Genomic DNA, 144179 nt, shown 5'->3' with positions numbered 1-144179 from the left:
GATATTTAAATGTAGCCTCTTATATCCATATGCAGTTGTAGGAATTCGCGTATGGGTTGAAAGGGTGTGTGTCTGTGTCTGGTTAAGAAAACCCAAAGCTCCTTAGCAGTTATCATGCTCTGCGTAGATGTGTGTCTGTGTGTGTGTGTATGTATAGATTGATATACATACATGCAATGGACGAGAACAAGTGGGTGTGTGCTGCATTGGGAAATCTGGGATATGATAGTGGGTGATGCCGGCCGAATGGTATTCCAACTGTGTCCCACACTATATGCTAACTGCTTCATATGGAGAGACACTGTCACCACACCTCAGCAAGGCTCTGTGTGGTTTACAAGACCAGCTCCATACTTATATGGAATGCACATGTTTGACCATGTGTGCTTGTCCACTGGAAAAGTTTTCTCTAGCATCAAAAAACGAACTTCAAATGAATGTGCCTCTGTTAAATACAAGTGTAATGAGTTGACCTGCACTACTTAATCCTGTGAAGTTTCTTGTAAAATGGAAATGCCAGGTTTAGTTTTCACAGTTTTCTGTTGGTGACCTAATTAAAGGCCAGGGTGTATTGTGGCTTGTACAATTTGAACACACACACACACACACACCAATAGCGACTAAGCTAGTAGCCTGAGGGTGCAGAAATACAGAAGGAAACTATAGCACTCTGGATGCAGTGACGGGGAAAAAAAAGTAATTTTAGGCTCAGTTTGGGTGTTAATTCCAGAGTTTGATTGGTGAGCTAAATAAGGCCTAGCCTCATGTAGGCACAGGGTGAGCTGCTCTTAAACTGCGTTAAGATAATTTTAGGCTGGAGCAGCGCTGTAGCACACTTAGCTGTGGCTGGTCTCTGCAGGGCCGGCGGTGAGGAGCGGTGGGCCTCTCGGCAGACCGGCAGGAATGTGGACCATATGTAGCAGGCATCCCAAGAATGTTACTCGGCCTCGCTGAACTGACCAACCTAAAGACACAGATAGGGAGGAGGAAAAGGGATGAAAATGAAGGCAGAGCAAGGACGAAAAGAGATCACGGAGGGATGGAGGGAAATGAAAGCGCGGATGGTATAACAAGAGGGCTCAACAAAGTACATGGGAAATGAGTGTGGGGAAGATGGGAGGGTGGAGATGTGATTGAAAAGGGAAATGGACAAGCTTAAAAGCAGGAAAGTCATAATGACAAGTAGATACACATAATTATAAATTTTAGTTGACTGGTGACTGGTGTTATTATTGTAACTACACTTTTCTATTGCGCTTTTTTACCGTTGTTTTACTTTCCATCATGTCTTTCCATATGCAGTATTCTGAAGATTAATTATATTCAGCAAGAGCAGAAACAAATGGTCAATTGACAGAATATGAATTGGCGAAAATTCTCAAAATCTGTTTTTTTTTTAATCAATGTATTTACTTTTATCATTTTATAATTTCTAAGAAGTTATCTTTGAAATGATAGATGTGAAATCCAAAATATTTACCAGGCAACCAGGGAACTGAAAATTGCGGGGGGGAATTTGTCTGCAAGTAACTTAAAATACAAACAATTTAGTGTTGAGCTAAAGTGTTGAACTGGTGTACGCGTAGAGGATATTTAATAGGCTGCGTCTTCCGTGGATTAAAGAGCATGTGCATCCAGAAATTTGGTTCACGAGGTGGTGTCGTTCTTTGTGAGGTGTCAGACGACAGTGTTCTTCCAGCTCACTAACTCAGGGTGAATGTCTCCTTCTCGTCTCTGTTAGTTTAGCACTCTGTGCTCTCAGGCCATCGGGGTACAGCTGGGGCCAGAACAGCAGGAAACACACTCACACACAGATACACACACTTATGCAAACATTCTTCCTTTTTTTTAACCCTGGCTATGCTCCCTATACTCACCCTGTTCAGTGGAGTGTCATGACTGACTGAGCCATTTGGCAATTACAGAAATAGATTTTATTGATGAAAGTAGACCAACCAGTCCCTCTTCAACGCTTCTTCATGTAGACTTTAAACTTACCTGAAACAACCACCACCTAATATTTCGTAATAAAACATCACAAGAACACTAAACATTAGTGATCCACCATTAAACAAAAAAAAGAATACACGATTAGTCCTCTGCTCTGTAAAATAGTGGCTATTCTTCCCCCTTTAAAGTTAAACCAGCGATAACTGATTTCTGACTGGGGAAATATGTATTATCCTCTTCCAGTTATTATGGAAATCCAATATTGGAAATCTAATAGAGAACAACATTATGATTCATTTGAAGTAGTCTCTCTGGCCACCTGATGAATGCAGGTCCAATATTCATTCTTCTTTTAGCTCTGTTTTTGGTCTCCACCAACTCCTGAGGGAAATATCTTGCTCTGCAGCTGCTAAATGCTCCACTGTGTTCACCAGTTAGTCACTATCAGTGTCTGTGTGCTGCTTGGCGCCAGGCAAGTATGGTACAGTGGGTGTATAGAGATCCTATTTTTTTAGCTGTTTGACTACTTTGGTATGTTGTCCAATAAGTGGGTTTTTAAAAGTAATATAAAATGATTCAAATCACTGGGGAGATGATCCATGACATGTTTCTTCCCGCTGTGTCTTTTTCTTTTGGGGGCGGATGGGTGGGGTGAAGGGACGACATGGAGGAGATTCTGTGGATTTGCACCACGCATGGGCAGCTACCACTTCTCATTCATCTGCCCTACAGGCATTTCCTGTCTTTTAGCATGTGAGCTAAAATTCTAGTTAGAGGGGGAGGGTGACAAAGGATGTATATTTATATGTGTATACATATTCTAAACAGAAAGAAAGAGAGTCAGTGTACGGGTGAATTCACAGCGACTACAGCGGCATTTACTCAGCAGCAAGGGATGGACACAAACAGATACATAGAGACACAATGTTCTCTTTGACACTCTTCTTCCCAGTGGTAGGAAGAGATGACAGCCAGAGGAAGCACACAAATCTTGTCTTTATGCTGGGACCCTTTACCCAGTGTTCTGTTCACAACCCCTACTTCCACCCCTCTGTGTCTGTGTCTCCCTATCTCAGGAGGATTCTTCTCTCCCTCTTGTTCAATAATATTTTCCAAAAGATGATATGATCCTTTCTCTCTGTGTGTGTGCGTGCATGTGTCCTTCGCAGGAAACTTGCATCAGGATGGAACATGCGCACACACACATCTGATTCCAATTCATGCTGCGTCATTGTCTCATATGACGCAGAAAAAAATGTATCTTATATGTGCATTGGTGGGAAAACAGAGACCAGGTTGTCAGCTTCACACGTTATGACATCACTGAGTCAGATATCATCTCAACTCCTTTTCTTCTGACACGCACACACTCTATGCTGTTCCCATGCATTCCTGCCCACAGTTGCTTGGTGTAAAATCCTGTTAGACACTCTGCAAGACTTGACTAGTGGAAGGGCCATTTCCTCTTTCCCACCTGCTGAGCTTACATCACCTCTTCCTTAAGCAAATAGCACTGTGCACTCGAAGGAAATCAGAACATTAACAAGCTGTTCTCTGGATCAAAGGGTGCTGCAGAATTCCACATCTGTGTGGATAATGACCGTATAGCATAATTGTTATCAGCTTGCTGTTGTTGGACATGTATTTTTGCCTAGTTGAGATACAATTGTGCGCACACATGTGGCTGAGTCACTAGTTAATGCCGTGTTCCACGTGCCCCACCCCGACTGCTGTCTTTACCGCATCCCCCCAAACCCTCCAACTTCAACCCCTAGAAGAAACCTTCTTATTACAGACCTTTGGGATATTATTGGATGTTTCCTGCCAGGGGTACATCTGTACCGGACAAAACCTCTTATGAGGAAGACATTCGCCTTCTTTATGGGGCCTCAGTCCACATTTTAAAGAATGCCTGACGCATGTTTCTGGTTAGATTTTTTTAATCATTAATTCATTTAAAGAAAAACAGCGGTGGGCACATGTAAAGGTTATCTTACATAGATGAACAGGGCTCATGCACGTGCATGTATTCTCATACACGTACACACATTTTCTGTCTGCAGTGTAAAGTGGCATTTGTTAATTCACATGCCGTGTGCTGAGAGAACGAGCTGGTTGCGTTTCTTTAAAACAGGGCGTCGACTTACCCCCACCCACCCCCCCTCTCTGCACATGCATGCATACATTTGCTCGCTCACATGCCTCATGCATACACATGATCCCTACACACACTCACATACACACACGCACAATGATCAGTCCCACTCACTCCCAGCTATGCTCTCCTGTATACTTTGGTCATCATAGCGCCTGCAGTGGGAATGATGAACCACAGTGACAGAGTGCTAGTGTTAGCATGCCCCTCATCAGACTTACACATCAGCAATGTTTGCTTGTGTGTGTTTGTGTCTATATATGTCTCCTGAAATTCATTCCCTTTCTACTATCTAACCCAATTCAAGGCTGTAGGAGGAAAGCACTGGCAAATATCGTATATTGATCCGCTTCCGAAGCAATTTGTCATGGCCTTGGGAAAATGATTATGGAGGTCGGGGGTGCACAGATGATCGAGTGCAGACCAGTCAGAATTGAGGCAGTGGCCCCCTTTGTGTGCACACCTTATCTTCCTGCATTTGTGCACATACTATATGTTCAGATGGACACGAGGGAATTCATTTGAATAGAATTTGAATAACCATGTTTGTCCTAATTAGTTTGAAAATTACTGATCTGATTAAGAACTGCGTGGTCTCCGGTCACATTGGTCATCATTTCTTTATGGAACATAATGTGATTAATTTAGCTAGAATGCAGAAGTAAAGGAAGCATTTTTAGAGTTTTAGCTTGAGGTGGCTTGAATGAGCAATAGTCCTTTCTTTAGATGTAAATTGGCATAATCAATTTTACTGGTTGAGTCATTATTCATATTAAGATTAAATCATTAATTTAGAGATGTTCATATAAAGATACCATCATCGGAAATGCCTATGATACTGCCAAATATTTCATCAGCAAGTACGCAAATATATGTAACAATCTGATACTGGCAAGTACTGTTTTTAAAACTGTGAAGAAGTACTTTCTGGTAGTGTAGCTAGCTAGAATTCAGTCTGGGAAATATTTGACGTTGGAAAGTCCCACAATTAAAACAGCGACATGTGTCGTATACAAGACTTTCGTTTCAGGCTATTCAAAGAATTGTAATTGTTGTTGTGTATCCGTAGGTTTATTTGTGCAGTTTTTTAGGTTATGGCATTAATTGTCTGCATATATATTTGTTTCAAAGTGTTTGATCATAGCCAGGCCATACAATCTTCACTTCACAGTCTTAGCTTTTTTCTCTCCAAGTAAAATCCAAAATGGGATCCCTGCATATGTTTCTTTTTATGTAATAATAGTTTTGTCAAGTGCTTTTTTGTAGTTATATAATGGAGATGTGTTTTACATGGGACAAACTGGACTTGGACATTTGTGATTGTTATGCGAGTATTGATTTAATTACCCTGGGGTGTGACATATCCAACATTAGCTGTTCTGCCAAGCTTGCAGCTTTTCAAAGGGGAATATTTTAGATGACTGCTTTACCAGAAAGGATGAGGGGGGCCTGCTGATGCTGCTTGTGAGATGGACATTGGCGATGCCTTTGGAGGAGAGATAAGAGACTTGCCACAGAGTCTGTTGTAAAGTCTCTCTCATACTCACATAGCCAGCACATATGTTAACTAATCCTGCTAAACAACAATGGAATACTGTTTACAAACAGCTTGAAATCTTTTTCAGATCTTTTGTGTTGAGGTTTTTTGAAATATCCATGTAAGCGTTTTGCTGTATCAGTTTGAAGGAGAAACTTTTGAGTTTCTATTACCACTTTTTCGCCTGACACCAAAACTGTACAAATGAGACTGTACAGACGGGATTCTTTTGTTGCATTTGAATTTGGATAAGAAATGACATTATTCACAATTTTTTTGTGCTTGCCAAGTCATCTGAGAAATATTGATATTGGCAAACGTTCATAAATTGAATCCATTCTCCATCCTCAGTATTTTTTTCTGTTTTCTTTAGAAATTAGATATCAGTCAAATTTACAGGGAAGGCCATTACAGCTCAAATTGAATCCACATACGGGCCCCAAAATGTGTTAGTCTGCACCGGAAATAAATAAGGGTGTTTCCCTTTACCTGGAGGGAATGCACTATGTCAAAGGTATGTTGACAACTGGCTGTCTTGCAAAGTTAAAGTCACCTCTTAAACTTCGAATACAGTCTTTGGCCTTGTTTTTACATAACTGTAATGTGTTTCAGATATTTGCTTTCGCTCTTAACAGACAAGCCATCTGTCATGTATGAGCTGCCCAGGAAAAAGAGAAAACACTTGAAATTCATCATTTAAAGGTTAAATGATATTTTTCTTTGTAGCTGTTAACCAGCATCGACTCAATTTGGGGACTGGAGGCCTTGTTCTCCATGACGCAAGTTATCACTGCCAACAGTGTTTGAACAACTCACACAGTATGCAGCGTTACCTCCTTATGTGTTTGTGCGTACACACCGTGAGCAGCCATTTTCAGTTACTTTGGCTGGCTGTAATTGTCCTGGGAATCGTCAGCTCTGTGTAATAAATCACTCCTCTGGTACACTGTGTTCTCCACTCTGGGATGGCCACTGCGTGCGTGTTGTGTGCATGCTTAACATATTGTGAGCAGAGAAGGAACATTGCTAAGGAATAATAGGGGTTGACAATTACATTTATGGGGAAAAAAAACAAACTGCAGCCCCTGTCAAAACAGAATGTTATTAGTTCGCCAGAGGCAAACTTTGTCATAAGGTTCCTTTTTTGTTATTGTTTTTTTGGTCTACCTTTTATTACTCATTCTTGTGTATCTTTCAATTTCCTCTCCAGCCTTACATGTCCTGAGAGTAAAGAAAACAAAGATTTATTTCTAAATCATAATGATTGATTGGATGTAGCAGAGGAAGCTACAACAACAGGAACATAAAGTAATGTTTAGAAATGACTGAATAACTAGAGGTGAACATGCCTAACAGTCACATTTTGAAGCCCATTTTTAATTCACTAGATCCGCATTTTATTTTGGATCTGAACCAGATTTTACACACTCACGAATATGAATCCCCTAATCGTGCACTTTATTTTTATCACAATTTTAAAATTATTTTCTAAGATCAGTGAAAATGTTAGAAAAACTCCAAATGTCAGCGTGAAGTGAAAACAAATTGTGGTGGAGGTAATAAAACAAATTCATCATTTATAGGGATACGTTTATGATAATGGTTTTGTTCTTTTCATGCTCACTACAATGTAAGGTTTGAATGTGTAGGTGTATCTCTGTCAAAAATATTGGACGACTTTCTTAATACTTACACTTAACTCAGATATTAGAATAATTCTGCAAGCCATGGTGAGCATGCTTTAGGATTTAAGCCCTTCTTTTATTGCATGATGTGTTTCGAGCTGATATGAAAGGTATGGATTCTTATGTTTAGCCAGAACTAGCCTTTTTCTTTCCTCCTATGTCATATTAGAGTTATTACATGGTCACCAGCTTGCTTTCATGTAGCAATGCTGATCTCTGACCTTGTCTGTGTTTGCTGCTCTTCTCCTTATCCCTTTTCTCTCTTTATCCTTTTCCTTTTCATCTGTTTACCTATCTTTCCATCCTTCTGCAAATATACTTGCCAGTTTAAATACGATCCGTCGTACAGAAGAGGAAACTAATCTTCTCTGTTAACAAAAGGCCAGTGGAGCTATCAGGTGCCTCCTTTACAAATTTGCTCAATGAAAACAAAAGCGAAGCCTTTGCCCTGGATCCCATCTCCAATATTACACACCCACAATGGATCCTCCTGGATCCAGAACAAGTTCAAGGCCCACAACCCAATCAGAATTCATTCTCAAACTAGTCTCAGTGGATTCAGTGTGTGCATGTGCGTGTTTGTGTGTGCGTCTGCAGCCCAGAGCTTTCCACTGTTGCTCAGAGCAGCGTGGGGTTCGTTGAGTTTCTAGGGGTTGCTGGGTTCGCTGTGCTGCTGAGAGCTAGTTGCCCAAAGTCCTGTCCTTGAACTGTGAAAGAAAATGCTGCTAGGGAAAGGCTTTTCAGACCGACTGACTGCAATAGTTGAAGTCAGTCCAGCTGAACGGAATTCAGGCAAGACAAATCCTGAGCTACTCATGAGTATTACACAGTGGCCGCCTAAAACGGGATGTTACAAGTGGTACATCATATCAAAGGTCTTTTTGTCACTTTTATTCTCTAATACTTGATTAGGTAATGGCTACACTTTCAAAAAGTATTTCATAGCTAAGAAAATGACGATCCAAATTGGCCCTGCATCATTGCTCTTAAGTGTTTAATCCTTTTACCAATGTTCTTAAACTGACACTCATCAGGGTGGAAATTTTAGACATTTTCTCAAGGTGAAATAACAAAATACTTGACATGTTTGTGAAGCAGTCACACACTCAAGGGAGTGGAAGTGTCTAAATTGCAAGGAAAATTCCCTCATTCTTGCCCATGAGGCGGCTGTAAACTGAATTGCCCCACAGGACAAGAGCTGTTTTCTATCAGGAGTTCCAGGCTGTAACCAGAGGCCAAGCTATCTAGCTAGCAAAGACTTCTGTATTCAATTAGGGTTTAAGCAGAAGGAATGCTAAAACAGTAGGCTAGCTCCATGGCGGTGTGCACGCACACCCAGCTTGTTTGTTTATGCATGCACATTTAAACACTTTTGTAAACCGCAGTGTTCACAAATAAGGACAAAAGAATGTTGTAAAGTTTGCCTCTCTTGTATATCTCTCTCCAACTCCTCACCTCTCTCCGACAACAAGTTCCTCTCACAGCTAGGACAGAAAGGAGTGTGTGTGTTTGAGTGCCAAGTGGCAGCCACCCTAGCCAAACGCTTAAGGCAAAGTGGAAGCGCCTTAAGATGAAGCACACGTAGTGGTTGCTTGATACCGGCTCTAAAAAAGTCTGAATTAGCTGAAATCCTCTTCACGTCCTGATAACCATCACTAAGTCATCTGGAAAAACGAAGAAAAAAAAATAAAGCAAGTGCTGGTGGCCCTCACAGGATTGAACTAAATGACCATCATTTCATCTGGACTGAATTTAATTATTGGTTGGTCGGAGAGACTGCTGAAGCAAAGACGATAGCCAGAAATTAGCAAGGGAGTCACAGAAAATTCGGCTTTAAGGAGCTGTCAGGATCATATGTCCATATGTTTTGGGGGCGTAGCTCTGACAAGGGTTGGGATGTATCGTTTGCATTTTCTAAAAGTGTAGCCTGCTTGTGCTAGCTTGTCCAGGATTACCAACCCTATAGCTATAGAGAGATAAGGAGTTAAATAGGAGTATAGGTACTTAGGGTGTGTTTGCTTCAGCTACAGGTGGAATAAGGCAGCAGACACAAATCAAAGTTTCAAAATGTCCTTTTCAGGAGAAACTTGACTTTTATGATGTTCTGATCACTTTTTCCCTGCAGGTTTTGTTTTATGTATATTGAACTCAAGGTGCTCTTTGGCTGACCTACAGCAGTTCTTCACTGGCAAGCTTTATGTCCTCATGTACCAACTAAAGCTGCCAGCTGAAGAACTGTTGTGGTCGGCTCTTTCCTGCGCTGAAGACTCCCCAGGAATGAGCGGCGCGAAGACAATGACAGAATCAAGTCAAGCCTCTGACAACGATATAAAATAAGAGACACAGTCCCTCACCGTTTAAAAACCCTGTCACTTGTGCGGCATGTTCATGTGTTCAGATTCATACCATGACACCTGCTGTATCATGTAACAAAAGTATTGCATCTTGGGAAAAGTTCTCTGTCATTTCGGGTTAGCGTTTTCTAGCTCTGCAAGTTAGTGTCATTTTAATGGTACGTTATTATAAAGTTGCACAGTTTTGCCACAATTCTCAGTTTCACCCAACTTGCATCATCCAATAAATTGCATTTTAGTGAGGCACCAGCAGTCATGTTCTTTTTCTGTCTCCAATTCCAGGTTTAAAATACAGCTCCTTGTTAAAAATTATAAAGGGAAGATCCGCAATGGATTTCCGCAGCAATTTCAAAGAAGGAAATCCTTTGTGTCGAAAGATAAAACTCTTGAGGAGTTTGTAGTTACTCTTGAAATACATGGAACTTGGTAGATCAATGGTAGTTGAAGGGTATGTCAAGTCAAGCCACATTCATTTATATACTTTGGCACATTTAGAATCAACAGAATTTATTTTTTGTAGTTTTGAAATCCCAGAAAATGAGCAGCAGATGTTGAGCTGGAATAAAGAGCAGTGAAATTCCTTCCACAGTCCAAAGACATGCTGATAGGAATTTAGGCTCCAAACTGAGCATGGATGGTTGTTTGTCTTTTTTTGTGTCAGCCCTGTAAACTGATGACCTGTCCAGGGTGTACCAGGGCTCTCGCCCAATTTCAGCTGTGATTGGCTCCAGCTATCCAAGTGATCCTTAAAGAGTAAGCGGTGTGGATGGATGGATGGATGGATGAGTGGCGCAGTGGTCAACACTCGCCTCTCAGCAATTAGATACTTGCTGTTCTGGCTCTCCCCATGTCTACGTTGGTTTCTCCAGGTGCTCCGGCCTCCTCCTCTTCCAAATACAGCCAAAGACTTTCCGTTTTTTTTTTAAATTGCTAAGTGCTGTGACAGACCAGCGACTTGTCCACTGAGTGACCCGCGTCCTGCACTGACTGGGATTGGCTCTATAAATGTTGCAACCTTCAATGGATAGGTGACATATATCAATACATGATACATTTTATTGCATAGAAAAATTGTAATTGCCTGTGGAACCAGGATTGTCGTCTTGTTCTTTTTGTATATCCCATTGAATGTTGAAAAGAACCTCAACTAATAAGACATCAATAAGAAACCTGTAAACAGACAGCTGAGGTCTGCTGTCATGCTTCTGCTTTTACTCCGGTGTCATAAAAGACGTATAACTTTTCTCCCCTGTAACAATCCTGAGTCTCAGGCAGAAGAGCTCAGACAGACATCTTGTCCATGACCCTCATCTCTCATAAATGGAACTTCAAGAGAGAGGGCAATACCCGGAGCAGGATATGAGTGCAAACGTGTCCCTTTAAAAGCTGCCAGCAAGAGTCCAACAGAGGGAAGGAATGTTCCTGGGCCTTAACAAAACCAGATGCCCCGGCTTACTCGCCGTCCCCACACATGCTCTCAGCTGCCTTCTCTAGCTCCTCCAGCTTTTACTTAACACCACAGATGGAACGGAGAGCTGGTCAGGCTCCCTGTCTGAGGTGCATCATCGTCTTTATCAACAACATTTAATGTGGTCTGGCTTCTAGCTCTTTGTCTGTGACCCAATCTCCTTATCCTCTAGTCTGCTCCTCTTTACCTGCATGTCCTTATACTTGGCAGACCTTTTCCTCAACCCCCTCCAGCCTGCATCCCTCACTCCAGTGGCAGACACACACACACGCACACACACACACGGGAAACACCATCACGGGATTATTCCACTCCCTCTTCTGTACATCCTCTTCATGCAGCACTGCCAGTACCTTGCATTAATGTGCCATAACAGTGCATGTAAGGGTCACACCTTGACCTTGTGTGTTCTGTAGATTTGCTTTAGGTCAGTGATTCCCCTGATCCACTCCCAGGGAAGCTGTCTGTGAGTGCATTAAGAGATTGCAGAAGGAGGAATGCATGTGGCCCGGTGGAGAAGCACCTGCAGTAAGAGGAGTCCACCTGACTCACCCGTCAGGATGCGACCACAGTGCCTTTCGCTTGGGTGTATATAAATGTGTGTGCATCCAACCCTCTTTTTTCCTAATATTTCTCACCAAGATGTGCCCCACCAGTGCCACTGCACCTGGGTGGCCTGTACCTGTGCTCCTGCCAGCTGCTGTGCCAGATGTGCATGGTGGAAAAGCAGAAGAGCGTCCCAGAAAGAGACAAACTGGCATCTGCTGCAAACAGAGAGGAGCAGGGCTGGGTCAACCTACATCACATCAGTCATACAGCAAATACCCTACCATTAACTGTGAAGCTTTTGACATACAATGTTAGGCTTGATACTGTAGTATGTACTTTGTGTGCCTGCTGCGACGTGAGGTCTATTACTGTACAACCTTGAATAAAAGTAGCCCCATGTCCTCAACTAAGGCTGTGCGTCTTCTTCAAATATTTAAAAATAAAAACAGTCAGTCAGCAGAGACCCTGGGGCTGCTGCAAATATGTGTTCTTAAACTGTGGTTAAACATCATTTTCACATATCTTTTGTGCTGTAAAATGCACCATATGAAGAGAAAAAAGCCAGACCCCAACTCCCTATAATAACAGGGGGCAGTGTATCTTCTCTAACCTGATAACATGGAACCGAACGTGTCACTCATCCAGTCTGACCCAGGTGTAAGCTTTTGTGACTTCTCACCAAGACTTTTTTAAATACATCAATAGATCTGCAGCTCTTCAGCAATGTCATATAAGAGCTTCTCCAACTAACAAGAAATATTAAGTCAACATTTAACTATATATTACTGTCCCAGTAATTTGCTTTTGACATCTGTCAAACCTTTTTGCGCTGGACTGGAAGTTCAGACACATGTTAAGCACTAAACCACAGCACATTTGTGTTCCAGGCTTATGGACTTAGTCACTTCCTGTCGGGGATATACATTATACTGCCAGTGAGAACATAAACAATAATCTTCTTAAGGTGTGAGCGTCCCATGTGAACAGTAATAGCATCCCTTACTCAAGCAATTTACGCTCTGACGATGAGATTGTGCCACACTATAATTTCTCATAACATGGCCAACTATTATCATGATGTTTTTGGCTAAGGTTCAATTCTGCCTAAACCTGCACAGATTTCTCAATCAATTCATCTCCATATCAATGTTGTCGGTAAAGTTTAATGATACAAATCAGGCTCTTCAGAGTGTGAACTTTGACTCAGTTATAGAAAATCTTCTTTCCCGTAATGCGATGTTTGCAGTGCCAAAGGTCAGTTGTAAGTTTTTTTTACAAATTGCAAATATTTCACTATTCCAATGTTTTCAACATCAAGCAGCGATCTGCTGAGGGCAGGCTGTAATCTATATGAGCTTTTGAAAGTCTGCTTGAAATCAAAACTATAAAAGACAAAAGAATACACCAATTAAAATAAGAAGCAAAGCGACAGGCTTGGGTTTAACGGGTGAGTCTCATCTTAACTTTAACTCTGAATATTCCTTTTGTTTCTTGCAAAAGTCATTTGGTCTTTATATCCAAATAAAAGATATTTCAAATGTTTTTGTGCAATGCTATTGAAATCCAGTAGTCAGACAGAAGAGACTTTCCTTTAAGAACTGGGTTTGCCAGTGCCCTTTGGAATTTGTAATAGCAGTCACATCTTTGCACAACCTGTATAAACATTAGGCCAATGACACTGACCTCTGGCTCTTAGCAGATTAACTTCATGTGACTGTCACAAAGAAGATCAGAGACACTTCCTACAGTCGTTCTGAGTGGATACATCTGATTATTCTCTGTGTGCTCCTTAAATATCACTTATTTCACTTGTAGTGGCTAATGGAGAAAAAGTCAATGTGTTTTAGGACGTTTTACCATAAGAGAAAGAAGCATGAATGCATAACATGCACATAACCTCTTATTTACATATGTGCATGTGTGTGTCACATTTGTGCATGCTCATGGGAAATGAATGGGTTGCAAATGAGCATTTTGGAGAGTGAAGTATTCTCTGGTGTGGTATCTGCAGCACAGCCCATGTTCACCTCTTAAGTCAAAGCAGGAGGAAGCTCCAAGGCCATGGTCTGGAGAGGTTTACAAACCTCCCCTAAATTCTTCCCTGTAGGTGAAATCATGTGAAAGCTGCTTAGGCAGATTATCCCTGCCTCGACGGCAGCTGGCAGTGAGATCCTTGGGAGTGCACCTGACTCAATACTGGCGGTGACGCAACCGCTGCCTGTGGCGCAGCGTGCTCCCTCAATCCTCCATGACCTTTATCCCCTGAGGGGAAAGTGCATCTTGTGGCCTGAAGCACAAGCTCTTTTAGTCTATGTTTGTCTGTACATTAGCAGGGTTACACAAAAACGAGTCAATTCCTATGAAATTGAGTGAAGGGGTGCGGCCTGACCCAAGGAAGAACCCATCCAAATCAGGTGCTTTTCAACATCTTGAGATAGGGAGGGTTTCAACATTTGGTTCATATCAGAATAATTTACTAATCTTAATGAAAATAATCAGACATTTTTTCGTAGTCCAGGGAATTGTTAGGCCTTGGAGGAGGTATGCACTACAGGGAGAGACATTCTAGTTTGGTTCTGGTTTTGGTTTATTGTGAATATTTTAACATATTTACTTGTTTAGGACAGAATGATAGTTTCCTTGACTTCTTTACATCATCAGCGATCCTGGTGATTTTAACCAAAGAAGCTTATCAAAAACAACTCTAACAGAAGAACTAACACAAAAACAAGTGAATACCTTAAAAAGAAAAATACTTCCTTGATTTGCCTCTGATTGACATAATATAATGAGTTTTTCCCTGACTCATACCACATCCTTCCACTAGGTTTTGGTGAAATCTGATTAGTAGTTTTTGCGTAATCTTGCTAACAAATCAACCAAAGCACCGGGGTGAAAACATAACCTACTTGGCAGAGGAGTAACTATCTAAAATAGAACTGGTAGTAACTGTTCCAGTTCTGATCTGATTTGATAAAGTGAAACGAGAGCTAGTATTTTTGTCATGACTCATTTTCCGATTATGGACTCTTTTGGTTATTTGACTTTTACATGACTTTACATTCCTTGTGTTTAGATTTGTGTTCATTGTGTGTTTCCTGTTTTATTTTGAAATTTGTATCTCCCTCATGTGTTTCTGTTTTAATAACTTCCTGCCCTTGTGCGTTTCCCTCCAGTTTTGTTGCTTTGAGTTGTTTCAACTGTTTTTCCTCTGACCCCTGTCTCTAGCTTGTCATCAGTTCAGTTTGTATTTAAGTCTCATCCTCAGTTCTTTCTCTTTCGAGCCGTCTGTCTTATTAGTCTCTGCCACTTTTGTCTCCATGTTATCAAGTTGTTTTGTCCTGGACAGTTTCAGTTCACCAGTTTTGTTTCCTGCTGGGCCTTGGACTTTCCTCCTGCCTTGCTCTGCGATTGGGTCCACCTGCTCTCTACAATTGTGACAGTGATACTGTAAACTAAAAAACGTTGTTGTTTATAATCACTCAAGTCATCTGTTCCTGGGAATTACAAATTGAAATTTGATTAATGTGGAACAGTCTCCATCACTTCGCCTGGTTGTCACGTTGACTTTTGATAGTTACAGGAATATCATCATAGGGTCGAGCCAACTGAACTGTATTCAGCTCACAATGTGGTCTGTGGCCTATAAGGTATGAAAAGTCCAGATTTATTCGTGGGACGTTAAAATCTGGGGAAGTGAAGCTTCTGCACACTTGCTCAGATTTGTCAGGTCCTGGCAATTTATTTAAAGACTCAAAGTGTCATATTTTAATTAAGTGTAGTCAGAAGTGGAGAAATGGTCTCCCTCCAAGTGTGTTTTAATGAGTTCCCAGGTGCACTGTCACCTCATGAAAACACAATTCTGCAAAAAAAATCCATGTCCTATCACACTCCACACAGCTTTATGAAGTTTTATTAAAAATGAAGGGATTTCAGTCGCAATGCTTCAAAGCTTCACCAGGTCCAACCAAGGGAAATGCAGAAGGGGTAGAGAGATGGTGACAAAGACATAAAATACAGTTTATTCTCAGCTGCTGCATAGATAAACTGTGGTTTATTCTTTTAAAACCTCAATTTCAGGGACCACGACACAGCCCACAAAGCTGAATATAACAAATGCATTGTCAGGCAACACTCCGATTCACAGCAAATAACATGAATACATATATTTTCTGCTGTGAATAAGACACAGTTTTCCTGCAGATTTAGGTTAATTAGTGGTTGGAAAAAAGAGACAACCAAAAAATTATTTTAGACTTTTTATGTTTTAGTTGTTTTGTCAATTCTGCCAGGGACAGAAAATGACACAGACATTGAAATTGTACAAATAAAAATATATCAGTAAAGGACAGTTAAAAATAAACTTTCAATATAAAAACAAACACAAAATTCCTTTACATGTCATTTGATTTTGGTTGATGAGGTTTTTGACTAAAGTCAATTTGCTGTTCTAAATCACTGAAAACGCTAATTTTTCAAGGTTTGATTTACGATTAATTTGATTATCGTCCTGGTCCACAGACCAACAAGTAAATGTGAAAGCCCAACATCGGCATTTATCACATCTTGTCTCCATATGATATACAGAAATTAAGTTATATTATTCACAATTGAATAGACAGACGCCAGTGGTGTTTCTCTGTTCTGGTGAGGTTTGATTTTAGGCGTATTCACTTGCTTAATAAAATAAAAATTTGTGAAATGCACAAAATTGTCAGCAACTGGCTCATGAGAATTAGATAATTGTAGAAATGTCAGCGGCTGAAATGTGGTGAGGTCTGTTCTTTCTCCTGCTGTCTTTTTTCAGGGTCGTTCAGTCTCGGTTTGAAATGTTCAGGATTTATTACACCGATCGTCTGTTTTGTCTCATGTAGCTGTTTTATGCGGGGATGCCCAGCTTTGATAAATGGACAATGAATAAAGTAATTTATTGTAACTGTGAATATCTTTCTTTAAGGCTTTTCTCTCATATTTCTGTGCACTATGCAGGCCGCCATGAATCATGTAAAGACCATAAAGTGAGGTATAAAGTGTTAAGTACAGCTAATGTAATCAAAAACATTTAGATTTTTTCGTGAATATTGTATATTGAGAAGTAAAAGTGTCATTACATTGCACAAGACTTTAAACCCTTATATCTAATATGAGAGATGCCTAAATCAAAGATAACATCTCATTTATAAAGTGGCAAAAGCTTTCAAATCTGATTTGAAATCATGTACTGCCAGGCTTTAGAGGACTATACAAAGTAGCCTATGCACCCACGCACCACGCTGCTTTAAGCCAAAGCGCATCCTGTCTCATAGGGATCCGGGATGTGTTCTACACATTGCAGCTGATACTTGGCCGGCACTGAGCTCCCGAAATAGACTTCAGTTCCAGATAGGTGGGTTGTGAGGCGAAAGAGAGAGAAAGTGGAAAGGAAGTGAGCGTGGGACACAGGATAGTGTAACACAGTATTGTGTGTCTGCAATCTGCCGCCTGCGCCCTCCACTCATATTTCACTTTGTGTGTGTTAGTGCTTGTTTTATGTTAGCGTTGGCGTCAATGTCGGAGTTGGGGTTGTGGTTAGCTTTGGGGTTGGATAAGAGGTTGGGGTTGGAGTTAGGGTTAGGGTTAAGCAAATTAGAGATAATTTAATTTAATATCGTCTGCACTCACAGCCAAGTCACTGCATGTGTGTGTGTGTGTGTGTGTGTGTGTGTGTGTGTGTGTGTGTGTGTGTGTGTGTGTGTGTGTGTGTGTGTGTGTGTGTGTGTGTGTGTGTGTGTGTGTTTGTGTGTGTGTGTGTGTGTGTGTGCAGTGACGTCAGGAAAGGTGCTCTTGTCAGTCTGCTGCTCTTCAGTAAAGGCCTATTATGCAATTTTTCGGAAAGTCTGAGCAATAGTAGCCAGACAATCTTGTTAAATGGCAGACACAAATACAGCCCACGCACACACATAAACACACACAAACACACACACACACACACAGTCACACAAACACACAGTGACATGCAGTTGGAGTATCTCATAGTGTTTTTAATACAGCGTTGATGAAAACACAGATACATAAAGACATGATGTGTTCTTGATAATGCAGCAGAACACAGAGGCCCATACATGTCTCTGTGCTGAAGTGGGCCATAGAGAGCGGAGGCTTACCCAACAGAGTTATAAATAACTGGACGTCCTGCACCTTAAGACGGTTTTGTCTGGGCGGAGGGCTCTCAGAGTTCAATGTAACCTGACAACTTAATCCCTTGTAAGAGAGAGAGAGAGGCAGAGGGAGCCTGGTGAGCATGGGCCAGGATCTCTAAGCTACTGTTGCTCATTAGCACTTTAGAGCAGTATAGCAAACATCTCTTTTTTTAGGATACAGTTCAGCTGTACACGTGTGAACCACAAGCACAATCACCCATAAACCCACACCGTGCTCTGCTATACGTCATCCCTGTGGGTTGAATCACATTATGAAATTTAAGTAATAGTTTGACATTTTAGGAAACACACACTTCTTCGTTCCCATGCTGAGAGTAAAATGAGGAGATCAATATCACCATGGATTTTTTTGCCGGTTGCCTGGCAACAATCACAGTTATGACTCCAGGAAGTCACCGTGCCTAGCCAAGATGTAGTCCAACATGTAGCCCACTATAAAAACACAACTTGGCTTCTTTTTAACAGTTTAGTTCTCAGATGGAGCCAGGTGGGTGTTTAACCCCTGATTCCAGTTGTTATGCTGAGGCTAACTGGCTTGAAGTCTTAGCTTCATATTTGTTGAAGAGACATTAAAGTGGTATCAATCTTCCCATGTAATTCTCAGAAAAAAACTGAAGGACAATATTTGCTTACATTTTTAATAATTCATATAATAAATATAGCAGATCAGTGCTTAATAACTGTGAATATGTCATAATAATGAATCTGTGATTGCTGGAATTTGTATTTTTACATCTATTATCAATTCCACGTATCTCTTTTGAGGATCACAAATACCAGATGACATTGGGCAAGATACACCCCAGACAGGTCAGAAGTGTATCACAGGGCTCATTCACACAGACTAATGAGAGTCTCCAATTAACCTAACCTCAATCTGCCTGTCTTTGGATGGAGAAAATCCAAGGAGAATGTGTAAACTCCACAGAAAGACGCCCACTGACCACCGTGTCACACAGAGTGTCACATATATATATATATATATATATATATATATATATATATATTTATATGACAAAACATGACTGATCAAGCTAATCAACACATGATATACAGACATAAATCCTCAGCTCTTGTTCATTTTCCACATGAACCCATCTAGAAAAATAGAACTCTATAGATAGATAGATAGATAGATAGATAGATAGATAGATAGATAGATAGATAGATAGATAGATAGATAGATAGATAGACAGAAAGATAGATAGATAGATAGATAGATAGATAGATAGATAGATAGATAGATAGATAGATAGATAGATAGATAGATAGATAGATAGATAGATAGATAGATAGATGGATAGATGGATAGATGGATAGATAGATAGATAGATAGATAGATAGATAGATAGATAGATAGATAGATGCCATGTAAGTGTATGCGTCTGCTCGCCACATGCAGGACCCACATGGGAACAGGCTGACCTTTGATTCTCGCTGCACTCACTCGGATGGAAAAAAGTGTGAGTGTGTACGTGTGTGTGTGTGTGTGTGTGTGTGTGTGTGTGTGTGTGTGTGTGTGTGTGTGTGTGTGTGTGTGTGTGTGTGTGTGTGTGTGTGTGTGTGTGTGTGTGTGTGTGTGTGTGTGTGTGTGTGTGTGTGTGTCTGTGTGTGTGTGTGTATCTGGGAGTGTCCCTCTCTGTGTGCATCTCACGCATACTTGAGGAAATTGCCAGTAGTTGCTGGTGAGGACCAGGACCAGCTCGGCCTCGACCTGCCCTCTCACAGCACATGGGCCACATTAAAGCCCATCAGGCGCTGCAGACTCCAACAAGGCCGTGCTCACCATCAGGTTCTCCTGTCAAATGTCTGGCGCTTTCATCAACCTCCCTTACTCAGGAAATGACATTGCGTTTTAAATGGGGTTCCTGAGTGGATAATCTCCCCCAGGAGTGTTGGCAAAGACTTCCACGTTCCCTGTGTTGGTGCTCAGTCATGCAGATGGACCAGTGGATGTGGTACTGTAATGAAGTTAGGATCAATGCATTATGCACATAACTTGGTCAGGTTCCAGGGTTTCACAGCAACTAGACTGCACAACTTCTGTGAAAGAATATGAAATTATTAATGAGTAACTTTACATGTATTCTCATAATATTATGACTTTATTCTTCTTGTCTTGTAATATAACGACTCTATTCAAAATTTAAAAAAAATTTGGAACATATTACGATTTTATTCTTTCCAAGTATTTTTTCGTAACATTCTGACTTCATTCTTGTAAAATGATGCCTTTATTGTCACAAAATTACGTTTTTTCTCATAATAATAATATTTGTTTGTATTATTACAACTTTTTTGTAATACTACAACTGTATTCTTGTAAAATCTTTTTTTTTTAAATTACAGTATTTTACCAGTTGTGTTACATCTCATCCAGTATCCCTCATAATATTACAACCTTTTTCGGGTCACAATGTTTTTTTAAAGTATTATAAAGACTTTTAAATTACAACCTTATTTGTAATATTGCAACTTTTTTGCCCTCAAAATTGCCCTTGTCAAAGATACATAGAGGTAAGTTTACATTAAAACAAAACTAAATATGAAGCTCTTTAAATACAACAGTACTTTTCATAGTTAACTTCTTTCAAAAGTTAACAATGTTATACTTACAAATGTAATGGACCTGCGTTTGCTTTCAATTTTAAATTATTATACTCAAACAGAAATCTTTTAATGTGCCACCAACTGGGTTTTATCTCAGAGTTCCTGCATCTCTTTATAACTTTATCCATCTGCTCTTGAACAGGTAGACGTTGGTCTCAAGGACTGGGCCAGGTTAAGTGTATTGAGGTCAGACAGGATGGCCGCTGAACACCGCCCGCTTAATCCCCTGACCTGGTCCAACAAACAGATTAGTCCAGTTTGTTGGCGGAAGGTCGATCCTGTTGCTCTCTGTTGGCTGAGCTTCAGTCACATTCAATACTCAGCTTCCTCCTCTCATATCCCTACTAACCCAGCAGAAAGGGTCAATACGGCACCATGGCACAGGTTGATTCCAGTGCAGAACCAATGCAAATCATTTAAAGTGGGTTTCACTGACAATAAGAGAGGTAAAACTTTGAGGTTTTGATTATTCACTTTCATTCACAAACAACAGATTTTTTTATTTTGGATGATGGTTGTGAAGTCATGAACTAATTAGCCGTTTATGTTTGTCATGCAGTTATGACATATCCAGATGTACAGATGTCTTTATAGTGACATGAGCTCTCGTTGAAAGTCAACAGTGGGATTAGATCTGTTGGGTCGATCAGCTCAGTTAACTCTATCAGTTCTCAGCATGGACAGGGCAGGATTAGCTTTGTCCTTTGTCAGTGTCTCATCAAAACTACACTTTCAATTACTGCTGGCACCACTGACAACTTACAGACGCATGAATATGACAAGATGCAGCCATAGATATACAGCACAGTATGTGGAAACCGGATACGTTTTTGAGTGGTATCGGTTTTTAATTCAGTGTCTTTTAATCCTCTCAAACCATCTGACGACCAGCTCCTGTTGTGTTACATTGAAGTTCTTCTTCTGTTCTTCATGACGCCAGCTAGTTAGTCTCACTAGCTTGATTTAATCAGAAAGACAACATTAATTTTATTATTCTAAAATAAATCTTAAACGAGCTTCTCCTTTATATTTTACAATTTATTGAAAAAAACTGTTTACCCTGTCAGTTTTTGCAAAAGAAAATGTAAATTGATGCTGTGTTTAAACGTGTTTAAATGTATCTTAATCTCATCCTTCTTTAACGAAAAAATGGAATCAGTCAGTCTAAACATTGAGACGTACGACAGTGTATTAGGGCCAGAGTAGGTTTTAAAAAGAGCATGTGGAGCCGGGGAAGGGAATAATATTCTGAGAATAAAAAACTTAATAAAAAAAATTGAAAGTGAATACTCTAATATTACAGTGGTAAATTTACAAGAAAAACTCACAGAATTACAAGAACAATTAATCTAAAACTCTGACATTACAAAATCATAAATTTAAGTGAAAAAAAATCATATACTCTCATAAACTGTAATATAGTTTCATATGATACAGTGTAATACAATTCAGTATGTATGATTTTTCTTTGGTAAGAATTCTCATGACTACAGGACTGGATCAACTTAACCCTAACCCCATCACACCACAGACGTTGTTGCCGCCTGCCGTGAATTATGGCTGCTTATGATCTGATCAAGTTTGAAATTGGATTAGGGAAATACTTGTGTACCAATAAGGAAATAGCTGCTTTAGTCCAGAATCCATATATTATCATAAAAAGAGACAGGACTGAGCCCTTTTCTTAGGAAAATAACAACCGTAGGAAATACGGATTTGAATGAGGTGATTGCATTTGTCTGTCGTACTGATTCAAACCACAAATCTCATTTTAATTACCTGTATTAAATTTGACTTTAATCTCAAGCTATTTCTGACTTTTCCAAAGAGGTTATTTTCTCACCTCTGTCTGTTTATTGGTTTGTTTGTGAGCAATATTACACAAAAACTACTGAACACATTATTATGAAACAAAAAGCTCTTATTTCACTGTATTGAATATGAATATATTCAAGAACAATTTCAGGAGGGTTTTTTCTTTTTTCTAGTGAAAGCTCTTGACCATTTCTGAATACTGTGATCCCGAGCAAATACTTTTGCATTGACTGTATTAATGTATGTGTGTGCGTGTTTGTGTTCCTGCACTTATGTCTTTGTGAGGACCATTTTAAGCATAGACCCTACAGCGTGAGTGTGCATTTGCCCTTTGTCCTCGCTGCTATGTGTTCTGGTATGTAGCTAAAGGTCGGGGCCAGGCGGAGAGCAGGATGGCAGGGGCCCGATCAGGGGGAGCTGAAACTGGGAAGAAGCACAGAGCCAAAGTCCAACATCTCGGATGAGGACGATGGATCAGGACGGGACCTTGAATCAAAAAGAAAACACTACACATCCTTTTGCATGAGATAACAGATTGCAGGCTATAGAGCGTGAGAGGAAATAATTAGTTAACTAAGCTGAGCAATGTCCATTTCATTTAACCTATACAGGGAATGCATTACGTAAATCAAGTCAAGTTGCACTTACATGTAGCACTTTGTAGTTTGGCTTTTTTGAAGCTAATGTACATGTGTCATTTAAGAGAGGCAAATGATGTTCACACATGGGGAATCTGAGCTTCTGTGTCAGTCTAAAACTTCTCGCTTGTCGTGACCTGCTGCATGACTTCACAAGACTCGGAGCACAGGCTGTTCTGCAAGTCAGGACAGCTACAGCAGCACACACACTCACACACACACACACACACACACACACACTGAATGAGCTATCCATCAGTCCTCCTGTTGGTCAAAACAGGTACTGCAGTGTCAAAGTTCTCTCCGTGATTTAGAGAGAAGTGACTCTGATCTCTGACCTCTGATCTCTGCTTCGCCACGCTGACGCCGGTCTGCTCTGCACATGTCAGCGACATCTTTAACTGCACAATTACACTGGATTGACAAGAAGAGCAGAGAACCAAGTATTTATCACGAATGAGAAGTGTGATGCAAGGTTACATACTTCTTTTGCTATGTGTTTTTCTTGTTTTTATTATAGAAATCATCATTGACTACCAGCAGTATTTTGTAAGACATGGTTGATCTAGATCCAAACCCAAATTTCATGGGTTCTTCCCCGACCAGTACCGCATCCTTTCAACAATGTTGTGGTAATCTGTTCAGCTATTTGTTATTCAATCTTTTCAAATCTGGAACTATTTTCTGCAATATGTGTGTAGAGACATATTGTGTGTGAGTGGAACACAACAAGGGCTGGAAACAATTTCCCAAACACCTGTGTGATCTGATGATGAATACATTATATATAACGATGAGGACACATGGAAATAGGAAGCAGGAGATTCTCATTCAAGCAGAAATTTGTTCAGAAGGGAAAAACAAAAGCCGAGTGAGGGATTGTTCACATTCCACAGACATCTGTGATCTATGAATGAATGTTGTGTGCACAGCTTTCTTGCATTTTAGTCACTTGGATAAAAAAAGTTCAAATATGAAAGTGTCTGCGCCCGGAGGATTTGACTGGTTCGACTGTTCTGCTGCCATCTCACTTATCCACTTCAAATCTGTGGAGGAAATATGAGGGACAGACTGGAAATCCTTACAATTTCTCTCCTAATCCTGAAGACGAGAAGAGACAAATGAAAAACTCAGCATCGTCACCTTCATCAGTTTTACTGTCAGTTGTCTGCGAGTGGTCTCATCTCATCTTCATCTCATCTTCATCCGCTTATCCGGGGTCGGGTCGCGGGGGGAGCAGCTCAAGCAGGGGGCCCCAGACTTCCCTTTCCCGGGCCACATTGACCAGCTCTGACGGGGGGATCCCGAGGCGTTCCCAGGCCAGTGTTGAGATATAATCTCTCCACCTAGTCCTGGGAGGTGGATGATGACATGTAATGCCATTTGACTAATTAGTAAATGCGCAAACCTATTCAGTTTATTATGACAGATTATAATTTATCACTCCATCGAATAGAAATTCACTGTTTCAAGTTACTGCAGAAGCAATGTCACATCAAAAGCATATTCTCTGGATCATATTAATTTTATGCATCACACAATTGCATTGCAAGTAAAGGTGCATTGTTTGATGTAACTGATGTCCTTTTACTAAATGTTTAGCAAAGCGATTGTTTGTAAATAGTTTTACAATGTATATATTTAATGTAGGATGAACTTGAAATGTAATCAAATGTGTAAAATGGCACCCAGGAGAGTGCAGCTCCCTTAAATTCAATCAAGCTCCGCCGAATTTCACACATATCAGTGGATTTTGGTGAAAGATCTGTGAATTATTCCACTGGAAATCTGAGAAAATGTTGTAGAAAGGGAAATCAAATTCCTGGATATGCCCCCTGATCTGGAGCCACACTAAAATGTCATGGGTTCTTCCATGACCTGGTGGGAGCAGCTGAAACTCACTAATGACAGTCACTTAAGTAGCCTACAGACATGTTTTCCAGGTTGTATCAGTGATTTAAGCTTTAGTCTCCTGTTCGCGATACAATGTTAACAGTCCAACTAGCAACGTGAAGCAAAAGAATACAAAAAGTCAGGAGACGTCTATATGACCCGATTTTTTCACATCAAGGCTTTAAACATTTTGGCTCATCTATGGCATATTAATGCAGATTAACGCTAGTTGATGGAATTTGGTCGATGTGTTCTGCATCTTTTACTCTCAGTGCAGACTGTTGATTGGTCGGACTAGGAACGGAAAACAGAAGTCTTTCACCTCCAAAATCTTGTCCCTCATTTACAAATCCTGTTTATTCACAAGTAGTTTCTTGAGATTATAAACCAGCTAACCAGCTAAAAATCCACAACTTTATCGTAATTTATTGTAAATTATTGTAGTTAAATAAAGCTCTGTGACATCTCACCCAACTGGTTTTGTTCCTAAAATTACATCTTTTACCAAGTATTTCAATCATGTTCCTCCTTGACCAAAATGTGCAGAGCCAAAGTAGTGGAACTGCTTTGTCAGATAATCTCAAATCAGTAAATCATCAACAAAAAAGTTTTGGACTCGTCATCATTATTGTCGGAATCTTTGGAAAAGCTTCAGTAGGTTCGAAGTTTCTATGATTTCCTTCCAAAGCCTGAACAGATGAAACCTCTGGCAAAATGTTAGATGTTATGAATTCTGTAATACCCATCACTTGTGTGCGTGTGTCTGTAAGTATTTGTGTGTGAACCATCTTTCCAGCTGAGGGTAGAGCATCTGGACAGTTTGCTCGTGGCTGTGTTTCTAGGATGTGAGTGATCTTTCTACAGAACAGAGTGTGTAACAAATATCTGTGCATTGGTCTGTAGACTAATATGAATATGTGTGTGTCTGTGTGAGCGTCATGGAGGCTGTGATTCACTGCACAACCCTTCACCCTGTCATTACTCCTCAGCCAGTAACACACACAGACGCAAACACAGAAGTGGTGGATACATGGTGCCTTGATCTGTGTGTGTGCGTGTGTGTGTGTGCGTGTGTGTGTGCGTGTGAGTGTGAGTGTGCGTGTGTGTGTGCGTGTGTGTGTGCGTGTGTGTGTGCGTGTGTGTGTGCGTGTGTGTGTGCGTGTGTGTGTGTGTGTGTGTGTTGGGGTATTGTCTTTCCAATAAGGATGCAAAGCTAGACCCCATTAAAATTAAGATATGTTTTAGGGTTTAGGTTAGGGTTAGCTCAGTAGTTTCTAACGTTAAGATTAGATTTAGTCTTTTGGAAATCAAGGGTGTAAAGTCAATGTAATGTAATCTGAAGTAATGGAGACACGACTGTGTGTGTGTGTGTGTGTGTGTGTGTGTGTGTGTGTGTGTGTGTGTGTGTGTGTGTGTGTGTATGTGTGTGTGTGTGTTTCCTCTTATTGGCAGTTTCTCTTCCTTTTTGCATCTGCTAGCTCAGCTCTACATGTCAATCTGACAGAGGAAAGAAAGGATTCTCTCTTTTTCTGTCTCTCTCTCTCTCCCTGCCCCCCACTCTTTCTCGCACTCTCTCTCTCTCTCTTCCTCATTCCCACAGCAGCAGCACAAAAGGTTTACACATTCATAAACATTAAGCGACGTGCGTGTGTGTCATGCGTCATGGAAGGATACTTCCCGTGTGGGTTATGTATATGAATGAAGGGCTGTACACCCCTCCCCAGAAAGTCCATGACTGTACTTTCCAGAAATAGAGTAGGATTGCTAAAGTGGAACTAATGCATCAGTGACGAGTTTCCATCAGGGTTGAGCATGTTGGAGACCAGGTTTTAAGCTGGTAGCTCGACCTGTTCTCAAAGACGCAAATGCATGCGCTCCAGCAAACTGGCACATTCGATTTCCTGCGCCACAGTGTGCATCTGGCAAATTTGGATTATGCATATATGCACAAACGTACCTAGACACGCACAGACAGGCCGAGGAAGGTGTAGGCAGCGTTACGCAAGCAATAGAAGTCCCTCTGACACACAGCTGACTTACTGACTCAGCATTACCTCTCCAACAGGTTGAATGGAACATTTATCTCCCTCTCTGAGCTGAGGACGCCGATAGCCCTTTAAATCAAGCCCCCTCGTCAAAACAGGCCTCTTATGAAAATTAAGATCTAAATACCAAAATCAGGAGTCCAGCGAAAAAGATTAATGACATATTTTTCTCTTTTAAACTCTGGGATATGATGATGATGTAAAAGACTGTAACTATAGTAACCCAAACCTGTCATCCATGAGAAACACCCCCACCATGTGCCCATGTTGCATTCCCAGTGTTCCAGTGTTAACTACAGAAACAGACAAATCCAGAAAGAGGACAATTGATTTGCAAGTTGTTGTTTTTTTAAAGTTAAAGTCTGCGACTGTTAATGATGAATTATGAAGATGTGTGTAAAGAGCCCATTCTAGGGTAACGAAAACAACAATTTGTATAATTTAGTTGAAACACAGTACTGAAAACATCACTAGGATTATTTTATATTCAGTTTCTGCAAATAGTTCCTTTTTCCCTAAATTTTACACACTGGATCTTTAAATGTCACAGAGGGGATTTACTTGTCCAAATTAGACACTGTCAGGACAAGGCCCAATATGAAGAGCTCCTGCTGCTCTACCAATCTCATCCACATGAGGGTGCTAAAGCTGCTCTTTACCTTGGAGAGCTGCCAAGTGCATACGAAACTGTTACCCAATCCTGTTTGTCACATAAGTGTGAAAAAAGGCAACCATTACAGAGATTGTTGCAGCACTTTCCGAGGATTTATTTGAACAGGGATAAGACAGCAGCCGTATCCGATATTTCTTGGTGAGACACCTTCTCCTTCATGTTGCTCCACACAGGAAACACAGGCTGTAAAGTTATGCAATTGTGAGCAGTGCCAAGGTGCAGTTATACGGTTCTTCTATTTGTGCAATTATAACGGAGTAAGGCATTAACAATGTTCGAGAATAATTGCCCGCTCAAACTGCTTGCAGACTTTGTTAGCACACACACTACAGGAGCTTTGGATTAGTCACACATATGCAAACACAGCTACACACATGCCCATGCACACACGCACACATGACCCAGATGGGAGACAGATGTTTCATAGACAAGGTCAAGGAGTCCACACTGTAATTGTTTGCTCCATTTCTCAGTATTCTCTGCATTGTTCAGATCACCACATCCACGTAAATCCAGGAAATTTCCTCCTGAATGGAAACCATGTCCTTCTGTCACAGGCCTGTATTTTCTCTTCTCTTTGTTATATGAGGAGACACAAACACACACACACACACACACACACACACACACACACACAGACACACACACACACACACACAGACACACACACACACACACACACACACACACACACACACACACACACACACACACACACACACACACACACACACACACAACACTGCAGTTCTCTGCTCATGTAAAGCACATGTTGCTGTAATAATTCTGACTCCCTGCAGAACTCTTAACTCTACCACTAATGTAATATTATCAGTTTTACATTTGTTGTTTTTATGTGCAATATTAATTACGTGCAATAGCAAATTTATTTGTCTCATTTATTGGTTGTTTGTTCATTGGTTTGGTCTTTTGTCAGATTTCAAACTTTTATTTTCATAAATTGTAAATAAACTGTCTTTAAGAAGAAGCTCCTCTAATTTTGTTCTGCTTTCTCTTGTACAATAGCCATGATTCATGGCTATTGTAATCTAATATCTAATAGATCTAATAGAATAGAAAGCCTTCATGGCCCATGAAGGCTTTCTATTCTATTAGATTCGATCTGTATCTCCTCCTTTCTGGATGTTTCTGATGATTCAGAGAAAGTGCTGATGATGACTGACTAATGCCAGAAGGAGTTTCTAATCTCATTATCCCAAACCCAAACTAATCCGCCATGGACAACACCTCCAGCTCATACAGACACATGTTGCATGATACATGCCAGATATACTGTGTGTGTGCATGATAACATCAGGTGAGCCATTCCAATAAAGATGTCGGATATGCAGGATACGCTGCTGCTGGGATCAGAGGGAATCAAGAAAACAATCCTGCATGGAGGCACCGGAGACATTCCTAAGTTCATCACAGGGGCAAAGGTACTGTTGGCCTTTAACACTTTATTTGCCCTTTACATTAATCTATGGCTACGCACCAGATATATATGCACTTTCATTTAGGCTTTAGTCATCCAGTATAAACTAGGCTGTGTGGGCCTATAACTATTTTACTATAAGTATCAAATCCAATTAAATCACATTTCAGATAAATAGCAAGTATGAGGGATCTTGTTCTGGACAAATGAAACGAGATGAATTCAGAAAAAACTACCAAAGCTTGTTTCTATGCTTTAAATCTAATTAGAGCTACGAATGAAATCTAACATATGCATTTGATTATCATGCACATATGACTGTGTGTGCAGACAAAGCAGAACAGTGTTATCCGGAGCATAGTGAAACGATTACAAGGCGTGAAGATATGAGAGGATGTCCAGACAGAGGCTTGACGTTACAGAACACTGAGAGTTTTCTGCAGCCTGGGATTTAAACATGACTTTTCTAACAAAGGATCAGATCATCTGTTTGCACATTAAGAACAAGCACTGTGTGCAGTGTCTCCCTGAGGATGTTTCTTCATATGCCCGAGCTCCATAACAAGACCCATTGTTATTGGCCTGTTGAAGAGTATGACCGTAATATATTCACACCAGGTCCAGAGGGCTGTTGCTCAGTATGGAAGGTTTCATTACCTGTGATTTATGCATTGGTAATTATCTTGACTTGTGCCAGTTTCCAGCAGTCGTAGGATGCAGCAGCAGGATGAGTGAGGGGAGGCACGTTTATGTTTTTACAATTCTCATCGGCAGCCAGCAGAGGTTGATAGAGGATGTATATCACCCGAAGCCTCTTTAAGGAGCAAAGTATTTACAGAACTTTAACCAACATGGTTTGAATCAGCTACGTCATGTGAGAATTAGTCAAACATAAAGAATGCTAATGTGTGGAATGGAAGAAATTACATCCAAGTCTTTGTAAGATTAACTGTTTTGACAAGCTGTATAAAACCATTCTTCAATTTGATGAAGAGGTTTTTTGAGTGTTCAGTATAGGTCATACATCTTGCCCGCTCCATGTTAGTGAATGGGACATGGACCAAACTAAAAAGTAATTTAAGGTAGTTCTCATCACCCTGTATATTCAAGTGTATATTTTCTGGTAAGTTTGGTTTGTATTTAGTCATTGGATGTTGTAAAAACAGGCTGAAACTTCATGATTGACAGCTGAGACTGACTCATTAATAATCAAGCGTGTGTATCGTCGGTTCCTGGCTGCTGGAGGACCAATCACCTGATCTTTACGGCGGAGACTCTGGCTCCAAATGGACAAGATGTCTGTGTCATATCTATATTTAGGAGAGAATTCACATAGAGGGGGGCTGAATCTTGGATTTAGGGGCCATAAATAAAGTGAAGCAGAGAACAGAAGATGTGTAATGCTGCAACCAGAACAAAGAATTTTACCTGTGACTGATAGAGTGTCAGCTGCCAGTTAATTTGGTTCTTTTTCCTCCAGGTGACGTTTCATTTCCGCACCCAGCTGTGCGATGATGAACGCACAGTGATAGACGACAGCAAAGTGGTCGGGACGCCCATGGAGATTGTGATCGGCAACATGTTCAAACTGGACATATGGGAGACTCTGTTGGCCTCCATGAGGATCGGTGAGGTGGCGGATTTCTGGTGTGACATCAGTGTGAGTGTTTTTATGTGAGACCTTGTCTTGTGTTCGATTTTAAATCACAGTGGATTATATCTTTTACAGTCTGAGACGTGTGACTGCGCATGTTAGACATCACGCTGCAGATGTGGAGGTCACAGTCTCTGATTTCAATAACAAGCAACAAGTCAACACGATAACACGTATTTTATGTGCCACAATTATACACATACAGCTGAGACATAAAGCACCAGCATATTTTTCCAACCCTTCTTAGATAGCTCCCATGGTCATAAAAATAGAAAATCAATATGGAGGCGGGTAAAAGGAGAGAAAGTATCCCTATACATAATATTTCCTAGGCGAACCTTCTCCTTCTGCTCAATTTCAATCTGTTAGAGTGAGGAGGTGAATAAAATATTTGCTTGCGGTGGCAAGCAAATCCACAGCATGACTTTGTGTGGAGTTCAACCCCGGTGAACTTTGACCCTTCGGCTGCAAAGAGTATGACAGATGATCACAACTTGACAACTTAAAACAACTCAAAACTGGATCAACAGGCTACACCAAGCAGAAACACTTACATAATTATAATAACAATTATATATTTGAATATTAACGAACAATCCAAATCCGGTTACAGTTTGAATTCCCTGCAAAATTCTGTGTGAGAATCTTTTGTTTGTTTCTGTGGAACCTCCCCCTGTTATAAAAGCTCACACAGATATTTGGCACATAAACATGTACGCACCAACACAATATTTGTGATGCAAACATACCTCCTGTGTGTGTGTGTGTGTGTGTGTGTGTTGTGTGTGTGTGTGTGTGTGTGTGTGTGTGTGTGTGTGTGTGTCAGAGACAGATGGATTGAGGCATATTGTTATTAAACTGCAGCTGCCTCACTTTCCTCTAATCGGCTCTGATTCCTGCTGAATCAGCACTCCGCTGACTCCCCTCCACTCTGATTAGATGTGATTGAGGCTTAGCATTTCATCACTCTCACCCTGAGCAACATGGCCGCTCGACACTCACTCTACTGTAAACCCTCTGTAGTGTCACTGCCGCCCAGTGGAGGGTTAACTTAACATGTGGAACGGAGGAAACAGACCGCAGATGATGTGAAACAGCTCATAATGAATATTTGATTTGATCAGTTTAATGTAAGATACATAATATTTCTCATGAATGGAACATAAGTGTAGGTAAAGGAATTGGGGTCTGTGCATGACTTATTTTCAGGATTTAAAAGTATCAGAATAAAACAAATCCCCTTATGAAACCAATTCACAAAAATTCCCTAAATCCAATTTTTATTTTGTATTTGCACCAAATTCCTTGAGTATTTAAAAATATAAAAAATCGATCCATCTCACAATATTAATAAAGTGAAAAAAAATGTCAAGTCTAACCCATAAAACATCCTTCCACCAAGTTTCATGGTAATCGACCAAATAATTTGATTGTTATCTTTCTAACTTTCACACAGACAGACCAAGAAAACACAGATTAAAGAAGTCATAACATAATAATAAACATTTAAATCTGAAAAAAAGTTTTTATAGTGCTAAGCTGCCTTTAAAGTAAGAAATTAAAAAACGCATCAGTTAAAATGATGGCAGGGTTGGTCTTTGAAGTTCACGGTGATTCCTTCAGGAGACCACTTATTAGTAGTCAGATCATTATTATTCACTGATTTCATTCATAATTTTGACTTGTGTTAACCATCTTCTCCAGCACACTGGCGTTTACCCACTTGTCTCCAAAAGTATGCGACGCATTGCTGAAGGCAAAGACCCTGTGGACTGGCACATCCACACGTGTGGCATGGCTAACATGTTCGCCTACCACACCCTTGGCTACGACGACCTGGATGAGCTCATGAAGGAACCCAAACCCCTCTACTTTGTCCTCGAGCTGCTCATGGTGAGAAAAGACAGGGCACAACCACGCAGGTTTGAACGAGGATGTAATATGTAACTTGTGGAATCATTTTGCAGGTACAGCAGCCCAGTGAGTACAACAGGGAGTCGTGGGCTCTGAGCGATGAGGAGCGGCTGAAGATCGTTCCTGTGCTGCACGGCCAAGGGAACAAGCTCTTCAAACAAGGACGCTACCAAGACGCGACGCAAAAATACAAGGAGGCCATCATCTGCATCAAAAATGTTCAGACTAAGGTCATTACATCAAATAAGATGCTGTTAAATAGAACATGTTTTGCTTCTATAAAACATTTGTTTTGAAAACCAAACCAAACTATAATTAGATATGCACTATGTTCGCCATTCAGAAAAAATCATGGGAGGTCCCCTGGATGAAACTGGAGAAAATGGCCAACACCTTGACCCTGAACTACTGCCAATGTTTGCACCGTATGGAGGAGTACTACGAGGTCATCGAGCACACCAGTGACATCATCAATCAGCACCCAGGTTAGGGTGACGTGTGCTGAAGGAGTAACAGTGGCGTTTTTTAAATCAGAAAATCTTTAGAAAGCAGAAAAAGTACATAATGACATTCCAGTTGGTTGATTTACAAGTGTGCTGTGTAAGTCTTACTACAGCCTCTCAGTTTATCCAGGCTTTAACAAGCTGGCTATGTTTTTTTACAGTGTCTGTGCATATGTGAGTTTTTATTGTGGCTGTACATTTTCTGTACGTCTCATGTGTCTATAAAACTCTGAGCGCTTAAAAGTAGTTCAGCCTGTTTTGCAACACTATCATGCACAGCCTATACGTCTACATGCTCATATCTTAGATGCTCATCATAAATGGTTGTTTATATTAGTAATTTGTTGCACATACTTCCTCATCTTGCCCAGATTCTGCAGATGTCCCTCACATGAACGGCTCCTGTCACATGTATATGTTTCCCTACTTGTCCTCCAGGCGTAATGAAGGCCTTCTACCTACGAGGGAAAGCCCACATGGAGGTGTGGAACGAGGCAGAGGCCCGGCAGGACTTCAGCAGGGTGCTGGACCTGGACCCTCGCATGAAGAAGGCTGTGAAGAAGGAACTGGCTGTGCTCAATATGCGCATGGAAGAGAAGAACCAGGAGGACAGGGAAACATACAAGGGCATGTTCTGACCAGGACAGACTGCGACTATAAGGCTGGACTATCAGTGACGTGATGTGACAAAGACGGAGTGAAATTGTTGAATTAAAAAACTATGTAATTTATGATATTTAACAATTATTATTGTTTAATAATGATAAAATATTACATTGATGCTGGTTCAATAAATCAGGATGTTGTATGAACATCACTCTTTAGACCCATCTTTCTTTTTTTACCAAACCATGATTGAGACGACATTTAAGTTAAACTCGCCGATAAATATTATTATCTTTGAAAAGTTCTTCAGCAATATGTCATAAATGCTACTATTATCAATGCATTACATGATTTGCCTGAAAAATAATTATGACAATTTTTAAATAGTGTTTACGAATAGTAAGTAATAATATCTTTGTTTATTTTTATTGTCAAGAGCTAGATAGGAAATCCATAAATCTCTCATTAAACATGCAGTGGGAGCCAGTTTAGTTTATGTTATCTTAGTTTAGCCTAGTTTAGCTTCACCTAGGTTAGCTTAGATTATCTTTGTTTACTTTATCTTATCTTATCTTACAGCTAGCTTGGCACTGTCCAAGAGAGAGAAAGACCTACTAGCACAGGTAAAGGTCTTCACATAACACAATCTATCTCTTTTGTTTAATCCAGGTGAACAGGGTTATGTATTATTTTTCGACTGGTTTAAACAAAAACGATTTCAAACAAAGTTATTCATTACTGATAGATGGTTTGCATTTTGTTGTGTCAGTCTTCTTATCAAACTTAGTCTTAGGGGAACAGCAAATATGTTTCCTAAAATGTAGAACTTTTCCTTTAATGCTTGTGTTTTGATCTGGATTACTCATTTGAAATGATTGAAGAAACTCACCCAACCATTCATCTGTCTGTCCCAGAGTACTGTCAGCCTCTGGCCTCTGTTAAAGACCTGAAGTGCTGGCTATGTTCTTTTTAAAGAGTACTCCTAGAAAATCAACTGAAAACCAAATCACGTCTCAAAGTCTTGTAAGCACATTAGCCTCCCACAAGGTGGAGCTGTGACCACATCCTCAGGGTTAGCCTGAACCCTCCTGGAGAAATTGTCCTGAGCTGCATTCATATCTTCAGGAGGAGTCTGGGGGCTTGTAAAAATAATGATGTGGCTGCTACTTGCTCTTCATCTCCCTCCTGTCTCTCCTTTGTGCAAACGTTTACCGCAGAGTCTTTATAACAAAGTGGTGTGAGAAAAGAAAGGAAACAGGCCTAATGGAAATGAGGAGTTCTGGCTCCTACAAGTTTCTTTAGAACCACAGATACACTAGAAAAAACTCATTTGAATGTTCTTAGATTGATAGTGTTGCAACACACTGAGCTCAGTTTCATTCACGGAATCACCGTCTGCACCACTGTCCCCCCCCATCACCACCAAAGGTCACAGTGCAGTGCAGCAGCCACTCTGAGAAATGAGGCGGACGCTAATGCACCAGTCTAATGACGAGGGAAATCAATAGGAGAGGATGAGAGTAAAGAAAAAAATATCATGATTAAACATTCAACTTAGCATTCAACCCATTAGAACCACATTTGTTGCACGTCTGATAGCCCGGTCTGAGAAGGGGAGATAAAGACACTGCAAACGATGAACTTTTTTTTGAAAATTTAATTTTATATGGATATAATTTTATTCACAGATGGAAAAATTAATTTTGTGAATCTGCACAACAGAATTTTCTCAGTGACATTTATTAACATGACAGAGACAGAGTTGATTTGATTCAGGGATGCCTGGCCGAGCCTTGTCCCGAAAAACAACAACACGGAGGCTACAGTAAATTCTGCATAGCAGCACAATCTGCTGCAGGCTTCCCTCCATAAACTATCGGTGCTGATGCTGAGGCGAGGGGGAGAGAAGGAATGGTGGAGCAGGAGGAGGAGGAGGAGGAGGGAACGCTATCTAGAGATGCGTCAAGTTAGTTAAAGAATGCAGGAAGTGTGACGGCTGTGGATTCAACAAAATAAGATACAAATGATACAGAGGAAGGATATAAAGATATGTATATTTAAAATGTTTGGCAGGGATAACCTTAACCTTTATGCAACGAAAAGGTGGAGTTTAGATTTACTATGACAATGCCATAATAACAAAAGCATTTTAATAAGTGTCTCTAAGTTTCCTTTTGTTTTTCTAAAGTTGCTTGTTTTTACATTACTCTGTATTTACTGTTGGATTGAGTTATTTCAATTCTAACTTTTATACATGTAGCTCTTAGTCTTTTGAAATGGAGTCCTTCCTGTTTCAGAGAATAACTGATAACTCCATTTGGCAAATGATTTTGCTCAGAGAAACTTATATAGTTTTCCCATTCACAAAGCTTACACTGGGACATATCTGGTGCTCAAGACAGGACGGACTGAACGGTGGACAGAAGGAGTTTGAAGCAGCTCCTCAACGGTTAACAGCCATCCTGCTCAATACCATGAGCAACAGTAAAGGACTCTACAGTAAGTGCAGAAGTTGTGTGCTGGCCATCCAAGATACAATATGTGACAAGATTGCTTGACAAAGAATATTTGGTAATTACACATACGTTGCACTATAGCCTAAAATATGTGTTACCATAGCACATAAGTAATAATATTCCGATAAAAACTAAAAACTGAGCAGTTCAGAAATAGATTTTAAAAATCTAGCGTTAACAAAAGCCTTTACAAGCTGGAAGGACAATAATTAAGCACATTCCTAGACAGTCCCCTTAAATTCAATCAAGCTGCACCAAATTACATGAACTTGATCATATTTTGTTTTGGTAGAATATATTACAAAGTATTGGCTAATTATTGCTCATTTACAGGATATTTAAAAGCACCTTGTTGTCAAATGAGGCTTTTATTTTTTGCTTCAAACACCGGAAGTGCTGTTTTCACATGTGATGACTTGCCCGGTCCCAAGTTGAGTCCGGTCACTGAGCTGCTGCATCGTGAAGGCAGAAGAGGAGAGAGGCTCAGGACAATCTGCTGAGAGAGACCAGACATCATCATCCCTTCTTCCTTTAAACATTAAGAAAGAACGAGTGGGGAACTTCCCAGAGGAGATTGGTGACAGTGCATGACGGTGGGAGACAGGACCTGTTCCTCTGACTGATTGGATGAGAGAAGAAGAGGTTATCACTCATCTGATGCTGTGCAGGAATGATGTGAAGGAAAGAATGATCACCTCTGATTTCATTCTTTTACATCCAGAGTCAGTACACACGCAGCTTTTACAGCACATCACTGAAGTCTAATTTCATTTATCTGCTGCTGATCACTTTTTAATCCAGTTTACATTCATCTGAAGTCTATTATGGAAAGAAGGTGTCTCCTGACTTGTGATCAGTTTTAAAGTTAAAAACAACAAACAACAACATAGATTCCCTGGTGTAATTTGCTAAAAGCGAGAGTTGAACATGGCCATCAACACGGACACAGACTTCCAGAAGTCCAGCCTGGGTGAAGGAGGAGGAGGAGGAGTAGGAGGAGGAGGAGGAGGAAGAGGAGGAGGAGGAAGAGGTGGCGCACAGTTGGCAGACTCTCTGGAGACGGAGAAGCTGCTGGCGGTGACAACCGAGCCCGGAGGCAACGGCGTAAAGATGTCCACCTCCTTCACTGTCAACGTGGGCGGAGACAAGGGCCTGGAGGCCGACCAGAACGGCCACGGAGTCGGGGGGAGGTCGGGCTCCGTGGGGCAGCTGACCGCCGCCGCCCCGCTCTCCCCGTCCAAGGCCAGCCTGAGCCGCTCCTCCACCGGGAACGCCACCGTGCAGGAGACCCCGAAGCCCAAGGATTACCTGTTCCTGGTCATCTTCTCCTGCTTCTGCCCCGTGTGGCCCGTCAGCATCGTGGCTCTGGTCTACTCCATCATGGTGAGCATCACTGAAGTTTGAATTGTCTGTGTGGGTCAGCAGAACTACCAGGAAAATGAATGTATTAGTCTGACCCTGGAGGAAAAACTAGGCTGGATCAGCAGAGAGATAAGATGGATGAGTAAACACTGTATGTTTTGTCAATGAGATATAAAGACCAGATGCAGATGAACAGCAACAGCTCACATCTGGAGTCTGAGGAGTGTAAACCACGTATCTAAATATCTGCAGAAGCAAGTTGTTAAATAGGAAATAAGAGTAAAAATGTTTTTATTTTGAACGTTTTTTATTCAAATTTGTCCTGTCAAACTTCCTAAACTTTGTAAACATGGACATTCATGTATTATCCTTCATAAGCATTAACAAAGAATTTACAATAGGTTTGATATTAACATGTTCTGGTCCCGAAATGTCAGTTTTGTAACTCTTATGAAGGAATAAGGCAAGAAACCTCCCAAAACCACATATCCTATGACTGCTATGTAATCTCTTTTATTAATAATATATTATCTTCATATAATTCTAACATTTAAGAGAATGTGAATATTGTTCTCAACTGAGCAATTGAATCTGTGCCAGGATGGTCATCGCAGCCACAGGAATATTTATCCCGAACATAGAAAGATCTCATGTATACTTTTTAGATGGATCAATCATTATTTAAATAAAAAAACTCTTAAGAAGAAATTCCTAAATAAAGGGGGGAAAAAATTCTGTGAAGTGTCAATCCCAAGTCAACAGAGCTCAGAGTGATACTCCACACATTTCTGCATTTACCAGGACAGCATCCGAACAATCTGATTGACAGAGATAAAGATAAAAGCAGCAAATCATTGTACACAAGAAGGTGGAAACAGAAAATATTTTGTTTTGACGTTGGATGAATTACAATCATTGATTAATAAATTATCAAAATAGCCACTGATTCATTTTCTTTATATAACTCAACAGTTAACCTTTCCTTTTTATTGTATATGTTTAATTTGAATAATTTGAAAAGATACCAGTTTCTGCAACTGCATTAATGATTCTGGCTGCATTTATCTTAACACTTATAGAGGGAAAATGTTTGTAAATGCTGTTATCAAGCAACTACATCAAAACCACGGTGGCCCTCAGATATAGTTATAAATAGAAAAGTTATTTCAGTTATTTTGACTTGTCTTGTGTCTTATTCAAATGCTATTATCCCCAAATTCCTCCAAATGTTGCTTCCATTTCTATACCAGTATAAGTGCAGGACATGGCTCCATGATCCCTGATAAAGTCATGAATATTGTTTGCCAGTATGTAGCTTACTGCACACACACACTCACACACACACACACACAAACACACACACACACACAGACACACACGCACGCACACACGCACGCACACACACACACACACACACACTTCAGTATGTCCTCATTTTTCACGTTGCTTGGAGTTTAAGTGAACTCAGGTCTGCTGCTGACAGGTGATTCATTCTCTGACTGAAAGTTTCTCGATGCTCAAAACACTGATAAATGATGCAGCCGAGACAGAGCACACAGACACTGTTCCTCAGAACTCTGCTGCTGTCTACTGCTCTCCACTTAGGGCATGTTCTTTAAGGGACAAAATCATGTTATTCTACAAGATTACATCCAGCCTAACTGTGGATAATGATGACTCTTCACAAAGATCCATGTTCAGGCTGCTCTGGGTCGTTGAAACTGAAAGCCGACACTGTCCCGTTGCCACTCTGCAGTTGTGAGAGGTACGCAGTAAAAATGGTCGCCTGGAGAGCAGGGGAACATGTCACTTTTATGTGTCTGACAATTCCTCACAGCACTGCTGAATATATTTATGATTTATTTTTCGCCAGCGTTCCTCAAAGCGCAAAACATATTAACGCACAGTGGTGTTCTGCCCTGCACGCTCAGTTTAAACCGTTCTGCATTTTGTCCTCAAATTACACTGGTGCAAGCTGATATAATAAAACATCCTGTAAGAAGAAGCTCCTACAGAAGCTGGCATGATTTATCACAGCCTGTTAGAGATGTACATTTGTCGTTGTGCCCTCCTCCTGCAGATTGAAAGTCCTCCATATTCAATTAAGGTTTTAATGGGGTATGATCTGCAAATGCAACTGGCTCACATGTTCGGAAAAATCTCCGGGATAATTAACATTCTCATTACATGTCAGAGCATGTTTTTCTCCACTGCTTGCAGGTAAAAAATCCTGCGTGTATGAATTTGTAAATTAACCTCCAGTTAAATAAGATATCTTTAATACTAGTGTTCGTCTGGTAATGAAACTGTACATCAGAGACAAGGTTACTGATCAGTACTTAACATAATTAATGTGGACATGCACAAATCTCCTTGAATGGAGTCGTGCTTCTTTCCAGTTCACATATTTGATGAACATGATATAATTGTATTGTCATTTGGAGACATTCATTTTGGTGTATTAAGAATCTCCTCAACATTTCTTCCATGGTTGTGATTCTTTTTCAAATCTGTGCAATAAAGCAAAGTCAGTTTTCACCTAAAAATATAAATTACATAAAAATGAGGTGTATATATATTAATATATATTTATATATATATATCTTATATAAGATATCTTATATAAAAATAACTATATATATTTATAACTAAATATATATTCAGTTGCCACCATCCCAACAGTTAAGTGTAAGTGCTTGTTAATACTGTTATATAACAGAGGGATTCAGAGATGAAATGAGTGTTTACATTAGGAAATAATGTTTGGAAATTGGAGAGAATCAAAAAACCAAATGAAACAAACCTTTTTAGAACAAAATACAATAAAAGGCTGTGAGCTGAACATTCAAGTGTAAAATTACTTTTTTGCTTATAGATCAATAATTTCTGCAACAACCAAAACAAAATCCAGCATTGTGTCTTGTAATAATGTGCCTGCGCCTCTATATGTAGCCGAGCAGAGGGGTTGCAACAGGGTAGGCAAAGCTATCATGATCGGTTTTCTACAGGACACTGCAACAACACCATGGGTGGAAACCCCTAGCGGATCCCATGCCTCTATCTTCTGCCAGAAGCTTTGTAATTTTAGAGGTTTGATTGAGGGTGGGTGTTCATTTGGTTTGAAGTTGGGCCCCCCAGGTCCCTTAAAACATGTCTATAGCCAGGAAACAACAGCAGAGAATCAGCTGGTGCAGATAAATAAGGCTAAATAAGTCTTAAAGATCCACCTTTAGAAACTCTGTTGAGTCAGGATTTTACTGTGACTCCAGTTGGCTTTTTGACAAAGACATGTGTGTTCTACTTGTAACACTGTGTGGCAGCCGTATACAGAGAAACAAGGCAGAGGCAATGCAGTGAAACCATTAGTTCTGTAATATCACTCCTGTGGGTGCTACACACCAGAGGGGATATCATGCGGTGTCCACAAGACAGCCTGTACCTCACAGAGCCATCACTGTGACATTCCCCAGTCAGCCACTTGGTAATGGTGCAGCAATCTCCACCATGTGTGTGAGTGTGTGAGAGCGAGAGAGAGAGAAAGACAGAGAGAGAGAGAGGCTTTGACAGAGGGCATAAGAAAGAGGAGTGAAGGAGGGAGAAACTGGAGCTGGCCACTAACTCAATAAATGGCGAGAGAAGTCAATTTAGTTTCTCTGCAGAGGGCAGATTGCAGCAGTTAGGCAGCTCTGTGGCAGCGCTCGACATCCTCCCTCTCATGTATGGAAATGGGATATGGGCCCTTGCAAAAAAGATCAAAACATCTTTGGCTACAAGGGCAGATGAGTGTGAGAGAGACAGAAAAAGGCCATAAAGTAGTTCCTCTCACTGGATTAGAAAGGACTTGAATCGGATACCGCAGTGATGCCGGATAAGTGTGAGTCAGTCAGAGCAGGAAAATCCGAGGTTTACACCCGCTGTGGACAAGTTAATCAAAAGTAATGTGGTTGATACCGCACGATGCAGCCCCGGAATGCAAGATCACTGCTAAGTGCTAATAATCTCCATGCCCATGTGAAATGGATACTTCAGCAAAGTCGAACAGAGAAAAGGGAAACTGTTTGTCTTCTGTGAAAATTGTGGTAATGTGCTGAAGTCAGAGGAAACACTCAAGACTCAAGGAGACTGAAAACAGAAAGGGAAAATGTTTTTTATCATAAACAGTTGTTTGATATGAAATGGTTCAGTAGTATATGTAGTATGCTGGTTGTGGCTATATCATTGATAAGTGTATTTAATATGCATCCACCTCAGTTTTACTTATCTAAGTGTTTGCAGAAAATGTTCCCTCCATTAAAAATTCTGCCCACACGACCTTAATTTTACAAATGTCTAGATGACAATAGAAAAACAAATACAAACTCAAGCAGGCATGCCGGGCCAGGAGGTGGCGATAAAGTCTACATCAACGATTCAGCAAATCACAAAAACGAACAATGTAATATCGGGCGAGGCCTATGAATGCTGGTAATGCTAAATTTAGCTGCAAACTTGTAATTAGACATATCAGGGCGAACCAAACATAGAGAAACTGGTATATAGTCAACCTCATTGTTGATGCTTCTGGTGCATGTTCATTACACAAAGCAACAGTGGGCAAACGCGACATCTTTGAAATATGGTCATCCTTGTGCCTTTTTTAAAGAAAAAGCTGTATACTTTTCCGACACTATGGCTGACAATATTGTATCCCCTCAGCCAGGGTTTGTGATGTCACAAATTTAGGAAAGCAATCTTGTCCACTTTGTGGGCGGGGCTTAGTAGCACAAAAAGACAAGTGACAAACACGGAGATGTATCTCCCAACTCTATTGATTCCCTTTAGTTCAACAGAGCCTTTCGGGCTGTTTTGGACAATTGTTTTGTTTTTTGGACCTCATCTCCACTTTCATTATTCCAGTAGCAGCATGAAGCTAATATGAGCAACAGAAGCTGTGATAAATAGCCCACACACTACCTGCCCAGCAATAGACAGACAAAGTTACCACCAAGCATTTAGCAGCTCAAGAGGCTGATATGTTTGTGATAAGTGGTGAATATTGGTATCGATCAGATGTACAGGACATGTTTGACATTACAACTTGTATTGAGGAGATAATAGTGGCCCAAAAAATCTGTTAATGTTAATGCAGAATAAGTTGCTTACACCTAACTTCAAACTGACATAAATAACACGTGTTTCTATGTTGTGGTGACATCCTTATCATTATGCTGTTCACCTGCAAAATCTGCATTTCAGAAATGCAACATACTCAAAAATATAACTAACTTGATGAGTCATCACTGCCGGAAACAAACAAAGAAAGGAAATGTTAGAATGGTAACTGATGTAATGTATTGTGTAGTGTATAATACATAATGGTAATGTACAGCCTCTGTTGAAGCCTCATTAAGCCTCATAAAAAAGGTCTTCGAAGCATCTTTCCCTACTAGCACACGGTGCACTGCTGCTAACAACAGGAGGCGCCAAAAGTTACATCCATCATCCTTCACCACCCCCGCCACCACTTCCAACAGCAGGACCACTGAAAGAAGCCAACTTCCAGCTGGCTGCTGCCACAGATCCCTAACAGATGCTGTGGTGGGGAAGGCTTGCGGCTGGCAAACGCTTAGACGGTGCAGTCAATTATGGGGATTGGAGAGGCCGGGGTAATAGGTTTTTACTGCCCATACCGGCCTATCCCAGTAATGGGAAGGCCTAAACTGCAGGAGCGTTATTGCACGCTCGGCAGATTTGCCTGTGAAATATGGACTTGCAGGGCTGCACTAGATAGATGACAGTGTATTTGTGTGTGTGTGTGTGTGTGTGTGTGTGTGTGTGTGTGTGTGTGTGTGTGTGTGTGTGTGTGTGTGTGTGTGAGTGAATGCGTGTGTGTGCGTAGGTAAATGACTTCTTATTTGCAATCTAATACTCGCAGACATAGTGGGGGAGCTTCATACGGCTGTGGCCAATTATATGAAGCCTATCACAGTCCTCCAGCCAAACTGCTCAAAATTAAAACAGAAAACAGAATTATTTATTTAAACTCATATTAAATGAGCGGAACTAATGATTATATAATTCAATTGTAGATCAAACTGAATACATGGAAATCTAACATTCTCATGTTGATGACTTGAGGGAACCTATGACGTTAGGGGGAGGGTGCATTCAGCCCTACAGAGGCCTTTTTTGTTATTGTAGCAAAAGAGCTGACAAGTAACTTGAATTTGGATATTTTCTTGTTAATAAAACCCAAAATATTTCTTAAGGCACTCTCACCACATTGCAGTTATTTCTACCACATTCTGGTTTAACCTTAAGAAAACCTGTATGCCCTCATTTCAGTGGGTTTTTCTGTCACTTTGCTTGTGTATTCCTTGCGTATAGGAATACATTTAAAACTCTAGAGTGAAGTAGCGATTTGATCACATAGACCGTAGATAAAGATGAACTTACATGACAGCACCCAAAAGTGAAGCCCAAACATCTTAATCGGCACCTGATGGCTGACTGCAGTTAAGGTCATAATACCTGCCTCCTCAATGTTAGCGGATGGGACATGGCCCAAACTAAAAAGTCACAGTCCAGGTAAAAAAGTTTTTCTTAAAGATGGTTACTGTCATTCTAGGTAGAACTTATCACACATATGTTTGTTCCAGTGTTTTTTTCCCACTTAGTTTGGTTTTAATTAGTTATTAAATGCTATTCAAATGGGGTGAGGCATCATGATTGACAGCTGAGACTCACAATTGGTCCAGCGTGGGTACTGCGAGGACCTTGCTACTGCTGCTGCCTCCCTTATTGCAACTGCATAGACTCTGGTTCCAATTGAGCAAGATGGCAGCCTTCATATCCGGGATATTTAGGTTTCTTTTCTGCATAGTGGGAGGAAGTGGAGATGTATCCTTCATCTCCATATGATTGCCATTTAAATTGGTTCTCATATTTAATGGGACGATCTGAGAGCTGTAGCGCCACCATCATGTCAAAATGATACTTAATGTCTGTAAAACTAATGGCATTCCTTACACCTCAGCTGCACTTTGTTTTTAGTGCTATTTCATAAATGTCACCATACTTCCTGTATCTGATTTGTTTCAGGACAGGGAAACAATGTTATTAAAAATTGTATAGATGTTCCGATTAGTGATAACGTAATTTTGCTATGACTAACAACTTTAATAGCAGCATCCTCTGATAATCTTCTGTGATTTGAGCTGTGAGCTACACTGTAAACCTGACCCTGCATTATCTTAATGAGTCATCAGTGATGAGCTAAACGGAATAATGGCCAGTGTCTTTACAGATTCATGTTTTTGTTTTTCTAACACTTAGTCAGCTAACTTGATCTGTGTTTCCGGTTCACAAACTAACCAAGATATAAATACCATTACAATGTATGAGCCGCACCGGCAGCTAAAATGCATTTTGTAGCTGCAAGAATAAGAGCGGTGCCATCATTGGTCTGACAGATTTGATCAGCTGAGCACTTTGAGTGGTTTGCAATTTTAATGAAGAGTCAAGTGTAACAAGACTTGGGTCTTAGAAGCCCTGCTAGTGGCTCCTAGAGGCGGTGAGGTTTAAATTAACAAAGAAAGTGATATCAATCACTTTTAGAGGGTCAAATAAAATGAAAATGAAAATAGAATAAATGTTATACAGGGAACAACAAATAAAGCATTTGCATTTGATCAAAATGGCGACTTGTCTCACAAACATGCAGTTCCTACACACACAGCTCCTGGTTGCACAGTCCCTCTCTGCCAGGCGGCTGCTGCTGCTGGCTCTCCATTATTAATGACAACAGAGAAAGGGAGCACTTACTAGCCTCCACCTTCCTCTCCTGGAAGCTGTGGAGAGAGAGTAACGTGTGTTTGTGGGAGTGTGTGTGGGTGGGTGGTCTTGTGTGTGTGTGTGTGTGTGTGTGTGTGTGTGTGTGTGTGTGTGTGTGTGTGTGTGTGTGTGTGTGTGTGTGTGTGTGTGTGTGTGTGTGTGTGTGTGTGTGTGTGTGTGTGTGTGTCTGTCTGTCTGTCTGTCTTTAGTTATGGGGGCCAATTGTGGTCCAATACCATCAATGTGAGGACATTTTGGCTGGTTCTCACAAATTCAAAGGGCTGTTAGGTTAAGGGCCTATAGGGACTGCATTATGCCAATAAGTGTCCTCACTACCATGTCGGTGTATGTGTGTGTGTGTGTGTGTGTGTGTGTGTGTGTGTGTATCTGCGTTTGTGTGATACGACAATGAACACTAGACAAGACACTTTGAGGGTAGAATTTCCCATTCAGAAAACAAATATGACTGAGCTGTGAATCAATATAGACATTCATCAGCCAGGGGAAGGGTACCTCCCCCTTCACACAACACGCACACACACACACACAGACACACACATGAAAAAACACCGAACAGTGATGGGTGAACAATATCCCTGTCTTCGTCTTTTTCTTTTATTTACGATTGATCATTGATCTTTTTGTATTTATCATTTTCTCTGAGCGGGCTAAGTACCCTATGTTTTCTGAAAGGGGACGCCGTTGATTTAAGGTGCTGATGTTGCTCTTCTCTGTGATGTGAGGCCAGATCAATAAAAGGCTCCAATGGCACGGTGTTTTCACATTGCAGTCCTGGAAGTATAAGAAGCTGAAGCCTTTCCCTGCGCATGTGTGTGTGTGTTTGAGGGATAAAGCTCTGACACGTGCATTGATTTAGATTTCGTCGTATAACTCACACTGACGTACAAGAGCTGAGGTGAAATACTTCCATTCTATATCGGATTTTTATTCTTAGAATTAGCCATTTAAAGATGGTAAACTGTGGCCATTAAGGGACAACTGCAACAATACTCAGACAGGCTGTGGCATTGAAACAGTGATGGATTGGTTTTAAGGGGCCAAAATTGTGACAAGTAATAATACCCCACACCATCATACCACCCATACCATTGCCCATTAACCTCAAGCTTTGACAAGTTGTTTATTATTTTATTAGTTATGTAATGTAACACACACTACATATTGTCATTTAATATATAGAGTGTTGTGGACTATGTAATGGTTGATTAAGTCAGCTGTGATCAAGTCAGCAATTGTTGTTTCTCAGACTGCCCTCTAGTTGAATAAAACACGTTCAGCACCACAGACAGCTCCTAAAACTTTCATCAGTCTTACAAATTAAAAGATGTCATCAGACCATCACAGAATAGGTTTCAATTTAGAACCCTTATCTCTGTTACGTGTGATTTCTTCATTTTATCTCTCTGCTGTGGCTCTCTGCTTTTCAAATAGTTTTCCCTCTGAGTTTGACCACAGTGTCAAACCCACCCTGCAGGGATGCTGACCCAGTCTGTGGTAGATTGTATTTAGACCCAAGTAGATCTGGGCTGAAACTGAAAGCAGACGGGGTACTTCTTAACCTGCTCTCATTTTTTTTTTTCCAAGATAGTTTCAAGGTTTTTGTTTCCGATAAAAAAAACTCCCCTTGCAGTCCTGTGGCATTCAAATGCTAATTGTTAAGTGGCTTTATAAGTGCCATGCAAACAAAAGCAGCCCCACCACACCTGCCACAAGTCTGCAGTGTTTTCATGCTGCATGATGAACACATGGAGAATCTCCAGCATCCAGTGTTTTTGTGCTTTACCTCAGTGCAACCTGTTATTGTTGTTTGGTGCTGGAAGTTATGCAGCTCTGTTCAGTCAGTAGCTGTTATTCTGCAGTCGTTTAAAAGTTTTTTCTGAAGCTCTGCACATTTTCTGTTGGCCTCTTTTAAACTATCCCACTAATAATATGACGATCCATTGATCATTTTGACCGATATGACACACACAATAAACCCAAAATGCTCTGGTTCCAACAGTTGGTCGAACAAACCATAATATCACCTCCTTAGCATTGAGTTAAGATATTAAAGAAAATCATATGGCAATTATTTTCAATATTGTTTTATTGAAACACTGACTGTCTTTTGACTTGATGTTGTTGGGGTGGACATGCTGTTGAAGACAGGCAGCAACTGCATAAAATAAATGTATACATTACACACATTTCCAGATGCTTTAAAAACAATCAAATAAGTAATTGCTTTATAAAATATGAAATAATATTATGAGGAATAATAATGAGGAAATGTCAGACAGGAGATGTCAGATGTTATGTCCCTGCATGTGTTTCTGGTAGCCTACTTATATCTTTGTGAGGACCATTTTGAGTAGATACCTTATAGCCTGAGGGCATTTTCATTTCATTTTAATTTCATTTGATGTGCAATTGTTGTGATTGCTTGTTTGCAGCAAGCATAGAGTTTTTCCACACAAGAAAAGCTGAAGAGACAATATTTGTATCAGTGATTTGTCACTTTAGAGACTCTCACACATGAAAATATTTACACACATGCATCATGCTGTCTGTATATCTGCAGCCTACATAAAGCATTATACATACAACATTAAGTTGATATACAACCCCTTCACACTGCTGCACCCACCTCCTCCATCCGACTGGTTCTGGATGTCACATTTTTCCATCAATCCCAGTCTGTCAAACTGACATAGACAATTTCTTTCAGCTCGCAGCTGAGAATAAATTATAGTTGGCCTTTTATTCCATGCGACTCTACAGCAAACGATAGATCTGTCAACATCGCCGTACATCTGTCTCCTTCAACTGTTTAAAATGACTCAACTATCGATTAACTGAAAACCACATAATAAATATTTCAACTGCCAAGATGTTTAGTTCCTCTTCACATGTTCACTGGCTGTCACAGAAATATAAAGGTTGTGAGTTGCTGGTTACTTGTCCTGGCTCAGTGGACAGTTGCATTTCATGCTGTTGGTTTTGTGATACATGAACGTCACTACTACGAAAGACAAAAAAGGTGGAAATAACATTTATAACTCATTAATTAGTCATGGTGAAAAATAAATGTATCAACGAAATAAAGTAAATATTTCAAATTTTGTATTCTATTTGTTAATATCTGATAGAGCAGCTTAATTCATTAGGATCTATGAATAAGAGAATATAAGGTTATGCCTGTCAGGTTTTTCTTTCTGACTTTGTTGGAGAAACAGCTGTTTGTGTGAATTGAAGCTCACTTTTGTTGCTCCGAGGCTTATTTCTCCACCTGCAGCTCAATCAGATTTTCTTCGACTGCCAATGATTACAATGATATCATTGTCGGCAAGAACATGAAGGTTAAGACGTCCGTCCTATCCTTAAAATGGTGGGGGGTTAATTAAACAGGCCCAATATTTGAGTTGTCACACAATGTCCACCAAGGAGGTTTTGTTTTCACCCGCTTTGTTGTTTGTTTGTTAAAAATATTACGCAAAAACTATGAGCAGGATTACCACAACACTAGATGTCAGTGGTATATGTCAGTGAAGAAGAACCCATCACGTTTTGGTGCAGATCCACTTTCTTTGACATAGATAGAAATGGGAAATTTCACAACATTTGTATTGATTTCTCAGAGTATAATTCATTTTGATTTGAAAAATCTGGTATATTCAGGGAAGTATTTGCAATTTGGTGCAGGTTTATTGAATTTAAGGAGACTGTTGGGCCTTGGAGGAGGTATGCGCTCTACTGAGTGCCATTCTAGGATTTTTATTTTTCTGGTTTTTCGAATGAACCTAAGGCCTCAAACACCCGTGAAGGAAAAATGTACCCCCTTCATTTAAAAGGGAAAATCACAATCACACTGTTTTTGATGACTTGCAGCATTGTTCATGCCCTGCTTAACATTATGATGGCAATGTGTCTCTCGTTAATACCTGGTGCGTTTGTGTTCCTCCAGTCCAGAAACAGTCTCCAGTCGGGCGACATGGACGGGGCCAAGAGGCTGGGCAAACTGGCTCGTCTGCTCGCTATCGTCTCCATCATCCTGGGCGTGCTCATCGTCGTAGTCTACGTCTCCGTGGCAGGTACGGAAATAAAGACAAACAGGACAAATGTAAACATACAGTGTCATCAGTGATGTCACCTCAACAAACCCATTTTGGAATAATGTCTGAAAATGTCTCATAAATCATATTTGGTGCAGAATCACTAACATCTTATATATGTATACATAAACGTTATGCTCATTATAACTTATGAATATGAAAAAGGGATATCAGTTGGAAATGATGCCCGATGGCGTGTTTCTACACTCACAAACACGCACACACTCACACACACAGGGCTTAAACAACAAGTGATCACCAACAAAGTGTACCTCCTGCATTACGATGACATTGTGATATATGACACTGCAGCAGGAGAATGAGATGTGTGTATTTTTATGTCCAAACTCAGCATATTTCCATGTGTGTGTGTTAGAGTATATGTGTAGACTGATTTAGCACTGCACCAACTGTAGGCTATGGGCTGACTGTGCAGCAGGGGCTGCAACCCCGACGGCTCAGCACCGGACCGTCACCCGTCAAAATATGAGCTTGGAGTGAATTTTACTTGTTTTTTTTTGTCCAACATGAGTCTTTATAACAGCGCCATCTCTCTGCTTGTCTCTTTCTTACAGCGACCCAATGACACGGAGAGTCTGAGGGGGAGAGGAACCCATAACACCGTGAAGCCAAACCACAGAGGCAACAAAAAAATAAATACAATTCATAACATTATGCTACGATATTATTACATCAAGACCAACCTCAGAAAGCAAAACAAAACAGGCGAGAGTAGGTATTGCAGCAAGTATACAAATAAAAAATTAAAAAATCACTCAGAGATGCATGCTTTAGAATCCAGTAACATTTGCTTGACAAAAATAACCTAAAGCCTGATGTTAAAAGGTTCAGGTTAAAAGAGAGAGGCAGAATAAAAGTTTCATTTTTGGAATAATGGACTTCTTGAAATGAAGCAGATGATCCACGTATGAGGGGAGAGTGAGCGAAGACTTTTTCTACGTGCTGGATGGAGCTCCTTCGGAAAACTGATTCTGGGTTTTGGACTGGGTTTGGATTTTGGACAGCTGCATTTATCCTCATATATTCCTTACTGAACCTCTTGCATTCAAAGCATATAAAGCTACAAATATTTGAAATATGGGTATATGAACATATATATATATATATAAATGTAAATTTTATAAAAATGTTTGTATGCCAAGTGGTGCTGGGTTTAAGACTGTCACAACGGCTGCTTTGTTGGTGCTTGGATTATCAGTGGAAACTCAAGGGTTTGATTAAATAAAGGGGAGAGGGAACACGTCTTTTTTTAATTTTAATTAAATTTTTTTAAATTAAATCAAATGAGACCAACTGCATGCCTGAATGTAGATAACCAATCTTCTGCCTTCGTTTGGACTGTTGTTAGTCATCTCCGTCATTAGGAAGGAGTCAGGGAGGCTGACGAGTTTGCACATGGAGGAATGATTTGTGTACATTGTGAGTCCGGCCACTGTAGAATGTGTAATGGAACCTTCTGAACTTCTCCCCGCTGTCTCCAACATTTCCTGAACCTTCCCTCGCTCCGGCAGAGGCAGAAATGCATGCCAAACCTCACGCCATCTTTGAATTCTTTCTTTTTCTGTCTCACCCTGTCATTCTTCACCTTCAAATCAAAGTGGCTGCTTTAGTTGTGTCTCTTTTCCTTCATCTTTCTTAAAGTCTTTTACTACCTTCCCACACACATCGCTCCCAATTCCCATTCTTACATTGTTATACATTGACTGGTACATACCAATGTTTCACTGAATGTGTTTTTCTTCTCTCCTTGTATTTATATGGAAAAATATTTATGCAATATGTACGTACGCATGCTACGGGCCGAACCAGCTCACACATTCATTTTTTGTAAATGAGCGGGTCTGAGTTTGACCAAGTAACAAAAAGCATTTAAAGCACGACAGATCGCCTCTAAACGTCAATTTTATCGGAGACGTCTCTGTGGACACAAAGACTGATAACAGGCTTATGCTGCAAGCACAGGTAATGTCACTGTATAAGATCACTTAGCGTCAGTTAAAGCCACCGCGTTACTTTGTGCATTAATGCTTGTTTTTCTTTCTTACATGTGTAAAATCTAAATCAGGAATCATTTGGACTAAGTCCCTTTAATGTGACGTGATGACCATGTGTTGAGTTCCAGTTGTTCTTCGTTTAAGGGCTCGTACAAGTGACACAAGGGAAACACCAGCTAATTAAGGACAGAGGGGAAATTAAATTTGTCAGACTATGCAGCTAAAGTGATTCTTAATCTAAACATCATCAACGTTAAAGCTGAACAATTCCAAAATGTTAAGTATTAACTCAATATAGCACAATATTTTGTGCAAAATGGGTTTATATTAAATGTCCATTCCAATTCATAGTTGTACATAAACAAATTACATTCTGCACCCAAACATCTGAAAGCAGCAAAATCCAAAGATTCCTCATGTTTACGACAAAACGCAAGAAGAAAACGTCACATTACATTGCTACCAAATGACAACGTATCTGTCATCACTGGAGATCACGCCACGTGAGTGTCAACATTCAAATTCTCCATCTGTGAAACTGGTGGTCAGGAGTCAACTGTCTATAGCCTATAAGCACTGCTCTGTCAGTAAAACAGTTATAACGTACATTTCATTTTGTATATGACTGTGTTTCTTTTGCAGTATAATGTATGTGCCAGTTTCCATCTCTGTAGTGTACATTTTGCATGTCTGGAATAAATGTTACCATGCATGGTCCAAGTGTTGCCTCTTGACAATACTGTTTATGAGGAGTACAGTATATATACAGAAATTAGTTTAGAAGAGTTACAGTACGGTTAGCTGCTCGGCATAAACACAAAAGCACAGTAAGGATTTAAAATTATAGTAATAATAATAAATAATAATTTTACCACATCATTTAACTTAGTTTAACATTTATGGTTTTGATTACTTATTGGTGCTATATAAGTGTTTACTGCACCAGTTTTGATTGGTCGTGCACCAGTGTGACCTGCTGATCCATCCCTTGATCACTACTGCAAAGACTCCAGATGCGCAGGATGGCAGCCTCCATTTTAAGAATACTTTAGCTTAATTTCTGGATAGTGAGAGGAAGTGAAATTTGGTCTCTTGTCCTCATTCCCCATTTAAATACAGGCCATGGTTTTAAACTGGCACTAGAGGTAAACTTGGGGCATCACCACAAAGAGACGGCTTCAGTCGAGTGGATCACGCGTGAACAAAATTTACAATAGTTGTTTAGAACTTTCAGTCTGGACCAAAACGATGGATTTTACTAACATACTCTCAGAGCCATGTGTCTGATGATGAGGCCACTTTTTAAACACCTAAAAAGTTCATACCTTAATAAATGATGTAGACTGTGGATGATAATTAATGATGGTTTAATGACACAAGAGGTCGGTCATCGTCAGTACATTAGTGCAATTTCCTACACTTACCTTACACATATTGAGGAAATGGACACAAAAAGGGCTATAACATGTGATTCTACATTAACACTTGTGGATTTAACTTCTTTTATTAAGACTTAATGAAAGGTACTGATTTTGCTCCACTTTAAGGCTGCAGTCCACTGTTGCAGTGGATTGCACTATAATGTAGAGCTGTTGCTTTTATAATGATCTAAACCGAGGACATAGCTGATACAGCAGGTCCTGATACACGATCGTGCCTCTGAGCAGACACACCGTTCATCATGGCCGCCACAGGAATTCATGGCAGATTTTCTACTTTTCCAGCCCCTCCCTCCACACACTGCAGAGTGCAGTGGACTGATGCAGCTCTGATAACACAACCTAGCTTTGTAAGGAAACCTCAGTACAAACCATTAAAGGTTAAGTCTCGGTCTGGGTTTCCTGTATAAAGAGCATCTTCCAAGTTGTAGACTTAATTGCCAACAAACTGGGCTTCGTTGCTATAGCCGGGTGTTGATTCATGGGCTGGACACTCCGGAGGCTGTATCTGAAGACGAACTGTGTCACAGTCACCCATCTAGAAGGCTTCAACGAGTGGATCCGCCCCAGACCAAACTATCCCATGATTCATTACGCTTTGGTTATGAATTGTTTTTCAATGACGTAATGGTGCTGGCAAACTAGGAGACGTCCGAATGCTTGAGCATCAGGCTTAAAATCAACCGGACAGTTACGATACACGTTAAAAAACAAACAAAACAAGGGGCAATAAAACGTTCACATTGTGTCCAACTGTATTTTTGTTAACATTAAGGGCAGGACACGCTGGTGACATGGATCACGGAAATCCTCTGTAGACCAGACTGTCTCATTTGGGTTTGGCCTTTGCAGTGTAAGCGGCCCACAAAGACCCCCTCTTTCGTGGGCATCATAGAACGTGTCCTTCGAAGGAGGCGGCCCCTGAATTGGGACTTTTATCTGATATTTCTTGGGGAAGTGATGGAGGCTGTCATCAGACATCATCCCTGCTCTTTACTTAAAATAAAACATTGCTTAAAATAGCTGTCTGTTTTTCTTCACAGACACAGAGCACCAGACCGTCTCCTGTCTCAGAATAAAGACTTGACTCTCCGTAACTGTAGCTCGACCTTTCTAAGTGAGTGGACCTGGTGCTTAGTTCTGCTTGGGTGCTGTTCAGTTTGAGCAGCTGAAATATTTAGGAGATGAATGTACCAGCATCTCTGCTGTCTACGAACATGTCTGAACCACATCTAGTCATCAGCACAAACAGGGTCCTCCTCCTGAAGCAAGTGAGATATTCTGGGAAACTGAAAGTGCTGTAAAACAGAACAAGAATTGTTTTCATTCCTTTAAGAATGTCAGATTAATTAAGTTGTTTCCTTTGTGAGCAAAGCATCAAATAGAGAGAATGAGGACAAGAGACCAAATTTATCCTCGTCAGTCGTTTAAAGTGTAAACACGGTTTTGTTTGCATTCCGGCCGAGTCGCAAGCTGAGGCTGAGACAAAAACACATTGATGGTGCTCACACAGCTGCCTGGATTTCACATTTCTACACCACACCAACAAAGTCTGATTTGAATCTAGAGTTTAACCCTGTTTTCTATAATAAATAAACAGAATATGGCTTCAGAATGTCTTTCATATATAAAATGTAGTAGATGTAAATATGTAAGAGACATGCTGTGCATCCTCAGTTTATCTGACTCAGAAATGAGAGGCTCAATTCATTTTTCACATTATATATTAAAACATTTTTATGATTTGTATGTATTAGTGTCACACAGTTTTGCACATAATGATATGAATAATTTATTAATTCACATTTTACAGCCCACAATGAACTATCAATCCCTCTCCATCAATTAAAAAGTACTGATAGACTAAAAATCCTTCCACATTCGAAAAAGAATTATGCATCACACGCAGTGTCTTCAAGCTTTCAACGCCACAGACTCTCTTTCCAAGTGACTTATCAATAAAATAAGATTCTCTAGTCTAATCTGTACTTTTGGTATCTGTTCCCTTGTTGGCAGAAGAGCATCCCAACCACCAGCCCCCACATCTGTCCCACTGCTAAATACAAGTTCAGTAGTTCATGCTGGTCAAGTCTGTCCCGAAACTGGACCTAGAGAGTGTCTTTCTGCTCAGGGGCCTTTAGGGCTCCTCCTGTCACCGAGCTCAGTCTCCTGGGGGTCCCACGCTATAAAAGAGCTTATCAGTCCTGCTTCCTCAAAGTTTTCACTGGGCCCCGGCTTTCAGTGAAAAGCGTAGAGGAGAAGGAGAATGGTGCAGATGCCGATCACTGAGCCGAGGATGAGAGAGTCCCGTCTCTTCCGCAGGTTGACTCGCTGGATGAGGTTGTTAATGGTGGGGAAACGGTCTGGGAATCAAAAGTTAAGGAAGATCTTGAAACTGTATATACCTGAATTTATAAATTTAGAATCAGAATCCACAGAACGAAGACACTTTTACAAAGTGGACAGTGATTTGTTAAACAAGAGTAGCACGACATCTTAGAAGAAAGAATGCTTTTCATTATAAACTGTTTATAAAGATGGAAGACATGACAGCTCCCCAAAAACGAAGCCAATGCGTCTCAATCGTCCCCTGGTGGCTGACTGCATGATAGGCCATAAATTCACCTCCTTCTTTTCAGTGGATGTAAGATGGGCCAATTTAAAAAGTTAGAACACATATCAAATACATTTTTATTAAGAGATGGTTTCTGTCATTTTAGGTAGATCTTGTCATGAGTGCCAAAGCGAAATGAACCAAACAAAAGTTCATTCCACGCACATGCATTAAAAGAAAATTGGTAGTTAACCAAGCTAATGTGACCAAATCTGACCTGAATATAATTTCTGTTTGTAATTTGAGGTTTGTTCGAATGCACATTTTTCCTGTCGGTTTGGTTTGAATTAGTTATTTGATGCTATAAAAACCGAGTGAAAAGTCATGATTGTCAGATGAGGACGACATGCAACTGGTCAAGTTTGTGTATAGGCGAGACCTTGATACCACATTCCATCCTTCGATCCCGATTCTGGTTCCAAATGATGTCATCAGCACAAGATGGGACCACTGATTGTTTGTTTTTTTCATTTCTGGGTAATAGGAGAAAGTGAAGACATCTTTATAAACAGTCTATGGTTTCATATAGATCTTGATCTGTTGCAGTGCTATCTTCCGGTTGGTTCCCCGGAACATGCACACACTCGAAGCATCATAAAGGATACTGGCCAATGTGTTGACCCTGCTCTGTATGGATTTCAGCAATCCCCTCTGGGAGGTCATGTTCTCCTTGGTCGCCATGGCAATACTAAAAAGGCAGAGGGAGACGAGTTGAGGTGACAATCCCACATGCGGTTGCTGTCAATATAACTGTGAATTACCTTTGGCTGCAAATGAGCCAACCACTTAATGGAAATTCAATTATACCAGTGGATGTTTCTGGAGAAATGAGCATCAGTTCAAAGGGTCAGAGGTGGTGATGTTTGAAATGTCAAACTGTCACTGATGAGACAGAATCACTTCAAATATACAGTGCTTTTGGACCATGTTCATTTTGATATGTTGCAGCCTAATCCTAAAAAAAAAGAACATCATTTCCCCTCATCAATTTAAATGAAATACCCCATACAGAGAAAACAGAAATACAGATCTTTAGGCAAACTGAAAAATCACATTGACTTTAGAACCAATTTCAGACCCTTTGCTAGAACACTTGTTTCCCTTTTCTCTTTATCATCTTTGAAAGGTGTCGACACCTGAATGGATGTTGGATTTATCCATAAATGGTAAATTCATTTGAAGATAAATTCCTGTCACATGATGAAAAAAACGAATGAGGCCCAGAAAATGTCATTGTTTGGCACCGGTATAACAAGAATGAAACCTAATCACTTGTGAGATGAAAATGTGTCATAATTTAACACCTTGGCCTGTAGGAGAGTTGTGGCTCAGGAGGTAGACCTGGTTGTCCACTAAACCGAAAATCAGTAGTTTGATTCCAGTCATCCCTAAACCATGTGCTGGAGTGTCCTCGGGCAAGATACTGAGCCCACAGAGTTTAATGTGTGATAGAGAAAGTGCTGCACAAGGATATGAATGTGTGTGTGTGAACAGGTGAATGGCTAAAATCTGTGCTGTCGTATTAACACTTACAAAGTTACAAACTTTACTTTTTATGATGTGAATTAAGTAATTTGTGACCGTAAAATCCTCCTGTACTGATTCAGATCGATACTGAAAGACTACATGCTATAAGTCGGGGAATCCTCATGTTCTCCTGCAGCTGTATGTGGGGGTCTCCAACGCATGTGTGTGTGAAACGATTAAACAGGTATAGAAATGCTGTGATTGGACCTTCATCTCTAACTGGGGCCTCAGCAACTTTCAGAGCAGGAAATCTCAGTTGGGCAGTTGGCAGGAAAAGTTTAAGGCTCTGTGGTATCTGTTACAATAAATTATCAATAGGAGTTATCGAGCCCACTTTTGAGCGTGTCACTACCAGAGTATTTGACTTGAGGGAAATTCAATCCAATAACCATTCCACATCTAGCTGATCTACATATATGTATCTAGAACATCTTGAGGTTCAGGCATTCATTGTATTTTTACGATATACTAGGTGATAACAATAATTTTACGTTAACACTTAATATAAACAACAGCTTGATACAGTTTCTTCAGATATATTTCTTGAAATAACTGTTGCCAAGATGCATACTGAGATTAGAACTACTTCTGATCACCTATCGTGCCACATGCCAGCAACTGTGACAGATGTTTATGTTCTATTTCAAGCAAGCATTGGAAAGACATGTTAATTAACACATGAACCTGCATCTTTGGTAAGGTCACTGGATAGTTTCCTATACATCTACAAAATAGTGATGCTCAACAAACACTTGATAAAACAGTTGTTTTCTTCGCTGCACACAGGATTTTGTAACGCCTGAACAGCAGGGTGACAACGACATGGGACAAACTCCTCCCATCCCTCAGTGACAGAGCCACACAGGAGGCTGATCAAAACAAGCACATTACATCACCTTGGAGTGTTCACTCTTCTGGATGATGAAGTTGATGAGCAGCAGACCAAGTGTGTGTTTAATGGGCTACCTTAAGGAATATATGTCAACTAGGGAATGTTTTTCCAATTGGGGGCAAAAGCCAAGTCCCTGATTTTTGGGTCACTGGTTAGATTTGGGTTATAGGTTAGTGGTGGCTATGTTTAAGGTACATTTTCAGGAAATAAATACCAGTCTATGAAAAGTCCCCAAAAAAGACCTGTGACGATGTGTGTATTTTCTGTCAAAGACTGTTTTAGGAAAAAAAGTCAGAATTAAAACCAATCAATAGGGGACGGTTCCTCAAATCGGTCACATGCTGGTTTTCTGCGTCATTAGTGTTGTGTGTGTGTGTGTGTATGTGCGCACTCGGTAGATGTCAGAATCTGCAGTGTGTAAGTTTGAGTGTGTGGAGGGTGGGATGAGCAGGTGAGGTAATGGCATCTCCTGCAGGTGGAGGCTGCTGAGGGGACAGTCCGCAGTCTTGGCCTGGATCAGTCTTTTGGGGATCATGTTCTCCTCAGTCAGGAAGAATGACTCTGCTGACTCCAGCAACCTGGACAAGCCTTTATCTCAGTGTTAACCAGCTCATGAGAATCAGAGCTGGAGAATAGAGATTCACTTCACACAAAAGTTACATGTGATAAGTCACTGATCGCTGCTTAAAAATAAACTGGAGAACAAGGCTCAAGTTGTCAAAGAGCCTGTTGAGTGAAGTCGGTTATTAATTTATATTTAAATCTAATATCACAGATTACAGGGTTTCTACAGGTTTCAAGAATTTAAATATACAACTTTCAAGACCCATATATGACCCTAATGTGTGAAATTAGTACCTTTTTCAAGTACAACAAAATATGAAGGACTATCGCAGGCCCAGAATTATTTAATATAATGTGAAGTAACCTAACCCGCGAAAACACCATGTTATCCGACTACAGGCTGTAGTTCTAGCCAAGTGTAGCTATCATTTCAGTGTTGGAACTTGTTTTGTTGCTTTATTACAACAAGCTAATATCTCTATTGTTGTGATAGAACCACAAGACACAGAGACATTATAATCTATGCATGCCTCCAAAATATTCTTAAAAATAACTTATTTTAAACCATACGTATGTAACATATGTATTTGTATGTACTTAAAACATTTAAGGCCTTTTTAGACTTTTTACAGATAAATTAAAAAATGTATATACCACAGAAAAGTGAGGATTAGGGTCTGAGTTGTCCCAGTGGTCCTCAGATGAAAAGGCGATCAGATGAGTGGCTCAGTGCTTTTCATGTTAATATGAATGGAACATTATTTGGACTTTCATGATCATTCCATTTATCATCTACCTATGAAATAAATTACAAAAGAAATGGGCATCTTTTTTGTCTACTGTGAATTATAATCTGGGAATCACACACCATGAAGAGTATCTAGTCACATTGACATAGCACAGCTATAACAAATAAATAAACAAGTTAAACACTTCCTTTAACGTCTCTCTGAATTATCAATAAACTCTTGAACAAGAACAATCGTGTCTAATTTAAAATAATTCAATATCAGAATATACCATATCTCTGCACCATATCTTTGCTAATCCACTTTAGTATACTACACCACGTTCCCTTGAGCTCATGCATAAAGTTTCATAAAGATGAAGAAAAACATTGCAGAAAATAAAGAAGGCTGTAGAATAATGAGCAGTTTAAGCAAACAAAGAAAAGGGAACCAAGGGGGAGAAAAAAATTAACTCCATTTTAATGATAAAATCAACCAATCAGATAGCTGCTCAAGACAGTCCCCAGGTTACCATTGTTTTTACAGGGGCTAAAAATTGAAAAGGGAATGGCTGGGAGGACACAGGGATGAAACAAACTCTAACAAAGGACGTTAAACTTCAAAGCAACATCAATAAGGTGAAAGGAAGTACTCTGTCATCCAGGGTTTAGCGAGTCCTGTTCATTTTATACACAGATTAAATTAAACGACCAGCGGTTGGCTCAGCTCCAAGCTTTAGATGAGAATGAAACTCTGGTAGTTTAATCATCAGTTAAAAGAATGAGCTAGGGCATTGAAAGTTAAGTGATAAAATTCCAAGGTCCAAAACAAGACACATAAAAACTCAATTAAAACTCCTGAGGAGGACGACAGTAAGAGACATATCCTGTTTAATGATAATAGGATGTTTATAAAGGTTGGATAATATTTCAGATTCTGGAGTCATTCTAAAATAATTCAGTGACCGTGGTTAGATATACTGTCCTGACTGGAACGGAAAATTATTTTTCAGTTTGTTTGATTAGCAGTGCTATAGCTGACATTTTTGCCATTTCTGTAACAGCGGCGGCTGAGCCTCATGGACACAGTTAGATTACGGGAGTTTTTCATAGCAAAGAGATAATTTCTCTGAAACTGGAACAACACATCACACAATGTTAAGATTGAATTATCCAGGAAACAAATTGGGAAAACAGTCATTGTATTTTTTATTTATAAAATTCCTGCACTTCCTATTCATTTGTAATGGCTATCGAAGACTGTAATAAAATGGGTAATTTTTCTACAGGTGTCAACTCCTACAATCCAGGTATCTAGGCCATGTTAGCTCCATATGAGGTTGTACACTGAGTGTTTTGAGACGAGTTCAGAAGGTAGAATAGACAATGAGGAAGGGCTGTCCAATGCAAATATGTGCAGGACATAGCGGGTCTTACCTTATTGTGTCATCCATCAGTCGGTCGGAGCTATAGGTAAAGAGAGGAGGAGGGGAGGAGAGAGAGGAGGCTGGTTAGCTACTGATCTGAGGCAGTGTGGTAAAAAAACATGAAGAGAAACAACCTGAGGACAGTGGTCTTATCACGTGAGGGAACCTGATACAGACAAAAAAAGAAAATGTTGGTTCTGCATCTCAATCGTATCAACCAGTAGCATTACATCAGTGTGGTTTCGTCTTTGTGTGAATGTGCTACTTGTCAAATTAATTTGTGGTTTTTGTGAAGCTTCTGCATGAAACACTGTGAGTAATTGTTTAGTTTTTCTTCTCCTCATGGGTCAGTCTAGACTAAACTAAGATTCTGGAGCTTAATCTTTTGCATAACGATTGAATAGGGAGTGACAGATGTTTGCTTCCGACCAACAGTGAATACAGGAAGAAACACACACACACACGTCTCAAGTTGCTCTTAACAACAATGCTCTCAGCAGTTTATTCGCTAATTGGAATCAATTTGGATAATGTTCCAGAGAGAAAAAGCACACCAAACAAACAAAATTGCAGGGATTGTATTTCATAGTTCCACATTCTCATCGTCATGCCCAATATGTGGTTTCTGTTCAGCTCATTGCGTTCTTATGAAGCCAACAAAAGGGAGAGGGGGTATTCTCAATGCCTCTCACTTGCTTCATTTATTAGATAACTTGTTAAACATGTAAATAAAGATGGATGAGTGTCTCTTCACGACTAATGGTTTGACTCCTCTCTGCCCTGCAGCCATTTTCTTTTTAAGCGATTGGAAAACATAAAATGAAGCCCTGCACATGCACATGCATTGTTGGCAAGGATGTGAGCTGAGCAAGCAGTTTATATTAATCTGACAGATGCTTGGCAGCCCTCAGAGTAAGGCTGTACCCTATGATAGAAAAACATCTTTCGTTTCATATGGTGCTCTAGCAATTGTTTCCTTTTTTTGACATACAGCAATATTTTTTTTCAGTTGGATAGTGATATATGGTTTCCACATGCAACAGATGTATGCATGAAGGCCACACAAAACAACAAGGAGGAGAGTGAATGTGACACAGAGGTAGCTCTCTTGTGCAACATATACTGAGTTACTCAGACTAAAGAGTGTAAGACAAGTTCTCTCATGAGAGAAAACTGCATTGCATGCCACTTGCAAGTACACACACAACTGCAGCTGAAACATGTAGTGGATGGTTTGAACAAGCACACAGTGATTAGCAAATGGAAAAAAACACCTAGTAAAATCGCTCTTGTTTTATCATGGGAAGCGTAAAGAAATTGGTTCATTTTTAAAATGTGGCGTGTCATATTCGAATATGATGGGATGCCACAGTCTAGATAATTTAATTAATTAATTAATTTACATGACACGGTAATAAACTTGGCGGAGGTATACACTATATGAAATTCCCTCTTTTTGTGTTTTTGATATTGTTTATGAGATTAAGATTTAGTTAATCAAAAACAAATAATTCAAGGAAGATCTAATAATCTCAGAAGGTAAATTGAAGGAGCACTGTAAGATTTGATTCAGGGCAACACTACAAAACCATCCAACACCATTAAGGGGTTCTCACCAAATTTGAGTGGGTTATCATTTCTAGATTATTCAGACGGAATATCATGACCATCTGATCTCACAGAGGACATTACATTTTTGACGTTGTTGTGATGTAATCACTTTGAGTGTCCCTAAATTACAGGTAATGTGCAGGTCTTTCTCACGGATGACGGACCAAACAGGACTGACCTTTAATGGCTTTGTTTATTTGTCCAAATTTCATCTGACCTCATCTCAAAACTCATCATTCCCTTTTATATGAATTTCACTTTTGTGACTGCCATGTATGTATTTGTTAAATGTTCATTTTAGTCAGCATTTAACATAGTTATCAAAGGATTATGAGAAAGATGGGAGACATTTTAGAAATAGAACACAACTTATATTATATGGAAGTGCGGCGAGACTGAGACTGTGGACACTGCGAGGGACCCTGACCAACACACTGTTCTTGGACCACTAACTAATCCGCATCAAACTGGGATTTGGCGGCTGTATGTAAAAGCATTGAACGGTTTACAGGAATTAAAATAATTTGGTGAAATGACAACTGTCAGAAAATTCACAATGAGGGCTGGCAGGCAGGTTTGTTACAAATGGATTGTGGGAGAAAGGGGGTGCAGCGAAGAACAATATAAATGGGTAATTGTGATGTAAAAAAAACAGGCAAATAAATATATCTATATATAAAAAACAAATGACTGTAATATCAAAAATCCTTAAAATCTACAATTTATGTTTATTTAAATATAAGGCCCATAGTAACTAACAGTACCCTAACAGCGCCTTATCTCTTTATTAGAAAAAAAAGCGACAACCAGACAACTGTCTTAAATGTTCAAAGAATAAAATAATACAGTGGTGGACTGACATATGACTGAAACAGAAAACAAAACCTTAACTGTCTGTCTGCCAACATTGTTCACCTTATAAACCATGAGCTGAGGGGTGAAAAGAAGAGTGGGTGTGAGCTGAGGTGAGCCTTGATTCATGGAGGTTTTACAAGCGGGATGGGGATGGGGGGGAAAGGATTTATGTTTTGTTCCATCAATCATCAAGCCGCAGCAGAAGCACTGTCACTTTCATGTATATGTGCACGATCGGGTTCCTGCCATTTCCCCTGGTCAGTGGTGTTTTTGCTGCAGTCATTAAATTGCTAATAAGCTCCAAGCTAATAGCCTTTCCCAATATGAAGCTTCCTTGCTTTTTCAACTGTTTAATGCTCACATGCATGTAGCCATTTTCTGTTTGCTGTCAGAAATTCTACGACTAGTGGCAAAATGCCTGCATTGGTGTTATGCAAGTAGCACTCAAAGAAACAAATTACTTCTTTGTGTCCTGCTGACTCAATTATTACACAATTTAATTGGTATTATGAAAAAAAACGACCTCTATGAGGCAATAAACCATGTAAACTGAAACATTAATAACTTCGTCATGCAAGCAGAAAAACCCTTACAGACAGCAAACTGTGTCAGTAAAAAGGAGATGAGATTCATATTATTTTCCTTAGAGTAAAGTTGCTTTTCTCACCAACCTTCATGGAAGACTTCTTCCCTAGAGATGCAAATAATGGACTGCAGTGAATAGACAATCTGAGATAACTAGTGAACTGGGAAGCTATGTTTTTGAAAATGTTCCATTTTAAAGAAGAAAAGCAGATATTTGAAAACCTTCATCCTGATCACACTCATCACAATTGTGAGCCAGAGTTAGCACACAACAGATAGCAGCAACATTCAGGTAATAAAAGACACAAAAGTAACAGGAGAACAAAACCTGCATGACAATATTGTTTAGGGAAGGTTCATATTTAATTGAATAGCATGTGTTCTCATCGACAGGAGCTCTTTCTCCAGTTTGGCTTCGACAGTTCTGCTGTTAGGGCTCTCATACATGTGACTGGACAACAGGGACAAAACACTAAGGTTATATAGAACATTTTGCTGCTGCTCACAGATGATTATTGTTGAAAGAGGAAACCCTTCAGCAGATAAAACACCAGGCAACCAGAGCTCAATCAGTGAATATAAATGAACAGCAAAACACTTTAAACCCACTGGAGTCATTTATAAAAAGGCCCCTTCCTTCACTGGAACTAGATGATGATAAGGTCTCAATCTCAATCTTGATAATGTCCTCTCAGGAAAATGCAGTTCAATAGATCATTATAGATTGCCACATGCAAGCTAATCATTGAACATGGTTTATGCACTCAACTGAAATTGTGCCACTCAAAGTACTCTAAAGTTCAGACCTGTTTGTCAGCTGGCTTAGTGGCTTACATTTTTCTTCTTTATTGGCAGGAGTGAAGCAGAGAAATTATTCAGATATAAAATGCTCCCAACAACACTCTGTAATTCATATTATATCAACTTCAAACTGAACCGCTAAAACTTCCAAACTGAGACCAAACTCAGCTTTGGTCATTCTGAGAGCTCAAGGCAGCACTTGAGCACTTTGGCCATTTCAGCATTTCAAATATTTAGGTTGGCAACGACTGTTTTAACAATCAACTGGATCTGACAGACACCTTCTCCAAGGCAACAGCTTATTTTCATTTGGTCACATGTGGCCATTAGGTGCCTTGAGAATAGATGTACAATACTTTCAGAAACACAGAAACGCAGAGAATTTTTATATCATGACAGCTAAAATGTAACGTAAATTACAAGCAAATAGGGTCCAAGCACCGCTGAGGAATTTGGACACAAAGTATCATCATCACAAAACCGAACAGGTCTTTTCAAAGTTTGGTTTAGCATGTATGTTTGTTTAGACTTTGATATAATCAGATCTTGCAACTGTGGTTGTTGAGTCCAATTGCATACAAGGGCAATGGAAACATCCAACTTGATGGGAACAGAAGCATATTTTCTCTCGTCCAAGAACTCTTGTCCAATGACTCCACTTCATGAATATGAAGAGCCATGAGGAAGAGGAGTTGCCTCTGAAGGACAATTACACACTTCAGTTGTAAACCAGGCATTAGCTCTTGATGACAAATAAAAACAAAGAGCCAACACACCATGAAATGCAAGAGAATATATTTCAATGTGAAGTGTAAATTCCCTTCACTTTACTGTGTCTGTTTGACAGGAAGTCCTTATCTAGGTGGCCACCGCCATTAGAGCTGGTCCAGCATGAACATTTAATGGACTTTCCCCTCCCTCCCTCTAGTTTATTCATGAACACTGACCTTTATGGCCTAAAGAGATGGAAAAATAGATACTGGGATGTAGAGAGAGACAGATATCACACTGAGAAAAGCATCAACAACACTTAGTTGCTCAAAAAGCTAAACTGTGTCAAGTTATTGTATTCTACAAATCCATGATTCGATTCAGACCTTGATTTGTAATTGTAACTCTTGTATATCGTCATATCTAACAAGACAGCTTTTCAATCTAATATTTAGGGAGCTCTGACCACACAAAGTTCATCAGTACCAGCAAGAGAGTAGGCATTTGAAAAATCAATCCCGGCATCTGTCTGATTAGGTTCTCCTGAGAATGAAAGCAAGTTGGCAAACAGGCCACCCACCCCAGTCATTTGTAGATTAACTGGCAGCGTCGTCTCTTTTTGGTTGGTTTGTTTGGAATTGATTAGTCTTCTCGGTCTGATCAGCCTGGACATGCTGGTACCATCACATGCCAATATATCATAGACTCTAACACACACACACAGTCTCTACACTTCTTATGCAAATGTGTATTGATCATTCATCACATTCTCCATCGCAAAAAAAAAACAACCAAATCTTTCAGTGGGTGGTGGATCAAGAAGAAAAAAAAATATTTGAAAATCCACACACGCCTGAAGAAGATCCTTCGGGCTAGAAACGTTACTGGCAAATAAATCCTTTGACAGGATCACTAAGTATGCAGATCTTCTCTTCTTCAAAAATGCAGAGTGAATTTGCATGCTGAGCTACAAAATGACAAGTTTAACATGACCAGAGTGTTAAATAGAATAAGAAACAAAAAAACTCTTTCTAGACACAAACAGATAATGTAAGTTCACTTAAACTATGTCTCATCATTCAAAATGCATGTCCTTAAATCTTCTTGATTTAAAGAGTACCATCACAGTCTGAAGATGATGAAGATCATTTTAGCCCAGATTTCTCATCTCATCGAGTATCCGTGCTCTGCCTCAAGTGAGACTTCAAACCACTGCTCTGACCACTAACACATGCCCTTTACTTCTCAGGCCCTATTTCCTGTTTTATGGCTCTAATAGGATCAATCAAGCGTAACTTGATCTTTATCTCCAATCCCATCTATCCCCTTCCGTCATTGGCATTGTTGTGGGGAAGCCCTTTAATATGGTTTGCGTTTTAATTAAATAATTTCATTATCTATATCCTGATCAACTCTGCTGGAGTGGCACGAGAGCGTAATAGCTGGTGATGCAGCTGCCTGCAACGATGTTCTCACTTCATGTTCTGTTTGAACAGGAGCCTTTCAAGACACTCTGGGGACCTCAGGAGAAAGAGACCTGGGGCGGCCCTACACCAAACCAAATTGACTGACTGAAAATATATGACACACACTTTCTTCAACCAAGCCTCTAAAAAATTTTAAAGGTTTTGGTAAAAAGCTATGGTGGCATGGGGCCACATTAGGGGGTAGTCTCCTGCCCATAGCAAATCATGGCATTTACAGAGGTTCCCCCAAAATGGCTTTGCCTACCCTGTCGCAACAACCCTGAGTTTGAAAGAGGGCTGCCACATAACAATCTTACTCTGATTGTAAATTGTAAATTTGAAAAAAAAACCGCTGGTAACATGTAGTGGTCAGAGGCACAATATCTCAAAAACTCATTTTATTTGGTACAACTGTTCCCTTGGACTCACGGTTGAACTGATAAGCTTTTAACATTTTAAATATTGCTCTTGGAATGCAGTTATTTTATTAGCCTGAATTGTGTTTTTGTATTGTTCAGGTGTTTGTGTTGTTGAGTTAGGTCTATACAGTGCACAATTCACTCTAAAAGCATCTTAATTGAGGGACAAACATGAGTCATGTCAGAGAACGTAAACCCTGTTTTTAAATGAGAGGAGTGCTGTGAGATGTGTATTATTCCTCTGAGACGTTGAAACAGAAAACAAACATTTACCCACAGAGAGAATCAAACACCTTGTTTTATATCCACATTATAAGATGGGATGCTCGAACATATTCAATGGTAAAATCTCAAGTTTCTGGTGTTTTCGTTGTGCCAGTGTGTGCCCTGCTGACATTTAATTATACTTTCCACATGGGGTGCTTCTCACACACAGGTACACACACACACATTTTTCACAAACTTCCCCACCTCATGTTGTTCTGCAGTGCTTGAGAGTCAGCCAAATGATAGAAGGACACTAATTAGGCTGCTGGCAGATCATGGTTTGACCTACTGTGTCAGTACGAAGAAGTAAACAGAACTTTTTGCCACTTTAGAAGCAGAGTCATGTCACAGAGGAGAAAAAGGTGCTTTTTAAGACTCCACCACCCCCAATCTGTCCCTCCTGATTCTTTCTGATAAGCACAGCACAAAGGGGTTCAGTTATAACTACCCACCATGACACCACTCACATACAATCAACTCTATTTTCTCTTTGCTGAATTATACATCAAGCTCTAGATAAATTAATGCAACATGATGAAAACATCTCCCTTCTGTTTGAAAGTAAAAGCAAACAAGAAGTACTGAGGAGTGTGAGAGCCTAAAAACCAAACATCAGCAACAGCAATGGTTTCTACAGTTACCAGCTTTGTTTTACTTATGTGAATGATAAAGCTGAAATATTGAGTCTTACTTTCTCAGGTGTTCGTGCTCCTTTAGAAACAGCTCTGTTCTTCTGTTGTTGACCCCGGAGCCGCTCTTATAGGTCCTGGAAAAGGAAAGCAGATACATTATTATAAAATTGGAAAATTTCCGAGATACCGACAGAAAGGACAAATATCTTGGGGTGATCTCTCATTTTAACATCTGATTTCCTACTGAACAAACAGATTTTTATGTATGCGCTCTATTACTTTGGCAAACATTTCCACTACAGGCTCAGTAATTTTCAAAATTCATTGCATTTATTGTCAAGTTCAGTAGTTATGTTTTACCCATTTCATTAAACCAGGTTCTCTGCTTTGTAGTCAAAGTTAGAAAAAAGACTAAAAGAAAGTGATGTAACAACATTTGCGCAATGACGAGGAGGCAAGTCCTTGTTATGTCATCAATAGAGCTGTCAAACGATTAAAATATTTAATCGCGATTAATCGCAATTAATCGCAAATTTGTATCTATTCCGAATGTTCCTTCATTTATTATTTTTCCATAATTTTACTTTCGTTTTAATGCTCTTATCAACATGGAAAGGTGGATTGGCTTGCTTTATGCAAATGTTTTATATTATTGAAAAACAACATTGCCAAACAGGGCGGTACAAAATAAAATTATAAAGTGCACATTTCAGGTAAACAAGGAGTCAGCCTATAGTGCAGTTAAACCATGGCTTAATATTTTCTTTTTTTCAAGTTTGCTGTGAACATAGCAGTCAGTCCTCTTATTTCAGAAACAATGAACCATAACAGTTAGGTTACCAATAAAAGGTAAGCCTACTACTTCTTTGCTTTAAGCTAGCTACTCAAACAGACAAGCAACAAATAACAAACAAACAAAATACACAGGCAGGTGTCGGCCTACTTTGAAATAAATGAAACACAGAACTTTGTAGGGCTATTTGAGTCCTCCCCTTATTTGTGGAAAATGTATGAAATAAGAAGTACCCTATATTTAAATAAATAAAAACATATAGCTGCAGCCTAATAGTGTAACGGACTGGGTTTATGTTTATGTTTGGTTTTGACGTATGCTCAGTAAAACACTGTTGAAGGAGCGCTCTGATGTCTGACGGTCAGTGAAGGGGTCTGGGTGGGACATGTGACTGTTTGGACCGATAGGATGGGGGGATCGGGGATCAATGAGGAAGTGAAGTGTTGATGTCTGCGAGTGACGGAGTAACAGCGAGAGGTGCACATGTTCGTGTAGAGGAAAATACCAGTTACTAAACCACGAAGAACTTCCGTGTCCTGTGGGACGCTACAATAGCTTTAAAATATATATTTTAGGTGGCGAAATATTAAAACAAAAAGCGAGAGCAGGTCAGACTGGAGGCGAACATAGATACTGAAGCTGCAGCTGCAGCTCTGCTTTGACTCGAGTTAAAAAAATTGACGGCATTAAAATGGGTTTGCGTTAACGCCGTTAATAACGCGTTAAACTGACAGCCCTAGTCATCAAGTTAAAAAACATTGCATAGATCCAGACTTCAGAGCCACAGTTGACAGCCTTGAACTTGAGTGTTACAATATGTCTGGTTCCATTGACCTTTCATATCATCAAAACAGTCAAAAAAGGGTCGAGGAATTTGTGAAAGGGATTCAAAACTCTGACATGTCTGTTCACAAAAACTCTTTATGTAGATGTAAATATATGAATGCCTTGCATTTACTACAAAGCTGTACTTGAGTATAATTTTGAGTTAACTGGAGTAATTCCATTTTATGCCACTTTATACTTCCATTCCCCTACACTGTAACGGAAAATATTGCTCTTCCTACTCCCTTACAGTTATTGGACATCTCTACTTTCTTGTCTGAAAATTGTACACAATTAATAATACAGCAAACTTTTAAAATACAACACACTTTTTGAGAACCTTTTTGGTGTTTTCACAAGCAGTGTGCCATCAGAGTCACACATCATGGCTTTTTCCCTTCAAACTTCTCACATGGTGATCTTGAGAGCAAGAGGAGGTGGTAAGAGGGGAATAAACAGCAGGAGCTGCCAACATAGTGAAAGCCATACAAAGCAGAGGTTCTTTCTAGTCACCTGCCTGACCACATATGTTGAACATATAAGCAAACTGCAAAAATACGTCTTGGATGGGCAGAGTCATCCTGTTGTTGAGCAGAGCCATAGCAAGACAGCCCAGCCCTAAGTTTCAGCAAGGAAAATGTCCATCAAAAAAAAAAAATCACAGCTCAGCATGTTGCCACCCTGCTAAAAATGCCATACTGAGCTTGGACTGAGCTAAACAAGCTGGGTTACTCACTCTCACCTGGCCTCCTAAACCCCCTTCAACTCACCAACTACCTACTTTAACTGAAGGATTTAAACAGCCATAAATAATTGATATGGAGAGCAGAGGAGAAGAACCATGGATTAAACGAAAAACCATTAAATTGCCCATTATTCAGAGTAAAATAATTATTATTAAAACAAGCATCCGTGTGACGTTTTGTAAATGGGCACCACATCTGTAAGATGGTTCAGAGTGAGAGAGGGAGAGTATAGAGTGGTTAATAAACCATTAATTACATTATCTTTGTAAGAGACCACTGATTCTATCTACAAATTGACAGCACCACACAACCCCAGGTTAATAAAAGAATACAAGCGATTTGCTAGCAAAGCAGTCAAAGTTAATGGATGGCTTGTTATACCATTCACAGAGTAAACACATTGCGCCACCCAGTCTCTTTAGCTCTTTCATGCAACTCTAGCTCTCAGCATCCACGAACAGCTGACTCCCAGCTATCTCCTGGGTTTCTGGTCATTTAACAGCCCCACCCTGATGCTGGGAGAGAACGAGATAGAGAACAGGGGAGGAGGGGGACCTGTGTAAGATAAGAGTCTGCACACACATACCATTAACATCCTACCCCACCCAGCTAACTCTAAGCGGTCCAAGAGCAAATGAGCCTACTTCATCCCCAGTGCACCATTTATAGCCACTGAGTGGAAATACTATATTCAGTGCACACACAGCACACTCCACCGTGGCTGCCTTCAGCCCGGGCTGCATGGCTGCCCCCCCGACAGGGCTGATGCTTTTGTGGGCCTAGAATTGCCTGTAGTGACAGCTTCCTCACTCCAGGAAGGCTTTTTAAAAGGGCACAAATGTAAATCACAGGTTAGCTGTCATTTTTGTTGCTGACATTTAAAATGGGAGCATGAGCAGAGGGAGCAATAGGTCTGAGCTCAGCTCAGCTCCATAGAACTGTTATTAATGGCACAAGAAATGTATACATGCATGCGTGTGCGTGAATGTTTTGTTGACAGAGCCGTCTTTGCACGATATCAATAAAATAAAATGTTGTAGCATATTGCAAATTTAAGCAAATTATACGATGTTCACTATTTGTTTTAATTGTTAAAGATTGTTTTGCGTGTGCATTGTAAACAACTTTAATAAACATAAACATCTACAATGAACAGCTTCCTGAACATGTCTACTCAATGCCTAAGATCTCTACTGCCATCTACCTGTCGAAAAGGAGAAAAGGTTCACCCTAACCCTGGCTGACACATACATTACTTTATCAACAGCAGATTTAAAAACTGGGTGTAGGTCGACACATATTTGAACTGGCTATATCATTTTGCTTTTCAAACACAATTTATTCTGTAGTGTATTTTAATGGACACATGTATACTGAATTTTATTGTTATGCTGCTGTTATGATGGAAGTCCTAAGCTACACTGCTCATGCCAAAAACTGACTGGTCTCTGACTTCACATTTTTAATATTGAATCCCTGCTTCTTGATTTGGGGAAGTTAAATTTGTAATTTTCATTTATCTCATGATGACTTCTTACAATTGTGAGTAAAGTGCACAGTAAAATGAAAAGATTTATCACATTGCTTTTCTCAATCGCAAGAAATGTGAAAAAAATGTGTTAGTGATACCTATTTCTTTCTAATGAGTTGCATAACAGCAAAAACAATAAGAGAATTATGATAACAATCTAAAATGTCTCGTGGCTTTCATGTGTTTTCAAATTCTCATCTTTCCTCATGCCCCCGCAGCAGAGGGTGAAAAGGGGAGGTTTGGGTGCATATTGCTTTTCAAGAGAAACCGTCTCAAGTAAATCATGACTCGACACATTGCACTTTGCCGTAACAGCAGCCATTGTAATTCTCTCACATATGAGCTCAGATGCTTCTCTCGTTAGCAGCCCCTGGGCACATTAGTCATCATTAGGCTGAGCACAGGGCTAACAACACTGGCTCATTTGTATGCATTACAATCAGCAGCACTCAGCCGATTAGAGAGGTCAGTGAAACTCCTTACCAGGGTTATTTAAAGAGAGGATTGAGCGAACTGTTCCATGTAGCACTGACCTCATGGGATGTTACTTAGTAGATGCAAAGCTAGAATGTATTTGCTTGGGTGCAGCCTGAATTCGAATTATCAAAAGATAATGGTCTGCGTGTTATGATAGATGATGGTTGAAAAGATAGAGGAACTTAAAGTTTATAATTATATGTGGTATAAGAAATGAATTTGCTCATACATGTATTTCCCAAACTATATTCACCACCTTACAGATTCATGCCTCTGTATATGAGTCAGATGTAGGAAATATGGTCCATTCTCCCTTTCTTTTTCTGGGTTTATTTAAAAGGTTACGAAGTGGGAGTCAGACCTTTAAACATTTCCATATAAAATGTAATTGATTCGTTATTTTATCCCATTTGACATTTGCATAGATTTTTCTCATAATCAGCATATGAATTATTCAGTTATAGCCAAAAAAGTGAGGTAACAGTGACCTGGAAATTACACAACAAAATTACAATCAGTTCATCTTTGAGTGAATAAAACAAACAACCTGAAAACATAATGCATCAAGCCACTGAAGTTGCCGGCACAAATAAATATATACGGATACAACAACATGATCATTCCTTAAACGTGGTGTTAATGGGATCTTACTACTACTATTTATAACAAGAATGGTAATCAGTAAAGTTCATAACTCTGCCAAGCCCCAACAGTCCCTCTATGAACCCACATGTTAATGCACTAGATCCAGATTTGTATTTGGATCTGCACCAAACTGCACACAGGCATAAATATTAGCCCCATAAGCATGTCTGGGTTTTTTATCATCGATGTCCATGAAATGTTAAAAAATCTTGCTTCCTTAAATTAAACAGATCCGTATCTGCACCAAAATGTATTACGTTCTACCCTGACTTATACCACATCCTTCCACTAAGTTTCAGGGTGATCCATCCATTTAAAAAAAGAAAAGCAAATGAAAAGAAGAAGACGGATGAATAATAATCTCCTTGGTGGATGTAGCAATTCTATAATATAGGACAAGATGGCTGCAGCAGCAACAACAAAAGCAACAATAATACCAGTAGTGCTACAATAAAAAGACAATGTTCTAAAGAGGCACTTTAGTCAATGTGTGCAAAGGAGCAGCATGTATATCCCCAAAATCCTCGATGTGCATATTAATCAATGACCACATATTAATATAGAATTTTACCAGTAAAAAAACTATGAAAATGTATTTCAGTAAAACAAGCCTTACAAGCTACCATGAAACAAACACGCGAGGGGCTCAGCTGCATTTAAATGTTGCATTAGGTGAGTCTAATCAGAAATAATTATCTAATACAGTGACTGTGATGTCTGTGGAACGTGTGTGCCTGCACGAGGCAGCCGCATACCATTTGCATAAAGGATGGATGGAGGGGGATCAATAGGAATCCTGCAGTCCTCGCCGTTAACTCTCCACTGCGTCTTATAGATCAATATGCCATTACAAAAAAACGACAAGAGTCATGGTCTGGGGGAGCTTCCATCTCATTTCAATACACTGACTCAGAACTGAGCCAATTTGAAGAGAGGACACACTTTCTCAACACAAGGCCAGCGAGGCCATAACTCCTCTCCAGTTTTAATAGCCAACATTTTTCAGGAGTGTGCCAAGTGGAAGTCAAGGTTCAACTGTCCCTCTAAGGAATACGGTTTACAACACAGCAGCACTATGAATAATACTTTAGTTTGTATTCTTCCACAGCCACTAACAGCTTTTTACCTACCGTCATAAGCTGCAGTACCTAAACTGAATAAACAGAAAACTATGCGGACAGCTTTCTTATATTCTGGAGAGTGAGGATTTTATATTGAGGGTTGTCTTGTCTTATATTTCACAAGCAAATAATTATAATACAATGCATACTCTTTTTGAGCAAAGTTCAAGTAGCAGTGGGACTGTTGTTTTTTACAGTGATGCATTATGGGTCATTTGTAGCCGTAAAGTTGCCAGGCTGGTTAATGTTTTCAAGTCTGTCTGTAGAGAGTCTGTCTGTGTTTGGTCAGTCCAGTTTAAACCGAAGGTTGGTGTAACATGTTCTGCTGCCACAGAGCAAATAAAATCATGACGAGTAAAAGCAACTTTTTAGTGTCTCCTGACATCGTCACTACAGAAATTAACTGAGGAGGGAAGCTGTCAAACAGCCAAGAATTTACTCAAACGGCTACAGATTTACTCAAAAAATGATAAAAAAAAATTGAGTGAAATGTAAAAAATGTAAACTGTCAGAGAATATATTGATGTAAAGGTAACTCAGTCATCTAGACTAGTGGCAACTGAGTACCGTCTACAGACGTCCAACTGGTACCATGTCAAACATTGTTACAATATCACATGATTCCAGGTGGATCATAAAATTGCATTCATATCCATTCACTTTCAGTCTTGTTTTACCAGCGTGTTCATTAATTCAAAAAAATGTGAGGATGACTTAAGGACATATCACTCACTTCATCAGTGTGAACAAACTTGTTTTATTACTAATGTATGAGTGTACACAACCAGGGGTGGACTGGCCATCTGGCATACCGGGCATAATCCCGGTGGGCCGTTGACCCAATGTGGGCCGGTCTGGTCCGCTATGTTGTTGTTTTCTTTTTTTTCTTTTCTTCCTCTCTAAATTCCCTCCAATTGGGCCGGCCGGCCGGCCGGCTCTCTCTCTCTCTCTCTCTCTCTCTCTCTCTCTCTCTCTCTCTCTCTCTCTCTCTCTCTCTCTCTCTCTCTCTCTCTCTCTCTCTCTCTCTCTCTCTCTCTCTCTCTCTCTCTCTCTCTCTCTCTCTCTCTCTCTCTCTCTCTCTCTCTCTCTCTCTCTCTCTCTCTCTCTCTCTCTCTCTCTCTCTCTCTCTCTCTCTCTCTCTCTCTCTCTCTCTCTCTCTCTCTCTCTCTCTCTCTCTCTCTCTCTCTCTCTCTCTCTCTCTCTCTCTCTCTCTCTCTCTCTCTCTCTCTCGTTCTTGGGCAGACACAAGAGGCACTTGTTTATAGTTAATTAGAAGTTCAGATGCACTGGTCCATTACTATTTGAACCTCAGCATCTAGGGTTCAAAATTGGTAAAATTATACATTATATGCATATTGTTGTTGTAATTTTTCAGTCAGTTGAGATAAATCTTGAGGAGAAACATTTTGGGTTGTTTTGTGTCTTTTAATATGAGCTACTTTAAGACATTTAGAAGACATAAGTTACGTCAATTTAATGGCAGATGTGCTCGGCTAATTATGTGGGCCGGTCTGAGCCAAAAAATGCCCGGGCCGTTTTGTTCTCCCAGTCCAGCCCTGTACACAACACAACAGCCTGTGAAGTGTTTTTAAACAAAAGTAAATGATGTGCAAATGCATATACCCCCCAAGTGACCATGTGCATGAGAAGATAACACACTTTGGGTTGGCACTGACCAACCATTTATTGTAGTTTTACTAGTCAGTACATTTTCTACATTTAACAGCATATTCCATATTACCTACACATGCTGGTGTGAGTGAGGACTTACTCAATGTCTTTCCTGACGGAGCCGAGCAGGTCCTCTCTCTCTCGTATGGCCAAAAAGTTTCCTTTAGTTTTGTGGAATTCTTGTGTGTAATCCTGAGAGTTAAACAAACATGAAAATGAGGAGTGTGCAGAAGAAGAACACTCGGGAAAACCAAAAGTACAAAACAAGGTTAAGTATCCATGTTAAAATAGTTGTGTTCGCCAGTGAATTTTTTACAATGTTTTACAGAAAATGCAAAGTTCTAACATATACGAGTATTGACAATAGAAGGATTATAGTCAAATTTGAAAGGAATCTGAGGCCAAACCTGTAGAATGTCTCTGTGTCTCTGAAGCGTGTGCATGAGTGCGGCATTGAGAGAAGACGTTCCCGGGGCATTGGTGTACTCCGCCATCTTGTCATTCACTGCAGTTAACTGACAGAGAGACGGAGAAGGAATGGATAGCCACAAGGATGGAAGAGATAACAATATGGTGCATATGCAAAACATAAATAAAACTGCGTGTGCTGTATTAACATTTTTCTCAATTGAGGATGTTATATATATATATCATAGGAAAGTCTTTCATTTTAAATATTCAGACGATTCTATTTGCGTCATTACCTTAAAGGGACTCTTACCTTTGTTGCATTTTTACACTTTTTTTGGATAAGGTTAAATTGGTATTAATAAGGTAATGACACTCTAAAATGCAAGACAGACCGACCAGTAGTAAAAACAAACAATTATTTCACTCTCATAATATTTAGTGAAAACTTCAACCAATAAAATTCTTCGGACCGAAGGACCTTATTGGCCGACAGACCTGTCTGTTTGCTGCATGGACATGCAGGTTTTCCGTCTGCTTCTTGTGGTATGTATTGGTAATGTATATAACTTACCGGTGCTTCTGAATCCGAATCCATTGCTTTGGTAAACAAAAACTCACGTGCGTGCGCGGAGGCAGTAGGTTGGAAGTCTGCTTGTAAATAAAGTTTCTTCAAAAAAACACAGCGGATGGGAACGAGGGGGTGGGGCATTGGAGGAAGGCGGGATGATTTGAATGTGCTGTAATTCTCAAATGCAACAAAGGTAAGAGTCCCTTTAAGAAATTATACTGAAGCATTAGATTCTACTCTTTTGCCTTTAAACTGCTCCAGGAGAAACAGAAAAGTGCAGAGTTTTAGGTTGAACTCAATTATATTAAATCATTCTGGGTCCAATGTTAGCCCACATAAAGAAGCAGAGTCGGCAGTTTGCTTTTCTCCTCGTTGAAAGACAAGAACCTTGACATAAATCCAGTGCTACTCTTGCTACCATCTTTTTACTGGCCCTCGAGAATTTACTTACTTTGGCCAGCAGCTGCTCAATCTCCACTGACATGCTGTCAAACATCCTGTCCTGGGTAGAGTTGTTCAGTAGTGGGGTGGTGTCCGACCTTGATGAGTCAATCAAAGAAAGAAAATAATTTGAAAAGCTATTTGCATGAAATAATTTGAAAAACATTGTACAGTTTTTATGTGTTGAAATAGTAACAAAGAAGACTGATTAGGGTTGTTTCACTTATTAATAGATACACTCCTAAACTTAAATGGAGATTAGCACAACAAATAAACAATTATCAACACCAGTCGAATAGCAAACAAAGTAAGTTTGACATTACAGTGGGAAACTAACATTGTCATCCGCTTTACAACACTTAACTTGGATAGCAAACTTCAACCACTATCTCCAAACCCTTTCCTTCCCCTTTCATGATCTTTAAATTTCTTAACTAAATGTTGTAATAATATTTGTGTGAAAGTATATTATATAAATCATTTCCTTACTACATTATAATATCTCAAACCCTGTATGACTGTGACCCTAAACAGACTTTGTCTTAAACTGTTGTGAACAACAGAAGACTAACTCACGTGTCTGATCGACGTCCGTCTCTGGAGCTGCTGTAGCTGGTGCACAGTTTACTGAAGGAGACCAACTTCTGGTCAAGTTCATTCTCCAACTGTCGGGCCTGCTTTCGCAGGTCTGAAACACACACACAAACAAAAAAAATGTAGACTCACTGGAGGAAACTAACATGTGCATTTACTCAATTTTTTTTTTAATGCAACTTCATCTCTGCAACAATTCAGTTGAAAATGTTGTACTTCTCTGCTGTAAATGTATTGTGTCACTGAAGTTGCTAGTAACTTTCATCATTGAGGAAAAGTTTTAATGATGATGCACGCAAAATACACACTATAGTTCAACAGTAAATAAAACCAACTGACAATATGTACAATGTGCGAAATGATTCCCGTCGCAGACACCTATAGAATTAAAAATGTTGGGTACAACCACTTAAAAACTTTAACTTGCTCTAAAAGACCAGAAGTTATCAAATCATGTTTAATAAATTATGCTCTCCAACATAACAAGATTAACTCAATCCTACTTTTTTCATTCCATTTCTGTTGTATAAATGGTTTCTTTTATACTGTCTCCTTTTTCTTTATTCTCCTTATGGTATTGGTTTTGCTTCTTTTTGCTTCTAGTCACTATATGTGTGCAGATTTGTTATGTTTTATTTGTTTTTCTAGCTGTTCTTCACTGGGTAGAATTTGTGATTTTTCTTCTAAGACTCTGTACTAAAACAATATCAACAGTTATTGCTACATAATTGTCATCAATGGCAACATAACAAAGGTTTAATATACATATCGATACATAACTTGTACATTGTGTTCGCACAGTGAGGTGATATAACATATCTGATCTACCTAAGATTTGTAAAAGGTGTTGCTGGCTAGAGTTTGTCTTTCTCTGCTCAAACATAAGAGTTTAAAAACACAACTCTTACTCAGAGCAAAAATCTGCCTAGAGACGTTTATCGTGATAATTCTCGATATTGATTTGTTTTTTGGTCATATCGCTTGCTGTTAATTTCTTCCACCATAACGAACAGTCTCACTAACTTGAATTAAAGCAAGGAGATAAACCAATTCACTTCTTTAACAAAACAGTAGTAAGCGGTTTCTGTTCATTGACATCTAATGACTTTAACAGTTGTCACGTGAACTCGACATGTGCCGAGCTGGTTCAAGGCGGAAACCTGGGCCACACTGATTAACCAGTAACTTAAACGGCGTTGAGTTAGCCACCGTTAGCTTCGCCGGCCGTTGTAGCGATGTACGTGTTTAAACCATTGGCGTATGGGAATAACATGGCGACAGCTGCGCTCACTAACAGGCTGTTTACAACATGAACTGTGTCCCGTGTGTTGTTGTGGAGGGTGTCGTGTTTAAAATGGGTCTAATGTCGCTCTCATACCTTCCCAGTAGGTGCTGCTTCCTAGTCCTGCCATCTTTGTTGTTCTGCGACGTCACCAACTTCCGGGGTGTGTCACGTGTCAGTGAAGACGTAATAAACAACAGTAAAAGAAAATGTCTTTGTCGCCCTCAGTTGAGTCTTTCAGGTAGTACACCACTAAACTCTCACTGTTTCAATGTCAAGCAAAAATATGTGAAGAACAAAAAGGATAAAACAAACATAATTTGTAATTTGAATACTTACATGAGTATCGGTAGCCTTGATTGAGTTAATTAACTTGTGTGACTTCTGTACACTTTTTGTTATCCTACAGGGGAAGATATATGCAGAAAAGGCATGTGCACAGTGAAAGACACGTAAAGAGGGAAAGAACAGTAAAATAGACAATAATTAGACAGTTGTGGTATCAGTACACAGTAGACACAACACTACTACACAGTATTATCCTGTGATAATTATAAATTGCACTAGTGCAACGATTCAATGTGAGAAACCAAACAACTAGACTTTGCAGCCTAAACATTAGTTCTGCTGAGTGCAGGAGACTCACTTTAGCAGGAAAGTGTGTTCACCTGCCTCTCAGAGGGATAACAGACAGTATAAAGGATTTCCTTGTTCTGTTACCACAAGGCCCAAAAACAACAGCCTGATGGAAGTGGTGCTGTGAATGAAGGAGCAAAATTAACATTTATGAGAAGGCTTAAGCTATGTCACTATTGTTTCCGAGTAATTGATTCTGGCCAACATTAGCATTACCATAGCTGAGGATAAAGGATCAGTCATGACACTCTCAATAAAAATAAAAATAAAATATGTCATAATGAAAGAGTTTGACTCAAAAGAGGCCAGATTTCACACGCTGCATCCAGACTTTCCTGTTCACCTTTTATGACTGTTGGTTGTGCTATTGAGCTTCTTTCTAAATGAATCTACATGTAGTGTTTATGATTACATTGGTCTTTGCACCACTATATAAACTCACACAATAAAGTGCAATGCTCTGTTCCTATCAGTAAAACTGGATAATCATTGCACTTTATTGAAAAATATAAATACTTTGCAAAATACTTTCGCAAAGTAAAAAAACATCACGCACATTACCAACACATGCAATCATTTAGAAAGTATTACACAGATAGAACTTTCCACTGTGGAAACAAACCTATTGGTACAAAGTAAGGTCTCTTCAACATATTTACTGGTTCAAGAATGTTGCATCTGAGCTTTCATTAATGATCCCTCAGAAGCCTCTTCAGGACACAAGAAAAAGGTTTAAAGGCATATTTTTCTCCTGCTGGTCAAGATTATCCTTTAAAAGTTATTAGTTAATTATTTAACTGGAATTTAACTCTTATAAGTCACAACTGAATTCTGTTCTGCTGGACAATGTGTTTCAAGAAGTAAATATAAACTACCAATCAGAGACCTCACCTGAGAGATCCTCAACACCCTCAGAGGGTATTGGTCCGGAGGCCCGCAGCATGGTGTCTGTCGCTGTCAAAATCTCGTCACAGAGTGCAGAGCGCAACGTCAAGGTAGAACAATCAAATCACTCACTGTGTTTTTGTTATGAGGGTGCCATTCCTTCTTTCCCCGGAGTCTGTGGCGATCTCCGCTCTTACCTGTCAAAACACTGCCTGGTGTACAGCTTCATCTCTGCTGTGCCTGTCACCAGGTACCTCCACATTCATGCACATGCACAGCTAATTTGAGCAGTTTCATCGGTTCTTCTCAGGCATCCTCCCTCCGTGAAGATGAGTGAGTACAATACTGCATTGTTACAGAATGCTGCTTGTGCCCACATCAGAAAGAATATTGAAACACAAATTTCAATGACTGTTATGAATTTATTTGTTTTCCTCCTTTAAGGCCTTTTCTTTGGATTTCTCTCACTGATGCTCAGACCAAGGAGACACCACTGCTGAAGTTTCTGTTAAGTAATGAATGTGTGCAGCATTGCGTCTCTGCAGCGTACAAATCATTGCTGCTGACCCCAGGGGCTTTAAACACTCACACTCTAAAGTAAATCTTATATTCTCCATCACAGTGTGAAGACTGTGTCCCTCTATGTCACCTATTAATTGCACAATATCTTACACTATGTAAATTTAAAAACAAAAATAAATAACAAATATTGAAAAAAAAAAGATTTTAAACAAAAAATGTAATTAAATGAATCCTGCTCAGTGGTGGACTGCGCAGGAGGTGTGGTGTTCGCTTCTGCGCAGGATGTGCGATCTTTGAGTTATTTTGTATCTCCGTCTTGTTGTGATGACACTCATCTCAATTTGAAATTGATCTGATGTAAGCCCTGGTGAAAGTACCTCAAAGTAAAAATGTGGAATATGGCCAAAATGGCCACTGAATGCAAAAAGCAGGCTTCCTGTTGCGTGTTTCAAATTGCACCTCCAGACTTTTTTGTTTGTCTGGTCATGATACACCTGTGTCGATTTTTGTGAAGATTGGTCAATGTGAATCCAGGGATCTCGGGGGGCACCGTTGAGCCCCGCCCATTGAAAACTCCTCCAGAATACATACAATTCACCACTTTCTAATTCTCTGCAAAATTTGGTAAGAATTGGAGCATGTTAAAGCCCCCAAAAAGCCAATTCATTTGCCTGAAAAATAATAATAATAATCCTTAGAATTTCAATAGGTCCTGACTGTCAGTGGCGGTCCGTGCTCGGGCCCTAAAAATGGCAGCAGCACAATATGAAGCAACACAAATACATCAGATGCGTAGTGAAAGGTTTTATTTCATTGTGTAGATGAATCTTTGTGCATGTTAGCAAGCAACGATCACACAGAGGTACTTTATCAAATGTTTTGTTGCGTGTAGATTCATGGTTCACATGAATTGCACTTTTATTCCCCATCATTGCCAAACGATATTTACAGTTGATTCCAGTTTATATAAAATTCCTCACAGCAAACCCTGCATGACCCTAACGCAAGCTAATCTTTCAAAATTCAAAAGCATTCACAGACACGGAGTAGGAAAAAAAAAAAGACACCAGGCTTGAATAAACTGAGAGATGCAAAATCTTGTGTATTTGTTGAAAATTACTGTGTGTGAGGACAGACGACAGGACAAGATGTACATAGATTTCTTATGAGGAAAACCAGTGTCTTCTGGTTTTTGGCTCTTCCCTTGATTTGCATGGTGAAATTCAACATTTAACAACTGACATCTCAGCTTGTCTTATTCTAATAACCCCTCAAGTTGCATGTTTGTATATAAACCTGTTTCCCTGGATTTGTCCCTACACCCTGCTCAGATTTTGAAGTCAAATAAGCTTCTTTATCATGAGAAATGGCAAATGACTGCATTATTTCATACCAGACAACGCTGTTCTTTAAAATCCATGAAGGCAATCGCTTATCAACCTCTTTTTCACTCTTCCTGACAACTGCTGAAAGAACTATGTCTCCAAAAGTGGATATTAGACCTTGAATGCAGAAAGCCTTTTCAGAGCCTCAAATCACATCTTAGTTATATGGATTTTGATTTATAATTTGTATGTAATTTATAGACATGGTAAAAATGTGCTTTCCTGACTCAAAACAGGGTACAGACTTGATGTGACAAGTGTGTAATTTTCCACAGACAGTTTGTGATTATCCTTCAACAAACCTGTTAAATAAAAAATAAAAAATACATTCTTTTTTAAAATTGCTTGTTGGTTTTTTTCATGGCCAATGATATGGGACAATACTCACGTTCAATTGAGTGCAAGATGGCCTCCGTCACACAGGGGTTCCAGCACAAACTGAGGATGGTTCCTGTCAAGGAGGATGGTTACAGATTCTCCCCGAAGTTTGCATTAGGGTTTTGCCCACAACTTTGACTAGCTGTAAAATAAAACATAAAACTACCGATACCAGGTCGGCCAGCCCAGAGTCATCTGTGCAGAAACAGTGCAACATTAGACTTTTAATCATCATGTCTCTTCTCCTACCGCCTAATTATAGGATGGACTGAGAGTCATCTATCGCTACTTTCTACTAAATACTGCAGCCGGACCGGACTGTAAACATTACAGAAGCCAAGGCACAGTATCGGATTCAGTCTCCCAAAAGGCTTGGACACTTCAACCTTTCAACGCAGTCTAACATAAGCAAACTTCCTAGCTCATAAGTCATTGTGAAAGAAAAGCGTAGTGATGACAGATATCAGTGAGGAGATCGTGTGAGACTAAGTACTTTCATTCAGAGTTCCTTTACACATCCACTAAACAAGAAAAAAAGTTTCATTTGGACTTTGCGGCTTGACTTCAGCCCGTTGGAACACGTAGCGATCATCAAGAGCACTCTTGAATGGCTCGGAAAACAAATTAAATAAAAAAGCTGCGGGACTCATAAACCAAAGGACGGATGAGACCCACAGTGGAACAAACCATTCTCTCTGTCCTCTTGTTGACCCAGTCAAACAGAGATCCATCACAAAAAAAGCAAGCCCTTCTCACCAGACATCAGCATGATGTTCTGTTAACTATTAATTTGGTTGCACTGATAACTGTGTGACCAGAAGATAGTGCGCAGAGCTTGTTGGTATAACAGAAGAAAAGTGTCTTTATCACTCACATCTCAAGTCTTAAAGATGGACTGGGATGGTGCCTAAAGTTCAACCTATTCCTGGTTGGACAAGTTCAATTTCCAGGCGGGAGATGAAAATAAAAAAAATGCTGAGCCAACAGCAAAAACTGGCGTCATTGTTTTCAGATTTTGTTGGCGTACAGCGTATCCTCGTCACTTTCGCTCTCGTCCTGAAACTCGTTGGCGAGCAGGGACTTCTTGGAGCCCATGGACGTGAGCCGGATCTCGTCGTCGTAGTCGTCTCTGTGCTGTCGCAAACGGTGGAAGCCGTCCTTCTGACGGTTAGACTTGGCCGCACACACACACCAGATGATGCACGCAGTCACCACCAGTGCCGTCATGGAGGCCGCTGCACAGAGGGAGAAAAAAATAGATTAGCAGGTCTATGCCCGCATCGGTTTCAAGACGCCAGTACCTGCGTACCCGGCTGTGAAAGGATTGGGTCCAGTCTACATCCAGGACATGGTTAAACCTTACACCCCAGCCCGTCCACATCGGCCAATCGGCTTGCTGCTCCCTCACTGCGAGCTAAACACTCAACTAAATCACAACTCTTTGCTCTCATGGCTCCTAAATGGTGGAACGATCTCCCAATTGACATCAGGACAGCAGAAAGTCGACACATCTTCTGCCGCAGACTAAAGACACATCTCTTCCTACTGCACCTTGGTTAAGAAGATGATGTTGCACTTATATATGGCACTTACATGTAGCATTTTGTAGTTTGGCTTTTTTGAAGCAAATTGTACTTAACTGATTCTTGCTGTCCTGGGTTTTTACCCTCACGGTTGAATGCACTTATTGTAAGTTGCTTTAGATAAAAGCATCAGCTAAATGTAATGTAATGTCTATATACACACACAACCTTGTAGCTGGGAGAACATATATAGTAACATTTTTACATAGTAAATCATTAAATTAACAGCATTAAGTTTTTAGATAAAATGACGCACTAAACAAAAGAGTCAATGACAGATTCCATAAGAATGCTCACAGTCCCAAACACTGAAAGTATAATTAGTATTTCAGAAAGAGGAGAAAGTTATTCAGTACCAACCATCGGTGTTAAAGATCACAGCACTAATTTACTAGATGGAGTCAAAAACCATTAAAGAACTGTTTAATTCAGGGACTCCTCCCAAGCAGGAGCTACAAAGCACGGTATCAACACGTACTCCAGTGCGGCTCGTGCCACATTTTTGTGTCCCAGCCCTTGAGAAATGCATTCTGTTTTACTGTGTCCAAACCCGACCCAAGACTGATGCAGTTAATGCAAGCTGCTCTGACTTTGTGTTTCCCTGTCTCTGCAACGCATTTGGGTATTTTTAAGTGCAGTGTTTAATTTTTTTTTTTTCAATAAATAAATCAGCAAAACCATTATGATCAATCCACACCCTAATTTCACTTCCATCGTTTTATCTGAACCGGGCCCTTCAGGTGCCGATGAGTCTTCACTCTGATGCTTACCTGCACTGGCCACCACAAACTCTCTGGGCAGCCCAAAGATATTGTTATCCATGTCGAACTCAATGATGATGGAGCTAGCAGCTTCATAGGACGATACCACCACCTGAAACACAGAGTAAACACTTCAGTAATCCTCTGAGCCTTCCTGACACATGGTTCACCATGCTTGGATTACGATTATAGTAAAACACTCCTAATTACAAACATTTTTCTGCTCTTATTTGAGATGTGGTAGCTTTTGAACAAAGTTGCGACCTGATGCCTTTAAGATAAAACCAATTTATCTAAAGAATTTTGGTTGAACAAATGTGACTTGAAAAGTACTTTTGAAGCATTTGAAATTGAAAACATCAAGATGAGTTTTTCTTTGTTTGATTGGTATTTCCACTTATTTTAACCTTCTTACTAACTTTTCACAAACTTGAGAGCCCTGCACCCGAGCACCCCAAATGCAACAACTAAAAGAAAATATCAGGCTCTACCACATGTTCATGCGTCGGGGCTGCTTCTTCAAATGAAGGTGAAATGCACTCAGCTCCACACTGAAGTGAGGCTGTTAATGACTTCATTAACACGTCTCGTCTGCAGGTGAGACTGCTTAGTATCATCTAGTGCAGGTTGTCTTGCATGAGGAAAATAGGATTTAAACACTGGCTTGTAAAAAATCAGAAGTGATTTACAAGAGTAATTATTTAAATGCAGTTTAAAATATGGGGAAAGTAAACGCTAAACTCAGGAGAAAAGAATTTCCAACCGTGTGGTTTCAGACCTGATCCAGTAATGTGATCTGAACACACACACAAAGAGTAAGTGCACCTTCAGATCCTCGTTCCTGTCGCATTTTTCATTATTCGAATGGTTTGTTGATTGTTTTTTGCCACAAAAGAACCAGAGGCATCCACTAAGCCTAATGTGCCTTTAATTTGCAGAGGTGTGAGATGCGTCCTAATGGCCTAAGACGAAGTATTCGATGTCCTAAGAAATATGGGGATGCTATTGAGGAGAGGATATCTGTTTTGACGCCAAGTCATGATCTGGACTTTGTGCATGAGCAGAGTGAAACGCAGCCTCAGAAACCCCTGGACGACAGGTATATAAGGAACGCTGCTGTTATTCCAGATCTCAAACTTCCCCCTGATGAAGGAGCCCTCTCCCCTGAAGAGTGGCCCCCTACAAGTGTTTCATCCACTCTGCCGGGCTCAGCGATGATCCACGGCTTCACAGTACCGGAGTACCAGCAGACATATCACTCCGTGGTGGATCCCCTTCTCTTCAGTCCCTGCGGGAGGCGCTCAGCCTACAGTCTGGTACTGGGGCGTAATATTAAGGAGCAGCTGTTCAAGGAGCTGGCCTATCCAACGCTTCAGATTTCAGAACAGCCAAATGGAAGGGTGGAGGTGATGGAGAAGTTCTGTGTGCTCCGTCCTACACCTTTCATAGACATCAACAGTTAAATAGTAAAAGAGTAATATTCTTCCACAGACTTTCTATGACAGAGGCTAGTTTTCTTTCGAGTCTCTTGGAACGTTGTTTTGTTAATTGTCCTTTTTTGTTTCACTTGTAATGTAATGTGGAAGACAGATTCACATTTCAAATGTTTTTTTGAACAATAATGTTAAAGAAAAAGTTCTGAACGAGTCGACTGAACTCAATCCGACAAATTCTTTGTTTGCAAGTATCAACATCTGACATGGCAATGTTCAAAGTTCATGTTGTTACATAATGGGCAGAGCCAATTCCTATACATTCCCATCAGCTATTGTCACAAAAATCTGTCAATCATAGCCAGACTATCTCATGGAATAATGTAACTAGTTAAATAAACCAGTTCATGTTCTTGAGAATGTGGGGGCATGTGTATATCTGAGGCACAAATACAACACTGAATTTATTTGTGTTATTGAAAACATATCTGATGTAAACAAATCATCAGGAAACAGTTAATGCTGTTTAGTGTTATTTTACTTTTTTTTGTAAAACCTGTTAATCAATAAGCTACAGGTTCCAGGCTTGTGTTTCCACTGTGTAATGGGTGGAAACCTTTGTTCATAGATTGTAAATTATTAAAACACTACCTCTTTAACAATTGCATCAGGTTGCACACCATGAGAAATATCTTATGTTTTTCCAGGTTTTCATTACAGGGATGCCTTACAATTATGAATGTTTCAAAAGGGAAATGGATTTTATCTCCACACACAATTTCATGGCTACTTAAATAAGTGTAAAAAGTATTGCCTGCTGCACACTAGAGTATTATCAGTCTGATTTTGGGTCTGCTTTAGTCCTTCTGAAGATCGATCAAACTACATTTGCATAACCCATATTCATAAATCACAATTTGTCTCATAGGGCTTTAACAAGGTTTGACATCCCTTAACCCTCAACAAAAGTAAGAAGAAAAAAAAAAACTATTAACAGGGGGAAAAGAACGAAGAAACCTCAGAGAGAGCCACATGTTAGGGATCCGAGTAGGCATATTGTATATCAAGATGGCCGAGGCGTTGCAGACTTGAGGCTGATCCGAACAGATTATCTGCCCAAATAAAGTGTCGGGTTCAAAGACATAATTTCTATGTCTACGACTGAATCATAGCCTCCCAGATATCGTAAATATCAAATCGCAATATATAACATGTATGATAAATATGATTAAAAATAGAAGACACTTGTAGGAGTCTAGGGAATGACCTGTCCCCTACACACTCGTGTTTTATCAGATCATGGCCATCTTCCTGAGTAATATAACATTCCTGGCCCACATACTGCATGACTTGTGTCTAACTGTGTACCTCTTGACGTTGTTGTTGGTAGCCATCGGCAACAGCTTCAATGTTGTGGTTGCCAGGAGCCAGCAGCGCGTGGAAGTAGCCGCCCTCTGTAGTGAACACTCTTACTCCTCCGTTCAGCACAATGATTGCACCAACAATAGGCTTCCCGCTCTTGTCCCTCACCACTCCACGCACACCTTTATGGACCTGGAGGAGGTAGAAATAAAGGGAAAATTACAAAGCATTTGATGAGAAAAGTATACACTATACAGGTCATCAAAAAGCTTAAATACTTGATGTGAGGTCTTCACCATAAAAAATTATTATGTCTTAAAATGAGCTAACTAATTTCATGTTTCCACATCTAAAAAACATCATCAATGTCACAGAGATCCATTTCATTTTTTTCTTGGGGTGCTGAAAACTTGCTTCATACCTCCACCAACATGCTGAGGAGAGGCTTTTTGTTCTCGGCCCAGAGTGTGGCCAGCTGCTCAACAGGAGGGAACAAACAGCAGCCAGTATACACTGTGATTTCTGGACAGTGGCCAAAGTCCATACTGAAATCCTGAGAGGAAACATAGACACAAGATGACACATGAGACAGTGCTGGAGCAGAGGCCTGTTTCGGACTCAGTTTAAATTCTCATTTAATCCGACAGATCTCTCTAAACTGATCTCAACACAGGTCAACTGCACTGAAAAACATAATGTGCTTTTTCATTTCAGATTATATCTTGATTAAACCCATATACTGTGTAGTGAACACAGGAACAACTCTGACTCACCTTCATGCTCCCCATGTGACTTTGTCTCTCTGCTGCCCTCATGACTCCGTCGGGGATGTTGCCGGCTGCGTGACAGGAAAGTTCCATTGGCAACCATTGTCTAATCAGTGACTAAGATGACAATATCTTTTTATCGTGTCTGAAGTACATACTCTGCCCATTATTTGAACAGCCGGTGTCTCCAAGGTGCATCTTGGGATGGTTGGTGGCATAACCATTTGCCAAGTACTTCAATGTGCCCTCGTTTTCAACTGGAAAGATTTAAAAGTTGATTAAATGAAGGTCTACAAAAAATGTCTTAAGTTAAAAAATATATATATTTCACACTAATCTATTTCAGAGTGAAAATAGTCTGTCCTACTCATGTCAAGTCTGTGAGGATAAGTACATTAGTGCTGTAGATGGATTTCTCAACATTTTATGTAATATAATCAAAACAAAGTCTAAAGCCCCACTAGCGCCATCTAGATGTTGTGTGTAGTGTTGAACACAGCAAAGGTGAAGGGAGCCTTGTAAATAAAAGTGCAATATATACAATATTTGTCCTGAGGGTGGCGCTACATTTGTGTCCTTCAAATCAAGATGACTTGAGGCTTATCATTTTGGAAGCACATCTAGCAGGTTCTAGATAAAATATGCATGCTGTGAGATAGTTGCTGTTCTGCATCAAAAGTAGCACTAAGAAGATTCATGAAGTGCCAAATTTAAGAGGGTTCATCTTTTTGCGAGCATAACAGTTTTTAGTAAATGTCATAGAAATACACTGGATGGTGTATACACATACTAAATATTAAAGCAATCTGGCCACAAATGATGCCACTGCCATAATAACAAGAGAGATTATTTACAAACTCTGAAAAAGAAGCAATAGTAAGAAGCAGTTATCTGCATAGCATACCAGGCTGGACGGGTTTGTCATAAGGGTAGGTAGCAACAAGGGCGCCTCCATCCAGAGCTACAGAGAGTGTGTAACTCCTTTCTAGAATCAAGTCCATCATCGCTCTGGTCTCTGGCTGAGCCTCATCCACACGCTGTGATGCATTGCCTTAAAGAGAAAAGACACGTTGGACAGGAAACAGTTGTTAGAACAGGTTTTGCTTTCCATGGCAAATGCACGTACAAACAATGACATCTTCTTCTTCAGTCTCAGTCTCTCTGTTGCAAAAATACACAAATCAATAGAACTGACCAAAGAAATCTGTGTCCAGGTCTTTTCCACGAGCATTGGCCAAACCCTGAGTGGAGGTGCACTGTTTCTCAACAGACAGTTCTCGTCCATCTGGGTTTATCGAAGGCACAATGACGATCCGGGTCTCGTTGATCAACTAGGGAAAGAAAATGGAGAAGGAGCATTTGCAGATAGAGGATTTTTTTTAATTATTCAAACAAAATGAACGCTATTAGACCAAACTGATACTGGCTTTAAAAAAGCTGTGTAATTTACAGTGTAATTTAACAGTTCAAGATGTCAAACACTTTCTGAGGGGGGCTCTGAGACTCACCTTAGTGATGGCTGGGTTCTTGCCATAGTTGATACAAAGGAAGGTAGCAAACTCCAGTAGCAGCTCCGAGCCCACAGGGGCATTGCCATGGACCCCTGCTACAAAGCGAATCTTGGGCTCAGATGGTTCAGCTTCCTCTGGTTTGTTGGAGATTTCCAGAGCCCAAATGGTTCGAAACTCTACACTTTGGCCCAATCTAGACAAAGAGAAGCAACAAAGATATAGGTCAGTATCATAAGACTGGTTCAAGACAAAGCAACGGAACAAACAATGTGCTCTCAAGGGTAAGGAATGTGCGTTGGGAAGGCAACGCCTGCATACCCGTGTAAAGATGTAATTTTGGGAAAGTTGAGTGTGAGGCCCCTCATGGACTCGGACAATTCTTTATAAAGATGGTAGCGGAAGCTGCTCTCTGTGGCTGTGCTCTTGACCAACTGATCCAAACCCTGGCCCAGAGAGAGCTCTTTGATTAAGCTCTGCAACACCTTCTCAGATGGGTTCTGTGTGGGTTGGGGTCCGTTTTGAGACTGGCCGTTAGAGTCTGAGTGCAAACGTGTCAGTCTGAAGTCCACCACCTCCACTCTATCCTTTGCAACTGTGGCATAGGTTCTCTGAGGTATGTACCTGGACACAGAGAAAGTTATTTAAAAGTAATACATCTTATCTTTTGTTAATGACATTAATGAATTTGTTTCTATTTCTTCTTCCTGATATCGCAACCTTACCCGTGAGCATCGGCTGTGATTGAGTAAGTGTTGGGGGCTAGAAGTCTCCAGTAGTCTCCTGTATGAGCCGTGGTGATGTTATGGTCTATCTCTGCCACAGTGATGGTAGCATTGGGTATTCCTGTACCATCCCTACTGTCAGACACTGTGCCCTTTACTCCAGTGTGGACCTAAAGAGAGACACAACCACATAAGCACATGCAAAACTGAGTTAAAGGGAGAGGGAAGCTGGGGGCAGTTTTGAGATTTATGTATATTACCTGGTGTATAAACTGAAGTAAGGCTCTTCGGTTTTGTTCCCAGTATTTAGGCAGCTCCTTTGCCAAAGGGTACTTCACACAACCCAACTCAATGGTCACTTCAAAACAGTTGGTGTTTAAATAGTTCCAGTCCTGCATCCCACCTGGGGAAAAAAGTTCCATTTAAGTCCATCTCAAGTTGCAAAGGATTCGTGTAAAGCCAGTGTGTAGCAGGATCGTTGTTAGAATATGATTATAGCATCTGCAATGTCATGAGTTTGTCTTTAAATCAATTAAGACAGCCCCAGTATACGTTGTTTTCAGAAATAATTAACTGCAAGAATGAACCAGATTTACTTAAAATTTTCACAACTACAAAACTGAATCAATTTGTAGCCCACAAGTACTTAAGCTGGACTGAAAACACAATTTGTAGACAACGCAAATGACTAAACTTATACATAACACATTGCCAGGTCAAAGTTAAACTTGTTTTCAGTGAATGAACAAAAAAAAAATTAAATATAAAGGCTGCGGGAAATATGTGATCAGTAAGTGTGAAGGATGAGAGATAAAGACATACCTTGGAGATTGTACCAGTTTGCACCGTTGGTGATTCCGTCCTCAAAATATTCATCAGGGTACAGTTCCTCGCAAGGGTGTCCATTGTGCATCAGAGGATTCTCCTGTGCACACAAAAACACACAAGTGAGAACTCAACAACGAGACCTGTTCTGGTCAAGTGTTTGAACATTGTGTGTCCCCACATTTCATGAAGAAAAGGGCTTCTATTAGCGCACTCAACTCCACAGCTTGCTTTCAACAACAACATGAAACCATGAGCGGACAGCAGCAGTGTCCAGTTACCTGTGAGTACGCTTTGGACACCAGCTTAAAGACCTTGTCATCAGGGGACCGACTGTACTGACTAAACCCCTCTTTGTCATCATCATAGGGGTAGTTCACCACCAAGGAACCTGAATTACACAACACAAAAATGAGACGACAAAAACAAAAACATCTGAAAGACAACAATACTAAAAGACCAAAGTAACACCGTGCCTCCATGGAGGTTGGCTGACAGGACAAAGGAGATGCTCTTCAGCCAGTTCATCACAGCTATAGTCTCTGGCTGTCTGGTCCCTGTGACGGATGTGAACTGATCGGGGAAGTTGCGGTTCAGGTCAACATTGTTGCTGTTGTTGCGACCTTTGTAGCCCTTCACATCACCTGAGAGGAAAATACGAAATAATAGAGTTATCTGCATCTGTAACCACAGCTTCTTCCTGTTTGAAGATTTCATTTCCACGTCTGCCTCTGTACTTCCTGTTTCTTTGTTTGAGCGGAAGCTAACAACTTTGTGAAAAGTCCCTATATGTATTCTTGATGGTGATGATACACTGACACAACACAAATTCATGAATAATTGTGATGGTCTCTAAAATGTTAAACATCATATGAACAAAGAAAATATTACCCATTTCTTTGTGTCTGTATGTGAATGTGGTCCGGCCATTTTGTAAACATACACTGAAGTAATTAGTCCTGTATGTTATTACTTTGCTCCATCTATCTATCAACTGCTTGACTTGTACTGTAAAATATTTTCCATAACATTGTTAGCCTTAATTTCACACTGGGCTTATACAGTAGTATCACTTTATTGTTGCCTAAGTGAACACTTATTATTGTGTGTCCTTTTCTCTTACCTTCATTGGCCGCCTCATACCCATCAGGGTTCATAGACGGCATGATGTGAATGCGGGTGTTGTTGACCAAACGAGTGACCTCTGGGTCGGTGCCATAGTTACGGCACAGATACTCAATGAGGTTGAGCATCAATTCTCGGCCCACCACTTCATTACCATGCATGTTGGCCACATACTTAAATTCTGGCTCACCTGGCATGGAGACAAAGAAAGAGAGCAAAATAAAAATCCATACTAACACACAGCATTAACAGGAACTTCTTCATTGGGTGCAAACAAAAATAGCTAATCACTATTGAAGTGCAAATATTCACATGTGTTACATATACGACAGGTATACATTGTAAGTGTGGTGAAAGACAACTTTAAGGGTCTATTTTGCTGTGAACCGCACGCAAGGAATGTTGTTGAGACCCTGACCCTCTAGAGCAGCATGGCTCAGGTGCATTTCACGCAGGCAGTGTGGCTGCTCTAACCTGATAACATGGGCGTCAACAAGAAACCTAAGACATTTTGCGAAGCACGCACGCCGCTCACATGTCCTGTGTGGCCCGGTGTAACACATACCGTGCTCGTGAACAGTGGGGTTGTCTGAGATGACCATCACGTAGAGCTCTCTGTCTTTCACAGAGCGGCCAATCGAGTGAAGATGGACGATAGAGGGGAACTCGCTGCTGTACTTGCGTAGGAAGACCTCCATGTCTGCATAGTTGTGGTGACGGAATTCCTGCGGCTGGACGGGTATATTTTCAGGTGGAAGCATTGAAGGGTTGTTCCCGTCTCCGCTAGACACAGCTACTGTGGAGTTAGTAGCATCTGTAGTATTGGTAGAGATGTTTGGATCACGGCTGGATGGGACAGTGGACGTAGGCACAGTGCTGCTGCCTGCAGCCTCACTGACGACAGGTGCCAAGGTAAAGTTTAGTTCTGTGGCTTTGTCCTCTACGACCTTGACACTGTGAAAAGTCATTGGTGTGTACCTGTGAACAGGAACAAACAAAACACAAGCATGAGGACTTAAGGTCCACCTTAAAATCACCAGTAAGCAACACAATTAGATAGAGACATGGACCTCCTCTGGAGAAAATTAGGAAATCTCAGAGTTCAGTACATTTTACAGTTTGAAAGCAGTACTGTTTGCATTTTAAAAAAAGAAAGAAATGAAGCTCTCTACCAGGAAGTTCTTCACCACTGAACCGGTGAAAAATAGTTTTCTTCACCTCAATGACAAGGACTTACTCTCCCGCTGTAACTGTCAGCAAAACCGGCCAGTTTATGCAGACTGTTTTATTCTTTTATTTTAGGGTTGGGCTATATATTGTTCTTATGTTCAACTACGGTTTGGGTTATTTTCGTTGTCTTTTATACGTAGCGACTCCCCTCGCATAGTTACCTGCAGCAAAGGAGCGGACGGTTTTATTCGACACACCTGATCCCTCGTTTCCGCCCCAGTGCAATAAAATCCCTGCCGTCAGCCCGGCACAGATAGGAAACCAAACCGGACGCCAGCTTTGCGGCATTTCTCGGACCGAAAGAACCATCCAAACAACTTTAGCTTAACACCCCTCGCCAAGCGGAACGAGGTAAGGAAGCTGGTCCCATTTACTTTGCTGCGGGTAGTGCGGAAGGGAGTCGCTGTCACGTTAACGAGTCAGATGTCTCACGTGGCGATTTGTTTGTTCATTGTATTTTAACGTTCGTGTTTGGTTTTAATGATTAAAATCTTTGTAACTTGTAACTGTCATTACAGTTTTACGGTGTCACTACGGCAAACCAGATGTGAGAATAAAGAGCCGTGTACATCAGTTCAAGAGACTCAGCGTTTGTGTGGAGAAGCGGGGGGGCCGTTACAGTAAAACTCGAGGCTACAACGAAACGTCTTCCTGACTCGTGTCGTCACCCGAAGACACAAAACTTACAAATCGACCGTCAGACAAGACCGGACAACGCATCAAAGGCGCACGCACGAGAGAATATATGCAAATTTAATGAAGCATTTACATATGTAAATACAAAAATGTTGTGAACTTTCCTGCTTTCTTGAAGTCAAAACTGATCACTAAATAATGATGATGATTTTAACGACCAATGGTAATTGTGTGTGTCATGTTGCAATTAACATTATTTATTGTTGTCTATGAGGAGCGTAAACACTGTTTAAATTGCCTAGTATAATTTTCTAAGCATACTTACAGCGCATCCTCTTTTGTTTGTGCCCATCTTACTTAGGATATTTAGGTTGCATCTGTTTTTGTGCTAAAACTCTGAGTATTCAACTGTTTTGCAAATGTCTGGTATAAGAAATAGCAGTTACTAAATTAAAGCGACTACTTGCAGAGGTTCTATTCAGGCACACTGCATATCACACCTAAAGATTAAGGTCCGAAGGTCAAATTAACAACGCAAGTAAAATAAAATGTCACTTAAAGCAGCAGCAACAAGTAAATCAGTTCCCATGCATCAAGACAGACCAGGCTCGCGGCAAAGAATAATTCCTGAGAACATCCGAGAGCTGCATAAAAATACTTTCTATTCGGCCTATGAGTCCTGGAAATTGTCAGCAAGAGAAGTTCGGACTGAAATGAAAAACTACTGCTCTCCAGATGACCTCGATAAAATCCAACGAAAAATTTGCACAAACCATGATGTGGTGAGCCATCATTATGAGGCACTTGTATGCAGCCAAACCACCACCCCAGATATCGTTGGTAAAATGGACACCTGCTCTGCTCTGACTGAAGAAATTCTTGCTCTTGTGAGTAAACGCAGAGACATCATCGATGGCAACTATAATGAACGAGTCGAGAAGGAGAGAGTGAGAATAGTGCTGAGTAAGGAAGATCATGGCTCCATATTTGGACTTACAAATACTGAAACCGCATTTTCAGAAACATCACGGAACTCAGACCAATCAAATGCAATTTCAACAAGCTCTAGTAAACGACAAGACGCAGAAGCAGAGCTCGCAGCCAAGCAAGCGGAGGTAAAGGCAACAAAAGACATTCTATCCCAGGAATCCAAGCTCAGAAGACTGGAAGATGAATGGAAACTTGAAGAGGCGGCCATGTTGACCGAATTGGAGCGGAAAAGGACAGAGAGACAATCAAAGCTAGAAGAGGAAAGGAGGAACCTGCAGCAGCTTAAGGCAGAGAAGGAAGTCCAGGTAGCAGCTGCTAGAGTAAGAGCATATAACAGTTTCGAAGATGTCCGCCAAGATGGGATGAACCATGAATCAGTCGCTGCTCACCAGGAGACCAGATATGAAGCTCGGCTAAATTCAAATGGTTCACCATCTCAACCTCGACTAGCACCTTTGCGAGCAACAACATCTGAAGATACAGTCTCTCTGGCCCAAGCAATAGCAAGCGCACTAAGCATGAATCGCTTGCCTGTACCGGAGCCAGAAACGTTTAATGGCGATCCTTTGAAGTTCACTGATTGGAAGATGTCTTTTACAACCCTTATCGATCAGAAACCTCTCTCACCAAGCGAGAAGATGTATTATCTAAAGATCTACCTCGTCGGAGAAGCCCGCAGAGCAGTGGAAGGGTTCTTCTATAGGAACTCTGAGGACGCATATACAGGTGCCTGGAAAGTCCTACATGAGAGATACGGAAACCCATTCCTTGTTCAAAAGGCCTTCAGAGACAAGCTCGCCAGATGGCCCAAAATCAGTGCGACTGATCCGTTAGCACTGAGAGATTTTACAGACTTTCTCCAAGGCTGCGCAGAGGCAATCCCACACGTTAAAGGTTTGACCATCTTGAATGATTGCGAAGAAAACCACAAGCTACTTAAAAAACTACCTGATTGGATTGTACAAAAGTGGGGCCGAATCGTCGACGATAACCTGTATAAAGCGGGGGATTACCCTGATTTCAAAAGTTTCACAGCGTTCCTGAACAAAGAGGCCCGGATATCTTGCAACCCTATCACGTCCCCACATTGGATGAACTTTAATCCCACAGTCGAGAAGGAAGCCAGATCCCTCAATTCAACTGCCCAATTAAAGTACGCCACCCGAGATGCACCTGAAACGGCCAATTATAGGGGAAGACCCCCATGTGTGCTCTGCCAAGATGAAACGCATGGCATCGTCAGGTGCCCTTCTTTCGCTGCGAAATCTTTGGAAGATAAAAGGGCATTCATCCACGAAAACCGCCTCTGTTTTGGTTGCCTAAGGAAGGGACACATCAATAAAGACTGTAGAGGGCGACATACATGTAATACCTGTGGTCGTAGGCATCCCACTTGCCTGCATGAGGAGTAGTTAAAAGGACATAACACTCCTAGATATTTAGCTGAAAGGGCCATTAAATGCTCTAGAAATCCTGTATAGCACAGTCGGTTAAAATGTTTATATCAGGATTTGGTGGGAGTGTAACTGTCAGCAAAACCGGCCAGTTTATGCAGACTGTTTTATTCTTTTATTTTAGGGTTGGGCTATATATTGTTCTTATGTTCAACTACGGTTTGGGTTATTTTCGTTGTCTTTTATACGTAGCGACTCCCCTCGCATAGTTACCTGCAGCAAAGGAGCGGACGGTTTTATTCGACACACCTGATCCCTCGTTTCCGCCCCAGTGCAATAAAATCCCTGCCGTCAGCCCGGCACAGATAGGAAACCAAACCGGACGCCAGCTTTGCGGCATTTCTCGGACCGAAAGAACCATCCAAACAACTTTAGCTTAACACCCCTCGCCAAGCGGAACGAGGTAAGGAAGCTGGTCCCATTTACTTTGCTGCGGGTAGTGCGGAAGGGAGTCGCTGTCACGTTAACGAGTCAGATGTCTCACGTGGCGATTTGTTTGTTCATTGTATTTTAACGTTCGTGTTTGGTTTTAATGATTAAAATCTTTGTAACTTGTAACTGTCATTACAGTTTTACGGTGTCACTACGGCAAACCAGATGTGAGAATAAAGAGCCGTGTACATCAGTTCAAGAGACTCAGCGTTTGTGTGGAGAAGCGGGGGGGCCGTTACACCCGCTAAAGAGAAAAAATGTATATTATGCTTTTCTGTCTGAGCTTCCTTGTTAGATAGTCACAGAGAGCTTGGTTGCACAATTTGCTTTGCTCATTGTGATCAGGCAAAAATGAACAGGAAACGAAGAGCAATGAACACACTGCTTGTTGTCTGTCATCAGTCATTGTGATAAAGATGTGAAACCAGGCTAATGTTGTTTTGCAATGCATGAATTCTGTTTTTCAAAAGCTGCTATGGAAGTTGAAGTTCAATCTTATTTCTCACCCTGGGGCCAGAGCAGTTATGTTGTATGTTCCTGGGAGCAGGAGGCGGTAGTACTCCCCGTAGTCTCCTGTGGTCAGATTGTGCTGAATGCCTGCCACCATAATGTTGACGTTGGAAAGGGCAGCCCCAGTGACGGCTTCTTTCACATATCCACGAGCACCTATATGTACCTAGAAGACAGTGTCATTGTTAATACCAAGGAAATCTTGCTGAACATGAAAAACTGTAGGACAAAGGGATCATGCAGGGTTTGATTGTAGCACTATCCTTCAAATAACAGTTCTAAACAGTTTACTTATGGGCTCTACCTTTTCCATGTAGGCTAGCAGGGATTCCCTATTCAGATCCCATTCCTTATGGAGCTCAGTTGCAGGAGGATATTTGCAGCAGCTCAGCTCAATGGTGATCTCCAGACAGTTTCCATGGAGGTAGTTGTAGTCCTGCATCCCTCCTAGGTAACAGGCCAGAAATATATCAGACCAAACACTATGGTTCAACACATTCAATTATAAATGATATAAAAGACAAAGATATGTCTAAATGCGGGGATTAAACTGATGTGTTCAACACAAGTGAAACATCACTCATAGAATAAATTCTGAAACCTGCCCTGCTTCCATAATGTCACACTCAGTAATGGCAGGTCAGGCCGGTTTCTGTCTTTGTCTCCTTAATTCCTCAAATTCAAGATAGTGTTTAAGTTGGCAAAAAGCCATGACATCTGCAGTGTACCAGCTGACCAAACGTTCCACTAAGGTAAACAGATTGAAACACAGGAGGGTAGGCTGTTCATCGGGCGTCTCTCTGGAGCAACAGCTGGCAGCCACAGGCTCCCTGGCTGGAGGGTTGCCATGACTCCCTGCTTGGTGGCCACAGGAACCCAATAAACCAGCCACTATTTGCCCCTTTGCAACACTCAATGTATAAGAACGTGTTCACTAAACAAATACTGACAAGTAAGCAGCCTCAAAGAGAAAGACGTCATCACACCAGAATTATAGTGCAATAATAATTATTAGCATACACAGGTTGGTGATCTGTGAAGCACCACAAAGCATATTCTTTGTCCTCTATGCCTATTCTTCCTATGGTTAATATAAATGTGTGATATAATAAAATAAAATAAGACATGTTCCCCAAGGCTTTACCATAATTTAGTAACTTGAGTTTGCCTAACATGCATTTTTGGGGCCAATTCCAAAACCGGGTATGATAAAATGAGTAAGACCTAATAATCTTCTTTAGGATGGACGAGTTCAACATTGGATTTTCACAGGAAGTTTGTCCCTCCAACCTCAAACATTTATGGAACAACCCTGAAAGGTTAGTGATTGACTGACTTTCCTAATTTTGTGTAAAATTCAAAACATTGTCTGACCAATGAAAATTTGGTTTGTCGACCAGTTGACCAGGAGACAACAGCCCCGGTATGTAGACTTGTCGGGTGAATTATTAGAGGATTTACCCTCTGTAGTGGCAGCCATCACAACAGGGTGCTATGGAAACATAAGCAAACAGGGTCTAAAAAGAATCCCCTGCTAAAGATGAACAAATACAACTAGCACTGCATTGAGCTGTGGAAAATCCTATACCTATTAGAAATAACATGACAAAACAAAACGCCCTCTCCTCCATTCACTAATAGCACTTTGTCTTTGACGCAAATCTCTTAAGTACATGTTGATAGAGTTCGACAAATAAGGGCCCAACCTTCAATATCCTGTCCGGTAACAGATCCGTTGACACGCCCCAAAATTAGCATGAAACCACTGAGCACACAATAGAGCCAAAGTCAGCGCCCCATCTTAACTCTGTGTGTAGGGCACCGAGCTGTGCAACAAGAAACTACATTCTATTTTTAGTCAAATGTTTAAAAGGAGGATCCAGGAGGAAAAACTACTTAGAAAGTACTACATCGCATGAGCTTTAAAATTAGATCTGAGGAAGTTCAGTCACCTCCAGGACACTCACATTATCACAACAACAGAACTGTACTCCAGTGAAATAAAAGTCTTGATCTCGTTCATTCATACGTCTGAAGGCAGTTAGGTGTAGATTTCCACATATACCATATCAGAACTATAGGGGCACGCCGAGAGCACATACCTCGGCCAAGGCCCAACAGTCCCCTCATGAAACCACATTTCAATTCACTACATGTGGATTGTAATTTGCATCTGCTTCAAACGTTCACACAATTATAAATATCAGTCAACTAAGCATGCCAGATTTTTTTCCATCAAGATCCCTTCATTCATTAATTCTTGAAGAAATCTGAAAAAAGACCCTATCTCGCAATGGTAAAGGAAGTGAAAAAAACCCTGGATCTGTACCCTGATCTGGATCTTCAACAAAGTTTAACAGGTTCTTTTTTGACCCAGACCACTTTCTTCCACCAAGTTTCCTGCTAACTTTTAGATAAACAAACAAAAGGAAAACATAACCTTCTTTGTTGGCAAAAGTAATAGTCAAAGCCTACAACTCTGAGCAAATGCAACAACTGTGAATCATTAAAAAAAAAAAAAACCTACACAAGAACAGATTTTGAGTCAAGATTTACAGGTTTTGATGCATCGTTATTTCAAAGTCCTTCCAGGCTAGCACACAAAACAACCTTCTGTTCTTGACTCCTGGTCCTGGCTCTTTGCCCCGACCGGTCATTATATTACATTATGTCCTGACCGTTCCATCTGCCACCAGACCAGTTTTAGCACTGACATTTCATCCACTGCTACTACTGAGACGTGTCAGACAGATACAAGCATTGTCTATTCAACTGATTCACACTTCTTCTTGTCTGTCTTCATCAGGAGATAAGGATCTTCCTGCTGCTGCTGAGAGATTTAATAACTGGATCCTGTAACAGCCTGAACCTTGTTTAAAGACTGACAAACAATAGAAAGAAACAGGTTATCTCCAAGCTGTAAGAACCGTTCTCTACGTGCTTTGCCTCTAGTTTCTCATGACAGTAAAAGCCAGATTTACACAGAAAAGTAAAAGCAAACTCTTGCTGTCATCGACAAGTTTGTTCAGGGTTTAAGTAATGATTTACTGCCCCATTTTCTCCAGGTGGTAAACACATTGTGACATGTAATGACATAATATCAAATCTGAAGTGACCTGCAACAGGAACTAGTTTTAGTTTTTTAGGAATCCTGAAATTTAGTGACAGTTTTTGGGGGGTGTTGATGTGACTAGATGGTCATAATATTGGCACTTTATAGAACAAAGTCAGAGTTACAATGCACTCATAAAAACCAGGACTCACGTAATCATTGTCCTGATATGACAATCAAGTTTTGAATGGGAATTTGAAACAAATAGTCTGTCTGGAGGCAAATGCATGTTAATCTGTGGGAAATCAGAGATTAGCGTACGCACTACAGTCACCTGAAACTGTACACAACAACGCTAGACTCAACAGGAAAAGCATTACAATAACCTTTATCTGCAGACATTACATCACCAACAATGCAGAATCAGAGAGTATTCTGATCAAGTTTCTGCCTGAGGGATACAAATAAACCCTGTTCCTGAAGCTGAATGAAGTGTAGAAGTCAGGGAAACAACACAAGACGCATTTACTTCAGCTGCTAAAAGACACCCACTACATTTACATTGACAGAAGTGTTCTGACTCCCGAGTTATTAGGAATAAGAGATTACGTCAACTATGATACTTATAGAACAGTCTATTCATAATTATGTTTACAAGTTACAAAGCACAGCCTGATTAAGACTCATGTCAATATTAGGTCCTACAACTTGCTGACACTCAAATCCAGGGCATGTGTCATCGAGCAGTTGGAAACTGTCTTATAATGATGTTGCAGAGTGCTGTGAAAAATCCAAAAGGGCGTTTATATGGAATAAAGACGAATACATGTCTATATAATATGACTACGGTAAGAACCTTCTACATTTCTTATTTCAAATACTTATCATTCGAAGTATGACATCAGAAGTCTTCAGAAAAAGTTGTTTACAAGGCAGAGGCTTATTCAGACTATGACTAATTTGGTTAATATCGGAATATTCATGACAAAGTAAATGTGTCTAGAGATTTTACCCAAAAGCCCATTGACCCGGATAAACCTGTCTTCATCATGTGCAAAGTTCAATGGTCATGTCTACTGTTCTGACAGTCTCAATAATTAGAGGCTTTGGCCGAAAATCACAGTGAGTAAAACAGTTGTGGTGAACTACTTCAAGTTTTTAAGTGCTTCGACACCTGGAAGCCTCCCAAACCAAGCCACACTATTCAGCTTCACTGATGAAAAACCTGAGACTGAATCACTGAAATAATCCTGGGTTCATTAACAATTAAGATGAGTAAAAGGCATCAGTCAGTTCTACAATGTGTATAGTAAGTCTTAATTTGTCTAAAACAAGTTCTACAATGCAGCGATATGAAGTGTAACAGTACTAACATGAACTTGCCTAAGAGCATATTTGGTAACCAAACTTGTTTAAGTTGTTTTCTGTAAATGCACGACTCTGCCCAGAAATGTGAAATCTGATTTTTGATGGAAGAAAAGCCAAAGCTGGCTACAAAAGATAATTGTATGCTACAGCATGTGTATTGGATATTTTGATCATTCCGTTCTTGAGTTTCCTCAAACAAGCTGTAGCTTGTGCATACAACTTGTTCAAACCTTTAAAAGCTGCTGACACTTCAACAAGGACAAATTGTTGGCTTTAAGATGAGAAGAAAAAGAACACAAGTTAGAGTGAGAGGAGTTTGAATTGACTGCTGCTCATATAAAACTAATAGGAGTGGTCCTGGACAAACAATAGGATTTCACTAGATTCAACTAAAATGATTTGTTTTCCTTTCATCACTAAACTGTGTGCATTAAAACAATAAAAAAATGCATCATCATCTTACCAGATAGATCGTACCACTGAGCCCCATTGGTGATGCCATCTTTAAAAGTTTCAGCCCTGTTATCGGGACAGTTGGGCAAACCAGTCTTCATCACAGGGTGGTTCTGGGAATACGTCATAGCCAAGTAGCGAAACAGGCTGTCTTCCTCTGACCTGCTGTAGTAGCCCTGTTCCTGATGGATGGCTGAGTCGTCAAAAGGGTAACTGGCGACCACGGAGCCACCATGCAGGTTCGCTGACAGCACAAATCTACAGAAACAAATTGCGGGTTTAGCTTAGTCTTAAAAGACCAGTTTACACATGTTCAAGTCTGTGTAAGAAGAACAGTATTCATGATTCTGTATATTCATCAAAACCACAACAACAGTCACAGTGACTGTTCCTCCTGTCCACATTAGATGTGCTGTCAAGAAGCAATTTGGTATGACAGAATTTGGGAGACACTTGGTTGATTGGGCCAATTCTGACCTGGTCAATTCTCAAATTTGATTCAGCTGAATTTTCACACGTAACAAGGACTGAACCTCAGCTGGCATGTTGGGATGCATTGTACTGGAATAAACTTTGCCCTATTAAAAAAGTCACGAGGAGAGAAATGTGCTACTGGCATTTACAGATTTCAACATTGTAATGTAGTGTGAAGTGTCTAAGATGAGGATTCTGCTTTGTGCAGAGCATGCAGCCGACAGGCCTGCTTTATCTAAATTAAGTGTGGTGCACATGGCAGGGTTGAAGTCTAGTTTTTACATATCAAACTATTATGGTGTCCAGGGAAGGCTGACTTTGTTATGAGTTCCAGTATTAATAATAATTATAACAGCTTAAATTTAAATGGAGCCTTTCAAGAGACCCAATGATGCTTTACATGTGTCAGTAGGGACAAAAGAGAAAAGAAGAAAGTAATTTGCAAAAAAACAGGACAGAAATAAACAGCACAAATGGCAGGGTGGAGCGTTAACTGAGCACAAAGGCCTTAGTGAACAGGTGGTGGTGATGATGTTTTTTGAAGCTGTCCAGAGAGGCAGCATTGCAGATTTCAGTGGGGAGAGACTATTGCCCCCTGAGGTGCTAATACAGAAGGAAATGAGGGGGAACTGAGTTACTTATTGACAACAATGTTTGTCGCTCTCCATACTAGGGCAGCGGGTAACTGTTCGTGGGAAGGAAGTTGTGTTTTCGCCCCTGTCCATGTGTTGGTGGATCAGATGGTTGGCTGGTTTGCTTATTTGTTTGCTGGCTGGTTGGTCGGTCAGCAACATGCAAAACCTACTGAACTGATTTGGTGGAGGGATGGGACATGGGTGGATCTTGATGGACAGGCTGATCCAGGATTTTAGAACATAAAGAGTGTAGAGCCAGAACCTTCACACTTCAAAAATAACTGTTTTTCAACTTTAAACAACAACTTGAAACATACATTATCATTATAGATATGGACTCGTATGAAAATGTAATCTTGATATAATTGTTGTCCATATCCTCCAGCCCTAATACAAACTAGTTGTTTCATCTCTACGTCCATCTTAAGCACAGTCACAGAGCAGTCATTGTTCCTGAGATTACTGAGTCACCTGCTCCTGCTGCCGAGGCAGGAATGAAAAACAAATAAGTTGCTCATTGAGAGAAAAGTTTGGACCAATTTTCTCATTCTTCAAATCCTCCACTAAAACCGACCAAAAGGTGTCAGAGGGAAAACTCTTCTGGAGCCTAAACTCACTTTTTCTCCTGGATCCACCTGATCAGAGCCGTGACCTCGGGTATTTTCTCTGGAGAGACGCTGGTCCCCCCGAACTGGTCGGGAAAGCTTCTGTTCAGGTCCTTGGTTTTGGCGTTGCTCCTGCCGACGTCCCCTCCAATGCAATCTCCCTCTATGGACTTCTCGAAGCCGTCCGGGTTCATACTGGGCATGATGTAAATATCCGTCGTGTTGACGAGCTCCGTGATGCGCGGATCCTCTCCGTAGCGGAGCAGCAGGTGCTCCGCCAGGTAGACCAGCACCTGCCGGGACACGGTCTCGTCCCCGTGCATGTTGCCCACGTACTTAAATTTAGGTTTCCCCGGCGAGACGACGTCGGGCTCCGCGGTGATGCGCATCACCCAGAGCTGCCTGCCCTCCACGGACTGACCCACGCTCGACAGGTTGGCTATGTGCGGGTACGTCTGGGCTAGAGACCGGAGACGTCCCGTCAGACTCGTGTAATCGTAGTATCTGTCGTAAGTTTCCACCGGGTCCTCGGCGGCGGGGCTGCTGGGGCGTCGTGTCCGGTGTCGGCTGGCGTCACCGGGGCAGACGAGGAGCAGGGCGAGGAGACAGGCGGAAAGTGACGCTGGTAGCTGGGGCACGGCAGGGAGACGCTTCCATGTGTCGGCCATGTTGACGTGTCTTCTTGTCCTACAGCATCCGGACTGTGGGAGCAGAGGACAACCCGCAGGCTGTTGTGTTTTCAGGGTTTCTCAGCAGCTGTGACTGTCCGTCTGGCCTCTGCCTTGTTTCCATCTACTTCCGCTAACCACACCGGGGCGGGGTTTAACGCGATGACGTCAAAGTTTAAGGTGGAGCGCTGGAGTTAGAGCTGAGAGTCGAAACACCCCTTAAAATCAATTTACTGTTTGTTTTTCTATCCCAATAGAAACAATCTGAGAGGTGTCGGGTGCCACTCGAATGTAACTGAAGTAGATCAACTGTCAAGTACGCTCAGGTCCACGCCCTTTAGCGTCCCAGTTTACTACCTTTTATGTTTGGTCCATATTTAATTACAAGAAACCCACTGAAGGTCCCAGTGTTTAGGATTTAGTTTGAGGGGGAAATAATCCTAGTTTTCACTTGTGTTTAATCATTTTAATATCACAAATTGTTGTCTTCTCTACCCCAGTAGGGGTCTTTATGTTTAAATACTTTATATTTACATTTGGAGCAGGTCCTATGTACAGAGGCCACCATGTGTTCTACTTTAGTCCAAACTGGAGGGTAAATTGAGGGGTATTCAGCTGCAATATGCAACCTCAGCACTAGATGTCACTAGACTCTACACACAACCTTTCGTACATTATTACTTTCAGGGAGAGTACGTAGCATTGGAAATGCATTACATTTTAATACGGCAACTTTTTAGTTTCTATTGGCCTGCTGACTTCCATTTTTTCATCTCTTAACTAGCCTAGTCAAAAAAAAGCTTGTAAGGTAGTACTTTACATGTTTTATTGTTTACACAATTTGTTATTTATTCTACAAAATAGCTTTAAATAGCATTAATATGCCTAACATTATTCCCCTATTTAGTCAGAGTCCATACTGCATAACAATCAAAACTTAAACAGGTTTATTTGAACAAATATTCATATTTGAGAAGCTGGGTATCAGAAGGTTTTTTTTCCCATTTTATCTTAAAACTTATTTAAATTATTGATCACTTATATAAATTGTTGCAATTATTCTTCCCACATTTGCATCCTCTAATGTTTATAGTATTGTATTCTTCTTCTTCTATTTTTTGAAAATATATTTTTTGTCTGCCCGCTCAACTCTTTTCCTTCTTCCATCAACCCTGTGTTAACTTAAATGTGACAAATTCAACTTGAAACTTGATTTTGAGTTGGCTTACTGTTATGGTGAAACCAATTTCTGCCCTGGCTACCTCAGCCACTCATCTGAACAGTTAACTTATATTAATCATTTTAAATCTCAAACCATTTTCTTCTTTGCAGAACAAGAGAAACCATTTTTTGGCACTGTTGAAAGATTAATAGTATTACAATTTCAAAATTCAACATCACAATAAACCCTTATTTTGTCAGTTTCTAATTGTATTTAATTGTATTATTTTCATGGCTTTAGTAACCTGATATAACTTTAGAGTTTGTCTTTTTTTGTAGCCTCACGTCAAATCTTTTCCCCCTGTTGCATTAGGAGTGATGAGAGTAAAGCAAACAAAGCAAAGAAACAAGCCTCAGGCCCAGGCAGTGCCTCTTAATGTTTGAACCTTCTTTTTGAACCTTTTCCTCTCACTCTTCGGCCTGACATATTAATATCCATCACCACCTACTAATATATCCTTTATACTTGTACAAGCAAGTTTTTCTTGCTCCATACACTCAATAATTCTGCACTTAGCATTGAGTCTCCCCAGAGACTAAAAGAAGGAGATTAAAGTAAACTAAAGCCTCCCTTGCGGCGTTTAATTTGTTTGGTTTAAAGAATAATGAAGTAGTTACTGATTAAGCTCACTAATGGCCCATTGTTTACTCAGATTTAACCATAAGTGCCTGGGTGAATTTCAGTGTTTGGTTTCCTTATTGTTATGTTATGCTGTTAAATATTATAAGGAATGCCCAGTTCCATAATGGTTTTTATTGTGTGAACGGGTGGAGGAACTACAATACATCTAAGTTGTTTGCATTTTGACAATCACATTAAAGGTAGATAAAGTATTTAAGTGTTTATTCTCTGTCACAATGGTGTCAGATGACATATTCTCTCAAAAGAACTGCTATGCTTAACTTCTAATAATTAACTAGTAACTAACTACATTTTAACCAAGTACATTGCTGTAGGTGTGTGTATTCATTTTGTGTCTCAAAATGCACATTATATGATATAGGTATTCAAAGGCACTTGTGAAGTTATGTGTAAGGTATGAAGCAAATGCTAACACTTCATAAAAACCATCATATCATGTGAACATACTGACTGTAAATAGTAGCAACAAATTGTAGAGGCCTAGTGTGAATGTATTTAAACATAAAACTTCACAAAAGCTACCAATGAGGAAATAAATCACAACTGAGCATCATGGAGTTTAGCAGCAGAGTATTGTATTTCTGTTTATTTCAAGTTGCCAATTCTTTCTTTATGGATCACTGATTGCAACATGTTTACTCATCTCTGTCATCTGAGTGACATCACCACCCTGCTGCCGCCACGAGGGCTTTAATTCCCACGTCTTCTCTCCTCAGAGGGGCATCAGTTAGGAACTTCTCTTTGGTGGCTTTCTTAATTCTTTTCTTATCATTTTCATTTGGCAACAGAACAAAACAAACGTGCTGTTAACATCTTGATGGTAAAGCACCAGAAAGTGCTGGAATGACTGGGTGAAGGGAGGAAGAGAACGAGGAAGAGGGTGTGGAGGAGGTAAAGAGCGAGCAGTTGGGGGGGAAGAGGAGGCAGCAGGTCTCATTGCTGGATTCGACGCACCGACTGCACCTGGAAGGACTGAGCATGGGAGCCCCACTCTCTGTAATGTTTGTACTCGCCACCATGGCGATCGCACTCCATGATGTACTGGTAACCACGGTAACCTGGAAACTGGTAGCATACCCAGCTGGAGGAGGAGAGAGGGAGGAGGAGATTTGTGATAAACATGTGATTTACACAGTGAGGGAGGTGTCGCGTATATGATTTGAAATCCACTTTGATGAAAAGTATCTCACTCATGTGAAATATGAAAGGTGAAAAGACAAACTGACCAGTTATTTTATATGAATGTTTTGGAACTAAGCATATCTTTACAGCTTTTTTATATTTATTATTATCAAAAAACTTCCCTTATCAATGTCATCAAACCAACTGCTAAATCTAATATTAAACAATGTTATCTTATAGCACATGGTAGGACATATTTCATATATCCCACAGGGAAAAACCCAAGTGTCACTGTAAGTTTCATGACAAGATATGAGCATTTCATTTGTAAAATGAATAAGCTGAAAAAAAATATATAGCGTTCAACCGTGCAATTTTAAAGACGCACGAGAGGATAATTTTTCTGAAACATAAATAATACAAATTAATACTAATTTATATATAAAATAAAAATATTTCATATGTATTTACATATTCATTGGGCTGTTTGAGGATTAAGAGTTAGATGTAACATTCAGGTTATAATTAGTTCAATGCTAAGTTAATGGTTGAGGATAGGCATTTAGATGTAATGGTTAATGTTAGGGTAAGGGACCAGGAAATGTCAAAGAGTGACCTCAAATATATAAAGTATGTGCGTAAAGAAACTAAGCTTTCCATTACAAAGCCATATGGATGAAGTGGGCTGAATCTACCGTTCTTTTCATCTAAATCAATATTCACATGTCAGAACCCTGGGGGGTGGGATCCGTATACAGAGGTTTAGACTTACGCGCCGCTCTGAACTTGCATGGATCCAATCTCGTTGTTGCCCCAGCCCATGGCCTGCAGAGACGGGTAGTCATCGTTCACCTCCCACTGGCGTCCCATGAAGTTCTCCTTCTCAAACAGCACCATCTTGGACTCCTTGTGGTGCTGTGTAAAGATCGAGTTAGTCAGAGTTATTAACAGAAAAAACAGCCATGGTTACACTGGGTTTGTTTTGTGGAAGGCAGCTGGAGTGAGACAGCAATGATGGGGCTGCATGTGATCTTAAACTGAACCCTTTTGTTGCAGCAAAGTGTTTCTGATAATCGGGCAGTGGACGCCGATATATTATAGATACCAAATGTGGATAAAATGATGGTTCAGTTAATGCTACAAATACTTTTGAAGTTGTTGAATTGAGACGGACACTCACAGCAGAGCAGATGGGGCGGAAGGACATCATCCTCTCAATGTGGTAGGCGTTGCTGCCACTCCAAGACTCCCAGTGAGGATATTCTCCTCTCTCCAACACAAACTGCTGTCCACAGAAACTGGAGTGCTCATATCCGGCCCAGCTGTCCCCAGCAAGCAGACAAACAGTATATTTAACGACATCTGGCCAGCATCATTGGATCATTGGGAAATTTATAATAAAAATTGACTAATTATCAGATATTAAGTGGGTGTTCCTATTTTAATACGTTGACAGCAACACAGTTAGTAGTGCATGTGATGCTTTTTTTGATCACTGAGAGGTTTATTTGCCAAATTTTCTGCCAAGCATTTTGATTGACTCACGCTCCACATTCCACCTTCAGCGAGCGGATGTTGTCCACGCCACACTCCATGATGTTCTGGCACGCTGAAGTAAACTCCAGACGCTTACCCTGGAAGTTCTCCTGGTCATAAACTGTGATCTGGTGGGAGGGGGACACAAATGCATTCATGTAGCTTCCAGATGCCAAACGCACACACTGGTGTATGCACAGAGGCACACGTCATCATGGATAAAATCAGGCCAGATGTGAAATGTACATTTGTTAATCTTTGCTATTGTCAGTCATTCATGACAGGACTCACCTTCCATGGTCCCAGTGGGTGGGGATTATTCAGAGCCATACTGTTGTGTTTCTCAGCGCTTCTTTACCTTCAGAGTAAAGAGCAATGAGAAGATAAATACAAATATTACACAGTTCAAACACAACCTATCATCTCCTCCTCAACAAATAATGCATCTCAGCTTATATTTATCATTTATTGCAAAGGATGTATGATTATCTTTCAGATCTGTGTGTATAATACAAATAGATGTAGCACCAGATGTCGGAGCTTTAGCACACAATTTATAATCTATATAACAGAACACATTACCGGTTGCATGTGTATATATGTTTGAAAGCTCTCTTGAGGCTGACTACACGCTCACACTTGTTGGAGCCAGCCATTGGTGCAGGCACAAAGCATGTTTGTTCTCCTAGTGCACGGTCAGTATGTCTGACCTCAGTCTATACATGTATGTGGCTCAGCAGAATAAACAATGACAAAAGACACAGAAACGTATAGAGACAATGGTCTACAGGATGATGAATGGATTGAGATGGAGGGCTTACCTGACCTGCCCCAAAGACCTGCTCAGTGCTCACAGGGGGGCTCCACAAAAACGATGTCCTCGCCCCGGAGTAAGTGGAGCTATTTATACCTGCTGGTACTGAGGAGCAGCAGGCCCGTGGGTCAGGGCAGGAGTCAGCACATTGCTGGTCCATTCATTGTTCAACGCTGAGCTGCTGGGCTTTAGTTAGCTGCAGTGGTACTGGACTCAGGGCACCGTGCCCAGTGCAGATAAGCACATGTTCCAAACGGCCATGACCAGTGGGCAGGACCAAGTCCTGGACCAGCCTGGTGCAGGAAACAAATCATCACACATGTGGATTTTCTTGCCATTGGGTTTGGTGTGAAAGAAAAAATAGTGATTCAGTGTGAATAAAAGAAAAGAGAAAAGGAAAGAGACAAACAGAACATTTAGGATCTTTGGATCCAAAAATATCCTTGACTAATGTCTACACAACAATCTTGTATTTTACAAGTGGTATCATTAAGTTCTCTCCACATTGTGCCATATGTTCCGTCTCCGATCTCATGTCCACCACTACTGACCTCACATCTCTGGTCCTTTCACCTTTTCACTGACTCCTATGGACACACATGCTCAGTCATACACACACACACTGTCATGCAGATGGACATGCAAAGGGACATTCAGTGAACACAAAGAAACACGCACACCTAAACATTTAGATAGTGATGAATGACCTAAGTACCTGCCTATTCTATGACTCATCATTTTACAGTAAAACTAACATAAATTGATGTTTTCTTTTCTCTTGAAATAGCATAACTGTTATTAAAAGAGTCCTTGGGCAAAAGTATTGTGAAAATGCATTCACCTTGTATTTTATAGACATGTTACCTTATCTTCTAACCTGTTGACTATTGTTGACTAATATCAACTTTAACAAAACTTTATATAAACAACAACATTATTTTATATTAAAACAACTCATTATCATTATTTACACATATTGCACAGCTACATATACATCACATACACATAGTGTTTGTGTTAATTTTGTACTATTTTCCTAAAATTAAGGTTTATCTCCTGAATAACTAAAAGACATGACTTATGAATTACTCTATGCCATAGAGTAATTCATAGAATCTATGGTGTGAAAGTTTTGTTTACTATTTATGGATACAATTCTTAGAGATTGTACTAAAGTAGTGTACACAGCTCATAAATATAGGTAATTATCACATTATCTATCCCAAACTTTAGATAAATGAATGCAAAGGGATAAGGGAAGTGTATACTAGGGTGCTAGAATTTCTGCAGTTTCGAGCAGTCAGTGCCCTTCCCTGTTTTGAATCAGCCAACTTCAATTTTCCAAACTATCAGTTCCTTCCTAAGCATAAACAAAAGTGCTAAAAGTTTATTGGAGCTCAACAAAGAACATGTATAAAAACATGATGGCTAAAGACAAAGATCTGTAACTGCAGTTTTAAACATGTATGAGCAAACTGACATTTCTGTTCAATCAGAGAGATGATGACAGGGGCGATTTTGATATTTCGTGGGCTACATTGTATTTGCTGTAGACCAGCAATACTGCGAAAATACTAATGTTGTCACTGGAAATGTAGTTTGTTTTGCAAAGATAAGGAAATCTCGTAATCCTTGCGACAAAAATCATAAACATGAACACTTAAAATGTCTCGCTTCTCTTGTTTTTAACACAATGCCCCAGGCCTGCATGAACCACAAAATGTATCAAAAATTGTTTGATCCTTAGTTGGTAAATGATTAGAATAAGAAGAGACATTTACCTGATTGTTCTATGCTCTAATAATTCATTTTAAAGCTTCATCCTGTGTCCATATGCCCATAGACTTTCATATGAGAGCTGCCTCTGAAATTCCATTTGAGAGAAATCATCTAGTAACATTTGTCTGCAAACATTTGAAAATATAATAACACAAATTATACCCAACATGGAAAATCAATCATTAGAACACAAAGCAAGCAGTCACGCAGATACAATCTGAATGTTTTGCTTTCCTTACAGAGGAATCTGTGGCCCTTTGGTCACAATTATTCCCGAATATTTTACTATGTATGCATGTCTGTGCATGAACATGTGAGATGTGCATGTATGGATACAGCCTATAATGAGCAAAAGAGTGTCCAGCACTCGCTGCTCCAAACAATAGAGAGATAGATGTCGTTCCTGCAGTCAGCACATTACATACACTCAGAGGCTCAAAGGCTTGGAGCAGTGGCAGCAAGGATCAAGAGAAACGGAGAGAATATGGAGGTGAAGAAAAAAACCGAGATCACAGAGAAACTGCAGAATAAATGAAAATAGAAGAGGGAGAAAATATATAAACAATTTAGAAAGAAAGTTAGGAACAGAGAGTGAGAGCTGTTGCAACTTTGCGTGCGTGTGTGTGCGTGTGTGGGAGAGATGAGAGTGGTGTAGTGTAAAGCCAAGCAAACTTTCTGCTGATGGCAGTGACTGTCCCTCTGTCCCCCACAATGGTGTTGGACAACAAAACAGTCAGCAGAGTCAGCAGAGTAAGCAGCGTGACCTCTAACCCCTGGACCACGCTCTAAACAGCTCGCAGCCAATCAGGAGCCAGAATCCTGCATCAATAGACTTGGCCTAGACGTGAATATATATATTACCTCACTCACAACGACTGCGTCAATCACTTTCTCCAAAGCTCGCTCCATTTCAACCTGCTGTTGTAAGTGTAAGTCTCCACTCTCAGGTCTTTTAACTCTTTCAGAACTGACAAAATCACTGGTTTATGGGGAAATTTGGATTTTTTCCGTACTGTAAACGCACACTTTGGACTAATGGAACCAGACTAGGATTGATTCCTCTTGAAACTTGACTTTGAACTGAGATTATGTAAAATGCAGTAAGGTGTGATTTTTAAGTTCTAGAGCTGCTCTCATGTCGCGATGTAGAATTAATGACAGAGATGAGGGACTGTGTTGAAGTTGGATGGATGGATGTTTATTTGTTAAAAGGTTGAGTATTCCTGCTCTAATTTAAAGGACACAATGTCAGAGTTTATACTGGGAATTTTCACTTTGACTGGAAATACAGTCAACATTGTGCTACCAATGCTTGCATATACCAGAAGATTTTTTAACTTTGAACTTTTTTCATTTTTATTTTCACATGTTGAAAAACAGAAATACTCAAGATTTATATTTGGTGCATCAAGGAGAAAAAACGTTGTAATCGGCTATTTACAAAATTATTTAATCGTAAACCCTTGAGAATCTTGTGTTTTCTGATTCCAGTGATTTAAGATCTAGCCTTGCTCTAATGATGTAAACGTGTACTCAAGGGGTGTGCTATTTTCATCTTGTTCCATTAATTTCTATGTAGATTTAAAGTCATGTGAACATATGAACACCTGCAAAATACAAAGCTCTCAGGCTATGTTAAAGTCATGAATATCTTCATATTGACATTCATTACATTTAAATATGAAGTTGTTCATCACTCCATGACATTTGCTGAGGCCTTCAGGCAGCTCTGATGTTGATGATTGAATTTAAATGTTGACTTGAGTAAAAGAAGCAGATTTCCAGTGACTCTTATAAACAAGAGGAATCCTTGTGCTCACACATATGTTCTTTTACATGCCACATATTCTGTGTTGTAGTACAAAGACTGACCTCTGACTTTTTTGCCTCTGCTTTCTCCAGAACTGATCATGTCTCACTCAGGTGCTCAAGGCAGTATTGGCAGCCACTCTACCATCGGGCTGCGCAATTCAAAGGTAACTATATTACAGATTCCAAGAACTACAAAGACTAATTAAGACGGCTGTAATAAAAGCATTCTACTTGTTTTTATTACTCAGATGTACATCTATGAACACGAGAACTTCCAGGGTCGTAAGATTGACCTGTCCGCAGAGTGCCGTAACCTGGCTGAGAAGGGTCTTGAGAAGATTGGCTCCATCAGGGTGGAGAATGGACCGTAAGTCACCAAACTTTCCATCCACATAAGTAACTACTTTTTTACTAAGTAACTTTGTATTTGTTTTTCTCATGAGATTAAAAGTAAAATACCTATCTTTCCAGCTGGGTGGGTTATGAGCAGCAGAACTTGACCGGGGAGATGTTCATCCTGGAGAAGGGAGAGTACCCTCGCTGGGACACCTGGTCCAACAGCTACAGGTGTGACCGCTTTATGTCCGTCAGGCCCGTCCGCATGGTGAGTAGGGTTCGATCTGCAGGGGTTTGATGTATATACATATTTGTGCTGCATTTTCCTGTCTATTTCTGCACCTGACATCCATCTATCCTCTCCTCCATCTTTCATTGGTATGGAGAACAGGGTTTTTAATGGCTTTAGGGAGATTTGTATTTATTGGTCCAAGCCACTGTTTGTATTTTTTGAGTAAAACTTTTATTATCATATAATTATATTTCGATGTGACGTTTGTTAAATATTAATAAATAAAACAGTATTCAATTAGTTACCCCCAGAGGTTTGGCCTTGGTTTCTAAAACAAGAGTTAGATTTTTTATTTTAAAACACCAACAACAACATCCACAGTGTCCGTATTTTAAGTTGTGACAAAGTAGTGTGTGTTTTTCTCAGGACCCCCAGGACCATAAGATTTGCCTGTATGAAAGCACAAACTTCGAGGGTCGTAAGATGGAGGTGTGTGACGAGGATATTCCCAGCCTGTGGTCCTACGGCTTCCAGGACCGTGTTGCCAGCATTCAGGTCACTGGTGGAACGTAAGTCACATCTTCTTGCCTCTCTTTAGTTTAGGAGAGAGATTTAAAGTGATACACACACATTTTAAATTTTAATTTCATTAAGGTGATATAACCGAGATCATTTGAATGTGTATAACGTAAACTACGAAGATTATCAGTAGAAATAGGTGAGAGATAAGATTATACAAATATAGCTGCACCATCTAGCTGCACCAAACTACCCACACTCAAAATCACATTTTATGGAAATTTGTTCTGTTGGTTTTGTGTGATCTTACTTACAAACACACAAACAAAGACACAGGGGGGAAAACATAACCTTCATGGCCACATTTGGGTCAACATAATTACAGTCTCGTGGTTTACATCTACTTCTCTCTTCTTCCCCTCACAGCTGGGTGGGCTACCAGTACCCTGGCTACCGTGGCTACCAGTACGTGTACGAAATGGGCCCTTACAAGCACTGGAATGAGTGGGGGGCCCACCAGCCCCAGATCCAGTCCATCCGCAGGGTGAGGGACATGCAGACGCATCGCAGGGGATGCTTCGAGATGACCGCCTAGATTCTTCAAGAGCCGCTTAGCTAGTACAAGTTAATGGCTTTTGAATATTGTTATTGCTTTTACTGGTAGGATTTGGGAGTATGTGCCATCGAGAATGATTCTGTTCGGGATAATGTTCTGATTGTCACAGACCTCCAAAGTAACTGTAACACTGGTAAAATCAGTAGCAATGCTCTCTGTCTACAGACCTCATTAAGATTATATGATTCTGCCTATTTATGAACGGGGGAATAAAGGGGATGAGTAGATTTAAGGTCATAGTTTGTGTTTTATTAGTTTGTTTCAAGGCTATTCGCAACCACACCTACAAACCTTTGATTTTATTTTTATTTATTTGCCTCAGTTAATGCTGAAATGATGCCAATAAGCCTGTTCATCATCTCCTGCTCGTGAGATCCACAGACTTTAGAGAGTTAAGGGACAAACAGATCATATCACACCTTACAAAGTTCAACCATGAACAGCTCTCAGCTCGGCGCATGCCCTGCAGTAAGGTTACCAGGCAGAAGGAGGCGCTATCTCCTCACCACAGAGCTCAAGACTCACCTCAGTGACTCGAGGAGGGTACTGGCCAGTCTGTGATTTAAACAACAGAAAGGTGGCCTTGCAGGGTTGTGTGCTGCAGATGTGAATATCCTTATGGCCGGCCTGCTTCAGCTCATTGATGGGGCAGTCCAGAGGATTTTACACTTTCTCAGGGATGCTGGCATCTGGAAAGCAACTTTCCATCAGAAAAAATGAAATAAAAATATTATACCTGGACAGTTGTCTCATTTCCTTCTTTCTGTTTTCTCTAAAAGGACATAACAGTCTTTCGCTCAGGTCAAAAGTAGTACATGAAAGCAAGCACATCCAAACTTGATCGATAAGGTATGTTGACCGAAGCAATGCAAACCAACTTTGATTAATATTTGGGTAATGTTTTGGGCCCTGTGCCTGAAACGTTACTTAGAAGGTAACAAAAATGGTTGTGGGAGCATGTGTGGGTACGGATATTTCTTGTGTCGCCGTTGGCAACAAAAGAAGCTGGTGAATGTAGTGAAGTATTTAGCAGGTGGAGCTAGGGCCCGGATCCATCAGGAGCTGGTGGAGACCAAAATAAAGCAATAAAGAACAGTAAATGTTAACAACTTAATATACCAAGGTTGATTAGCATGGTGTTCTACTGCCCTAAGTGGCCAAACAGTGATTAACATTAAATCTGTTTTAAAAAAGAACAGGCCATGTGATGATACCTTACATGTTGAGATATGCAACCATAGACTGTAAATAAAAGCATGCAACATGGACAAAATTCAAGGCCCACGAGATTTTATTAAACTGAGGTTTAGGGAGCAAAGTGAAGCTGATATCTATTTATTTCTGTACATGGGGATCTCTTCTCTATTTTTCCACCTAGAGGACACTTCTTTTATAAGGGTTGTTGCATTGAGTAACAAGTAAAGTCTGACCCAACTAAATGACCCATAATCCTCTGCTAATGAGGAGAACAGTTTATTGACCTTACCTGAGTTCAGGTTAATATCAGTGTTCCTGTTTGTTTTCCTACATGTGTTAGGGGTTGCATCTCTGTGTGCCGAGTGTGTGGGTATGGAAAGACACTGAATGTGTGTGTGTGTGTGTGTGTGTGTGTGTGTGTGTGTGTGTGTGTGTGTGTGTGTGTGTGTGTGCGTGTGTGTGTGTGTGTGTGTATATGTGTGTATGTGTGTGTGTGTGTGTGTGTGTGTGTGTGTGTGTGTGTGTGTGCGCAGATGACGAGGCGCGCAGACCTGTCGGCCATGCACCTCTGGTCGGTTTAAAGCCACAGGATTTGGATTAAATAGCTTGTGAGAGAGCCGATGAGCCTTGGGCGAGGGAGGGAGGGAGGGAGGAGGAAAGCTAAGGGCTGATTTTTATCTTTTACCGGATCGAGGGAGGGAGGAGGAGGAGGAGGAGGAGGAGGAGGAGGAGGAGGAGGAGGAGGAGGAGGAGGAGGAGGAGGAGGAGGAGGAGGAGGAGGAGGAGGAGGAGGAGGAGGAGGCGGCACGGAGAATGAGTTATTCTTGTAGCCACACAGAGCCTGTTTGCTGCGCAGAGTATTAGCCTGCGCGTCACCAGAAGCCCCGACGCAAGTAAAATCGGCTCCTGCGGCGAACGACGCCGAGAGAGCATCATCATCACCATCACCTTCATCTCCAGCAGAACCCCCGGCTCCCCGTCAGGTCGCTCGCCGACTCAAACAGCACCTCTTCCGCTGGACATGAAAGTGCAGCAGGGCTACAACTCAGCAAACATGGGGATCCCGGTTACAACCGAAGAAGAGCTGCGCAGAAATACCGTAATAACGCCCGATGATGTGCTGGGGCTCCAGAAGATCACCAAGAGTGAGTGTAACCTGCTGAAACTGAGACTGTAGCTGAAGCCTGATTAATGTCACCCATCTGCTGCTGCTTCCTATCCCAGTGTCCTGACACTAACATATACACTCTGAGCGTAATTCCTCTATTTGTATTGGCTGTGCAGAGGAAGCTGACATAGATACCATGGACAGCGACACAGTCTGAAAGATCCTCAATGAGTCTCTATAGATTAGAATAAGAGGAAGTCAATGAACAGCTATGGGTTCAAAGTCTGACCCGACTACATTACCCATAATCCTCTGTTAATAAGGAGAACAGTTTATTGACCTTACCTGAGTTCAGGTTACAATCAGTGCTCCTGTATGATTTCCTACATGTGTTTGTTGGGGTTTGCATCTCTGTGTGCTGACTGAGTTTGTGGGAATGGAAAGAAATTGAAGGTGTGTGTGTTTGTGTGTGCTCCACAAATCCTGGCCCAAAAAACCCATCCTGGCACTCACCACATCCTCGTCTCTCCTCAAGACACCTGTGGCTGTGAGGTAACAGGTGGCCAGAGATGTGACCTGCCGATTATAGCTCCTCACAGACGAGTAATCTGACGTAACAAACACAAGAGAATAAAACAGCACGTTGTTTGACATATAATGGTATCTGTTCCCACGTTAGATCATGGGAACAGGAAAGCTTGTAACTCAGGTAGATCTGGTTTCAAGCACAAATATCAGCAGAGTTGTGTCCAATCTTTGCATCTTAAGATGGTTTTAATCTTGGTTTTCCCTTCTTTAACATTTCTCATGTAGCATATGTTGCATATTGATTAGGTGTGTGTCTCCTAATCCTACTTCAACTCTTGGTTTTATTCATGTGTTAACTGATGATATAAAGTAAGCTGTCTCTAGAATGAAACAGTAAAATACCATTTATTATTATTATTATTATTATTATTCGTTTCATGAGTACTACAATTCATGATATACTTCATAATATCATATAGTGTTACACAGATGACTTTCTTCTGATTGCTGTTACAATTGGTGAATTACTTGTGGAATCTTGCTAATTAAGTCTAGTCAGACTCATGCATTGTGTAAATTTTGTGGAAGTGGCATTACCCAATCATTTACCATTGAGCAAATAATATTAAAAAATAATAAATCAAATATTTTGTGTAGTCTACTTAATTTGTCCAATAATGAGCATAGTCAATGTACTAGTTGAGATCACTAAGGAAACATTACTTGACAATTTAATTTAATAAAAAATTTCCTAAATCACAAAATCTAAGCTTTTAACCTCACCCAATATCTTGGTCATTAAATGTGAGTAAAGTCTATCATCAGGGTATGAGTGGGTATTAAAGCTCTGAAAAATATTGTAGTCAACCTTTTTTTCAATGTTTAATGATATTCTAAATCATATGCTCCTAAACTAAACATCTAAATACACATCTTGACTAAAAACCCTCTTAAACAAAATATGCAAATATTTGCATTTGCCGTTACTCCGAAATTGATTGATGGACTGATTTAATACATTGACGACACAGAAAATGTGTTTTCTGATACTGCAAACGTTTATTTGCATTAATTTTCAATTACTCAAAAATGAAAACTATTTTTAAAACCAACTCTCTGCCCTCGTCCCTTCTCAGAGTACCAAATCTGTTTTCATTTCTGTACCACCTCATTAAAATGCAATAGTCGTGCTGCATCAGTGTGATAAAACCTAAATTACTCATGATGGTGCAGTAATCTCTGCTCTCCACTGACATGTAATCTGGATTATGTCAGGACGGCTGTAACACAGGATTCTGCAATGACGAGATGCACCTCAGGTAATTAATGACCTTGCAGGTCACATTAAAATGCAGCCATAGTCTTTTATTTTCTGGCTTTTGACAGCAGTAAATGTAATATCCACTAAAATAAATCCTTTATGGTCAAAGATGCCATCTGTCACTGATGTCCTTTCTGGTTATTTGAACCGTAGCTGGATGATATTTGGGTCTATATACGAATGAACTAGCGTTGAATCTGCTTCTTTGTTTCCAGTTAAAATGTCTCCCAACCATTTTAAATGGCAGACCATACAAGCGATGTACACCACAGAGAGAAGCATTCAGTCTCGCACAATTCAGACTCATCATTTTCTGTTGCAAGGGAAAGAAAATTGTTGTTGGTAAATTACTTTTCCAGTTGTGCTTTTGGGAGGTAAATACTGTACCACCATTTTGGTGCAGCCTGGCTCCAGTTTGTCACGGTGGTTCAGTGCTGATAAGCGAGGCGCAGCGCGTCATTGTCACACAGGCAGAGAGGAGAAGAAATATAATCCAGGCAGATGAGAAGAGCTGCTGTGATATGAAAAATGACACATTATCATGTAGTGTATTCACTAGAGTTAATCCTTTTAACATGGGTATATACCAGAATCACATGTTTAAGCATGCGGCCCTCATCTTCAGATTCTCAGAAATTCCTCCAAGTATTTCCCGTTAGTTCTCTCCCCCTAGGGAATGATCTCGGACCTGTTAGTGATGAGTATAGAACATGGGTCTTCATCTATTAAGATCGAGGCATGTCCTCATAAATTCATCTTTTCTTTTACATATTATATGCTCACACACATGCAGTCATGTCTTGCTAAACCACGGGATGTGGGACGTTACTTTGCCTCAGGAGGCAACCTCTCTATATAATGTGTGCCTGACCCCCGCCAGTTAGACTTCACTATTGGCTGTGGTGCCTCTGGGTATCAAGATGCCCATTCTGACCTGTAAGATTCTCTGTAATAAACTTTACTATACAAGAACGGGGTCTTCGGAGTACTTCCTTCAACTTCAGCATCATCGACATTTCTGCTGCTTAGAATATACAATATCAGTTTACTGTTTAGATGATGGATGAGTTACTGTATCATTCGCAGCCAGGCAAACAAACAGAAACACTGTCAAAGCCAAATATATCTTATGTTCGTAACTCTCATTTTGTGACTTTATAATGCAGAGAATTACCATAATCATCATCGGACAACAGAAGTGTGACATAGAAATCATCCTTGGTTACATCAGCAATAACAATGATTTTTTAAGTTCGGTGTTTTAGTGGTGTTAAATGCATTTCTGAATAATTTTGTGTGGAGAATGTTGTTTATCTCTCAACCATCATGTCTCATTGTGTTTGCATGGCAGTGGACTGAAGACAGCAGTCAGAACGTTCTGATAAATAAAAAAAACCTAAAACTAATATCACCGAATATGCTCTCAAAATGCGGTTTAGTCTTTCACTTTAGAGATTCAAATGTAAATATAAAGATTCACTCATAACAAACTTAGAGCTCCTCCTACCTGGTCTGCAGATGGAGAGAAGTGTATAAGGTTGAGCTACATAAAGCAATAACTGTTGCTTTAAAATGTCACAAAATAACAGTCACGAACATAAGATATATTTGGCAGTGACAGTGTTTCTGTTTGTTTGCCTGGCTGCGTATCATAACTCATCCATCATGTAAACAATAAACTGATAATGTGTCATTTTTCATATAAAAAAATGATAATAGTATTGACCCCCATTCCTTAAATACATAACAAAGCAGTTTACTAAGTTGTCAGGGTGGTCCTGTGGTGGTGGTACTGTTATTCAATTTGTTTATGTTTCGTCTCTATAGTTTATGTCAAGGTCCCAAACAAATTTAATTCTTCAATCTAAAAGAAAAAAACAATATTTGTAGATTTCAGCAGTTTTGTCCATTTCCACTTAAATAACAGCATCGCTAAAACGCTTTCCAAGAACAGATACCATACAGTATATGAAAACAACATTAATTGTTATTGTGTAATGGGATACCACATTTGAACCCCTGCTGTGCTGTATATTTTACTCAAAGGTTCCTTCTACACTAATAGCTCATCAATTATTTGGCCTTAATAAGTCGAGGACACAGATCGGCCCTTGCTCTGGGCTGTGTGGGATCTCTGCTCACTATAGAGACAGCTTTAATTAAAATTGATTGGTGCGGCCGGTAGTTAATCTGAAATGCATACAGCTGTCACAAGGTTATTCTTTCAGAGTGATTTGACATGGAGAGAGCAAAGAGAGAGAGAAAGAGAGAGAAGAGAGAGAGAGAGAGAGAGAGAGAGAGAGAGAGAGAGAGAGAGAGAGAGAGAGAGAGAGAGAGAGAGAGAGAGAGAGAGAGAAGCGTGTTACGTCCACTTCAGTGACAAACGCTCATCAGATCAAATCTGGCAGCTGTTTTTAGACTGAGAACCACATGTCAAATATTATAAATGTTATCATTGGAAAGGTGCATTATAATCATAAACATATAGAGATACATTTATATGGAACGGTGAATACATAGAGAGAGATAGAGATAAAGGTAGATATAAAAAGCTGTAAAGAGATACAGAAATATTAAGAGATGGATATATAGCGATAGATATTCATTAAGAAGATATATGTATATATATATATATGGAAAGATAGAGAGCGATAGAGAGTTAGAGAAAGAGCATTATATAGATAAATAGATAGATAGATAGATAGATAGATAGATAGATAGATAGATAGATAGATAGATAGATAGATAGATAGATAGATAGATAGATAGATAGATAGATAGATAGATAGATAGATAGATAGATAGATAGATAGATAGATAGATAGATAGATAGATAGATAGATAGATAGATAGATAGATAGATAGATAGATAGATAGATAGATAGATAGATAGATAGATAGATAGATAGATAGATAGATAGATAGATAGATAGATAGATAGATAGATAGATAGATAGATAGATAGATAGATAGATAGATAGATAGATAGATAGATAGATAGATAGATAGATAGATAGATAGATAGATAGATAGATAGATAGATAGATAGATAGATAGATAGATAGATAGATAGATAGATAGATTCAGTACATATTCATGACATTTTCCACAGCTCCATATGCTTTGATGCTAAAGCCTCAGCCAGTGATTTTCTGACTTTACTGGTGCTACATGTCCATGGGTTGTGACCAGATCTACTAGAGAATGATAAAAAAAAATTCCCCCTGTTTCAAACATTTAAAGACCCCCCTCAAAAAAAGGGTTAGAGTGCCCAGACACTGATCACAAAACACCAATGATTAGAAGAACATCAGCAAAGGTGTAAATCTTTTTTACTGCTTTTCATTAATACTGTCGTGTCCGCTGAGATCATTTTATGGGTCCTTGGGTACATCCCAGACTGGGAGGCAGTGGTTTAGACCACCGGCCAGAAACATACATATTAAAGCTGATGTGTTTTTACTACGGCCAAAACATTTAAAATTAAACTGTGATGACACTTAACAGAGAGAATCCTACTCTATGCTATATTTTTTTATTTCCTGCAGAGCTTGGTGCCCTGGACATATTCATTTAAAAAAAATCTATACATACATTATGGATGGAACTATAGTTCCTGCAGACACAAGGAACCTTTGTCTCCCTGAATGAAATTTAGAGACTTCATAAAAACAAACATCGATGCAAACATAATAAAATCAGAAGTTTGTTCAGGGCTACTGGACGTGTATATTGAAAGAAATCAGAGCACCTGAAATACTTTGGTTACTTGTTGTATTAAGAGGTTGTTGGTGGGACCTCACTTCACACAGTCATTTATCTATATATTGCTTATTATTTGCTGGCGGGTTAGGGTTTGCATTTAATTCATGTAGAATTCAAATTGTTTAATGAAATGCCTAAGATGATATGATTTCAATGAAACTCTTTTTATTCTGCACTTGTGTCTCAGAAGTCATTTTAGATCATGTCCATAGATGAGGCTTGATCTGAACTGAGACAGACAAATCATTGATGTCCGTCCAGGTTCCTCTCACAGTCTGACCCTGAATGTGACAGAGTGGTCAGTGTGTATGTGTGTGTATGTGTGTGTGTGTGTGTGTGTGTGTTGTGTGTGTGTGTGTGTGTGTGCCCGCCCGCAGACACAGAGATTAGATAATACTCTGTAATGAAGTGGTGTCATGGGGTTCACCTGAAGCACACACACTCTGTATCGTGCTATTGGTGCGTGATGTGCTCCACAGTACATAACTCGAATTATTACGAACCCCACCGATCCTTGAGTACAGTTAAATTCAGGCGTAGATTATTAATTATCACTATATATTTTTTTACTTTTTCATGCTATGAAAATAACAAAAATATTAGTATAGAATCGTAAATATACAGAATCTACAGAGAAATAATTACAATTTAACTGTTCCCCTATTCATCAACAATAGAAAAGACATTGCAATGTGAGAGTCTGGAGGGAAATTGAACAATACTTCAGGTTAAAATCAACACATATGGCACATTAGCTGGTTAGCAATCAGCTATCAGCTATTTCACAAAAGCTGACATTAGCATTCAACCACTTCACTGCTAACATAAGTGCTTGATACTGTTGTCACGTGATATGATGGAAAAAGGGGTTCAACAATGCACCTCTTGAACAGATTTATTCAACCCTGGAGATATGTAACATTCTTCACTCCCTCAGATATGAAGCCAAAATATTCCAGACATGAACGCTGCCATCTTGTACCTGAGTCTGCTCAGTAGCGAACAGGAGTTCACATTATTGAGATGTCATCAGTACATACTCGACCAATCACGAGTCAGTCTGGATTTTCAATCATGATGTATCACCCCGTTATTATCGCATCAAGTAACTAATTAAAACCAAACATTCCAGGAAAATAAGCATTTGAAAGAATATCAGACTGATATTAACAGCCAATAATGACGGAAACCACCTCTGAGGTTTATATTTATATTAATATATTTGACCAGTAATTTTTCTTTTGACTTTAGTTCATGTCCCATCCACTAATGTGCAGGAGGCAGGGTTTAGGACCTATAATGTAGCCACCCACCAGGTTGCAATTTGGCCTCACTTTTGGGGAGATGTCAAATTGTCCTTCATTATATAAAGCAGCAAGCTTTCCAACCTGAGCATCATGTCGGTTGAAATGACAAGGAAGGAGACAGGGAGATTAAGGGATATTTCGAGTTTCGAGTTTATATTTACCAGACAGATTCGAAAGTCATGTTGATCTTCTCACGAAGCAAGAGAGTTAATAAACGTATAGCCAGAGAGTCTAACTATCGATTTTAGGAAGCAAAGGTTTTTTTTGTCCTTCAATGAATGGCCCTATGTTTCAAAGTTTAGATTAGACTTAAAAAACCCGGTACATTATTTTATTTTTCCACTCTGTGACACAGGCCAGAGAGCAACAAGAGATAAGAATCTAATCTGCATTCAGCTGCTCAGAGAGCAGCCTTTCCATGAACCTCACCAGTTGCCAGTTTGCCTACAGGTGATATGAACAGTGAGACATGAAAAAACCTGCCATACACAGGTGCACTATATATCACAATGTGGACAAGGTTTAGTGCTCACGTCACTATAGCCGCCTGCAGCTACAGATTATTATAATGTGAAGTCAACATGCCTGTATTGTGTTTCCTCATATTGTGGCATTAATTCAACATAGTCTCGGCACCGATCGGGACCAGAAAGTCAAACGGAAAGAATAAGGCATGTGAAGTCAATCCCTGTGGCTGAAAGTCTGTAACTCCGGGCTAATCTCTGGGATTAAGGAGCTATAAGTGGCAGCTCGCTTGCTCTTCATGAATGCCACTTTGGTGTCAGACAGACTTCGAGTATCTGAATACAGAAACACATCATGACTCAAGACCCGGTGCTAATTTTACTCCCTATGGGGGCTGCTGCCAAACACATCTTTTCAGGACGTTATTGATTTTTAGAGTGAAATTTGACCTAAATCTGCTTTTGGTTTTGGTGTCATGACTTTGGTGTTGACACAGAGGATCCAATATTTGAAACCACACAAAAAATAATTTCTAATGCAAAAAACCAACAACTCGAAATCATGTTAAGACATAAAAAGTAAATGTAGAATTGAACAATCCTCCTCAGAGTGAGAGTAGAAGGACCATAGTGTGTAATGGTGTCAGATCAACTGTGCTGAGAGTTAATATCTTTCTTCACAGGAGCAGTAAAGAGTATTGTAATCTATCCTATAATATAAACATATCCTCTTAATGTTCTGCCTCCAATCTATACAGTCTTCGTTGCTCCGCTGCTTCAGGATTGTGAAACTAGACGATAGGTAGGCCTCTTTTTTATAGGAGTAGGCCTCAGGTATAGCCTTCCGTTCATCAAGTGTCAGACAAGGAACATTTCCAATTTGCATACGACTGATGTCAAACCCAAGATACGCTCCTTTGATTCGCTGTTGCACCCTGTTGTTGCAGAGCAGCCAGGTGGATGAGGGGAAGCAACAAGACGGACTAATCGAGCTGGCGTGCTATCAGAAGGAGCGTTGCTAGGCGACAGTGTTGAAGGAAGTGAAGTGGAGCATTTTTTGTATGTGTGCTGTGCATGTGAAAGAAGAAAGGAAAAAAGAAAGAAGAATGAGATACGAACGTATTTATCTTGGTGTTTTTTAATATTGTACTGGAGTCAATCTACCCTGATAATTTCAAGACATTGTGATTTATTGAGGCAGATTTGAATGGTTAATTCTTCCTAGCATTATATTGTATTTTCCTGTTATTTTCCAAAACCACTTCGATGTCTTTACCAAAAAATATCAACACTGGTACAAGGTAGAAGAAGAGACTCTGAGACAGGATAAAAGTTTAAACAGTCTTTACGAGAATGTTCAGTATAAGGATGTAAAAACACGAGCATGCAAAGGTTTCCAAAGACACAGAGACTAGAGGCGGGTCCAAAACAAAGCTTTGCCGTTAACTTAAAGAATGATCACAGTAAAAAATTTCTGGTATGTTACCAGGGGAACTGATGAGGAAAACTGGCACTGAGATCAGGGAAGCAGGGTATAAATACAGGAGAAAACAAGAAACAGGTAAAAAATGGTATGGGAAAACAATCACAGGGGAAATAAGACAAAGATTGGAAGTAAAGTATTCTGAAATAGGAGACAACAAAATAAAAGCAGAAGTAAATAAAAACATGCAAAAACTGTAAAACGTCTTAACACAAAGAACAGTGGTAAAGACAATATGACCATATAGCTATTAGCCAGTTAGCTTAGCTCATCATTAAGACTGTAATTGCACTAACACTTACAACTTTACACATCTCATTTGTTTAATCCATAAAAAAACTAAAACAAAAGCAGATTGTAGTTTTGTGTGGACTATTTCACAGCTAGGCTAAGTTACGCTAGCTGGCTGCTGGCTGTAGCCCTTTACAGGACAAACAGACACGAAAGTGCGCGCAAGTTTCACAAAATATCACACTCTTCTTTTAACAATTCTTCATTTTTGCACAAGTGTGACTTTATGTTCTGTCGGCTTCTGAAATTATTTCTCAGTTTCTTCACCAACATTTCCAGCTTACATCCTATGTTCCTAATGAATAGCTTCCATATGAGGTCTGTCAATTATTCTCAGTATCACAGCTATGTTTAGATATAACATGATTTTTGTCATTCACTTAATGTAAAATACAGATAATTTACGCCTATTTCCAAGTGAAAAATATTTCCAGATTCAAAATCCCATGAGTAAGATATTGTTTCCATCGATGACATTTAGATTCTGCCATTGATCATGTGTCAATTAATGATGTTTGTGGTGGATTCCTCTGTGTTCTATCTTTTCAGAAATTAAAATCTACAATTTGATAAATGACATAATTTTGCCGCAATATTGCCAATACATTTCCTTAACAACCCCAACTGGAGGCCTTGTGTCTATTATCACTGACACAAGGCCGTGGTTGGTCATTAAAAACTGATCAAACCGCAGCCTATAGAAGAGGCCTTATTGATCAGATTCAGTTTACAGAGAGGGTTTGTGGTGTGTTGAGCTTCATGTGACTGTAGGTGTGATGTGATTATGTGGGATTTCTTGAAGTGGACTGTGTGAAAGTTACTTTGTTGGCTGTGCTAATAGATTAAACGCTCCATCTGTCTTTTTCAGCAGGTTTGGCAAGTAGTATTGTCTGATTCACAAAATACATCCCGCGGTCATCTGCCCACAGAGAGGGCGAGCTCACTGATAGCTACGCGAGATGTATTCAGAGCACAGAGCCAACAGATTTTAATTCTTTGCCAGACCGTACTTTACAGTGAGAGAGAAGATTTCTTACTCATTACTATGTGGTTTGGGTCTGAGAAAGTGTTTAAACCGTAGACTGTTTATAAAGTTGGACGATATGACAACTCTCCAAAAGGGAAGACAAAAGTCTCTTGATTGCCCTCCTCCTGGTGGCAGACTGCAGTATAGGTCATAAATCCTGAGTAAAATCCTGATTAAACGTCAAATAAATGATCCTCAAATATAGTTTCTAACCCTAACCCTTACCATTCTTTTAGTTTCTTATCACACTGATGTTTCTCCAAGTGTTTTTTTATGTTTTGATTAGTTATTTGATTCTATCTGGCTCTGAATGTGCAAGATGGTTCGGATCCGGGAGATTTTGACTTTGTTTCTTGATAGTGGGAGGAAATGGAGACTCTTCGACCATTTATATATAAAATATATGCATGTATTGTTCATATCAGTGCTCTAAGTGGTGAACAGACATGCAGTGTCGATATGTGCTTTAGAAAGTAGTTTGGTACAGTATTATCATGTATTATTAGTAGTATTTGATGAAGTTGTTATTATCATCTAGTCTTACATGGTTCTGGTCACTTTAAACTAACTCTGCAGTGACTCAGGCCACATGCAGTCACTCTATAAATAGCGTGTGAATTTTTTTTCTTGCCGTTGCTATAGAAAAACACACGGTCCCGGACAAACAGTAGGCTTATAGTAATATTCTCAGAGAAGATAAGCGCCTCACATCAAATAAACTGGCACTAGAGGGCACTGCATCAAGTGGAAGCCCGCTAACCCTCTTACTGCTGTTTGGAAAGCAACATAAGGAGACTGCGTTTTTGAGCCAGAGCAGCTTTACGTGCAAATCTCTTGACCAGTCTTGTGACGTTCACCATGGAAACACTGCGCTCTTATCAACAGTACATTAACATGAACTCATCACCATGGAGGAGGCCTGTCCACGCTGCAGTGTGTCTGCAGAAAGATGCCACAGCAACAAGTGTTCATGCAGTGCTTTTACATACAAATAGGAAGAACTTTAGTTTTGGACATTTCTTGTCCAAAGTTACTCCAATATTTCTTATGAGTGAGCATCCAGACATGAAAACCATGATTGCACAAGTCAGGAAGAAGACATAACATTCTTCACTTTTATATAAAAGGTCATATAAGCATCAGAGAGATTTATACAACATAAATTTGAACAAATAGTCATGATTTAAACATCCAATCAACCTGCTGACCAGCTGTGCAGCACAGCTGAACCTAAGTGTTATGAAGGCAAATTGACTTGAAGCTCAAGTTGTCAGTCTGTTGCTTTATTTTTATTGTGAAGCTCTGTGATGTGATCCTTTTGAAAGCAATAAGGTTTAAGGTAATAAGGTTTGTAAAGTCATGCTCTTAGGTATATAATATATTAGCATTTAAATGATCCAATAAATAAGTTGCATTTTCTTTGTATGACTCTCACAGCCCAAGAACGAGACATTGTTGCTGTAGTATCTCTGTCAGAAACTTTTTCTGTTTCGATTCATCTGTCTTTTACACAAGCGCTCAAAATATGCCATCTCCTGTGAGCTCTAAATAGCGACATTTTTGTACTAGGTGTCAGCTACCGTGTACTGTACTTTATGAAAAGGTCTATAAATATCTTCAAGCAGGTGGCTAAAGCCGGTGTGGCCCATCTGCTCCCTAACCCTCAGAAACAGAAGAAGTCAGAAACAGAAGAAGATGTAACAGTGTGAGTGTGTTTGTGACCATATGCTTGCATATAAATACACAGATCATCTTCCCTGTGTGTTTGTGATAAAGTCCGTGTAACGTTTGACCTCAGTTAATGTCTTTTTTTAACGTGTTACATGTGAAAGTAGCCTTAAGAAAGTCTCTTCAAGGCTTACGCAACATAGACTGCCAATAATAACCCTAATGAGATAGTGTGTGTGTGTGTGTGTGTGTGTGTGTGTGTGTGAGAGAGAGGGGGTGGGGGTGTACTCTCTCTCTCTCTTTCTCTGTAAGCATGGGTGAGACACTACCCTCCCAACGGGGCAGGATTAGGCCTAAGAGGCTTATTGTTTTTTACCATCACATGGACCAACTGGTTATCAAACACACACACACACACACAGACACACACACACACACACACACACACACACACACACACGCATGCAGTGCCAGCATGGACAAATCTGTCCCTCTGCTCAGGATACTGATACACTCTTCCCATGCGTTTGTGTTCACTGGACCTGACGATCTGTTGTTTAATTAAAAATTAAAGTAAAAGAAAAAAGAAAAGTAAAGTTCAATTGACTGTATCGCCGGTATACAGCAAACCGCCAATTTCTCAAATTCAAGAGTCAAGAGGTGAAAGTGTGTGCTGATATGAAATGTTGGAAGTTTCAGATTACAAATGTAATTCTTCAATAAACCATTCACTTCAAAAGTCAAAATTGGATTTTCTAATTTGTTTTGATTAACAAAAATGTAACTACACTAGAGACATAAAACAAAGTCAAAAAATATAAAAAACTAAGACATGCCAAAGGGTGAAATAATAAACAAATTAAACCACCATTCACACAGTATGTACATAACACCATAACAAATGAACATGTTGTGTTATATTGCAGTAAATATGAGCTGTGTATACTTGATACTGTGTTATTTGTGTTGATCCTGCAGAGAGAGCCCTCCTCTGTTCCTCTTCTGAATGTTTCTTCATTGTTTCCCATTAAAGGTTTAAAATCAAGGGTTTAAGAATGTCAGGTGTTTAGACTCTGTAACTGACGTAAAAATGTTGGGCATAGAGAAATAGGTGATATGAGGGAAATTGCTTCCCTGGATTGTGAAGTTACAGAGGTGAGAATTCCAAAATAGGTCACAGAGGCGTCTTTAGTACAATTTTATAAATGGACATTTACTGCCTGATATAAAGTTTGCTTAATTCAAAGTGGGTTGAGTCTGTAGTATATTTGTGTCCATGTATACATTCTAAAGGCTCCTCTCCTCTCTGTTTTTTGTTTTGCAGATTATCTTTGTTCTCCAGAAGAAAACGTCCACATGATCGACTTCACCAGGTTTAAGATCCGTGACATGGAAACAGGGACAGTCCTGTTTGAGATCACTAAACCTCCAACCCCAGGTCAGCTCCAAAACCTGACGCACAAATTGTAACATATATTTTCCAGATTGAGTTAATGAAGGCTTCAAAACATTATTTAAAATAGTTTTGTATGATCTTTTCCTTGTCAGATGGCCTTGTAAAGGATATGCTACTACAACAAAAATAGTAGTAGTAATGAATTTATTTTCATGTCAACTTAATATTGACTGCATGTACAGTGAGCTATAGCCACATTTATCTCCCCTGATGAAATTAATGAAATTAAGCATTTGGAGAAGTTTGATTTTGTTGGTCTTACTGATTTTTTTTCTATCTCTGTTTAGCAGGAGATAAAAAGCATTGTGACCCCAACGCCGGCCGTTTCGTGCGATACCAGTTCACCCCAGCCTTCCTGCAGTTGCGGCAGGTTGGAGCCACGTAAGTTCACTGTGTGTTCGTTTCCTCCACACGAGAGATGAAGACTTGAGACCTGTGTCCTTGAACGAGCACAGTGATGCAATAGTGTCCTTTCAACCCCTGCTGCTCTGACAGAAGACACACAGCAGATGTAGGAGGCGTGTGGGCTTCAGTGTGTGGCGACAGGCTGACGGTGATGAGTGTGAACACACAGAGCGACGCAGCCCACCTCCTGAGTCAGGCAGCAAATAACTGTCAGAGCTCCTGAGTGGTGTTTATCATTTGACTCCTACTCTGACTGCAGAGTTCAATCTAAACCAACAACTAACTCATCTAGATCTAATCAAAAAGATCAATGTATATTTTAGATATCATTGGCAGCGCCTCAGAAAAGATACATGTCGATTGTCGTTCTGGAGGATCTTTTTAAAGGGTCATTTGTCAAAGTTTTTTTGTCAATGTTGTCAGAAGTTGTATCCACTATTGTATCCACTGTATTATGTCAGATTGGCTGAACAGACAAAAACTGAAAAAAAGATAATTGTTGGTTGTTTTCATGGTTTCGCTCTGCCCACTCAGTTTGTGGCCATGATTTAGTCACACGCGTTTCCTAAAGAAAAATACTATATTTTAGGACAGATAAAATATAAATCAGGTTTTTCTAAAGACTGCCCTCAGGACTGACGTGTTCTGCACACTGGACTTTTAAAAAAGTAGATCATGAAAACAACTTTGAAGATGCAGATACTCTGGTCTGCCTAGCGAACGCTGTTTGACCGAATCATAGAACTGCTGAGGTCAGAAACAGGGCAAGCCTGTAGAGCTGTGATTATAGATATACACACTTACAATTCTTCTCGTTTTACCAGTTAGTAATGACTTCAACTTTTACACACTTAGAATTAGTTTAAGATATACTGAACCAAACTTAAAAAGACAAAAACATGATGCTAGCTCACCTGTTCTGTTTCAGAGGCCCCTCACAAACAGAGGCTTGAGTCATTCTGCAGCAGCCACTTGTTTGGTTACCTTTGCTGCAGTTTGTCTCTGTCTCCATTTTAATTATCTTGTCCACTGTCCATTGTCCACTGTCTAAATAAAATGTACAAAAAATAAATGGAAGGATTTTGCCTAGCTTTTATGCTGGCATAAAAACAGGAATAAAAAATGTGCAGAAAAGTACCTTTTGTTCTGAAAGCAATTTAGAACCACTGCCACAAATCTGAACCAATTCAATAGATGTTGCAGTTATAATGGTGACTCCCATTCCCAGAGATCCTCCAATTTTTCCCTGAAAAAAGCTTTAGCACTTCTATATAATCTATAAAGGTTGTGTAAGGATTGATTTCAGCTAAGACCAAAACACACCAATAGCAGTGATACCAGCACTGTTAACCTTTGCTGTATTTTTACAGCTAAATTCCCCAAGATACCCAGTAGAAATATCATAAAACATCTTTACAGTTTGTAACCGCTTTTTGCATGGCATTATGGGTAAAGTGCATGATGCAACACGTCATTTACTGTAACTTTGTATATTTTTGGGTTGCGATAGTCCTATAAGCCAAAGGTGGGTTATTGTTTTTAAAAGGTTAACTCTCAATGTGTGTGAGATTTCTTAATCTGATGGACTTTATTGAAATGATGTTGCTTCGATTCCCATATATCACTTAGAATTGATGGAAGTTGTCAGTAACCTGTAAAGTTCATCTGACCTTTGAGCTGCCTATTTACAATACAGATAAACATTTAATTTCTCCCCCTGTGTCTCTGCAGGGTGGAGTTCACAGTGGGCGATACCCCCATCAACAACTTCCGCATGATCGAAAGACACTACTTCCGCAATCAGCTGCTCAAGAGCTTTGATTTTGAGTTTGGCTTCTGCATGCCCAGCAGCAAGAACACTTGCGAGCATATCTACGAGTTCCCCGCACTGTCAGAGGAAATCAGTGAGTGTGACACACACACACACACACACAAACACAAGAATCACAAGAGACAAATACACCCACACGTGGATGTTTTATCAGATCTAACAGGATTGGATGTTGTTGTGTGCTTCTTCTCTGTCAGTGCGAGAGATGATTCTGCATCCTTACGAGACGCAGTCGGACAGCTTCTACTTTGTGGACAACAAGCTGGTGATGCACAACAAGGCGGATTACTCCTACAGTGGGGGGCCTTAAGAAGACACCCCACCCTCCACCCTTTCACTCCCCCTCTGTTCTAGACATTTTCCATGATCCAGGCACCACGTCTGACCACAACCGATGGACAATCCACTCTCGTCTCGCTCCTGTTACTTTAACATTTTATTCCAATTCAGGTATTCAGTCACGTTTCTCCCTCTCTTTTGCAGGAACATTGAATTCTGCCAGTTTTATCATCAGTTTGCATGAGTGTGTGTGTGTGTGTGTGTGTGTGTGTGTGTGTGTGTGTGTGTTTGTGTGTGTGTGTGTGTGTGTGTGTGTGTGATTGTGTGTGTGTGCGCGTGTATGTGTGTGATTGTGTGTGTGCGCGTGTGTGTGTCTGTGTGGGCAGTAAACACATGCAGTGTCTGTACATGCTGTCGATTTCAGTGTGTTTATGTGGGCTCCACTTGATCATTAGGGAAACCAGGATTCATTTACATGTTGTGTGTTTTCATAGTCGTGAATGTGAAAAGGATGAGGAGACAATATTTGTCCTGAATTACATCATGAGACAAAGAGAGAGTTTAAATTGAAATAAAAAAAAGTTTAATCATCCATTTGGATGTACAGTATATTTATATAGTTTGTATAGAATCTCATTACATTTTTACTCCTGAAGCTTCTCAGATTTGTAGACGTCCTCCTCCTGTGAGCGTTGTCATTGTTCAGTCGAATGACAAACAGAGATGTGTTCTTTGTCTATGTTAAAGTGTCATTTGTTTTACGTCCTTTGGTTCATAGTACTACTACTAACGTCAGGAGTATTTTTTAAATAAATAGCCATTTTGAAGTGTCAGAAAACATTCATTAGTCAAAAGTCAAAGGTCTGATATCAATTTTGATAACCAGTATGTTCTCTGTAGTTCTGAAGCACTATGTATATTGTATGATAAATGTTTTAAATTAAAAAAAAGTATGTAAAGTTTTGACAGCCGAGATACCATCACTGCAATAAATATGGGATTTTTTTCAAAGATTTTATATACGTTGTGTTTTTTTTCCACAAAGGATGAAATGTAGAACAAGAGAAATAAACCATTTGCTAAAAGCCATGCTGAACAGACAATAAATTATCTAAACAATAGATATTAATAACAGTTAAAGTCTTAGTTGCATTACAATTACCTACCGGCGGGAAGAAATATATTTATTACAAAATAATGGAGTTGCCAGATGTTGTTCAGTTTATATTTTTTCTCCCCTAATGCATTGATTCAAGTCACAAAACCTTCCAGACATGTTTTAAGACATAAAAAAAAAGAAATTAAAAAAAGACTTTTCTGTAATTGCTTATTTATAAATATTTAAATGTATTCTTCTTCTTCGCATTAAACAATCCAGAATCTATGGATATGGATATGAATACAATGTCTAATATTCACAAGCTGTATAAACTGGCCTAAAGGGCTGTATTGGTCTCATTATTTAATTGAAATAATGTATTAATTAAACATGATTCTTGGTCTTGGAGAGTTTCATCTGAACCTGAGGTCTAACAGCCTGAATCTGTAGGACAAACTAAATATAAGTTGCTTTGGATAAAAGCGTCTGCCAATAATGTTGAATTTCAAATTTAAGCCATGGAATGTTGTCCAACTTAAAAAAAGAGAACTTGTATTTTCCTTTTAACCTAGTTTTTGGTCATTCTTATAAATTAACTGGGCAACCCAAAGGCTTTAAGCTAATATATTTTACCCTATGTAATTGAATGTGTTTTACCTCAGCGTTTATCAGGCGTCATAACGAAGGAAAAACTAATTGTCTCTGCTGCCATCTTCTGTAAGAACAGTCTTATTACACTGTGGAAATGTCGACTTCTACAAGCGCTTTCTACCGATCCAATGACACTGGAGCCAGTAATGTCCCATATATTAAAATATACAACATACAATTTTACAAGTTGGCTTTTAATAGAATATCATATTGTATGTATTTAATGAGAAGCCGTCTAATCAGAGACTGATTGTTGTGTTGGCTGCAGTTACTGCTGGTTTGTCAATTGATTTTAAGGCGCTTTAGAAGAGGACGACCTCATTTTAATTAATAGGAGTATGTTGTGTGTTTGTTCTTTTATACTCTCATATGGAAAAACTAAACCCTGACAATAAATACATATTATATCAAGGAACTGACCAAAAATAAAGGGCAAACTATACAAGTGACAATTATATTTAATTTGAAAGGAACATTTATTTACACATCACAACAAGACTATTCGTATTTTTTAGATGACTTTAAAATCTAAAATAAGGAAACATTTGTATAACAATGTGACAATAAGGCTTATAAAAGGTAAATAAATAACTAAATTCACAATAAATTTAACAATAACATATTCAATAAGGAACTTTATTACAATTATATTGTATATCATTTGCAAATTAACCATATATCATCTCTTGTAAATAAACAGAATGGGGGAAAAAAAGTTTTGAAATTGAAAAACTGTAACAAGAGAGAATTTTGTGAATATGTTTACAATATTTCTTCCACAGAGAATCATGTGGGTTGAATAACCACCACACTAATACTTTGGCACAAAGCTGCTTGTTATAATTTGTCACATTCTGTTAAATATCAGTTTTCAGGGCCAATGATCCGCCGTCAGGTCTCTACATTAAGGAGATGGACGTGGTGCAGGAGGTCAGATAACCAGCCATGTTGTCCACCCCTGAATAAGCCACAGGATGAAGTCCATGCTGCTCCATGCTTCGTCCACCACCGGCATCCTCGTCTTCATACTCTGCTTTACATCGACCCACAGCAGTCACCTGTGACGTCTGACCCACAGGCAGCATCACCTGCAGGCAGCCGGCGTGGATGTGGGGCTCCTGCAGGACAGGGGGGGTGGACAGCAATGCAGCGGTAACTTGTGGATCTGACACCAGGGTGTCCTCCCTCAACTCCTCCCACAGGTGACCTGAAACCAAAGAGGGAACCTCAGGTGTGTTTTGTAAAGTATTAAAACAAAACAAAAAGACAAAAATGCAGATTCTCACAAATTAATTATTTCGCTGTTGAAGGATAAAAGATAAAAACAATTTCATATTCCTGACTGAAATTATCTAAAGTTCCTCATCCAAATATTATTGAATCTTAAAATTGGTTCAGAGAGGAACCTCTGGATCAAATTGTCAAACAATCATCATCTTCTTTCCAATATTTCATACAAAATAGTATTTATAGAAAAATAATCAAACAAGGAAAAATACTATCAATATCAAATACTACATACATTGCCCAAAGAACAACTGAGTCAATCACTACAGGTAAAGAGTCTTTCAGAACAAGAAACCCCTGTGAAGAGTTGACAGGAGAAACAGTCAGCAGCATGCATCAGACAGGGAGAGACTGACGTTTGTCATATATAGCAATGAACACAAACATAATCTGACAAAAGTCAAGTTTTCTAATGACTTCTCAAAACACATTTTCTACCTTGTGAAAAAGATTTCTATGGAAAGCCTTGAGATAATTTCTTCAAATTTGGACTCTTGGATGAACTGATTATAATTTCTTGGTGGAAGGTCAAACGGTAAGGTCATAGTGACCCTACAAATCATGCTTTTATGAATACACCATCTTAGGAACATTCAATTGAACTCAAAATAGAACTGATTAGCTTTTGGGGGTCTAAGGTCCAAGATTTTTAAGTGATCTTAAATCAAGCGACACAAACAGATAGAGACTGTACCTGTGAGCTTTTCTGATAATGTAAATGTTTGGTTTTCTGTGACACTTTCATACCTTGCAGCTGCAGGTCAGTCAGACAGGTGTTAAATGTGTCAATGTCATAACTGGCATCTCCCTCCAACAGTAAGTCCTGCATACTCCTGGGGCCAACACTGTAATCAGCCTGCAGAGCAGGATTATAAACCAGTGGCATCTTCCCTGTTTGGGATGAGTTCAGGCCTCTAGCTGCAGGTTGCTGTCCACAGGGCGAGCACAGGGCAAATGAGCTGCCGGGGTAAGCTGTGGTGGGGGGGATGTAGCGAGGCTGCTGTGGCAGAATATGGTTGTAATGTGGACGCCGCCCAGGTTGGCAGGGCGGTCGGAGCTGGGCCGAGCTGCAGGAAGACGAGGAGGTGCTGTAAGATGGAGTCCCTCTGGATAAGAGGGATGAGCTGGTGTAAGGAGGTAGAGATCTGAGCTTGTCTGGTCTCTCTCCCACAAGACGATCAAGGTCGTCTGCAGAGAAAAGTGAGGATCAAATCAAGTTTCAATTAGATTCAGTTTTAATCAAACATCTCTAAAGTGCATTTTTGAGAATTGAATCTTACACTGAGATGAATTCATGGTAAAAATCAATCTTTATCAAATTGAATTCTAAACTTTCACTTTCAGTTTCTGTAATAGATTTGCTGTTCAGTGTATTGAGGGGTTCCACCTGGCTTTGCCATGCTTCTGCGAACAGTGATGGGGTCTTTACGTCGCCACTTGTGCAGCTCCTCCTGCATCTTCACCACCTTGGCAGGATTGAGAGCCCACAGACAGCCTTTACGGGACGAGTTCCCATTTTTGTTCTCCACCTTCTCAAAGCATTTGTTCAGGGAGAGGTTGTGACGCACTGAGTTCTTCCAACCATCGGGAGCTGTCTGAACGACGGGGGAGGGGAAGGTTTTAATGCAGCAGATGAGGATGAAACAGGTTAAAGACACAGCTCTCAAGCTTTTAATGCCCGGATACTTCTGTGAGGAACAGTAAGGAAGACAAACCAGTTGGCAAAAAACTCACATCAATCAATGAGCAGGCTTATGCAAAAAGTACTTGACAGATTACCACAAAACATGGTGGAAAGATGTGGTATGGGTCAGGGAAGAATCTATTCAATTTTGATTTGGATCTAGAGCCGGAGGCAGATCCGATTTATTTTTGGATAGGGCGTTTTTTTACATATTCCTATATTTTTCTTGAAAATAATTCATGGCTCTTACAGAAAAATATCACACACATTTAGAGAACTGACTTAATTCACGGGTATACGGCCTTGGTGGAGGATATGCACTCTTTTGATTGGCATTCTAGTTTTCTATTAGAAATTTCCGAGAAAATGAAACCCAGTATGTTCTCTTACTGATGAACATCAACCTGTTAACCCTTTGTCATGTTTTTCTCAAACATGGAAAAAATCTAAAATCGGATTTGACTAAATTATTACTCATCTAAACGCTTCAATCAAACCTTTAAAACCGTTACATTTTTTCTTAGATTATTAAAATCACTCTGATCATGTTTTTGTTTTTTTTGATGTAAATGTTTATCATTCCTTGTTATAACACTTGTTGCAGGTTCACCCTTAATCTGACTGTGTTTCACTGACTATGAGTCAAATCAGAGCACTTTTACAAACTGACAGAAACCCGCACCATGCCCTCCCTTGAGGCAACATTAATTTTCCTGCTATCTGCAATGATTTATGTGTGCGTGCCATAGCAAGTGTCCTCTGAACTGAACTGAACTGAACTCACACAAACTCGACAATATTCATAAAGTTATTTCAACGAATCTCAAAGCTTTTGCTAAAACCACCTGACTTTCCTCAAGTGAGTATCACTCTGTCATGTGTCAAGTGTATTTTATGGCTCTGCAGCCTGTGTTCAAGGTCACAGGCAGCTGTTTGGAAAGCAGCCATCAATAAGGTGCCTTCTTGAATAATACATCGGAGGCAACTCTTTGAGCTCCTTCCAGACGTAAATACGAACAGATTTGATTTGTAGATATCTTGACTCCTGCGAAATCTACCGCGTTTGTGACGACTGAGGGTTCAAACCGAGGTCTGACACCGCAGGTGAATGCTTCACCATTATTAAATCACAGGTTTGTGGATTTATGATGAGTTTTAATGTACCATCTTGACTAACTGAGATGATTAGAGCTGTGGATATCAGGGTGACTGATCTGGGTTTAATGATAAGGCTTGATTTTCTCAATGGTCACAAAACTCGCCTACATACAGTACACTCACGTACAAACACATGCTAGTGATATTAAACAGACACAAAACAAGCCCTTTATCCCAATTCACATACCAGCCTCACGCCTTTACAGGCTTCTGCCCAGTTGGTCCAGAGCCACCCAGCTGCAGGTGCTGCACACGATACAGTGCCATAAATCATTTCATGGGGGTAATTAATGTCAGCTACAACAGAAATGTGGTTTTAGCAAAACACTGTGCAAACATGAACATCAGCCCTTCATCTACCAAACCAGAGAAACCACTGTTACAAACACGTGCAAACACATGCACACACGCAAATTTGTGCAGCTATCCTTGTTCGGTCTTTGCAATGACTTCCATTCATTGAGTACAGCCTAACAACACCCTTTCCTTAACCTCAACCATGACCAATTGTAACCTTAACATAATCCAATTCCCATTTTACAGCGAGCCTTAACAAGGGCCTCCAAAACTAAGATGTGCCTTATTAAGACAGTCTCCACTGTGTCATTATAACTTCATGGTCCCCATGATGTTTGCTGGTCCTGAAAAGGTCAGTGTTCATATCGGAAAAGGTCCTACAGATGTAACAAAAACAAGTGCAGACAAAGAGTTCCTCTTAAACAGCTACAAATTCCGTCAGTGTGAATGCATCACTCATGACACAGGGACCACAGGCCTTAGATCAACCCATAACGTTAACTCATCACAAGTAACGTAATATATGTAACCATGGCCCCAGCTACAGGTCCGTGCTTGCTGTGATCATACTGTAAATACATGGGACACTTTGACCTTGGTAGCACTGCTTTAGGTGTGTTTGGTCTGTTCTGGGTTGTGTCTTAGCACAAATATGACAACTTGTATTTTGTTTGGAAGCCTTGAGTCTGATCTGATCCTATCTGTGTGAAGTATTTTAAGTTCACAAGTGATGGAGGTCATTATTATCACTGAAACAATTATATCAGACTTCAGACAATTATTTCAGACTTTCAGAGGAATAACCCATTATGTTTTGAGCAGATTGGAACAAATCATTGAATCCAAGAATGTTTCTCTTTCTTTAATATGGTGAGATAGAGCGTTAGACTTGATGGAGGTATGCACTCTCTGAGTGCCTTTCTAGCATTTCTAGATTTACTTTTTTCAACAAAAAAACGTTATTTTTAACCATGTTTGTGCCTTGTTTATGACTGTAATCAAAATGGTTAAAGAACACTAACTTTTTCATTTGGAAACATTATTTTTGTGCTTCTGCATAAAAATGGGGGTTTGCTTGGAAACAGGTTAATGAAAATAAGTAAACAGTGTTAAAACCAAATCTGAACTTTAACCTCTCCAGGGGAGAACTGAATGCTATGACCAGATAACGGTCAAAGTCCGATAGGTTTGTGAGAGGTTCAACTACAGAGGAAACATGTTTGACAAACAGTGCAACAGCAAGATGTTATCAAGATAATCTCAGATAATCTCAGATTCAAATCTCAATGGGATTAACCTAGTTAAATAATTATGCTAATAATACATATTAAGATATATTGAAATACTGGACAGATTTAAACAATATGAACGTCCAAACTTTGTATTTTCAATTTCTGCTTCACATGTTGTGGTACCTTGAAATATGGGAAGTGTTCCGTCATGAAGCTGTAGATCTCACTGACGGGCAGACTTCCTGTTTTACTACTCTTCAGAGCCATGAAGATCAGGATACTGCAGTGATAAAGGAGAATTTCTCTATTTAGCATTTTAATTGATGCTTTAATTGTTACAGGGTTAAATATATATATTGAAGTGTGGTGCAGTTTTACCTATAAGAGTAGATGGGTTTAGGGAAGAGGGACTGAGTGATAACCTCCTGATGAGATTGAGTGGAGAGACTTTGGAGAGAATACTTGGAGCTGTTGGACGGCTCATTGTCAGAGTAGAGTCTGGACGACACCTGTAGAGAACACACAAGCAGACACATACACACGCACACATATTCATATCATGACCAGAAGTTGATAAAATACAGATATGGGGCTCAGATATTTCCTGGACATTTTCTTTAATTTACTTTGATTGACTCATATATATATATTGATCTATAAACTGCCACAATAAAGCTTTAACTGAGTGTATGTTTATTATAATCAATAAAATCAACTATAATCAATTATAAACACCCTTTTCTTACACCACATCAACACCTGCCATTATCTTGTCTTTCGTTAATAATTTTTATATTTTTAAACTGTGTAAGAAAACCCATGTACCTTCCACTTGAGTTATTGTTCATCACATACGTCCCATCTTCTGCAGCAGCCAAATGTGCGTGTACGATCGCTCACTCACCTGTGGTAGAGGCCTAGAAGAGCTGTAAGACGGGTAACTCTGAGACAGGAAGCAGGAGGGCTCCACTGGTACAGCAGGTAGCTCTGGGTACGAACTCTACAAGTAAGAGTAAATGTCAGACTTTAAGTCAACGTCCTTGGATTCTATAGAATCACCTGTTACATATATGTAACAGGTGAGTTGCAGCACATAAGACCAGGAACCTGAATGCTGCTGTTGTATTGGTCCCAGGATGGTGGTGGCCCCTCGCTGCTGGACCCCGGGGAACTTGGGTCTGGACTGAACCCCTCCTGCAGACAGCTGAAGGAAGAAGAGCACTGCTGGAGGCAACTTGCTGCCGTCGCTGCTCCGTCTCCGTACTGCCGGCGGTATGGGTGGAATCGGTCTGAATCGACGGGACCTCTGCCCACTGCTGACCCTGAACCCATGATGCCATCAGCGCTGTGCCTCCTGCTCACAGCTGCGGTCCTCAGGGTGAAGGTGTCCTGCTGAGTGAAGCAGACGTCCCTGACCTTAGTTGTCTGTGGTGTGATCATTAACATGAGGGATACAGATTATATAAATGTCTTAGATAATATAATTAAATTTAAACTGAACCATAAAAACTGAAACAAATTCAAAAAGATGATATTACAAGCAAACTTCTGTCAATTACACGGAATATTGTTTTCACATAAATTAAACACATGCAATATAAAATGTTAATTATTAAGCTCCGGAGGTGTTGGGGGGCAGATGTATTTTACTTTTGGACGCCATTTGTTTTAACTCTTTAATCTTATCTCAGCATCTGCGGGTTGTAGTTTTATATTTACTATACTTAACATTTTAAACTCACAAAAGCGAACGTTTCCCAAAAATAAAAACTATTATTAAGATTAATTTTTTTTAAATAATGATTACTATTTGCCTCAAAAAAATGTATCCTCATAAATGGCAGGTGAAAATATTGGATTTTGGAAAGCAAAGACTGTTTCTCAATGAATATTCAACACAACTCAGAAGTAACTTCCATTTTTAAAACATGCATTTCAAACAGCAGCTACACTTGACTCAAATCACAGTCAGCTGTGATTTTCTGTTTCCACTTTACACCAAAGAAGTTTTTTGGGGTTAAAAGTAGAGTCCAGCCTGAGGCAGCTCAGTACCTGTGATTCTGCCATCTGCTGGCAGGACGTCTCAGAGGGCTCACAGGTGTGAAGGTTGGCCTGAGGGGTTGATGTTTGAGACCTGCTGCACGTCGACGAGTCTGACATTCTGCACAAAAACCTGCACCCGGGGAGAGACAGAAACAACAGGCTCAGCTTGAGAATAATTGATCTAAATAATGTACTTTCCATATTTGCGGTGTGTGAGTAATCCTATTGTGATTATGTGGCGTTTTTTTTGTCTTGTCACTGACTGATCCAACAGTGGTCTGAATAGAATATGCTTCGTCATGAAAGAGGCTGTGAGCTGCATCAATTTAAATTAAAGGTCACAAGAATGCTGAAGCAATAGTTTGGGAAATGTGCTTTTTCATACGATAATTAAGGATCTAAGTTTTAAAACACATTAAA

At 40.0% G+C, this 144179-nt stretch overlaps 8 protein-coding genes across 10 annotated transcripts; 4 read left to right on the top strand and 4 right to left on the bottom strand.

Moving 5' to 3' along the window:
* The first annotated feature begins 27626 nt into the window (after positions 1-27626).
* On the top strand, positions 27627-33898 carry aipl1 (aryl hydrocarbon receptor interacting protein-like 1). Of its 2 annotated transcripts, XM_061073126.1 has the most exons (7): positions 27627-27710; positions 28891-29014; positions 30491-30670; positions 32369-32557; positions 32632-32808; positions 32922-33063; positions 33520-33898. In XM_061073126.1, exons 2-7 carry the CDS (start codon positions 28910-28912, stop codon positions 33717-33719), a joined length of 993 nt encoding a protein of 330 aa, XP_060929109.1. In that variant the 5' UTR covers positions 27627-27710; positions 28891-28909; the 3' UTR covers positions 33720-33898. The 2 variants fall into 2 exon arrangements, with proteins under 2 accessions (XP_060929109.1, XP_060929108.1); XM_061073125.1 differs by lacking the exon at positions 27627-27710 and having other exon boundaries at positions 28668-29014.
* A 3232-nt stretch (positions 33899-37130) lies between these two features.
* On the top strand, positions 37131-50075 carry trarg1a (trafficking regulator of GLUT4 (SLC2A4) 1a). The gene is made up of 3 exons (XM_061073483.1): positions 37131-37586; positions 49342-49468; positions 50065-50075. Exons 1-3 carry the CDS (start codon positions 37131-37133, stop codon positions 50073-50075), a joined length of 594 nt encoding a protein of 197 aa, XP_060929466.1.
* A 4574-nt stretch (positions 50076-54649) lies between these two features.
* On the bottom strand, positions 54650-79287 carry gosr1 (golgi SNAP receptor complex member 1). The gene is made up of 9 exons (XM_061073499.1): positions 79243-79287; positions 77847-77958; positions 77281-77368; positions 76258-76365; positions 75951-76042; positions 68101-68175; positions 60705-60734; positions 56163-56245; positions 54650-55306 (listed from the first exon to the last, which is right to left on the bottom strand). Exons 1-9 carry the CDS (start codon positions 79274-79276, stop codon positions 55182-55184), a joined length of 747 nt encoding a protein of 248 aa, XP_060929482.1. The 5' UTR covers positions 79277-79287; the 3' UTR covers positions 54650-55181.
* Positions 79288-81978: 2691 nt separating this feature from the next.
* Positions 81979-105675, bottom strand: cpda (carboxypeptidase D, a). The gene is made up of 21 exons (XM_061073722.1): positions 104893-105675; positions 103177-103424; positions 98598-98740; positions 98290-98459; positions 93607-94019; positions 93040-93231; positions 92393-92560; positions 92198-92307; positions 91914-92016; positions 91352-91494; positions 91092-91261; positions 90688-90990; positions 90367-90562; positions 90054-90189; positions 89763-89909; positions 89017-89115; positions 88865-88929; positions 88513-88644; positions 88098-88283; positions 85306-85408; positions 81979-84187 (listed from the first exon to the last, which is right to left on the bottom strand). The coding sequence occupies exons 1-21, from the start codon at positions 105546-105548 to the stop codon at positions 83961-83963; spliced, it is 4110 nt and encodes a 1369-aa protein (XP_060929705.1). The 5' UTR covers positions 105549-105675; the 3' UTR covers positions 81979-83960.
* Positions 105676-108345: 2670 nt separating this feature from the next.
* cryba1a (crystallin, beta A1a) lies at positions 108346-110400 on the bottom strand. Its single transcript, XM_061073481.1, has 5 exons — positions 110362-110400; positions 110080-110198; positions 109715-109856; positions 109307-109449; positions 108346-108493 (listed from the first exon to the last, which is right to left on the bottom strand). Exons 1-5 carry the CDS (start codon positions 110398-110400, stop codon positions 108346-108348), a joined length of 591 nt encoding a protein of 196 aa, XP_060929464.1.
* A 4173-nt stretch (positions 110401-114573) lies between these two features.
* Positions 114574-116157, top strand: crybb1l3 (crystallin, beta B1, like 3). Its single transcript, XM_061073357.1, has 5 exons — positions 114574-114639; positions 114724-114842; positions 114947-115079; positions 115470-115612; positions 115989-116157. Exons 1-5 carry the CDS (start codon positions 114574-114576, stop codon positions 116155-116157), a joined length of 630 nt encoding a protein of 209 aa, XP_060929340.1.
* A 2062-nt stretch (positions 116158-118219) lies between these two features.
* unc119a (unc-119 homolog a (C. elegans)) lies at positions 118220-134565 on the top strand. Of its 2 annotated transcripts, none has more exons than XM_061073539.1 (5): positions 118220-118520; positions 131662-131775; positions 132081-132174; positions 133930-134102; positions 134227-134565. In XM_061073539.1, exons 1-5 carry the CDS (start codon positions 118397-118399, stop codon positions 134337-134339), a joined length of 618 nt encoding a protein of 205 aa, XP_060929522.1. In that variant the 5' UTR covers positions 118220-118396; the 3' UTR covers positions 134340-134565. The 2 variants fall into 2 exon arrangements, with proteins under 2 accessions (XP_060929522.1, XP_060929521.1); XM_061073538.1 differs by having other exon boundaries at positions 118327-118520; positions 132084-132174.
* Positions 134566-136957: 2392 nt separating this feature from the next.
* Positions 136958-143876, bottom strand: foxn1 (forkhead box N1). Its single transcript, XM_061073480.1, has 8 exons — positions 143769-143876; positions 142824-143141; positions 142621-142716; positions 142095-142225; positions 141900-141996; positions 138733-138940; positions 138093-138533; positions 136958-137265 (listed from the first exon to the last, which is right to left on the bottom strand). Exons 1-8 carry the CDS (start codon positions 143874-143876, stop codon positions 136958-136960), a joined length of 1707 nt encoding a protein of 568 aa, XP_060929463.1.
* Between the last annotated feature and the right edge of the window lie 303 nt (positions 143877-144179).

This window comes from Limanda limanda, chromosome 6 (assembly GCF_963576545.1).
Source record: "Limanda limanda chromosome 6, fLimLim1.1, whole genome shotgun sequence".
NCBI classification, from domain to species: domain Eukaryota; kingdom Metazoa; phylum Chordata; class Actinopteri; order Pleuronectiformes; family Pleuronectidae; genus Limanda; species Limanda limanda.
Note: the sequence above shows the minus strand (reverse complement) of the source record. Positions and strands in the feature narration are given on the sequence as shown.

Coding starts and splice junctions, on each gene's coding strand:
- gosr1 (XM_061073499.1), bottom strand. CDS start 79,276: ATGGCAGGACTAGGAAGCAGCACCTACTGGGAAG. Junction 77,959..79,242: donor AAGCAGCACCTACTGGGAAG/GTATGAGAGCGA, acceptor TGTGTGTTTCAG/ACCTGCGAAAGCAGGCCCGA. Junction 60,735..68,100: donor GAGCACGAACACCTGAGAAA/GTAAGACTCAAT, acceptor CTTTACCTATAG/CTCCGACCGACTGATGGATG.
- crybb1l3 (XM_061073357.1), top strand. CDS start 114,574: ATGTCTCACTCAGGTGCTCAAGGCAGTATTGGCAGCCACTCTACCATC. Junction 114,843..114,946: donor ATCAGGGTGGAGAATGGACC/GTAAGTCACCAA, acceptor CTATCTTTCCAG/CTGGGTGGGTTATGAGCAGC. Junction 115,080..115,469: donor CCGTCAGGCCCGTCCGCATG/GTGAGTAGGGTT, acceptor TGTTTTTCTCAG/GACCCCCAGGACCATAAGAT.
- cryba1a (XM_061073481.1), bottom strand. CDS start 110,400: ATGGCTCTGAATAATCCCCACCCACTGGGACCATGGAAG. Junction 109,450..109,714: donor TCCGCCCCATCTGCTCTGCT/GTGAGTGTCCGT, acceptor ATCTTTACACAG/CACCACAAGGAGTCCAAGAT. Junction 108,494..109,306: donor ATGCAAGTTCAGAGCGGCGC/GTAAGTCTAAAC, acceptor CTCCTCCTCCAG/CTGGGTATGCTACCAGTTTC.
- foxn1 (XM_061073480.1), bottom strand. CDS start 143,876: ATGTCAGACTCGTCGACGTGCAGCAGGTCTCAAACATCAACCCCTCAG. Junction 143,142..143,768: donor AGCAGATGGCAGAATCACAG/GTACTGAGCTGC, acceptor ATCACACCACAG/ACAACTAAGGTCAGGGACGT. Junction 141,997..142,094: donor AAACCCATCTACTCTTATAG/GTAAAACTGCAC, acceptor TTATCACTGCAG/TATCCTGATCTTCATGGCTC.
- aipl1 (XM_061073126.1), top strand. CDS start 28,910: ATGTCGGATATGCAGGATACGCTGCTGCTGGGATCAGAGGGAATCAAG. Junction 29,015..30,490: donor AGTTCATCACAGGGGCAAAG/GTACTGTTGGCC, acceptor TTTTTCCTCCAG/GTGACGTTTCATTTCCGCAC. Junction 32,558..32,631: donor TTGTCCTCGAGCTGCTCATG/GTGAGAAAAGAC, acceptor ATCATTTTGCAG/GTACAGCAGCCCAGTGAGTA.
- unc119a (XM_061073539.1), top strand. CDS start 118,397: ATGAAAGTGCAGCAGGGCTACAACTCAGCAAACATGGGGATCCCGGTT. Junction 131,776..132,080: donor CACTAAACCTCCAACCCCAG/GTCAGCTCCAAA, acceptor ATCTCTGTTTAG/CAGGAGATAAAAAGCATTGT. Junction 132,175..133,929: donor TTGCGGCAGGTTGGAGCCAC/GTAAGTTCACTG, acceptor GTGTCTCTGCAG/GGTGGAGTTCACAGTGGGCG.
- cpda (XM_061073722.1), bottom strand. CDS start 105,548: ATGGCCGACACATGGAAGCGTCTCCCTGCCGTGCCCCAGCTACCAGCG. Junction 98,460..98,597: donor TGCTAGCCTACATGGAAAAG/GTAGAGCCCATA, acceptor ACTGTCTTCTAG/GTACATATAGGTGCTCGTGG. Junction 92,561..93,039: donor GTATGAGGCGGCCAATGAAG/GTAAGAGAAAAG, acceptor TTTTCCTCTCAG/GTGATGTGAAGGGCTACAAA.
- trarg1a (XM_061073483.1), top strand. CDS start 37,131: ATGGCCATCAACACGGACACAGACTTCCAGAAGTCCAGCCTGGGTGAA. Junction 37,587..49,341: donor CTCTGGTCTACTCCATCATG/GTGAGCATCACT, acceptor GTGTTCCTCCAG/TCCAGAAACAGTCTCCAGTC.